This window comes from Podarcis raffonei, chromosome 8 (assembly GCF_027172205.1).
Source record: "Podarcis raffonei isolate rPodRaf1 chromosome 8, rPodRaf1.pri, whole genome shotgun sequence".
Classification (NCBI taxonomy): domain Eukaryota; kingdom Metazoa; phylum Chordata; class Lepidosauria; order Squamata; family Lacertidae; genus Podarcis; species Podarcis raffonei.
In genome coordinates, this window is record NC_070609.1 from 66686910 (window position 1) to 66831088 (window position 144179).

At 44.3% G+C, this 144179-nt stretch overlaps 2 protein-coding genes and 1 long non-coding RNA gene across 6 annotated transcripts in view; 2 read left to right on the forward strand and 1 right to left on the reverse strand.

Moving 5' to 3' along the window:
- Positions 1–36828: 36828 nt before the first annotated feature.
- Positions 36829–89525, reverse strand: PRDM2 (PR/SET domain 2). 4 transcript variants are annotated; one of them, XM_053400527.1, is made up of 9 exons: positions 89378–89525; positions 83334–83407; positions 75363–75480; positions 74196–74299; positions 73147–73299; positions 61625–61751; positions 44786–44893; positions 38940–43344; positions 36829–38129 (listed from the first exon to the last, which is right to left on the reverse strand). In XM_053400527.1, the coding sequence occupies exons 2-9, from the start codon at positions 83373–83375 to the stop codon at positions 38117–38119; spliced, it is 5070 nt and encodes a 1689-aa protein (XP_053256502.1). In that variant the 5' UTR covers positions 83376–83407; positions 89378–89525; the 3' UTR covers positions 36829–38116. The 4 variants fall into 4 exon arrangements, with proteins under 4 accessions (XP_053256502.1, XP_053256505.1, XP_053256504.1 ...); XM_053400530.1 differs by lacking the exons at positions 73147–73299; positions 74196–74299; positions 75363–75480; positions 83334–83407; positions 89378–89525 and having other exon boundaries at positions 44786–44888; positions 61625–61713; XM_053400529.1 differs by lacking the exons at positions 61625–61751; positions 73147–73299; positions 74196–74299; ... (1 more) ...; positions 83334–83407; positions 89378–89525 and adding an exon at positions 51307–51368.
- Positions 89526–89584: 59 nt separating this feature from the next.
- LOC128419620 (uncharacterized) lies at positions 89585–93531 on the forward strand. The gene is made up of 2 exons (XR_008331886.1): positions 89585–89674; positions 91456–93531. It is a non-coding gene; the product is annotated as an uncharacterized LOC128419620 (long non-coding RNA).
- Positions 93532–143027: 49496 nt separating this feature from the next.
- The window catches only part of LRRC38 (leucine rich repeat containing 38), a 24980-nt gene continuing 23828 nt past the window's right edge, over positions 143028–144179 (forward strand). The window contains exon 1 of the mRNA XM_053400532.1: positions 143028–144137. Coding sequence (XP_053256507.1) covers positions 143510–144137 — 628 coding nt within the window. The 5' untranslated portion in view covers positions 143028–143509. The remainder of the gene's footprint in view (positions 144138–144179) is intronic.

Below are 144179 nucleotides of genomic sequence, written 5' to 3' on the forward strand. Positions count from 1 at the left end.
CTCTTTGACATCTGGTGGGAGGGCGTTCCACAGGGAGGGTGCCACTACCGAGAAGGCCCTCTGCCTGGTTCCCTGTAACTTGACTTCTCGCAGTGAGGGAACCGCCAGAAGGCACTCAGCGCTGGACCTCAGAAGAAGGAGAAGAAGTAAAAGAAGAAGAGGAGTTTGGTATCCAGCTTTATCACTACCTTAAGGAGTCTCAAAGCGGCTAACAATCTCCTTTCCCTTCCTCCCGCACAACAAACACTCTGTGAGGTGAGTGAGGCTCAGAGACTTCAGTGAAGTGTGACTAGCCCAAGGTCACCCAGCAGCTGCATGTGGAGGAGCGGAGACGCAAACCTGGTTCACCAGATTACGAGTCTACTGCTCTTAACCACTACACCACACTGGGAGAGAAATGTTGTGCTTGTGTCCAGCTTGCGGGCTTCTCAAGGGCAGTTGGTTGGCTCCTGTGAGAACAGGAAGATGGACCAGAAGAACCACTGGCCTCATCCAACAGATTCATTTCATGTTCTTTGGTAGGGGTGGGATAGAAATTTCATAAATAGCAATAAATCATAATAAATAATCCACCTCTTTCCAATGTTTGGGGGTAAGTGTTGCTGCTTATGTCACCTAAACAGCACCATTCACACACCTCTCAACCATCCCAATTTGAGCAGGACATCCCTGAATTACAGAAGTCGTTCTGGGATCCCAGAATGCCTTGTTTTTGGGGCTCTCGCGAGAGCTCAGAAAAAAAAATGAGTGTTCCAATTTTGATCTGTGGGTTGTTGAAGGATATGCACATGAGACTAGAGGGAGGTATCAGCAGTGTCAGGGAAGCCACAAGGTGTTTAGAAGTAAAAGCTTATTTGGGGTTAGGGGAATACTAAAGGGGGAATCCCCTCCCCTAAACAGCCCATTGAGGACTGAGGTTGCTCAGCAGCCACTGAACGCTGATTGACTCTTGGGGTAGTGGAGGACGAAGAAGAGAGGGAAAAGCAGATGGGAGAGGGAATGGAGTATCCAGGATTAAGGTACATCTGCCTCCACTGGAACTCTAGACCGGAGGACTCCTAGGTTGCAACCTTTCCAGCTACTGCTTTTATTTATTTATTTTTATAAGATATTTATTAGGATTTTACAAAAAGCAAAAGTTAACAGAATAAAAAGAAGACAAGAAAAAAGAAGAATCAATACAAAAATACATAAAAAAAGAAAATACAAAATACAAAAAAGAAATAAGTAGAAAGAGTTAAAAACAAAACCATTTTTTTTTCATATCTTTAAACTCGTTTGCTTGTTTCCTTGACCTCCTCACACCTCCCTTTTTTGTATTCCCGTTCACATAGTCAGTTCAGCAAATCCTTACCCTCTTTCATTTATCTTAACTCTATATCTTAACATATTATAACTGTATATTTTCATCCATTATCAGTCCATTTTTACATATTCTTATTGGCCTTGTTGCTAATGCCACTTAATTTCAATCCAACATCATTTTAACATTCATTAATTTTACAATATTTCTGCAGATAGTCTTTGAATTTCTTCCAATCTTCTTCCACCGACTCTTCTCCCTGGTCTCGGATTCTGCCAGTCATTTCCGCCAGTTCCATATAGTCCATCACCTTCATCTGCCACTCTTCCAGGGTGGGTAAATCTTGTGTCTTCCAATACTTTGCAATAAGTATTCTTGCTGCTGTTGTAGCATACATAAAGAAAGTTCTATCCTTCTTTGGCACCAATTGGCCGACTATGCCCAGGAGAAAGGCCTCTGGTTTCTTCAGGAAGGTATATTTAAATACCTTTTTCATTTCATTATAGATCATCTCCCAGAAAGCCTTAATCTTTGGGCATGTCCACCAAAGGTGAAATAATGTACCTTCATTCTCTTTACATTTCCAACATTTATTATCGGGCAAATGATAGATTTTTGCAAGCTTGACTGGTGTCATGTACCACCTGTATATCATTTTCATAATGTTCTCTCTTAAGGCATTACATGCCGTAAATTTCATACCTGTGGTCCACAACTGTTCCCAGTCAGCAAACATAATGTTGTGTCCAAGATCTTGTGCGCATTTAATCATAGCAGATTTAACCGTTTCATCCTGCGTATTCCATTTCAACAGCAAGTTATACATTCTTGAAAGTATCTTAGTTTTGGGATCTAACAGCTCTGTTTCCAATTTTGATTTTTCCACCTGGAAGCCAATTTTTTTGTCCAAATTATAAGCCTCCCTTATTTGATAATAGTGAAGCCAGTCTCGCACTTTGTCTTTTAATTTCTCAAAACTCTGCAATTTCAATTTGTCTCCTTCTTGCTCCAGAATTTCCCAATATTTCGGCCATTTGGCCTCCATATTGAGCTTTTTCTGAGCCTTTGCTTCCATCGGTGACAACCACCTTGGGGTTTTATTTTCAAGTAAGTCTTTATATCTTATCCAGACATTAAACAATGCTTTCCTGACAATATGGTTTTTAAATGCTTTATGTGCTTTAACCTTATCGTACCACAAATATGCATGCCACCCAAAAACATTATTAAAACCTTCTAGATCCAAAATGTCTGTGTTCTCAAGAAGCAGCCATTCTTTCAACCAGCAAAATGCTGCTGATTCATAATAAAGTTTAAGGTCTGGCAGGGCAAATCCACCTCTTTCCTTTGCATCAGTTAGTATTTTAAATTTTATTCTGGGCTTCTTGCCCTGCCAGACAAATCTAGAAATATCTCTCTGCCACTTCTTGAAACAGTCCATTTTGTCCAAAATTTGCAATGATTGAAACAAAAATAACATTCTTGGCAATACATTCATCTTTATAACAGCAATTCGACCCAACAAGGAAAGCTTCAAGTTTGACCATATTTCTAAGTCCTTTTTCACTTCTGACCAACATTTCTCATAGTTGTCTTTAAATAAGTTTAAGTTCTTAGCAGTCATATTAACCCCCAGGTATTTTACTTTCTTAACCAGTATTTTACTTTCTTAACTTGTTCAGCTTAAATCCTGCCACATGACCAAATTCTTGAATCAGTTCTAATACTCTTTTAGTACTAGATTCTGGCTCCTGTAACGTCAATCCTACGTCATCTGCAAAAGCTTTCAGTTTATATTGTTTGGCTCCGACCTGTATACCTTTAATCAGGCGGTCCCTTCTAATCATATTTAGCAAAACCTCCAGGACCGAAATAAAAAGCAATGGGGAAATGGGGCAGCCTTGTCATGTACCTTTCTCTATCTTAAATTCCTCTGTCACCACGTTATTAACTATTAATTTAGCCTTTTGTTCTGAGTAAATTGCACTTATACCATTTTCAAACCCTTGACCAACCCCCATCCCCTGAAGATTTTTCTTCATAAAACTCCAAGAAATATTATCAAAGGCTTTCTCCGCATCTACAAAGATTAAAACTGCTTTAGTATTGATGTTCACTTGCAACTTCTCCAAAATGTTAATTATATTCCTCGTGTTGTCAGACAAGTGTCTACCTGGGAGAAAGCCGGCTTGGTCCTTAGTCCCATTGAATTCTCTTCCCTTCCTTAGAAGGGAAGCAAATCCCAACACTGTTGTTTTTCTGCATTGGCTGAAAAGTCATCCTTTCCACCCCGCTAAACCTACCCTAATTAAATCTAGTTTATTTCTGCAGTCGAATATCCCAGCTGCTTTTGATGTCTTACAACTGTTTTGACAATCTCATAGAATCATAGTTGGAAGGAACCACGAGGGTCATCTAGCCCCAACATGGGGCTTGAACCCACAACTCTGAGATCAAGAGTCTTATGCTCTACCAACTGAGCTATCCCCATTGGAAGGTATTATATTGACGCTATATTATACTGTGTTTACACACACACACCACACACATACACACACACACACACCACTTTTAATTCTGGTCTATCATTTAGTTGTCCTGCATGTTGCATTTCTGTATTTTCTTTTCAGTGACAGGTGGACTTGGCTTTTATTGGAGATGGCAAGCCATTTTGCCAAAGTAGCTCCTCAAAACGCAGAGTGTATATTTTGAAATAAGCAAATAAATAAATAACCATTTTGCTACAGATTCTATAGTATTAATGAAAGAACTCACGAATGTTAAAGAATGCATAGCAACATTTTCTGTACATATTGGATGCCCTGTGAATATATATATATATTTGAAATTAATATTGAACCACTTTGAGATCCAGCACTGATGCCTTAAAAGCAGGCATAGGCAAACTCTGGCCCTCCAGATGTTGGGGACTACAATTCCCATCATCCCTAGCTAACAGGACCAGTGGTCGGAGATGATGGGAATTGTAGTCCCAAACATCTGGAGGGCCGAAGTTTGCCTACGCCTGCCTTAACACACACACACACACACACACACCCCTCTACACCTGTCAGAGAGCTGTCAGATGTTTCAGAAACAGCAATCATAAAGTCAGGTACGCTGCCCAATAAAATGAGGAAAAGCAAGGTGATTTTCAGTGCTCTCTCTCCTCTACCCCCAGTGCTCCCCCCCCCATCGCTTTAAGTTATTTATATGGCTTTCCTCTGTACTTCCAGAGAGGAAAATGTCTCAGCTGGTGATAGATTGAAGCTGCTTCGGAGGTCACAGTCTGTCAGATTCTCCTTCTGCAAAAGTTGATCTGGCCTTTTGTGCAATGAACTTGGAGCAGCTTTTCCTATCTCCCTGCCACTTGGGCAGCAAAATTAATTTACTGGGAGGGAGGACGTGGAGAATCTGTCAGTGTTGCTGCGTCCTTCCTTCTCAGTGGGGTGTCTGGGTCTCTCTTCAACAAGTCTCCCAGACGTCTTTATGCAGCATTTGTCCTAATTTGCTTACACAAAGCTTATGTGGCGATTGGAATATTATTGCCTTTTTAAAATGACAGTCAAGAGAATGGGGCAGCCCCCCTCCCCCTGCCCTATTCTCGTGATTGGAGTTAAAAGCAATTAAAAGCAACAGAAATTATAGGAAGGCACCCATGGCAGGGAATGGGTGTTTATGGTGAATGTTCTGGTGTTTATGGTGAATGTTGTGCCTCTAAGTCTGAAGCAATAAATGTTCTGGATTCTCCATCCCCTTAGAAACATGTAGTTCATGTGCATTTTTTTCCTGCAATAGTCAGAGTCCATATGTTCTATATCACAAGGAGAAATGCAGAGTTTTCAAGGTTTTCCATTGCTGGGCTATTGGAATCCTAGCTGCAGCTGACATCAAAAGCTCATCAGAGCAACTAGCTTCCAAGTTGTCCATCCACTTACTCAGAAAAGACAGTTGTGGTTAAATCGGAACAGGTTATTTAATTATTTTAGACATTGATTCCCATATTTCCAATCTTAAGTTCACCATTCCTCATTACTACATCAGTTTGTGCATTATTTATTAAACAGTCCTTGTGAAAATTCAGCAGCATTTTAGTACGAACTCACATACACATTTTTAATGCAATCTTGCCCAATATAATGCATTTCTGCATATTGCTTTCACTTACATTTGCAATTTTTGCACATGCTTTAACCAGGCACGTACATTCTTGTACCTATTGCATGCCTGGAGAACTGCATGGCAAAATTCAGAGAAGGACGGCTGCATTTTGGGTTGCCTACTGATTCAGAAAGTGTGAATGGGGAAGGTTGAACCTCAAACGCAAAAGTTAAATTGAATTTCTCTGGCCTTTCTACTTGAGCCAGAAAAAAGTAACAGAATGAAACAAATGAAAATCCCTCCATCTCTGCTTTAGCTGCCCTTTCAATAAGTTTAAAAGGCAAAGGATCTTAGATCAGTCTTGCATTTTCAGAGGACGGAGCTTGACTTATACCTCTAGAAATAGCTGTTATTCCTCTCGGTAATGCTCTACTTGGTTTCGGGCCCTGCTTCGCCACTGCTGCCGCCACCACCGTGACCTAGCAGGATGCTGTCTTTATGTCTCTGACACTCTGCATTGCCCTTGGTTGTGCTTCAGCAAGCCTGTGCTATATTGAACACAAAAGCCATTGAAGCAGGAACGAAAGACTTCGCAATATCAAGGAAATTTTGGGTGGTTGCACCTCAAGCTTCTCTTCAACAAAATTTGCTTGCTGGATCTCTCTCTCTCTCTCTCTCTCTCTCTCTCTCTCTCTCTCTCACACACACACACACACACACACACACACACACACGGCTGCTACCTCTGTTCTCTCCATTCCTCAACCCTACCTCCCCCTTTGCCAACTGCCCTTCCATCATACCTGACCACCAATTCCCTTCCTTTCCCCCCTTAAATAGGGTTGAAATATTTCAAAAAGTAAAATCCAGGACAAAAGATTGCCGAAGATCCAGGACAAAGTGCCGCCTTTTGGAAATTCCTCCCCAGACTTCAATTCCACCATTGAAATCTCAGTAACGTCTGGAAAAAGCCAGACGTATGACAGCCCTGTCTTAAAATAGTATTTTATTGAAGCAGCAAAATCAGACAAATCAATACAATAAGAATAATAGAAATAAGTAGGGTACTTAAAAGACAATTGGGAAAGTCATATTTCACACTGTACCACAGAGAAGGGGTCCTGTATGTCTGTATTTGTTGTATATAAAATCCCACCAAACACCATAGAATTTTTCAGGTTCCTCCAAGTCTTTGGCAACATGTAACCCCACCCCCACCCCTGCTAAACTCCACATATTTTCATACCAAAGCAAAAGTTGCAAATCCTGTAAGGTGTTTCACTTTGGGGCAATTGAGATTCTGGCAACCATACCTAGAGTCCCTGCTAGCTGGAACCCTTCAGTTGATCATCCCACAGATTTAACAAACAAAGCTGTGGTGAAATTGGGGTGGAATGTTTTGGTTATTTCTTGACAAACCATTGTCCAGAATTTGAATACCTGTGGGAATTTGAATAACTGTACTCCTCTGCTATAGGGACATGGGTGGCGCTGTGGGTTAAACCACAAAGCCTAGGGCTTGCCGATCAGAAGGTCGGTGGTTCAAATCCCTGCGACAGGGTGAGCTCCTGTTGCTCGGTCCCTGCTCCTGCCAACCTAGCAGTTCGAAAGCATGTCAAAGTGCAAGTAGATAAATAGGTACCGCTCCGACAGGAAGGTAAACGGCATTTCCGTGTGCTGCTCTGGTTCGCCAGAAGCGGCATAGTCATGCTGGCCACATGACCCGGAAGCTGTACGCCGGCTCCCTCAGCCAATAAAGCGAGATGAGCACCGCAATGATGTCGATGAGTCGGTCATGACTGGACCTAATGGTCAGAGGTCCCTTTACCCTTTACCTTTACTCCTCTGCTACCCATTTCCCTTACAGCTATTCAGAGTACAAGTTAGTGGGGCAGAACCCTCCAATTCAGCGATCCCTCTCCTTTTGTGAACTGCAGTGTGAATCTCACACAGTGACCCTTCCTTGGTGACTGGAGTCACTATTTCATTTCAGATCCCCGCTGTTTGTGCATGATTGCCAGTTCAGGTGCTTAACAGTCTCTGACTGTGAATTCTCAGTGGCGATAAGAAGCTCTTGTTGTTTTGCCAGTTCTTCCTCTGGGAGACGAGTCCTCAAGTTTATATGGAAAGGCAAACATATAATTATGATCCTAATCAAATTTATGCAAAATTATGAATAGGCAAACTTATACAGAGGCTCGATATTGATTTTTTTTTTTTAAAAAAGCTTCTATTATCAAATTCAGAACTGAGGTAATATTTCTGCCCTTGTAATCTTCCTGTCATTGGAGCACCCCCCACCTCGTTTTCCAAAAGAAGAGGAAAATGGTTTATGATCTGGGCATAATGGTATGTTGCTTTCATGATACATTTGCCCTCAGCTGTTTCAGGGGAAATCTGCCCTTGAATTCCAGGAGCCAAATTAGAAAGTGCTTTAACCACATAGCTAGAAACCTAGGAAGTTGCTTTATACTGAAGTGTATCATTTGTCCATCTAGTGCATAATTGTCTATGCTGACTAATATTATCTCTCCAAGCTTTCAGACAGGAGAAATGCCCAGCTATTCCCAGAAACAGAATAACAGAACCATAAAATTGTAGAGTTTGAAGGGAACCTAAGGGTCAGTTAGACCAATCCCCTGAAATGCAGGAATCTCAACTGAAGTATACATGACGGATAACCATCCAATGTCTGCTTAAGAAACTTCCAGCCCACCATCTCTCGTGGGAGTCCGTTCCACTGTTGAACAGCTCTTACTGCCAGAAACTTCTTCCTGATGTTTAGTCAGAATCTCTTTTTTTGTCACTTGAATCCATTGGTTCAGATCCTAGCCCCCTCGAGAAAACAAGCTTCCTCCATTCACCCTGTGGCAGCCCTTTAGGTAGTTGAAGATGACTATCATATCACCTCTCGGTCTTCTCTTCTCCAGGCTAAACATATAAAACTCCCTCTATCGTTCCTTATGGGACTTAGTTTCCAGAACCTTTATCATCTAGGTCACCCTCCTTTGCACACATCCCAGCATGTCAATAGCTTTAAATTGTGGTGCCCAGAACTAGTAGAACCAGAATACAGTAGGCCAAGTGTGGTCTGACCAAGGCTGGAGCAATGACTAGGGCAGTCACTTCTGTTGATACTTCTGTTGATGCAGCATAGAATAGCAATAGCATTTGTTGGGTTTTTTTGTTTTTGCTTTTGCATCACTCTGTTGACTCATGTAAAGATTGTGGTCTACTAAGACTTCTCAGTCATTTTCACATGTACTACAGGCAATCCCAGGTACCCCCCATCTTATATTTGTGCAGCTGGTTCTTCCTGCTTAATTCTAGAACCTTACATTTATTCCTATTGAAATTCATTTTGTTAGCTTTGACTCAGTTCTCCAAATCCCAGAGACTTGAAACCTGGGACCTTCTTCATGTCAGGCACATGTCGGATCACTGCACTAAAGCCCTTCTCCACCTCTTTTAGGTCCGGGTACAGGCCATTTTCATAAGGACTTCAGTGCATAAGGAAGGAAATGGTGCACAACTGGTGAAGAACAGTGAACAGAAAGCATAAAATAGATGTTCACCCCAGTCCTCCGGTTCAGAGAACCCAGGACTTTACGCCTATGGTTGAGGGTCTTTGTTAGCTGCCCTTTCCCATTTGTTTCCTCTTCCTGGTGCATCACTCAGTCTCCAAAGCTTGCTGTGGTCCACAACCTGGCTTTCCATCTTCTTCATATTCAACACAAGTCCAATGTCCTTACTTTTAAAGCTGCCCTTTAATATTTCCATTACGCTCCCCAGCGCTGCTTAAGGAGTTTGCTCCTCACAAGTGTTTTCTCACTGCTTGAGAGGAATTCGGACCAGAAGCGGAAATTCCTAACGTTTGCTTATTTGTCCCATGTCTGGAACGGAAATCAATCCCGCAAGTAGGGTCAGCACTCACTGCTGTTGTTACTTTCAATCTGTAAACGATACGCAATTTATTGCATTCCCATCCCTGCCCCCTTTGCATTGCGTTTCTTTTGCACTGAGGTAAATGGGTTGGAATCATGCAATGGCACCTTTTGGAATATTGCCTCAGTGAACAGTTGTTTTTGGCAGAAGGCGAATTGCAGAGGAAGGGAAACAGCACGTCATGTGGCAAATTCAGGGTGGCACTGAAAATGTTGCCTTCTTGCATTCCTCCCATCCATCTTGTTCACCAAGGACAACCTATGAGTCAGGAGGGTGTAATAGCAGTTGAGTGGAAGATGTGCTAAAGACAGAGGCATCTGAACTTTACCCATCCAAGCACAATCACAGCCGGCCACATTCTTGAGAAGTCAGGCACTATTTCATTAGGCCTTAAACATCCAGGGATAAGAGGGGCTTTGGGGAAGCAATTAGTTTGGACACGGATGATCTCCAACATGGGAGTAAAAATATATCTATTTCCAGCAATGACTGGCATCCAGTTCTTTACAATATCGATGTGGGGGATGGAAGGATAGCGGCAAGAAACGAAGGAAAGCCAGCATATCTAGTTCCATGCACAAATTAATGAACATGACACAGCGCCATGTGTTAATTTAAAATGTGATTAATTTATGGAAAGGAAACAAGCCTAGCATTTAGATTGCAGGCTCATCAGCATCAACAGCTAGGGGTATATGTGAGTGTGAGTTACCATAGCAACCTGTTTGGTAGAAAACCTAAGAAGTAGTACATCCACACACCCCTTTCTTCTTACTCAGAATTGCAGCATTAATGAGACATGGATCTGAGATATTTAAAATACTGGGGCAGGAGTGGAAGGCACAAGAGAATGGGAAGCAATTTCGGCTGCAATGTGAAGGAACTGGAGATAGTAATGGCAGTCCAACCACCATATCCAAGGCCCAGCCAGGTCCAAGCGACCAGGGCAGAGGAGAGGATGGAGAAGGAAGGACTTTGCATTTTGGTTCATCTTCAGTCCTCCTCCTTCTTTAATGCTTTTGCTACTGTTGGAAATGACAAGAGGCAAAGGAAAGGGATGGATTTAGGTACATGAGCAATAATGTGTTAGAAGGGCTAGCATTGCACTCTTAATGTTCCTTTCACACTGAGCTACCTGTTGCATTCTGGAACTGCGGCTTTATGGCCCATATACTGACATGTTAGCTAATTTTAATTTGTAGCAGTGTACGGGGCGTGACACAAGGAGGAACGTGTCAGCACATAACACTTGTGCTCGGAGATCTTCACTGCTTGCCGGACCAGACTCAAGGTGTTACTATTAGTAATCAAAGCTCTTAATAGCTTGGGGGGAGGACTTATCTCTGACTTACCCCATATATCCCCATATACTGACTGCTTCAATCCATGGAATTGGCACTGTTAAAGGTGCCACATGATACCTATTCCACTTTTGTAAGAAATAAATCTTTCAGCGTGGCACCACCTATACTTTGGAACCCCCTGCCTGCTGACTTCAGGCAAGTGCCCCCCATACGCTTTCCAGTGCCCTCCCATCAGATGTCAAACAACTGTTTGACTGTTAGAAGACATCTGAAGGCAGCCTTGTTTGGGGAAGGTTTGAACGGCTGATGTCCTATTGTGTTTTTAATGTTTTGTTGGGAGCCGCCCAGAGTGGCTGGGGCAACCCATTTACATGGGCGACATATAAATATAACAACAACAACAACAACAACAGTATTTGCTTACAGAAGCCTTCTCAGACATGTAGAACATTGGTGTATGTTTTCATATATTTTTTTAGTTTATTGCCGATTTTGACATTCGAATGTTTTTACTGAAAATTCTATTGTTTTATTTTCTTTGTAATCCACTTTATATATTTTTTACAAACAAGTGGTGCATAAATTTTATAAATTGGGTGACATTGCTCCTCCCCCAACCTTTCTGCACACGTGTGCTTCTGTTTGGGAGGAAGAAGATGCAGGTGGTCACCATGGGGGTGATCTGTGTACAAGAGGGTTCAGAAAAGGGGTGGGTAACAGGAGGAGGCCTGAAGGTGAAGCTCTAGGCCAGGCATAGGCAAACTCGGCCCTCCAGATGTTTTGGGACTACAACTCCCATCATCCATAGCTAACAGGACCCGTGGTCAGGGATGATGGGAGTTGTAGTCCCAAAACATCTGGAGGGCCACGTTTGCCTATACCTGCTCTAGGGCATGGGGAAATGGCAAGGGGTTGTTGAGCTGAGAGAGGAGCACAGCCCTTAGTATGTCTATGCGGATGTAAGTTGAGCAATTTAAGCATGCTGGTTTACCAAGCAAACTTTTAGAAAGGACTGTAGCTGCAAGCATAATCACTAGAGAAGCATGCTCCACCTTTGAAAGAAAGGGGTTAAGAGGAAGTCAGATTTATGACCTGGAATTGCAACTCTTTCTCTCCCCTCCCCCCATCCTTTTTCTTTTTTACAACATGATGATTCTCTTATTAAGATTTCTAGAGGGGATAATCTATAGGAGAATAATGTTTCTCCTTTGTGATTACATTACCATATGGAGCCATTTTTCTCGACACCAAGGTCATCCCGTTCTGATGAGCTCTTGAACAGAGCGGCAGGCTCTCTGCCTCTTCTGACAGCAAAGGGCAATATGAGTTATTAACAAGGCAAGGATTGTGATTTTTATTAGTCAATTCCTCATTTACTCCCTCGGAAGAGCAAGACATGAAAAGTCCCACAGGAGGAATTAGAGAGTGTTCGATTGAGTGGCTGTTATTCTGAGTGGGGGGAATCGTTGGCTGCATGGAAAGTTCCAGATCACCTTCTCCCCCACAATTATCTTTTATGAGGATTTGTTCGACCATAAAAATGGAATGGTGATGGGGAAAGGTCAGGGGGTCAAGGGTCCCTGCTGGGTCAGAGGAGAAGTCAGAAATTAAAGGAGGGGGGAATTGTAGGACTGGAAAATGTGCAGAAAAGGACATCCAAAACTAAGCAGTCCCTTATAGGGAAAAGTGGCAACATTGGGACTTTTCCAGCTTAGGGCAAGCAAGGATGGAACATGATCAAGGTGTATAACAGGGTAAAAGTAAAAAAAGTAAGGATCCCTGGACGGTTAAGTCCAGTCACAGGCAACTATGGGGTTGTGGCACTCATCTTGCTTTCAGGCCAAGGGAGCCAGGATTTGTCCACAGACAGCTTTCCGGGTCATGTGGCCAGCATGACTAAACTGCTTCTGGCACAATGGGACACTGTGATGGAAGCCAGAGTGCATGGAAATGCCATTTACCTTCCCGCCTCAGTGGTACCTATTTATCTACTTGCAGGGGTGTGCTTTCGAACTGCTAGGTTGGCAGGAGCTGGGGCAGAGCAACGGGAGCTCACCCCATTGCAGGGATTCGAACCACCGACCTTCCGATCGGCAAGCCCAAGAGGCTCAGTGGTTTAGACCACAGCGACATCGACAGCTCAGTGCACAAACACATGTTTTTAAGCCGGGAGGTCCAGAATAGGCAGAGGAAAGATTCTTGCCTGAAACCCCAGGGAGTTTGGCTGTTCTGTTTTCTAATGCTCCTTTTACATTGCAGGAACTATAGCTTTTTGACCAGCATGTCTTACTAAAGACCATCCACAGCAGTCGGCATGGTGTGACACAACAACAGTTGTCAAGCAGGTGCCTTCAATGTACTCCTTTTGGCCCCTGCTAAAAACTTTCTAGTTTAGACAAGTCTATCAAGACGTTTAAAGGGACGCGGGTGGCGCTGTGGGTTAAACCACAGAGCCTAGGACTTGCCGAGGTCAGTGGTTTAAATCCCTGTGACAGGGTGAGCTCCCGTTGGTCAGTCCCTGCTCCTGCCCACCTAGCAGTTCGAAAGCACGTCAAAGTGAAAGTAGATAAATAGGTACCGCTCCGGCGAGAATATAAACTGCGTTTCTGTGCACTGCTCTGGTTCGCCAGAAGCGTCTTAGTCATGCTGGCCACATGACCCGGAAGCTGTACGCCGGCTCCCTCGGCCAATAAAGTGAGATGAGCGCCGCAACCCCAGAGTCGGCCATGACTGGACCTAATGTTCAGGGGTCCCTTTACCTTTACCAAGGCGTTTAGAAGCCCTTAGGCCAGCCTTTCTCAACCTGTGTGTCCCCAGATGGTGTTGAACTACAACTCCCATCACCCCTAGCTAGCTCAGGGATGTTGGGAGTTGTAGTCCAACAACATCTGGGGACACACAGGTTGAGAACCACTGCCTTAGGCAATTGTAATCTGTTTTTGTATTTCAACTTTTGTATGTTTTAAAGTATGACCTTAATTTTTTTTTCTTGGGGTGGGTTTTTTTTAATAGTCATGCAGTGTACAAATTTTATGAAATAAATAATTAGGACAACATTGCTACCCCCACCCCCACCTTTCTGTTCCCCCATGAAAAGGGCATGAGATTCCCTTTGTCCTACTCTAAATTTTGTCACTTTACATACGTGCCATGAACTGGCAGGACAACGGGGAAGAGGATCTTGGTGTGGGGTGTAGCTGGGGACTAGGGAATACCAGAGCAAGCAGGGGATGGAGAAGTAAGTACTCACAGGGTGATGGAGGATGGCAAGGGCGTGGAGATCCATGCACAGGAACCAGAGCAGCAGGACCCATCACCAGAGGGGCCCCTGTCTCCACAAACACAGCAGAAGGGAAGCTCTAGGAGGCTAAGGCAGGAAAGGGCCCAGGGCCCAGCTCCCTAGCTGGCCAGGTGGGGCTCACTAGCTCTGGGAGGAGGGGTGTGATTCCTCAGCTGGAGTAGGTTGGAACAGGTGAGGGTCATCTGTTTCATCAAGCCCAGGTGCTGCAATCACAAGGGAAGCAGAGATGAGGGGCTGTGTCTGCTCAACTGCCCCTGTTGATGGACCATGATTTGGATGCTCCTGGACCTCCATGGGATTGTGCTTTGGCGTTTGTCTCTGGACTTCAGAACTTGGCTATTTGGATTGACCCTGGATCACATTTCCTGGACTTTGGACTGACTCTTAGACTTGGCATTACTGACTTGCTGCCAGGTAAAGCCAAGGGTTCGGGACAGTCTGTGATTGTATATCTTGTGGCAGCTGCAAGCAGGTTCCCCACCCCCTCCTAGAATGAAATAACACGGAAATAGAGTGCTAAACTGGTAGTAGATTCCACCAGGTTTCCAGAAGGGGTTTTTACATCACCTGAAAGCTCAGCTGTAATGTGGAAATTAACAGTAAGGGAAACATCAGGCAAATGTCAGGGAAATGGAATACACTTCCATACAAACGCAGCCTAGGTCTCCTTCTCTGTTCGGCCACTTGTGACATTAAATTCTATAGTTCAGGAACAGAGAGTATAATGAAAAATGAAAAATTCAATTTCAGTGGGGTTTCTCGGAAATGCATATGCATGAATTGGCTTTCAAAATGTTAAAGAATTCATCTGCTGCTTTTATCGATAGGAAATGTTCCCGAGCAGAAAGAAATGGAGGTGGGGGAAGAGTCAAAGCTCCTAACTCAGGACCGCAGTTTGACATTCAGGAATGGGGATATAACTGTTCCTCTACATGGTGGTTAAAGATAAAGGCAGTTTAGAGGGAGGGGGATAATTCATCAGTGCCATAGCTTGGGGAACAGCCAGAGTGGCCAACTGCAGAGCATCCATTTTGCATTAAGAAGTTCCCAGATTCAATCCCCAGCATCTTCAGGTAGGGCTTGGCATCTCCCTTGTCCAAAAATCTGGAGAGTAGCTGTCAGTCAATGTCGACATTATCATTGTAAGTTTGCGGGGTGGGGAAGCAAAAGGCCTCAAAACTCCTTGGTGCCAGATCCTCCTCATAATTCTTAGATTCAGCAAATGTTAGAATTTTACAAATACTTGGAGTATTAAGAGAAGGTGCCAGGTGCAGAATTTAGAGGTAAATTAGAGGTAAAACTGGTTTCTCTGTGCCATTTTGGAGAACAGAAGAAAGGTAAGGGGTGACTGACAAAGCAGTTAGTCTTTTTTTTTTTTTTTTTTTGCTGAGGGCCAGACATGGTGTTTGGGGTCTCTTGCAAGGTGAGGAAGCAGCAATGAAAGGAGCAGGAACTTCTTTTGGCCTTCATTCCAAGGAAAGTGAGCATGAGTAAGCAAGTTGGATTCTGTCACCGCTCAGATCATGGGTAGGCAAACTAAGGCCCGGGAGCCGGATCTGGCCCAATTGCCTTCTAAATCTGGCCCACGGACGGTCTGGGAATCAGTGTGTTTTTACATGAGTAGAATGTGTGCTTTTATTTAAAATGCATCTCTGGGTTATTTGTGGGGCATAGGAATTCGTTCATTATTTTTTTCCAAAATATAGTGTGGCCCCCCACAAGGTCTGAGGGAGAGTGGACCGGCCCCCTGCTGAAAAAGTTTGCTGACCCCTGGCTCAGATAATTGGGCTGCCACATTAACACTGCTTTTCTAGACATGGGATTAGGTGCCTTCCAAAATGCCTCACATCATTGAGGTTCAAAACCTTCCAAGGTCTCTTTTCTTCTCAGAAGAATGCAAGGAGGAGAATCTTCTCAAAAAGACGAGCTGTGGAGGTTTATTTTGGCTCCATGCTGCATTTGCCTGAGGTGCTTCTGTTCCGGTATGGAATATAGGAACGTTCAAGACGGTTCCTGAAGAAGGGGTCCTGTGCCCTTTGATAAATCTTATCAGCCAGAACTTCTGTGAATAGATTTGTCCCTTTTGTATATATTTTCTGGTTTCTGTGCCTTCCTCCTTGGTTACAGTGGTACCTCGGGTTACAGACGCTTCAGGTTACAGACTCCGCTAACATAGAAATAGTACCTCGGGTTAAGAACTTTGCTTCAGGATGAGAACAGAAATCATGTGGCTGTGGCGCAGTGGCAGTGGAAGGCCCCATTAGGTAAAGTGGTACCTCAGGTTAAGAACAGTTTCGGGTTAAGAATGGACCTCGAGAACAAATTAAGTTCTTAACCCGAGGTACCACTGTATTTTGTTTCCTTCTACATTTCTTTTTTTAAAATACATGAATCTGTTTCAGCCACTGGAGGTCACTATCACATTTGCTAAGCAGAAATGCTCGGTGTGAAAAAATTGTGCTTATCATCATCATCATTATCATTATCATCAAAAAGTGTAAGAACCTCATAAGTTGCATGAGACAAAAATAATATAGAAAAAAATAAATTTACAACCAAGCAAAGGCTTTGTATAGCTGTATGTTTTCCTGCTGACTTATAGGGAATCAGATCATTGGTCCACCTAGGTCAGTACTGTCTACAATGACTGGCAGCAGCTCTCTGGGGTTTCAGACGGGGGACATTCCCTGCCTTACTTGGAGATACAGTGGTACCTCAGGTTAAGTACTTAATTCGTTCCGGAGGTCCGTTCTTAACCTGAACCTGTTCTTAACCTGAAGCACCACTTTAGCTAATGGGGCCTCCTGCTGCCGCTGCGCCGCCAGAGCATGATTTCTGTTCTCATCCTGAAGCAAAGTTCTTAATCTGAAGCACTATTTCTGGGTTAGTGGAGTCTGTAACCTGAAGCGTATGTAACCTGAGGTACCACTGTACTGGGTATTGAACCTAAGACCTTCTGCACTCAAAGCAGAAGCTACTAAGCTACTAAGCCCCAAACCTTTCCCAAAACATGACAGTGCTTTGTGATGACATTTCCCATCTCCCATAAGGACCCAAGACATAAATAGATAGAAGTGAACAGAAGGACCTGAAAGAGTTGGTAAATCACTCACCTAAACAAAAATTCGTAAGCAGAACACCAGAGGACTCATAACTGCTTCCGTTTTGGAAATCAAAACTAGGTAATTCTGAACACCAAAATCCAGGGAGAAATTAATTCTGACGAGGAGGGCTTTATTTATTTTTCCAAATCTGTAGCCACTCTTTTGAAAGTACCATAGTTCTTTTTTAAAAAAATCATTTGGAAACACATAATCTAATGAATGCAGGACCAGGGCACTGAAACTTAAGGGAATCTCTGCTAGGGAGAAATTCTGTCCAGTCACATTTTAATATCAACAACACACTTAATTTGCCTGCCTTGGACCAATACACAAACCAAATGACAGCTCTCTTCCTTAAATTCATACATTTGAATTTTGCAGTGTAGTTCTCCAACCGAAAGGAAAACTGCACAGAAAAGTGTACATTAAGGGGAAATGTGCACAAAATGCTCCCAATAGTCAAAATAATGTACAAATAATAATGCATTATTAGGGGCCATTGCTTGCAAAAATCCATATATATTGTGTACAAAATCTGCCCATGTTAGGAGACACGCATCCAACAACGTGTGTTTTCTCGCAACATTTTCTTTTTTGCTGCAAGCTGATGCGGAAATGAAAAAAATTGAAATTAAAGCTGAAAAAGTGAGAAACATTGGCTGGTTTTGCTGCTTGTTTTTGAAGGGGGGGGGGAGATTATTGTAATCACTTTCATTTTTATGCATTGCCCTCCGATTTTAAGTAATCCTCGAAGCTTCTAAATTTTGTGCAGCTCTTAGAGACCTATGATGTGTCAAGCGACTAATAATTAGTAATAGTAGTAGTAGTAATACAGTGGTACCTCAGGTTACATATGCTTCAGGTTACATACACTTCAGGTTACAGACTCCGCTAACCCAGAAATAGTGCTTCAGGTTAAGAACTTTGCTTCAGAATGAGAACACAAATCGTGCTCTGGCGGCGCGGCAGCAGCAGGAGGCCCCATTAGCTAAAGTGGTGCTTCAGGTTAAGAACAGTTTCAGGTTAAGTACGGACCTCCAGAATGAATTAAGTACTTAACCCGAGGTACCACTGTAATAATAATATAACCCCAGGATTAAGTAGTTGCTTTTTAAGAAGACTAAAATAGGGATTCCACAGGGAATTTCTCGAGTCCCAAGACTGCACAGGGTGGAGGTGAGCACAACAAACCGACCCCCCGGTGAGAAACTGGCTGCTTCAATGAGTTCACAGTCATCCTCGTGTGACAAGCGTCATTTGCAAACAGCCATGAAAAATGCCATTCCTGACACTGTTCTTGCGTATGACTTAATGTGATCTGTTGGTGTTGACTCAGGCAAAGAGGTTCTTGCTGGAGATGGGCTGTCACTTCTGCAAACAGAAGCGACTTGCTTGGGAATCATCCCGGAGAGTCTTTGGGCATTATTTAAAGCATCGCTCTGAAGTCTCACAGTGCAAAGCGATTATGTCCCGACAACTGCTCGATAGGCACAAGTCAAATTTATTCAGTGCTACTCGCTTTTCTGCCCAAGGATGAGCTGGCTTCAGAAACCAGTTGGCAGACCATCTCTGTGCTTATAAAGATGTTGGTAGAGGTGACATGAATGCTGGAAGCCTGCTGTGTGGGAATCCCTTGCAGATGACTCCGGTGCCTGGAGACAGTCAAGTTGCGTATCCACAGCCCTGACCAGAGGGGAAATGACCACTGGGAGGAGTGCAAAGAGAAGAAACACCATCTACAACAGCGAAACCTGATGCCTTCATCTGCCCCAGTTGCAGCAGAATACGTCTCTCCCATATCAGTTTCTTTCTTTTTCTTTTTGAAATAATTTTTACAGTGGAACCTCGGGTTGCGAACGTGATCCGTGCGGGAGGCACGTTCGCAACCTACAGTGTCGTGTCTACGCATGCACGGGTCACGATTTAGCGCTTCTGTGCATGCGCAAGCACTGAAGCCCGGAAGTAACCTGTTCCGGTACTTCTGGGTTCGGCACGGTATGCAACTTGAAATCGCGTAACCTGAAGCGTCTGTAACCCAAGGTACCACTGTATTTGATTTTAAAAGTATAAAATTATAACAATACAGTGGTACCTCTGGTTATGAATTTAATTCGTTCTGGAGGTCTGTTCTTAAGCTGAAACCGTTCTTATCCTGAGGCACGCTTTTGCTAATGGGGCCTCCTGCTGCGCACACGCACCTCTGGCACGCAATTTCTGTTTGCATCCTGGGGCAAAGTTTGCAACCAGGAGCAGCTACTTCCGGGTTAGTGGAGCTCATAACCTGAAGCGTTTGTAACCAGAAGCGTTTGTAAACAGAGGTACCACTGTACAACTATACACATCCACATTTGAAGATTCCTCTGAATCTCTGTACTTCCTACCTTCTCCTGTGTGGGTCCTATTATTAAACCGTTTCTTCTGCATCTTTTTCAACAATCCATATTTTATATAAATCCATTGTCTACATTATGAGTGATTGCAATCCTGCTGATGTTTTCATCTGCTTACAGTGATAAATTATAAAATTTCCCCCATTCTTTGTTAAAGTTTTGGTCTTCTTGGTTCCTGAGCTTTCTGGTCAGTTTTGCTATTTCGGCATATTCCAACACTTTGATTTGCCATTCTTCCCTGGTAGGGAATTTATCTTCTTTCCATCTCTGGGCTAGTAGCATCCGTGCGGCTGTCATCGCATACAGAAGGCCTTCGGCGCTGGACCTCAGTGACCAGGCTGACGGTGGGAGTAGAGACGCTCCTTCAGTTATATAGGGCCGAGGCAGTTTAGGGCATTAAAGGTCAGCACCAACACTTGAATTGTGCTTCAAAATGTACTGGGAGCCAATGTAGGTCTTTAAGGACCGGTGTAATATGGTCCCAGTGGCTGCTTCCAGCCACCTCTCTTGTTGCCACATTCTGGATTAGTCATAGAGATGCTTATTCTTATAAGAGTCAACATCTTGGCTAAATGCTTATTAGGGCCAGTGGTCAACCAATGAAGCTGTTGGAAGATTCAGGATAGGCAACAGAAGGTACCATAACCACTCAGCCCATAGTTAAACTCTAGGATGTGCTACCATGGGCTGTGGTGATGACCTCCAATGTGGACGACTTTTAAAGCAGATTAGACAGATTCATGGAGGGGAAGGTTGTCAATGGCTAGTAGCCCCAGTGGCTTTCAAATGAGCATCTGATTGGCCACAAAGAATCAGGCCTTGAATCTGTTCCTTGGTTCCTAAAACTAATTAAAGCGTCATTCATTAACAAGTGATCCCCACCTGAATTGGCAGTCTGCTCAGAGGACCCTGTACTCTGGGGTTGGCTTTTGTGCATTTATTGGAGGCAAGATGGCCAGGCTGCAATTCCTTCCACTGTTTCTAAGCGTGGATATTGGATCCATGCTTGTCCTTGACTAATCTAATCAGCCTCACATGCTTGGCTTGTCTCTGCAGCATCATAAACATCAAATGCCTGCTTTCAATTTCCAGGAACGACGATGACCACTCAGGAACATTAATTGCCCAAATTAAATCCTTCCGTCAGAAAGGAAGATAAATGGCCCCCATTACTGTAGCTAGCGATGCATCCCGCACACTTCGAAAGATGGCATTTGTATTGAGAACGTAAAGAGCCCTGCTGAATCAGACCGAAGGCTTATCTGGTCCATTAGCCTGTTTACTATGGTGGTCAAGCAGATGTTTCTTTGGTATCCTCAAGACTGGATTGCTACAACCTGTTGTTTGGGGAGCTACCCTTAAGGTTGCTGTGGAAGTTGCAACTAGTACAAAATGCATCAGCTAAGTTCAGGTTTCCTCAACCTCAGCCCTCTAGATGTTTCTGGCCTACAACTCCCATGATCCCTTGCTGGCAGGACCAGTGGTCAGGGATGATGGGAATTGTAGTCTCAAAACATCTGGAGGGCCTAGGTTGAGGAAGCCTGGCTAAGCTGCTCTGTGGGGCAATGTCTCATCAACATACATATCCTCCAGCATTTCTCTAATGAAAATAGGGATGTCCTAGTCCATCACCAGGGACGCAGGTGGTGCTGTGGGTTAAACCACAGAGCCTAGGACTTGCCGATCAGAAGGTCAGCAGTTCAAATCCCCGCGATGGAGTGAGCTCCCATTGCCTGTTCCCTGCTCCTGCCAACCTAGCAGTTCGAAAGCACGTCAAAGTGCAAGTAGATAAATAGGTACCACTCCGGCTGGAAGGTAAATGTTGTTTCCGTGCGCTGCTCTGGTTTGCCAGAAGCGGCTTAGTCATGCTGGCCACATGATCCCGGAAGCTGTACGCCGGCTCCCTCGGCCAATAAAGCGAAATGAGGGCCGCAACCCCAGAGTCAGTCACGACTGGACCTAATGGTCAGGGGTCCCTTTACCTTTAGTCCATCACCATCACACTCTGGGCAGCTTCTAACGCATATAAAAACATAATAAAACATTTAAAAATTATTTTTTTAAAAAATCCCTATACAGGGCTGCCTTCAGATGTCTTCTAAAGGTTGTATAGTAACTTATCTCCTTGGCTCGGGGGTGGCATAACTCCATACCCTCCAACAGTTCTCTAACTTGTTATCACGAAAGATTCACAACTGGAGCAAATGTACTTGAGAAACTTTCATGCACTCAGGAATAAGGATTGAGCTTCCAGGCATGGGCAACTAGGGTCACATTGAGACTGACACCGCCATTTATATGACTTTCAGTCACTGTGGGTATTTGGGAAGGGGAGCTGTCACTAAAGGTTTGTTTCGACAGATTCCTGCAAGCTCAGTTTTAATTCGTTTCTTCTTTTTCTGCAGCAGAGGGAATGTGGAAACAAGAGCAAGTGGTCCACTTGCTCAGGTTTCCCAGTTATGGAACTTGCCTCTGGAAAATCGATGCCTAAATGTGGCCCAGTTTTGCCTTTGGGGTAGGAGGGTTTTAAACAACAACAACAACAACAACAACAACAACAACAACAACAACGACAACAACTTATTCATAGCCAAATATGCAAGAGATCAACCTATTCCTGTTCCATGTTAGTTTTGTAAGCCCAGTTCCACTCTGATCCTTTTTTGCAGAGGGTTTTTTTTTAAGGACCCCAAAATATGCATTTAAATTGTATGTATGGGATGTGGGTGGCGCTGTGGGTTAAACCACAGAGCCTAGGGCTTGCCGATCAGAAGGTCGTGGTTCGAATCCCTGCAACGGGGTGAGTTCCCGTTGCTCGGTCCCTGCTCCTGCCAACCTAGCAGTTCGAAAGCACGCAGTGCAAGTAGATAAATAGGTACCACTCTGGTGGGAAGGTAAACAAAGTTTCTGTGCACTGCTCTGGATCGCCAGAAGCGCCTTAGTCATGCTGGCCACATGACCCGGAAGCTGTACACTGGCTCCCTCAGCCAGTAAAGCAAGATGAGTGCCACAACCCCAGAGTCATCCGCGACTGGACCTAACGGTCAGGTGTCTCTTTAGCTTTACTTTGTATGCAGGTTATATACCAGAGGTCACCATCCTGGCACCTTCCTATGATGCTCACAAAAGATCTCAGTATGTAAATGGAATCATAGAATGGTAGAGCTGGAAGGGAACCCAAGAGGGTCATCTATTCTAATCCCCCAAAATGCAGGAACTGCAGCTAAAGAATTCCTGACCGGTGGCCACCCAACCTCTGTTCAAAACATGTTCAATTTCTCTTCAAAAGACCTTTCTTATTTAGTTCACAAAGAATATAGATAACACCAGCTCACAGCCAGTCCTCTTATAATCAATGGTTTATCCCATGCAAGGAAATATAACTGTGTGGAAATATAACTGGTATGTGTAAACAAATATTGATTCATGGATTTTAAAAAGGAAAAGAAAGATGAGAGAAGAAACAAACCACAAGGAACCTTCTGTTCTGCCAAGGTTTTCTTCCCTTCTCCTTACGCACCCCTTAAATAATTTGTCCATGTTCTCTCCTGCATTGCAGGGAGTTTGACTAGATCAGGCGTCAGCAAACTTTTCCAGCAGGGGCCAGTCCACTGTCCCTCAGACCTTGTGGGGGGCCAGACTATATTTTGGAAAAAAATAATAATGAATCAATTCCTATGCCCCACAAATAATCCAGAGAGGCATTTTAAATAAAAGCACACATTCTACTCATGTAAAAACACACTGATTCCCGGACCGTTTGCGGGCCAGATTGAGAAGGTGATTGGGCTGGATCCGGCCCCCAGGCCTTAGTTTGCCTATCCATGGACTAGATGATACCTTGGGGTATCTTCCAATCTACAATTCTAGGGTTCTTTGCTCAGCCTTTTTCAGGGCCAAATGAAGGCTTCCATCCTGCCCCACTGGGTTTATTCATATTCAGAGGGCCTAGTGCCACCACTAGGCTTATTATCTTATTAAATGTTTCTGTTTGCTTTCATCAGACCTGTTTTGTAATATACATGGTAGATGATGTTATAAGAATTGCAGGGATGATCAATGTGATTTGGGCGCTTAGGAAAAGCAGTTTGAGATGTGGTGGGTTAATGTCTTTGACTTTAGGCAAGGGATGAGCCAGTCTTTTGGGGTGGGGTCTGAGCATGCAGCCAATGATGGATTCTACACCCACAACACACCAACCAGGGCAGGGACCCACCCCCATTTGGCACCCTTGAAAGCACATGAAGCAAAATGCAATCCCATACATGAGAATTTCACCCAAATGTTCCCTCTCCTTAGATAATGCTCAAGGGCAGTTTCTTTTCCCATAAATTGATGGAGAACATTGGAGGAAAACAGCAACACAGCACCAGAGATGAGGGAGGAATTTGCTTTTGTTTGCATTTTAATGGAATAGCACTTAATCTGCACTTCTTGAGCCAATCTGCAAACTGAAACACAGCTATCTTTCAACATTCACACCTCCAGATTTTGCAGTGCCTTTCTCCAACCAGCCAATGTGTACAGAAATATACATGTCTGGGGAAAGTCTGCATAAAAACGCAAATGTCAGTGAAAATAAGATACAAAAATGCATTATATTGGGGAAATTGCTTGGAAAAATGGGTATTAGTCAAAACTGCATACAAATGTGTTTATTGGGAGAAATTTGGACCAAAATGCTGATTAATTTTCATGAGGGTTAAAACAAATCTGAAATTGTTAGATAACTGAAGTTAAAAAGTTTTAAAAATTGAGAAATAAAACTGAAATTGACAATTATTATTTTTTGATTCAGAACTCTCCAGAACTCAGTTCCAGCACCTCTCAGGTGGACACCATTGCCATGATAAGAGAACAAGGTTCATGGTGAGTTTTGGCACCTCTTTTTCTAGAAAAATAGCACTGGTGAAACCTTATGGTTGCAAAGAGTTTTATGCTTCAAGATAAACACTAGTCAGACTCAGACTCAATGGTCTGAAGAACTTACCGCCCTTTCCACATCATAATCAACAATCTTGCTTGGAACCATGAAGGCAGCGGTTCCCAAACTTTGTTCTCCACAGACCACTTGAAAATTGCTGAGGGTTTTTGAAGTCCACTTAGTGGGGGTTTTTTCTGCCTGATTTAGCAATAGTAACACTCTGTGCTAGGCATTGTATGATTTTAAATGATTCCCCACCCCCAATTCAAATTGTCATGCCGTAAAATACTAAGAAGCAATAAAAATACAATTAAATATGAACATTCAAGTGCCTCTTCCAGCGTCACTTCAAGTCCATCGCTCTCACCTTTGTTCCCATCTTCTCTCTCTCCCCTCCCCTTCTCCTTCCTCTTCCTCTCCCTTCCTCTCTTTCTGGCTGCTAATCCTCTCCACTCCATTCAAGTTGCCTCTTCTTTCTTCCTCTCTTCCAATGTCTTTCACATTGCTAATCCTCTCTGCAACTGCCTCCCCCAGTCACTTCCAGTACCAGGTTCTAAAAATGGCAAAGCAGCTTGCTGGCTCTGCCGTTCTTTAGAGACACACCACATAGAATCACAGAAGCATAGAGTTGGAAGAGGGACCCTAAGGGTCATATAATCCAGCCCCCTGCAATGCAGGAACCACAGCTCTGACAGACGGCCACACAACCTCTGTTCACATACCTGCAATGAAGGAGGGTTCACTGCCTTCCCCGGACAACCTGGATGAAGTTAATGGACCCCTTATGTCCATGTACCATAGTTCAGGTCCTACTCTATATGAATGCATAATAATAGTACAGTGGTACCTCGGGTTAAGAACTTAATTCGTTCTGGAGGTCTGTTCTTAACCTGAGGTACCACTTTAGCTAATGGGACCTCCCGCTGCCGCCACGCCACCACCATGCAATTTCTGTTCTCATCCTGAAGCAAAGTTCTTAACTTGAGGTACTATTTCTGGGTTAGCGGAGTCTGTAACATGAAGCGTCTGTAACCTGAAGCGTCTGTGACCCAAAGTACCACTGTATTGTTTTTAATATTCGGTTGGAAGCCTCCCAGAGTGGCTGGGAGTTAGACTCCACTAACCCAGAAATAGTGCTTCAGGTTAAGAACTTTGCTTCAGGATGAGAACAGAAATTGTGCTCCGGCAGCGCAGCAGCAGCAGGAGGCCCCATTAGCTAAAGTGGTGCTTCAGGTTAAGAACAGTTTCAGGTTAAGAATGGACCTCCGGAACGAATTAAGTACTTAACCTGAGGTACCACTGCACAGCAACAGACATTAAAAACTTCCCCTTCGGGTATACAGGACCGAGGCCATTTAGGGCTTTAAAGGTCAGCACCAACACTTTGAATTGTGCTTGGAAATGTACTGTATATGTTTAAACTTGTTTTGACGGTCTATTTTAATCTCTTTGGATGGTGGACTATGCTTACTGTTAATGAGAAGTGAGTCCCGCTTCCCCTCCCTTTTAATTTTCTTATAATTGCAATAACTTTAAAAGAGAGAGAGATCCCAGGGTAAGTTGGAATGAGAGGTTTCAGAAGTGTTAATACTGCCTACTGGAGAGCTCTCTTGTCTTTTCGGAGCCTCTGCATGTTAGCTACCTCTTTTCTGCTTACTGCTGACAGGAGACAAAGCACCCTTTGCCACAGGCAAGGGGATTTTTCTGTCTCTCTCTGAAAGTCCAAAATACTCTGCACTTCATTACGTCCATTCAGATCATGCTGTGCTGAGTGACTGGCTGGTCATTGCAAAGCAAATTTGTTTGGGTTGGTACTTTGAAGGCAGGCAGGGAATGGGGGAAGCAATGTATGGCTGCCAGACAGAGGCCATATTCACAACATGCATTTAACTTTAAGCAGTCATGGCTTCTCCCAAAGAATCCTGGGAGCTGTAGTTTGTTAAGGGTGCTGAGAGTTGTTAGGAGTCTCCTATTCTCCTCCAAAAAAAAAAAAAAAAAAATGCCGACAAAGGTTCGTATAGTTAAAGCTGTGGTTTTCCCAGTAGTGATGTATGGAAGTGAGAGCTGGACCATAAAGAAGGCTGATCGCCAAAGAATTGATGCTTTTGAATGATGGTGCTGGAGGAGACTCTTGAGAGTCCCATGGAGTGCAAGAAGATCAAACGTATCCATCCTTAAGGAAATCAGCCCTGAGTGCTCACTGGAAGGACAGATCCTGAAGCTGAGGCTCCAATACTTTGGCCACCTCATGAGAAGAGAAGACTCCCTGGAAAAGACACTGGTGTTGGGAAAGATGGAGGGCACAAGGAGAAGGGGACGACAGAGGATGAGATGGTTGGACAGTGTTCTCGAAGCTACCAGCATGAGTTTGACCAAACTGCGGGAGGCAGTGGAAGACAGGAGTGCCTGGCGTCCTCTGGTCCATGGGGTCAAAAAGAGTCGGACACGACTACACGACTAAACAACAACAAATTCTCCTCAAAGAGCTATAATTCCAAGAGGGGTTTAACAATCAATCCCTCTTCACAGAGAGCTCTGGGTTTTATCTGAGATATTTTGTTTGTCCTGCATTTACATAGTTTTTTGGAAACTTGATTGAATGCTATTGTTTGTTCTTTTATTTTTAATGTAAAACATTTAGAGATTTAAAATTATATAAGGTGATATAACAATGATATAAATGAACAAATAGCCATGAAGTCTACATGCTCTGTCCTAGGGATGGGCTGAACATATAATTTAGTCCCACTTGAGTCTTGCTGGTACTCAATCATAGGTCTGTACCCTTCTCCTTGTGTGTGGATTTCTTGGGTGGGGGGGGGGAATGCATAAAAAGCCAGCATTCAAACTATATGCACCAGATCCTATCAGTTTTCTAAATTCTGTAAAACCCATTTGCATTTCCTTTCCTCTTCAATCCTGATGACTAGAAACATACTGCTTTGAAAATTAAAGCCTCATGTTCTCAATATTCCATATTATGTCCTGAAGTGGGTCCTGAAGAGCCAGTGTGGTGTAGTGGTTAAGAGCAGTAGACTCGTAATCTGGTGAACCAGGTTCGCTTCCCCGCTCCTCCACATGCAGCTGCTGGGTGACCTTGGGCCAGTCACACTTCTTTGAAGTCTCTCAGCCCCACTCACCTCACAGAGTGTTTGTTGTGGGGGAGGAAGGGAAAGGAGAATGTTAGCCGCTTTGAGACTCCTTAGGGTAGTGATAAAGCGGGATATCAAATCCAAACTCTTCTTCTTCTTCTTCTTCTAATTAGACCCCATTCTGGGTGTTAGTCTCATCCTTATAGACTTCCTGGTTCAGGCTTCTGCATAGCCTACAGCTGAATAGATGAATACAGACATTTGGAGGAGGGTAAAACTAATAATCTACCATTAGAGAAGTTGTTAAGATTCTCAACTGGCGTTTGGAGGCAGGAAAGGGTTGCATGAGAGCTAATAGATTTAATCCAGAATTGTTGGAGGGCAAGAGGGAGAACAGACTCTGGGATAGAAATTCAACCTCTTTTGGATGGCCCAGTAGCACCATTGAAGAATGAAGTTCATAGCTTGAGGATTCAACCTTATATCAGGGTGCACAGGTGGCAGTGGTAACCAGGAAAACCTTTCCCAGGAGAAGCCCGTATGCCAACTGCATCTGTTCCTGAGCTGGCCAGAGCTTCTAAATAGCCTCGGCCCAGTATACAGGAGTGTCCAGCTCCGAGGGCCATCTGGTGGCTCCCTCACTATGAGAAGTGAAGCTACAGGGAACCAGGCAGAGGGCCTTCTCGGTAGTGGCACCCCCCTGTGGAATGCCCTCCCATCAGATGTCAAGGAAGATGTCAAGGAAACAACTATCGGATTTTTAGAAGACATCTGAAGGTAGCCCTGTTTAGGCGAATTTTTAATGTTTGATTACTTTATTATTATTATAATTAATATTCTGTTGGGAGCTGCCCAGAGTGGCTGAGGAAACACAGCCAGATGGGCGGGGGTATAAACAATAAATAATAATAATAATAATAATAATAATAATAATAATAATAATAATAATTAATAATTACATGCCTTGGTTACTTCTAGGCTGGATCATCACAATGCATTATGCTTTTGAGCAATGTACAGAAACGCTGGCTGGGACAGAATGAGGCTTCAATGGTGCCGAGGGGAACTTGCCTTAGGAATCACATTGCAATGGGGTGGGGAAATGATTCAGCCTGAGGGCTGCATTGCCTCGTGGGAAACTAAGGGGTGGGTGGGAGCAGAGGCAGAAGTGGGTAGAGAAATGTATGTGCCTCTTACCGTAGCAGTTCATGTATTGCAGGGATTCCACCCAACGCAGAAATTTCACATATCTCCCCAAGCAAGCCAGAGGACTTATTATTGCAGTTTAAGAGCACACTCCATCCAGGCATTCAAGGACGGCAAGGAGCATGGCTGGTAAGGGGTGTGACTTGTGGGAAAGGGGCCTGGTCTAGGAGGGTCTGTGTTTGGGAAGAGCCTGAGGTTACCTACTCCTGCATTACAGCATAAGGAACATATGAAGCAACCTTATGCAATCACACCATGGGGTCCATCTATCTCTGTACGGACTGTCAGCAGCTCTCTAGGGATCTCCCAGCCATATCTGGAGAGGTCAAAGAGTTGACTTCCTTTGGTGATGATCCTGGTGACAGCAACCCCACTGCCCAAGGGGAGTGTACCAGGCAGCAGCCAGGAGTTGGTTGGGTCAGGGAAACCAGCAACACAAGGTCCAGAGGTTCTGGGCTTAGGCACTGATAACACCCAGGGTGACCCTGTTGAGCATCCTCCAAGCCAGATCCTCACCTCCCCAAGGAATTATTCCACTTTATGCCAAGGGCCTCACACTCCCCTAGTCTCTGCATGAATAGTGTAGCACAAACAATGGGAAATGGGAGGGTAGGGGTGACCAATGAGAGTAGGAGCCAGGCTAGGGGACTGCCTCTTTAAGCCTCACCACTCTTCAGGATGGGGCGGAGCCTGCCAAGGGCGGCCTGACACAAAAGGGAGAAAAGGCCTCTGTTGAGTAAGATACCATTGGAGCTATCCATGGTCCTGAAATGAAGGCTGCTGCAGCCACCATCACCCACACTATAAGCTGTCTTCTGGCATTTGTCCTTATCACAGCTAGGGCAGAGCAGCATCTATGAGCTTTTTCCCTCTTTGCTCCTGCAGCTTAAATTTATTTTGCTTTGCAAAAAGTGCTTCATCATCTGCCTCAGACCTACTAATATCCCTTAATGAGTTGGTAAGCAGCCACAGAGCCTAAATATTCCCTCCCCAAACTTCCCATCCTCACTAACATTTCTGAAGCCTTTGCCAGCAGACCTACCACCCCACATCCCACTCTCCTCTGAAACAAGTCCCTCAGTCCTCACATGTTATCCTTTTCCTTGTTTTGGAGCACAACTCAGCACAAACCAGACTGACATTGCCACCCAACCACCCTAATAGAGACCAGCATGTCTGTTTAATGTTGTCTCATATTAGAGCAATGAGATAGCATCCGTGTAGTTTGTGGTGAGGCCTCCATACATTGTTGGAGGACAACTCTTATAGTCACTGATCATTGTCCATACTGGATGGCGCTTGTGGGAGTGAGATAGGCTCCTGGGATGGGTTCGCAACACAGGAAGTTGCCTTGCACTGATTCAAACCCTTGGTCCGTTTTTAGCTCAGTATTGGCTGCCCCAGCTGCCCCAGGCTTTCCTTTTTTTAGGCATGGGGCTACACAAGCCTACCTGGAGAAAGCAGGGATTGGACCTGGGACCTCCTGCATGCAAAGCAGATGCAGAACTCCAGCAATATCTGGAGTGTTACAGGTGCCTTGATGTAGTCGTGGCACCTTTTTGCTCTTTGCCATGAGCAAAAGAAGCATTTCCTATCATATCCCTGACAGGTGTCTACAACGTTCTACAACATGAAGAAGAAGAAGAAGAAGAAGAAGAAGAAGAAGTAGAAGGGTTTCAAATTCTTCACCAGGATTTCAAACCACCCCCTTCAATCCACCTCTCCAAGCAGCCACCTAACACGATGTGTCCCGCAAGGGATGCCATTTCTCAGTGACGTCACCAGTGCTCTGAAAACATTGCCACACCCCAAAACGACCATTTCAGATGCTTTGGCCCTCCTCTTACCTGCCTCCAGAAGTTGGCACTGATGCCCAAAGACTTGTGAAAAGGTGACTGGGCAAACCACAGGGCCAGAGGTCATAGCTGAAGTCTCCATAACTTTGACAGGGTCTCCTGGATTAGTCATATGCAGGAAGACACTTCAACCTTGGAAGTCTGTCTCCTCCTTTATCACACCCCGTTAAGTGAAGAACGCAGTGAGATGGGAGCAGGCTGAGCACTGAAGATCTGGCTCTGAGGCTGCTCCAAGGGAGCTAGGCTCCTTTTCAAAAGACACTTTCTGCAATTGGTAAAGCGCTCTCTTCTCTGGCGCAGCCCGTTTCAGAAAGTCTTCTTTTGAAGCCTGTCAAATCAAGTGCTTCCTTGCAGAGGATTCCAAACGTTTCCCGAAATGCACCATCGCACACACGCACACCCCTTCATACATGTGCTCAGGAAGATGTTAGCAAACATTGAGGCACCAAGCCTTCTAAGCTTGCAAATCTCAACTCTTTCCCCCGTTGTTTAAAGTCTCTGGTTTTTGGTTTCTGAAGAGGGCGACGCTCTTCCCAGCTTTCGCAAGGAACCAGGATCATCTATCACTCTGTCAGGCTCCCAATGCTCCGGGAATTGTCGACGAGGCAAGAATATTTCGGTAAGGTGTCCAGCGATTTGAGGCAGGCCCCGATCCAAAGCTGCTGGACACACACCTCTCTGACTGCCACTGCTACCACCACTGCTTGCCTCTTTGCTCCCACCAGCTCATCTTCTTCTCTGCCACCCCCCTCCTCGGCTGCAGTTGTGCCACTTGACAGCACGCAAGCGTCCACTGATGGCACAGTCCAGTCTGCTGCCTGGCATCGGTTTGTGGTTCGTGCCTCCACTCAAAATCTCCTCTCCCTCCCTCCCAATCTGAAACAGAGAAGCAGGAGGAGCTTCCGAGTGTTGCCTTTGCATCTGCTGCAGTCTTTTCTCCTCCCCCCCCCCCACCACTTACATCCCACTCCAACTCGGCAATGAAAAAAAGAGAAAGCTCTTCTGGAAAAAGATGGAAACAGCAGGCTCAAGATAAAGGGACCCATTTCAAGCGCCTGCCTCCCCCCACCTCTGTGTTCAGCAAGGATGAAATGATAATGAAGAGGAATGAAGAGGACCAGAGGATGTGTCTCCCCTAGAATATAACCCTCAAGGAAATGATAGAGCCCTGCTTTTTAAAGAATTGGGGGATCATAGAATTGTAGAATTGGAAGGGACCTCTGATGGTCATCTAGTTCAACCCACTGCAATGCAGGAATCTCCAGCCTCTACAAGCCAGACAAAATTATGCACCTAATGGATGTTACTGCATATTCTAGACCCTGGCCATCTCCCTCCCTCTGTGCTGATTTTTTAAGCGTAAGCTCCATGCAGGCAGAGACCATTGTACAATAGAAGCAGCTCTTCATGCAATCCAAAATTAATGTGTAGAATGCTGTGTCAGAAGTGAGTTTTCTACCCCTGAGCTATGGCCTTTTCCTACAGTATAATAACATTCCAGAGAGGCACTGTGCCTCAGCGTCGACAGTACTGCACTAGATGGGACTAATCATGGAATCGTACAATGGTAGAGTTGAAAGGGACCCCAAGGGTCATCTAGTCCAACCCCCAGAAATGTGTGAATCTCAACTAGATCATAGATGACAGATGGCCATCCAACCTTTGCTTAAATACCTCCATGCTCTGACTCAGTATAAGGCAAGTTTCCTATGCTCCTGCACACACTTCTGCTAATGATAAAACTTACTTCCCAAGTTTTCTTATGGTGAAACATCTTATACATTAAAATTCCATGCTGTATAGGTTTTTCCATTCTCCCACATCACATTGATCAGGAAGGCCTGACCCCCCTCTTCAGGCTTTTGTTTTATACACAAAAGTCAGGAGCCGGGACACACATAGGCTTGGCCTGGATCAGTACAGTGGTACCTCGGGTTACATATGCTTCAGGTTACAGACGCTTCAGGTTACAGACTCCGCTAACCCAGAAATAGTACCTCGGGTTAAGAACTTTGCTTCAGGATGAGAACAGAAATCGCGCAGCATCAGTGCGGCAGCAGTGGGATGCCCCATTAGCTAAAGTGGTGCTTCAGGTTAAGAACGGACCTCCGGAACAAATTAAGTGCTTAACCCAAGGTACCACTGTATTACCCCGAACAGACGTTAGGCCCACAGGCCTGGGAGCCTAGGTATTTGAAGTTTCAAAAAACATTTGGGGGTGGCGCACTCTCTCCCCCTACACACTTTGTGTCCATGCGCATGGATCAGCTTAGACCATGTGCATCTGTGTGTGTGCTTTTCAGCCAGAGAGGAGCATTCCCTTGAGGGATGCTTTCCAGGAGCTACATGCAGGCAGCAAGCAATAGTGGGCAAAGCAATGGGCAGAACTCTTACCTTTCCAACCACACACAAACAATCTCCCTCCCTCCAGGCAAACAAGAAGCATTTCCCCAGTTCAAGGGCACATTCCAGCCAGGCAAAAGTACCCAACCAAGGTGCAGAGCGTAGAAGAAGAGAGTTTTGCCTTGAAAAGGGCTTGGTCTTAGGACAGCCCTGCTGGCCAGAGGTCTGCACTGAGTTTTCAGGTCTGAAATTTTCCATTTAGACAATGGCACCTGCAGATTATTATTCCCACTCCCTCTCAGCAAGGTCATTTCCATTACAGGACTACATACCTCTTTTCAGTCTAACTCTGGGGTGGAAATAGGTGTGTCTTCCCCCATTTCAGTTCTAAAAATTCACCATGCACGTACATGTTTTCCCATCAATTGAGTTTTGTTTGCTACAAAAAAGGGAGTGTGATACCACAAGGTGGTGCTGTTGCTTGGCTCCTCTCAGCTGAGAGGCAGTCACAGCCATCCCAGCTGCTCTGCTGGATCAGAGGAAGTAGCAAGGATCCATCTAGTTTACCAAGAAAACCACTTGATTTCTTTAAATCTACATTGCAAATAATAAACATAAGCATGTATGAAAACAGCTATCTTATAAATCTAGCATGGTGGAAAGTGAGACTGTAAAACCTTGGAGGGTTTTTATCCATTTGTCTTCCAAGCTGAAACCAGATGCTCCCTTAATTATTGAACCACATGCAGAGATCTGAATTTTCTTTTGGGCAGAAAATGAGTTGTGGGGTTTTTTATGGCTTAAGGAAATATTGTTGCAAAAGACGGTAAGAGAAAATGCTTTCTGCAGTTGCAAAGCTAGGTCATTTGGAGAGTAGCTAACTTGGCATTCCCATGGCGTACTCCCCTTTCTGTCATCAGCCACAAGAGGGGAACGTGCTCACGTTGCTCATAGTCCTCCCTCCTCCCCAGGCTACTGGAAAACTCTGGGGCTGGCCGCCCTTCGAAGTGGTAGGCTGGCTACAGGCTCGGCAGGAACTGCACCCCACTACTTCCTGCTTGCGAAGGAAGCGGTATTGGACGAAGGCCTGGAGCCCCATGATAGAAAATCTGCTTTGTAAGCAGATCTGATGGTCAATTCCTGGCATCTTCTGATAGGCATGGGAAGGAACGCTCCTTGAAGCCCTGGAGAGCTGCTGCCAGCCAATACTGAGCAAGATGAACCAATGATGACTTGGCAGAAGGGAGCTGCCTGCATCTTCGTTTCATAACAGAGCAATGCCTTCCCATCATCTTCCTGCTCTCCCTCTAATCTAGCCTTGCACACAACCTCCTGCAGAATGCTAGAGGATTCAGGCATTGTCGAGGGATCCCTGGCATGTAATCAAATGCTTGCAAAAAGGATTCTAACAAAATGCACACGCAGGAGTCAAGACGGTGCCCTCCATAAGTGAGGGGCAGATGGGGCTTGCCAACCTGAGAACGTAGCCCATCAAAGAGGACAACTCTGATCCAAAACATCTGCTGTCTTGTGGGGCGTCTTCCTGGAGAGGGCTAAGAAGCAAACCACAAAGTCAGAGTGGTCCCCCTAAGGCAGTTGGATGGCGCCTTGTACGCCTCCTTCCGGCAACTCCTGCAGCTAAGCTGGTGCCAAATGTATTGCTCTGCTTTCCTTTGGACCACATTAGGGTGGCTGAGAAGGGAGTCTTGTCATCTGGGCAGCCCAGGATCTCCACATGCACTGCCCAGGCTTGCTGTTAGGAAAACATTCTTTAAGAAACAGATAAAAGTTCCTGGAAGCTTTAAAGAGGGTTCCAGAATTTTCTTTAGTGTGTAGGAGTGGCACTCTAGGCTTGATTAGCGTCAGCTGGAGGTGCAAATAAAGGAAGTTGCAGATTGTAATTTCCACACGAGGAAAGCACATGCACACGCTGTCAGCACGCACGCTGACGAGGTTGGAAGTAAGACAATGTGTGCTGCTGATACTGTGAGTTTTGCTGTGTCAGGATTGAGAACTACTGGACTGAGATTATACTGTGCCGGAGAGATAAAACAGGAACGTAAACAGCTTGTATAGAATAGTAACAGAAATGCTTGTGCAACCGATCAAGCAATAAAGAAGCTCTTGACTGTGAATTTGAGTATGACTCCTGTTCTTGTCCTCTGCTTCCGGGGAAAACTCTGCTACAAACATTAAGAAGCGGTTTTACCGAGGTGCCACCACACAAGCAGAAAAGTGCAGCCGAAGTGTGTGAGCGGTAACCTCAAATACTTGCACCCTGGGGAGGTCACTTTGGTGCTGCTAACACAGCAGTTTGACTTCAACCCCCCCCCCCCGAGTTGTATTCCATTCTTTTGAGACAGACGGATGCCAACAGTTCCCAAACGGCCATGGCTGGGACCTTTGGCTTGGAAGAGGACTTTTTCTGTGGCTGCTCCTTCCCTATGGAGTCCTCCCCACATTGACATATTGAGACCTTTTTTGTTGTCTGTCTTCTGCTGTGTGCTGAAACTACACCCCTTTATCCGGGCTTTCAATGCTTAAGATATTTTGCTTTGCGGGACCCACCTCTTTCGGCGACCTCCATTATTCATAATGGTCTCGCTTGTTTTTAGAATTGTCACCATTTCATTCATATTTTTTTTATTACTACACGGTTATTTCCATTTCTTTTATTTGTAAAAAAATATTTATATGCCGTTATTCATAAAAAAAAAATCAGAGCATTTTACAACAATAAAACCAAAAAGTATAAACCATGTGAAAAAGTTAAAATCAGCTAACCGATGTGGAAAGATGTGTATTCTTAATTGCCTGCATACAAGCCTAATAATAATAATAATAAATAATAAATTTTATTTATATCCCGCCCTCCCCAGCCGAAGCCGGGCTCAGGGCAGCTAACAACACTAAAATAGTGCAACATTCTAAAAACATTATAAAAATTAATTAAAATCAAATTGATGGCAACCATAAGCTAAAGTTCTGTAAAGATTGCCAAAGGAGGAAGTCAGGCTGTGCCCTGACCAAAGGCCTGGTGGAACAGCTCTGTCTTGCAGGCCCTGCGGAAAGATGTCAGGTCCCGCAGGGCCCTAGTCTCTTGTGACAGAGCGTTCCACCAGATTGGAGCCACAGCCGAAAAAGCCCTGGCTCTGGTTGAGGCCAGCCTAACCTCTCTGTGGCCTGGGACCTTCAGGATGTTTTTATTTGAAGACCGTAAGTTCCTCTGTGGGACATACCAGGAGAGGCGGTCCCGTAGGTCCTAATGGAACAGATGAGTTTTCAGCAGACGTCTGAAAGTTGAAATAGAAAGCATTCGATGAATCTCTGCTGCCACAGCAGAATATTCCACAATACTGGGCCAATGATACTAAAAGCTTGGTTTCTTGTTGTCAAATGAGCCTCACCAACTCAGGGAACAGGCAGAAGCGTTTCTGCAGATGATCTCACTCATCAACTCGGGATAGAAGGGCTGAGGGAGTCCCTAAGGTACGCTGGAATTAAATTGTTCAGGAGTCTGCAAATTAATACAAATTATATCATTGCAAGCCATCCCGGGACCTTATGGTGAAGGGTTAGTAAGAAAGCATACTCCAACAACATATGGAATAGCTACAGCAAGAGATTTCAATTTCATTTGGAAAGTTCTCTCTCTCTCAAACACACACACTTTACCTATCTTCTGTATTTTAAATATCTCCAAAGATGCCATGTTTAAAAGCAATGACAACCTCCCTTTTCTTGTATGGCAAATTGGAAATTTTAATGTTCTCATTAGAATAGCCTTTATATCTCTCTTCAAAAAAAAAAAAGTGAAAAAAGTGGGGGAAAAACCTACAGAACAGCAAACTTTAATACAGGAACAGTCTCCAGATTAACAACACCCTTTCCACCCTCTGCAACAAAATTAATGTAAAATATAAATCACATATAATACAGCTGAAGTGTCCAAAAAAGAATTTAAATAATTTTAAATATTTTATTTTTTTCCAAACTTGCTACAAATTCTTTATACAATAGTTTGATGCAGAAGTCCCCATAAAATGGAAAAAAAATGTAACAACAAAAAAGGGAATGATAGTGAAAGAGAAAGCGTTAAAGTGGCACAACTTCACCAAACAATATTAAAACTACAAATTTTAAGAGGTAGATTACTTTTGAAGTCAAGAACAAATAAGATTTTTTTTAAAAAACAAACAAACGGGGTGCACAAACAAAGCTAACTGCTCCCCTCCCCCCAGTTGTGAAAAAAAACAAAAACAAAACAAAACAAAGCTGTATTTCCAGGAAATTAATAATAATAATCTTGATTTACAACTAGGAAAAATTTGTAGCTCTTGTTATTAGATACAGATAAGTCAGCCAATTGTGTATTTAGTTGTGCTATACAGTTTTGTATGGCAAACAAGTCATTCACGATAAAACTGGGTGACTTCCACGTTGGACGAGATTTCAGGTATGGATGCCAGTAGGGCTTGACAGGCAAAACCTTCCTTCCGCCCCTTCTAGAGATACCTCTCCTTTCCTCTTCCCATGTATAAAGAAGACTGGTGAAAGCAACATCAACGTCCAAACCTGTGCCCACCGGTTCAGAAACAAAAGAAAAGTCTTGGGAAGTGAGTGCAGGTGCCAAGAAGGAGGGGAAAGGCATCTCCCTTCTCCCCGTAAAGTTTTTTCATCCTGGCTGATATAAAACAAAGGCTTTGAGATACTCGACGTGCAAGCAAAAAGGATTTCGAGTGCAGTTAACGTTTTGTCATCCCTGAATATATGGGGAGCTTCTGGTGAGGACCTGGCTTTGCATAAGTTTTGGCGGCACCATCTCTTATTATCTACCTTTATTTTCCCATGCTTTTCCATCGGATAAAAAGCGAAGTAGAAGCATGAGCTATGGACTCTGTGGCAGGACTGACTCCAGTTCAGTTCGATCCATGTCCTTTTTTGAAATGAAACCGAAGCTGGGGGGAGAAGGACAAACCATGCACCCTACTGCTTTCCTTGCAGCTGATAATTCCTTGAGCCTGGTTGGTGCATACCGATTCTCAACCCCGGTGTGAGCACGCTGGCAAGCCAATCGTCTACCCAGTGGGGGGTCAAAGTTGTTTCAGGTTGGAGCTTTCAAGCTTGGAGTATTGGGGCCTCCACAGTCGTCCCTCTCTTAAGATGAGCATGCAACTGCTCAAGCTCTTCGGTAAGGAAATTTCATTTACAATTCAGAGATTCTTTGTGGTTGTCTGTTTCATTGTGTCACAGGAGGTTCCTATGTGGCAAGAAACAGTGGGGAGAAAGGAAGATTAACAAAATGGAACAGGAGAGGAAGGAGATATATATATATATATATATATATATATATATATATATATATATATATATATATATATGTTTAACTAGCTAGCTCTGACATGTGACAAAGTTAAGAAAACCCACATAGGTGGTGGTGATGGAAGGAGAGAAATAGGATCACTGGAAACTACTTTAAAAAGCAAATTTGTGTGGTTAGCTTGTTGAAAGTGTATTCTTATTTCTCAATTTGCTAGATAAAGATCTTGGGTAATCTCTTGGCTGAATTCTGTGGGAGGGGCAGAGTTTGGGGTTAGTGTTAGTTAGAACACCACGCTCTAACCAGCTGGTGGTGCTGATAACACCAAGATTACAAGGTTGATCCTTGTTTGGGACAGCAGCATAGTTTGCAGGGGGTTAAACTAGATGATCCTCAGGGTCCCTTTCCAACTCTACAATTCTGTGATTCTATGTCCCATAACAAGCCAGTTTCCCCCAAAGCATTTCAAAGCACCAGCTCCATGTGACGCACGTTGCAGTACTACCAAGCTCATCTGTTGCTAGAGACTACAACTCCCATAATCCCTGGCCCCGCTGGCTGGAGCTGATGGGAACTGGAATCCAACAACAGCCAGAGGGCTAGAGGTCTCCAACACTGTTTTAAAGCCCAAAGGGACTGCTTCATAGTGCAATCTAAAGCATTTCTTAAAGCATCACTGGATTCAGCGGGGTTTACACCATCTCAAGTGTGCTTGACAACAGCAAGATCCGCCACAGCAGAGAAACTCACCTGAAATCTTTCAGCTCTTGCCGTGTGCTGGTTTCTTCCCTCTTGCTGCTCTCTGGGGCATCGGAGCTGCTTGCCTGCTGCACACTCCGGGTGACAGGCCCGCCAACCCTCTCTCTCGACTTCATGCTGAATCTGTCCGCCTTTTTCTTGTTTGCCACAGCTGACTTGCTGGCCAAGGCCACTTTGCTCCTCTGTATCCTGACATGCAACTTGCGGGACGCTTTGTTCGAGAGCCCGGGGGAGCTGCCCTTGGCCACCCCTTTCACTTTCTTGCCCTCTCCTGGAATCATCTTGGACATCCTTACGGGGCTGGTGTTCCTTGCTGCCGACAAGCTGCTCGGCTTTTTGGATTTAACGGGTGGCACAAATTTGATGTTTTGTTTCAGTTTGAAGGATGCAGATGGCAGCTGCAGTGGCAGGGGTCCAGAGCTCCGGGCTCGGGTCTTGCCTAGGTGAGCCTGCGTGCTTTGCATTTTGATCTCGGCGTCTGCTGTCCGTCGCCGATTGCTAGCTTTATCACCACTGGAAGAGGATGCCCCACTTTTCTTTTTAGAGTTCTTCTTAGAGGAATGGGAAATAGGCTTTTTGGGACAGCTGTAGGAAGCATGCTTGTTCAGACTCCCAATGTAGGTGAATTCCCGGTTGCAATAAGGGCAGATGTGAGTGCTGGGCTCCGCTGCGCTGTTCCTCAACTCTGCCTTCTGCTGAGATTTCTTCTTTTGCAAAATGGCTTTCTGGACAAGCTGGTTTTTCTTCTTTAATGCACTGATTTTGAGCTTGTTAGAGGACATCCGGCCCACCTCGACGCTAAAGTTGAGCCTCTTAGGCTGGCCCACGCGCCTGAACGCGTTGCTCGTGGGGCTGGGGAGGATGACACCATTTTTAGGGTGAACGGTCTGTTTTAACGGCACGGGGTTCTTCTTCGGTGTATACCGTTTTTTGTCGCTGGCGGAAGCGCAAGCTAAGATGTGCTTGTGCAGTTCAGGCATGTTGTCTACACTCTTCCCACACTTTGTGCAGCGAATGGCAGTGGTGAAGGTCTGTGGGATATTGTGGGTTGTGAAATTTGTGGCAGTGGCTCCAATCCCGTTAGGATTGCGGTGGTGATACTGGAATGGAGGGGGCTTAAAACTTGGGTAGTGCTGATTGAGGCCCATGCGGACATCTGGATCTTTTGACTTGACTCCAGAAGCCATTATTTTGATAGTTGTATAAAGCTCTTCAGAGGAGTCATTCAGCTCTTCCTCTTCTTCCTCCTCCTTAGAAGGTTCGGAGGAGTCTTCAGGCAGGAGCTGCATGTGTTCAGTCTTAGCCTTATTGGGATCTGTGAAGTTCTGCGGCCGGAGAGTCCCGCTTTCAAACTCGTGGTGTGTGCACTCTTTGTCCGGGTGGAGGTCCCGCTGGTGCTGCTGCAAATTGCATAGAAAAGCAAATTCTTTCTTGCAGACAGAGCACACAAAGATGTTCTCAACGCCATGGAGCAAGAAGCGGTGTTCTGACAAATCCGTTTTCTCTCGGAAGAGTTGGACACAGAACTCACATTTGAAGGGCCATTCTTCAGCATGAACAGATGAATGTTTGGTGAGATCTTTAATGGAAAGAAAAGGGGACTCACAAACATTGCACACAAAGCTCTTATTAAATGTCTCCTGGATGGTATTAGCTTCGCTGGAACTGTGTGGGTCTTCCCTTGGCTTTTGACACTCACTCTCCACCTCTTCTTGCTTAAAAGAGATAATAGGGACTGAGTTTTCTAGGTTATCGCCAGGGGAAAGGACAGAAGAGACCACTGAGAGTGGAGGTGGAGAAGGAGATGAGGATGACAGTGGCGAAGAAGAGGAGGAAGAAAAGGACGAGGAGGAGGAAGAGAGGTTGGGAGGTCCAGGGGAAGGACAACTAAGAGGTCCTACTGAAGGAACAGGAGACGTTGAGACCGTAGGGGAAAGGATTGGAAGAGGGGACTGAGCAGTGGTATTTGATAAGGGAGAAGGACATGAACTTGGAGTGATGCTTGTGGGCTCCTCTGGGAGCGGAGAGGGAACAGTAGGCAGGAGAGGTGGTGGTGGAGTGGGAACCTTTAACATAGGAGGGCAAGGTGGAGGGGAAGGAGAGTTTGTTGGAGTCAGGAGAGGCGGCACCTGACTTGAAGATGCAGTAGATGATGGCAGTAAAGGTGTCTCAGGAGAAGGGCACAGGGAACCTGACTCGACCACTGGTCCAGGGAGGCTAGCCCTGGACTCTGGCTCTGGATGCTCTTCTGTTTTGCAGGCACCCAGGCTTGGGTTCGTTTCAGCTGCAGGGTTTTCAGACGACGAATCAGTCCCGTTATATTCATTCATAAGCACTTTCTGCAGCATGGATGTGGTTGGCTTCTTCTTGACACCACTACATGCTGGTGGCGCCGAGTTACTCTCCTTGGCTTCAGTGTCACTGCATGCCTTTTTATGGACACTGAGATCTAACACCGATTCCCAGGGAGCCTGAGTCCTGTTCTTGCAGTTGGACCTTTGCTTCATGCTACTGGATAAGTCCAAAGGCTGCTGGTTGCACACATTGCCAAATGGAGGACTTGGCGTCCAGTCCTTTGATACTTTATACTCTTCCAAGCAAAGAGGGCTCATTGTCTCTTTTTCATCTCTCCCAGACAAACTCCATACAGGAGAATTGCTATGACTCTCTAGCTTAGCAATCTTTGAGCCCAGAGTTGCGTCATTCCAAACAGGTTTCGCCTCACCTGCTTTGCCAAAGTCTCGTAGAGCTGGGCTGTGTTGCGGTGAACTGGGAGGGGAACTGGTCCTTCGTTTGAACCTGCTGGAGGCGGCGGGCAGAAGAGGCGAAGATGTAGCTGTGAGTCCCAGTTTGGGGATTTCAGTTGAGGACGATGATGATGAGGGGGGAGACGGTGCTACCTTACTTCCATCCTGTGTCTGGAGAAGCTGTTTCAGCTTTGATGATAAATAAATATTTTTCTCTTTGGGGAAAGGCAAGTTATCGGCTGCTGATATAGTAAGAGGAATAGTCAAGGAACACAACGATGTGATTGGTTCTGGATCCATTTCAGTTTTTATCTTAGGCAGAAGAGGAGGACTTGCGGTCCTCCTCTTTTTGGGTTCGGTGCTTCCACTGACTGGTGACTCTTTCGGTACGTCAGTTAGGTGCACTGATGTAGCCTTTACACTTGGGGATATTTCCACCGTCACTGGACTAAGTAAACAGTTTATTCCATACAGTTCTGTCGAGCTGGATTCCACCTCTATCACTTCACAATTGCTTGTGCTACTGTTGGACTGAATCTTCCCATCAATGTAATAATTGAGATTTTCAGTTATATTGCTGGAAACATCCATAATGTACACATCATCTGCTTCTCCCTCCTCTTCGAGGTCTGTGCTTGCTACGTACACATTTGAGGACTGCTGGGTTTTCTCTGCTGGAAACTGGGGCTCCTCAGGTTTTCTCCTGACACCTTTAGGGATGAGATGGCGCTCATGGACCCTTCGCTGGTGCCTTCGCATATTGGTGTGGGTGCCAAAAACCTTCCTGCAATATTTGCATGGGTGCAGTTCTTTGGGTCCCTTGCTCTCTTCAAAGAGAACAGGATTTGGCATTTCGAGAGAAACTTTCTCAGTCTCCACAGCTACTAAGTCCTGCCTGCTGTTCGTTTCATCTTTAATACCATCTTCAGGAATTGTTTGGTTCTTGGCGCTGCCTTCCGACAGCTGGGCCGAAGCCAGCACTGGGAAGGGCTTCCTTTTCGGTCCGGCCTCATGGCGCCGCTCGTGCCTCCGCCGGTTAATCTGGGTGCCAAAAGCTTTGCCGCAATAGCGGCATTTGAAAGCGTGACTGATTGCCGAGATGTGGATATGCATATGGCGTTCAAGACCCTGCTTTGTGGTAAATTTCCTTTCACAATGCTGACATGGAAACATGAACGTACCGTGGATATTCCCATTAGATTCATCTCTCGCTTTGGGGAATTTCGCCACAGCCTTTTTCTTGGGGGAGCTTTCTGGCGAGTCTTCAGATATGCTGCTCTGCTCTTCCACAGATTCCAGCTTGTCTTCACATATGGGCATGGGTTCCATGTCAGGACTTCCTTTAGGGAAGCTGACATCTTCCTCTTCCTCCTCAGGTTCATCCTCTTCATCCTCCTCCTCCTCCTCTTCTTCCTCCCCTGTATCCTCCTCAGGGTCCTCCCCATCCTCTTCTGGCTCCTCCTCTAAAACATTCGAGCCACACGTTACTGCTTCCGGTTTGTCTTCAGGCACCGGATGGGGACCACTGACCGGACTGGGGATAACCAAGTTTGGAAGTGTGTCTTGATTTACCATCTCCTGGATCACAGCTGTCTGCTCCAGGGACAGCACTGCTGAAACAGAGGGAGTTTCATCCTCCTGTTTATGGCCTATAAAAGAAAAAGAAAAATTGGGGAGGAGGAATTAAAATGTATAGAACCTTTCCAAATGCATTTTCAATTTATTTTCTCCTTTGACTTTCAAGTCTGGCTTTAAAATAGGTTCCATCTTATAAAACGGGCAGGGAATTTTTTTTCAGCCCAAGTGCCACACTCACTTCTATTATTATTTATTACTATTATTTATCACATTTCTATCATGTCCCCTTCTCCCAACGGAGCTGAGTGTGGCAAACATCAAACTTTAAAACACTAAATAATAATAATAATTTTAAAAAGTATGAACCCAATGTGTTTTCAGATTTCCCCTGAAAGTCAGTAACAAGGGAGACAGACACACCTCAACAGGGAGGGCATTCCACCAATGGGGAACCCCAATGAGAAGGCCCTGCCATGGGCAGCAGCCAAAGGTGGAACAATCAAAAGGGCCTCCCCTGCAGATTGTAGGGCCAAAGACGGTTGATACTGGGGGAGTTGCTCCTTTAGGTTCTTTCTGTTTAATATGTCCTTGGGGGAGGGGGTTACCACCATCTCTTTCAAGGAAACAGGCATAAATCCCTACTGTAACAAGGCACTAATGACTCCCTGGATCAATCCAGCCAATCCGCTACTGCTAGATTTTATCAGCCATGATGTGTTTACCGAGTAGGCTCAGTCCTTATTGAGCTGTTTTGTTCCTGCCCCTTTAGAATTTCAGAGATTTTTGTTTTCTGTGGCGCTTGGGCTTGCTGATCAGAAGGTTGGCAGTTCGAATCCGTGCGATGGGGTGAGCTCCTGTTGCTCTGTCCCAGCTCCTGCCAACCTAGCAGTTTGAAAGCACACCAGTGCAAGTAAATATAGTAAATAGGTACCGCTGTGGCGGGAAGGTATATGGCGTTTCCATGCGCTCTGGTTTCCATCACAGTGTTCCATTGCACCAGAAGCGGTTTAGTCATGCTGGCCACAAGAGCCAGAAAGCTGTCTGTGGACAAACGCTGGCTCCCGTGGCCTGAAAGTGAGATGAGCACCACAACCCCATAATCGCCTTTGACTGGACTTAACTGTCCAGGGGTCCTTTACCTTTACTGATTCTAAATGGCCCCACTTGGCTACAATCTTAGTGGCAATCACAAGAGGATTACTATTAGAAGGAGGGACTGAAATTAACTCTGGGCGCTTCCAGGCTTTTGGTATTTTTCAGTGTGATTCAATACCAGCAAATTCAGGCTGCATCATTAAAGTTGCTTTGGAACTCTTGTGCAACAAACCCCACTTCCCCTAAAGGTTGGACTTTTTGAGGAAAAATGACCTGGAAAGTGTGGAATATTATGTGGCTTTGATGCAACAGTTATCTAACCTCCCTACAAGCAAATTGGAATGAATGCTCAATAAACAGATAATCTGGAAGCACCTTCTCTCATTTTTATATGCACACATACAGACGCACTCTTACCTTCCTTAGGCTCCTTCATGTCGGCAGAAGTTAAATCCAAAACAGTTTTCTGCTTTTTATCAGTTGCTTTCTTTCCTTTGTTTTTAGCCTCCTGGGATTTTTTCTTCCCTTTAAAAAAAACAAAAAGGGTGGAGAAGAAAAGAAAAAAGACGTGACAATTTGTTTTCATTGCTTTGACTTCTTTTAAAGGCAACATCTCCAAAAACAATTGAGAGGCAGTGTTTATCTCTATCTCTCTTCACTGCAAATTTCATAAAGAAAAACAAAAGCATAGGAGAAGGAGGGGGGGGGGGACCAAAACCACCACAGCACAAAACCAAAACCATCAGCTCAAATTCACAATACAATAAATACATCCATCTTTCCATATTGGAAAAATGACAAACTTCCTTCCAGAGCTGAATGGTTACTCAAACTGACAGAATACGTGGAATTAGCCTCTCTTTCAAAATAAATAAATAAATAAATAAAAAATCAGAGACAAGCCTGGATAAGAGTTCATTTTAGAATAGAATAATTTATTTGAAAAGTAGTTGTAATCTAAGCACAGTAGTTGCCTTTGAATTATTTGTGTAAATAATGTATATGAAATAAAATGAAATCGAAATAGAAAAGAGAATTTTTACAAAATAATAATGATAAATTAAAGTAAGATGCTTATTATAAAAGAAATATGGAGAGGATGGGAAGTCATAGGTTTGTGTAGAAAACACATAATTGAACTTGTATGCATTTTTTGTGAACATGGACATTCTTATTGGACTGATTGAAATGAAGAAAATTATGTGTTGTACATATATGGAAAACGAACAATACTGTAAAGCATTTAAAACTTAAAATACAATAAATACATCCATCTTGGTTATGTATGCCATAATGAAGTTGGTGTTTACAGAAAGTACATTCAAATGTAGCAAAAGCATTACGGTCTTCGGACCATTGCATGTTCCTCTCTTTTTAAACATTCTTTTAATTTCAGTATTGGTTACTTTTAATTTTGAAACTAATATCAAGTACGTTAGAAATATTGTAGCCATGCATACAGAAATGAACAAGAAAGTAATTCTACCAGCATCACAAGAGGGAGCCTTCAAGACTAACACATCTATTATGGCATAAGCTTTTGTGTCACACATGTCAGCAGATGCTTGATCATGCACCTGATGAAGTGGCCTGCTGTCCACAAAATTTATTATGCTGCATTCAGTTTGGGGTTCTTCTTTTTTTTGGCAAAAATGTGGTGCTGGTACTCATCTCAATAAAAGCACTGACTGTGCCAGCACAAAATGGCTGCTAATGGGCATAAGAAAGAGGTGTTGTTACTCTGTACCAATGAGTACCATCACAAAAAGCTCTGTTTTTAATAGATTTGTTATTATTTAAGGTGCCAAAAGATTATTTGTTGTTTCTGCTGCAGCAAGAGAAATTGTTCCACTAGTACCACATTTAAGAATACTATCTTATTCCAATAACGCACTTCTTCTCAGCACAGAAACCTTCCCAAATCTCTCTAGATTAAATCTTTCCTTCACGAATATAAAAGAAAGCCAGTGAGTTTATATATGTCTCTTAAACACGTATACAGTGGTACCTCAGGTTAAGTACTTAATCCGGAGGTCCGTTCTTAACCTGAAACTGTTCTTAACCTGAAGCACCACTTTAGCTAATGGGGCCTCCTGCTGCTGCCACGCTGCCGGAGCACGATTTCTGTTCTTATCCTGAAGCAAAGTTCTTAAGCCAAGGTACTATTTCTGCGTAAGTGGAGTCTGTAAGCTGAAGCATATGTAAGCTGAAGCGTATGTAACCTGAGGTACCACTGTACCTCCTTGACTTTTCTGCCATTTTCCAAAATTTTGACACCTCTTACTGTATTTTACTCGGAGCTCTGAAGACCCACACATTCTTCACACCCAATTGCAACTACAGTACAGTTAATGAGCTGCACACTGCTTTGCTACCACTTGGGTTATCTTTCTCTATTATTATCACTTAACAAAATAACAAGGGCACAGCATGAGATCGAATTAAGGATCAATAGGTTAACTTAACAAATGTCCCCCAAAATCTTTGGTCTGTGGGCACCCTCAATACTTGTTTAAAAAGTCAGCTATGATGGTTGCACCTCCATCACCTAGCCCTATTACTACTATAAATTTTGTTTAAGGAGATATGGTGCTAAGTACCTCATATAAATTATATGTTTAGGATGACCAAATTGGTTTCCAAATTTCTGGAGATATTGCTTAACACACACAAACACATAACAATAAGACACTGTGTAAAAGAAAAGACACATTGTAAAAGCATAGTGTAAGTGGAGCACAACAGCAGGCTACTCATGGATCACAGCATGAACAGACATTTGTAGTGTCTAACCTGGGAAAATAACCATCACCCACCTTGCAGAACTATTGTAAGGATTTACAATTTTGTGCGCAGGTGAAATGCAAAATATTGGGGTTTTTCCCTTACAATTTCAGCTCCTTCCTATTATAGATCTTTCCACGTTCAACTGAAACAAGATCAGCAGCAGACATAAGCCTGTTTATAATTCTGACCTATTTTTTTAAAAAATAATAATAATGACTGCATATTTTTCAAGACTAATTTAGGATGCAACACAGCTAATGGCATGAACTCGATGTAAATTTCACACACACACACTTTCTGTTTACAAGGGACAGTCACTTATTTTTGGTCCCTTTCCTTGGTAAATCATCTCCCCAGTTTTTGCTTTTATGGAATAAAGGTAAAGGGACCCCTGACCATTAGGTCCAGTCGTGGCCGATTCTGGGGTTGTGGCGTTCATCTTGCTTTATTGGCCGAGGGAGCCGGCGTACAGCTTCTGGGTCGTGTGGCCAGCATGACTAAGCCGCTTCTGGTGAACCACAGCAGCGGACGGAAACGCCGTTTACCTTCCTGTCGGAGCGGTACCTATTTATCTACTTGCACTTTGATGTGCTTTCAAACTTCTAGGTTGGCAGAAGCAGGGACCAAGCAACGGGAGCTCACCCAGTCGCGGGGATTAGAACCGCCGACCTTCTGGTCGGCAAGTCCTAGGCTCTGTGGTTAAACCCACAGCGCTACCCGCATCCCATTTATGGAATACTTTGTGTTGTGTGTGTGTGTGTGTGTGTGTGTGTGTGTATGCCCAGTGTCACATGCAGGTGAGCCTCTGCCCTTCTTCAGGGCCTGAAGATAGGGGGCTGTGTCCTAGATACTGTGGTGAGTTTTGGAGGCATGGGGAAGCTCAAGCCCGGTGAAAAATGAGGAACTTAGATCACCTTTTCCCCATGTCTGGAAAGAGCAGGGTTGGTGGTCCACTGTACAATTTTATTTAGCTACCCATGACCAACAAAAAACAAATTTGAGACTCGGCCACCAAAAGGAGGTTTGATAATCTCTGTCCCTTCTGACTGTATACTTCTCATAGGTCAAATGTGGGCTAATACTGGGCATGCAACTAACTCCATGTAATTGCTACTCTGTTCCCTGTTTACTGATGGGAAGTCTGATTCTCTTCTCAGCGACTCTCACAAACCCATCTTGAACTTCATCCGAGATGCTCTCTCATAGGCTTAAGTTGCTTTATAGTACTGATCACTTAAGTTGCTTTATAGTACTGATCACTTTCCTTCATCACCGTTCATCATGCACTCCGTACTTTGCTGCCGGTCTGTGTTCCCAACTTTCTATATTTGATTTGCCTGTAATAGCCTCACGAACAAATCACTGTAGTGAAATCTAATGTGAAGACCGGGAGTGGAGCTGAGTTCATGTTATTGGACCCACAAACACTGCCCACTGGCCATGTTGGCTGAGGCTGATGGGAACTGGAGTCCAACAATGTCTGGTTCTCCACATCCCCTGGGCTAGACCTACCTCGCAGAACAGTTGTAAGGCTATAATAGGGTGCGAAGGGAAATGGCACATGCAACTTGGGAGTTCCTTTGAGGAGCAGTTGGGTAAAAATTCTACTAATAGGCTTGGAAATGAAACAATACCAGAGATAAGTGGCTCACCTAAAAGTCTCCTAATGAGACTCCTAGCTGCAAACACTCGCTCTGGAATTAGACCTGAATGACCTTAACACGGAATTACCCTGGAAGAGGCGATTCAGCGTGCAGCTGCTCCCGCTTACTAAAAACAGCCAGGATGACAACTTGAGAGCAAATGTAATTTTAGATCCACTGGATCAGAGTCCTAGGAGCAAACGGAAACGTCCAAAGCTTTTCAGTGTCCACTGCTTCAGCAACTTCCATCACTTTTCAAACTGGTTTGCACAGGCTTTTTCTGTGTTTCGCAGAGAAGTAACGTGAGACCTGCCAAATCTTTTTCTCCCAGCCAAAAATATCCCCTGATTTCTCTAGGACTATGCCCCTTTGGACCCTGATAGCCTGAAATACTGCACCCAAAAGGTTCTCCAAAGTATCTGATCTGAAAGTAACAATAGTGTAAAAACGTTGAAACTGCACAAGTCAGACTGATGGAATTTGCCGAAATGGCAAGTTTAACTAGCAAAATTACGAGATCAAGCCGAGGGAAATTTTTAAGGAGGATTGGAAATTGTTTGCAGATTGTTAAAAAATATGTAAACATGTGAAAAGGCAGGTAGCTTTAGAATAAGAACAGCAGTAAAATTTATATCTGAAAACAGTGTGGAGAAAATAAGGCATAGAATTACAACATGCAGCATTAATTGGAAAATTGAGGAAACCACCAGGGAGAGAGTCCAAAGTTATTTGGTTGTAATTTGGAAAGTGTTGTAATTTTTTTGAAATATATAAATATTTAAGAAAATATTTAAGAAAAAAAAAGCTGCACAAGTCAGAACATTCTGGACTCCGCTTTGCCAACTTACACTTAACAGAATTTGGATTATTTCTACTTCAACCTTTAGAGAGTCTGGAGGAAGGCCGCTGTAGTTTACAAACTTCTGGAAAAGTGTGACAGGGCCAAGAACTGTGGAAAATGGACCGTGAGCTATGCTGAGAGTCTCCTAACTGCAGGCTTCCAGCAGCTGCATTTAGACCTCTCCTAATAATTAATAAAATCACAGCATGCAGAAGAGCTGCTTCATTGGATGACCTCAGGTTCCTAGGATTATGAGGAAGAAACCCTTTCTCCAAACCATGCAGTATTTTCTACACGTTTATCACCCTCCTCTTTTGCAAAAACTATGTTATCTTTATTCTCCCAGACCTTTTAGTTCATACTAGTTATATTATATTGGTTCTTTGTAAAATTCTTGCACTCTCCCAGCTCACTTGTTGGTTTGACACTGGTTTTGTATTGATTTTAATGCAGCTTGCATTTATGCTGGCCTAGCTTGGTTTTTGTGTGTGTGTGTGCTGGTTTATGAAGTTGGGTTACTGAGTTTACACTACTTATTGTATTTTCTATTTGTTATGAGTCTGTAAACCAACCAGAGGAATTCATCGACAGGTGGTATAAATACTGACGAATAAATCAGTAAAACTCTAAAGGACTATCTCATCCTGGGCAATATTACCTGGTTTCCCGCCAGATTTTCAATAGAGGCCCTACTTTATTTCCTACCCATTATAACTACAGCTGAGTAAAACAACAAGAAGAAAAAGACAGTCTTCTCAACCAGGCGATCTCCCTTTATATTGGAAATTTGTCTGCCCCCTCTCTGCTGGCATTCAGAACACCAGGTAAAAACTGCTATTCCAGCATGTTTTAGGAGCAGGTAGTATTCATATCTACGTGGCTGCCATTTTTACTTGCTGTGCAGCATTTATTTTAATTACTTATTGGCATTCCATTTTAACTCTTTGACTATCAGCAAACTTCCAAGTGTTGTTTTCATTTATTACTACCTTTATACCCCACTTTTCCTCCAAGGAGCTCGAGGTGGCAGGCATGGCTTCCCCCACTCCCCATTTTATCCTCACAACTGCCCTGCAAAGTAGATTAGGCTGAAAGTGTGACTGGCCCAAGCTCACCCAGTGAGCTTCGGGGCTGAGTGAGGGTTTATTTGTACCTTGGTCTATCAAGTTTCGTTCAGACATTCTAACAGCCGCACCAAATTGTCTCTCACATGTCACAGGCGAGGACAGAAAAGGTGGGGAATGAAGATTTAAATGACACAACAGGCAGACAAATCAACATCCTTAGTTTGGCAATCTTGACACCAGATAGGAAAGTTGGGGAGGTGAACACCCTTTGCGTATTTACCAGAGGAGCTAGAAAGAGGCAATATTTTTTCAACTTAACATGGAGAGTCACAAGCAACTTATGACAAAACAAGTCACTCAAGTTTTTCAGTTTCCCTCCCTCTTTGCAGAGGGAACTCATGACTAATGAAACTTTGGGTCCTTGGCATTCTACACCAGTTACTACGACACGGCTGAAAACTTCTGTGTTGTAGCTGCAGAAGGCAATGCTGTTGCCTCCTGTGCACGGAATAGCAATTCCCACCTGCCAGATGTTTTGTGGCTGCTACGCCCCAAAGCCTGTTAGGAGCCTGATAGAAGCACACGAGTGAGTGCACTTACCATCAGGTTTACCGAAGGGTCCTACATGCCTGCGCTACCGCCGGCTGGATCCTCCAGTTGGTCTAAACAAGAAAGATATAGGAATGAAACCACAGGGGAAGTGGAATGAGAACAGTGAAAGAAAGAAAAAAATGAAAACAGAAAAAAGTAGAACCAAACAGGTTTATGCTCTGTCAAAACAGAGAAGAACAAGACCACATGAAAGGAACAGAAAATAGCCAAGAGGTTAAAAGGATGAGACAAGGAAAGGTGGAGGGTTTTCTCTAAACCTGCGCAGATCCGTTTTGGGGCCCATGCTTCGGAGTAGCCCCTAAATAAAAATCCTAATTAAACAGGAAAGGGGGGGAGGCAGAGATGCAGACAGGCTCTTGTGCTCCCCATCCCACCTTGCTGACAGACTGCCCCCTCTTTTAACAGCCCCAGATCCCTCTGGGTGGACCTGAGCCAACCCACAGCTGCCTCAACCCAATCCGGTTGAATCCCAGGTCATCCCAAAGCTGTCTGTGATCCGTGATTTGGCCGGATCTGGTGCACAGCCCTCGCTCTTTCTCTCTTTTTAAATATAGCCTGTGGATACAAGGATGGGGGAATGATGTAGCTTTCCATGTAGAGCAGGGTTCCTCATCCTTGGCCCTCCAGATGTTTTGAGACTACAATTCCCATCATCCCTGACCACTGGTCCTGCTAGCTAGGGATCATGGGAGTTGTAGGCCAAAAACATCTGGAGGGTCAAGGCTGAGGAAGCCTGATGTAGAGCATACCAGGTTCAATCTCCAGGTAAGGCAGGGAGGGGGAGGAGGTGGGGAAAACCCTGCCTGAAATAGAGTTTGGAGAGTTGCCACCATTCAGTGTCAACAAGGCTAAGTTAGATGGACCAGTGTTTATGTTGTCTGGAGTTGGTGCAGCCCACTGGACCTAGGGTGCAATAGAAACTTAGCCAGGTCTCTCTGGGTGGAATCTGGAGCAAGGCATGCTCCCATGGTTTCAACTGCCTCCTCTGTAAAATGGGATTAATAGTGGTCTACTTCTGCTGAAAGGCTTAATGATGTAGAAACAGCAGTTTGCACACAATGTTGTTGTTTAGTCGTGTCCGACTCTTCGTGACTCCATGGACCAGGGCACGCCAGGCACACAATGAGTGGTCTCTAATACTATCCCTGTGTCAAAATATTAGATGGGTGGCAAAGAGCATCTTCAATGGCATTTAACTTAACTTTACCCTCATTGATTTGTTTGTTTTACTGATTGCTGTTTATCCATTTGTTTTATCGACTGTGTGTGCTACATGTTGCCATTTTTTTAAATAAAAAAAGTAGTGTAAGTTTTATCTTGCTTTAGTTTGTGGGCTGTTTATGCAAGAAACTTTAGGAGTGGACCTTATTATTTTTTTAAAAGTGGGAAAGCAGCAGATGGGTATTTAAAAGTAAGTGAAGAGGTGGAACATACTTCATTTGGTCCTACTTGCAGCATCCTACAACCACGATGACTGCATGTGACTGGGATGTAAGCAGCTGACACAACTCAGCCAGAGCTGGGATGTCAGAATGAGGTTACAGTCAATTTGGTTACTGTGGAATTTTGGAAGTTGCAGATTGGGTTTTGATGCACAGTCACAATAACAACCTAGGAGGTGGCAAAACCGCTCCTGGGCCCTTAGACAATAGACAGCAAGTGGGAACTGCATGAAATATTTTAAAAATTCTCTTACAAGAAGAGGGGAAACAAGATGTCAAGGAGAAGGGGCTCTTTCCTAGCCTTCCTCCAGAAGTTGTTTTCTACGGCTGCCTTCAGATGCAACAGGTTAAGCGAAGGAGCCAAAGCACTCAAGCTGAGCACTCCCTGCATTTCCCACAACCTTTCTGCACAGTTTAAGAGGCTTTGTTTCAAGTTACACTGCATTCAGAGGCCAGGCTGGCTTTCGAGAAGCAGGAAGCTGCTCAGAGAGCTGTGACACATCCTCCAACAGGCTGCCTGTTCAGTTCTGTCCCTGCTGGCATTTCTAGAAGCAGGATAGGACAGTTTTGTTTGGGCATGCTTCAGGTTCTTATGTTTCACTGCAAGGAGGGGGGCAGGGGGAGTTGGGTTGCTTTTAAAGGATAGCTTTGTTTTGTTCTTATTTGGCTGCAAGCTGCTTTGAACCCCACTCCATTTGTTTAAAGAGGTGAAAAGGTGTATGCAAATTTAGCAAAGTAAACAAATTAAGTATTACAGCAGTGGGAAGCCAAGGCACAGGGGCATCTACAAGAGATCACTGCATTTGGTTTGGGGAGCGCTATGACACCCATAGCGTAAGCTATATAGTCCATCCCTGACTCAGGGACATAACTAATGCAAACCCACCTGGACCACCATATTAATTTGTGGACACTGCAAGTGGAAAAAAAAGATGCTGATAAATGAAGGAACCGTCAGAAGATAAAAAAAAAAAAAGCATGACTGAAACTAATCCTTTTTGTTTTGTTTTTTAACGGACAATAAAATAAGAGAGATGTTATTGCTACTTTTCCCAAAAGGGGGGAAAGATGAAGTTGTTACACTGTAACTCCTATTCTTGGAGCTGAATTGTTGCCACACATTTTGATGGCCAAACAGATTGGGGTATTTGGTGGGAAAGTATAAAGGCAAGATGAATGATTGGGGATGGGGTGGGGGAGAATAGGAAGAAAAACGAGGAATCACAGCTTGAAATGGTAAAAACGGATCGTGGGGGGAAACCTCTTATGAAACATTCAACCATACTGCTACAGTCAATTCACGCTTTGGCAAATCTTGTACAGCCAAAATGCAAAGGTGGTAATGAGAGCATTCCTAGTGTGTTTGACTGGATTATTCAATGATCAACACCATTGGGGCTGCAGAATACAGAATATCCTCAGGCATCTGCAGGAACCACAGCTCTGACAGACGGCCACACAACCTCTGTTCAAATACCTGCAATGAAGGAGGGTTCACTGCCTTCCCCGGACAACCTGGACGAAGTTAATGGACCACTTATGTCCATGTACCATAGTTCAGGTCCTACTGTATATGAATGTATAATAATAGTACAGTGGTACCTTGGGTTAAGAACTTAATTCGTTCTGGAGGTCTGTTCTTAACCTGAGGTATCACTTTAGCTAATGGGGCCTCCCGCTGCCACCGTGTGATTTCTGTTCTCATCCTGAAGTAAAGTTCTTAACCCGTGGTACTACTTCTGGGTTAGCGGAGTCTGTAACCTGAAGCGTTTGTAACCCAAGGTATAACTGTAATAAACTTTCTTGACGAGCCACACTTTAATGATCTTGCATTATACTGAATATCTTGCACACCACCTCAATATTTTACATGACTTGTCAGTACATGTATACTTTTATAAATAAAAATTAAAGTAAACTCATTTCATAGTGCTAAAAATTTATTATGCGTTCAACTAAATGTATGACACTAGTAGATCGTATTAGGTTACAGAATCTTCCAAAACCAGTTAACTTTCAGGAACAAATTCAGTTCTGGAAGATACTGAATTCAATATAGGCTGCAGATCCATGGCAGAGCAGCTGTTCTGCATGTAGAAGGACTCAGATTCAATCCTGCCAACATCTCCAGCTATGACTGGGAAAGAGCACTTGTCTGAAACCCTGGAGAGTCACGGTAGAATCTACTGAATATAAAATATTGTGCTAGACCGACCCATACACTGCCTTGGAATAAGACCGTCTCATTTGTTCCTAGCTAGAGAGCAATTTTAGACAGACTGCATTCACTGCTGGGATTCCAGACCCTTCCCCACATCACAAACTACTTTTAAATCGCCTTTAGTTGGAGAGGGAAAAAACCACTTTTTTTTATACAGACTTGAAACAAGTCCACAACCTACTTTGGCACAGGAAACTAACCAGCTTTTCAGATCCTGGTCACACTTTGTAAAGTGAACTGTGGAAGCTGGTATGAATAGCCCTAGAAGTTTTCAAGGCCCCGGAGGGAAGCTTATGGAACTATTCCAGGAGGATTACATAAGCCCTTCAACATCTTTTGAGCCCAGCTACAGTATATTCAGCGCCTGACACATTTACCTCAGCACCTGTTAGTATGCCTATTAGCAAAAAAGCAGAATAATTGTCATTTTCCAGGCTCTCCTCGAAGTCATGCCCCCCTCCTCAAAAACCCCAGAATACAATGGAGCAGTTGTTCCAGCTGGGAAGAGCGGTATGCTTGGATAGCTTGTTATCAAACTACCTCCAGACTTGTAGATCACTTCGTTAAGAGTCTGTCTTGACCCATGAAAATACCCCATGCAGAACCATGGCAAACTGTTCTGGGAGAATCGAAGCAGAAACTGGAAGATTTATATTAGGAGTCTGGTGGAAATGCCTCCAAAGAAATTGCATGTTCTTTATCATTCAAGTTATGGTCCCGATATTGATCTCCCCACACCACAACAGGCCAGAAGAGAGGTAAGCTCTCTTACCCAGGTTTCATTCTTGACTAGGAACGTAAGACAAACATAAGACTAAGAACATAAAAAGAATGCTGCTGGATCATGCCAAAGGTCTATCTGCCCCAGCTTCCTGTTCTCACAGTGGCCAGCCAGATAGATGCCCATGGGAAACCCACAAGCAGGAGCTCATACAAGAGCCTCTCCCCATCTGTGCTGCATGTGAACTGGTGCTCAGAGGCAGCATGCTGCCTTCTTGACTTACTGTGTCTGGGCTACAGAAAAACCAAAGGCCCATCTAGTCCAGCATCCTGTTTGCCGCATTAGCCAACCAGATGCTTCCTGGATTCCCAGCAGCTGAGCCTGAAGGCAAAAGCCCTCCCACTTGTGATTCAATGGTACACTGCCCAGGAATGTGGAGGATCTACAACAGCCATCATGAACCAACAGCTTGTTGATAGACCTCTTCACATCGCTGAACTAGTCTAATCCCATTTTAAAGCTAGCTAAACTAGAGGCTGACATCACAAACAAATTCTGCATATCTACTGTGTGTTGTGTGAAGTGGTGAAATGGTAGAAACCTAATTCATTTCTGAAAACTTTTCTTTTCAACCTCCAGCTAGGCATGCCTGCTCTATGTAAACTTGGGAAAGTGTGTATGGCCAAAAGGTTTCTAACATTAACACACAAGGCCATTGCATACAATTGCAGAGGGCCTTCTTGGTACTGGCGCCCACCCTGTGGAACGCCCTCCCATCAGATGTCAAGGAAATAAACAACTATCTGACTTTTAGAAGACATCTGAAGGCAGCCCTGTTTAGGGAAGTTTTTAACGTTTGATGTTTAATGTGTTTTTAATATTCTGTTGGGAGCCGCCCAGAGTGGCCAGGGCAGGGCTCAGCAACCTTTTCCAGCCATGGGCCAGTCCACTATCCCTCAGACCATGTAGTGGGCTGGACTATATTTTTTTTTGGGGGGGGGGGAATGAACAAATTTCCATGCCCCACAAATAACCCAGAGATGCATTTTTAATAAAAGCACACATTCTACTCATGTAAAAACACACTGATTCCTGGACTGTCTGCGGGCTGGATTTAGAAGGTGATTAGGCCACACTCGGCCCGCGGGCCTTAGGCTGCCTACCCCTGAGCTAGGGAAACATAGCTAGATGGGCGGGGTATAAATAATACATCATCATCACCATCACCATTATATAATAAACAGAGGTGCTCTCTGTAAGTAAAAACAAGCATCTGCTGCTGTGTGTGTATTGGTTGTCTGAGATAACACTGGCACCATGCTTCACACATGGGGCTACAACTTGGGATTTTTATGCACATGTATTATTATTATCTGTGGTAATGGGCAGAAGTTTATTGCTATGTATACATTCAAGGGCATGGAAATTTTCGTCAGAAGGTGCCCCTGTGCTCTGTATTACCTTCAGTGTAAGAATGTAAGCAAGGCCTGCTGGATCAGGCCAATGGCCCAGCCAAGTTGGCATCCTATTCTCACAGTGGCCAACCAGAGGCCTATGGGAAGCCTGCAAGCACAACTCAAGCACAAGAGTAAACCTCCTACTCCTGGCATTTCAATAACTGGTATTCAGAAGCACTACTTCTTCCAACTGGGAAGGAAGAGCACAGCCATCATGGCTTGTAGCCACTGGTAACTCCTCAACAAATTCATCCAATCTTCTTTTAAATCCATCCCAGTTGGTGGCTATCACCGCCTCTGTAGAAGTAGAATGACTACTAGGCAATATTTTATTCATTTAACAAAATTTGTAGTTGTAAATAGAACTTTTAATGTTAGAAAAGGTTATATCTATATATCTATATATCACTATACCAGTTTTAAAAATTAATAAATGAACAAAACCAACAGTTACAAATATACATTATAAACTAAAATCACAGATTAAAATACATGTCAGCTTTATCTGTCTCATTAGACTGACTATTTTCTCTCTCCTCTGTTGGAAGTGCTATGCCTCTAAATACCAGTCGCTGGGAATCACAAATGGAGGGACCGCTGCTGCATTTAGGACCTACTTACAGGCTTCACATGGCCAACTGGTTAGAAAGTGTGAGAACAGGATGCCTGATCCAGCAGGGCTCTTTTCATGGGGATTTTATTTTATTTCATATCCTGCCCTTCCTCCCAAAGGAGCCCAGGTATGCTTAAGTGTCAACCTTGAATTTAAAAAGAGAAACAGCTTGAAATTTGGGAAAGGACCATTCCTCTTGCTTTGCATGCTGAAGCTCCCAGGTTACATGCCCTGCTTGAAACCCTGGAGAGCTGCTGCCAGTCAGTGTGGACAATACCAGTCTTGCTTTGTTTTTAGGAGAAGAACCATAGCTGTGTGGTAGAGCATCTAATTTCCAGTCAGGAGGTCCCAGGTCAAATCCCAGGCATCTCTAGATAGAGCTGGGAAAGAAATCTCAAAGAGCTGCTGTGTGAAATCCCAAAGAGCCACTGCAGGTCAGTGAAGATAATGCTGAACCAATGGTCTGACTCTGCACAAGGCAGCTTCCCAATTTCCTAATAGCTGCATCAGCAACAGAAATTATACACAGGACAGAGAGACACAGAGCAGCTTCTGAGGGAGTTGCTTCTAATTTAGTTACTCTGGGAAAGAACGGGGAAACAAACTGCCGATGTATTTTCCAAGGTTAAGTGGATTCACTCAGATATGGTCATTCCTTTGCTCCCAACTCCAGGTGAATTCCAGTTGGAGGCCCAGGCTTCAAAACAGCAACCAAATTGATTCTGCACATGCAGCCATTCCTAGTTTTCAAAAGCATTCTTTTTTTAAAAAAACCAGAACAACAAACGACAAAACATGGCAGTTTTGTAAAGACAAAATAAAAGTAGAGAGGGAAGTCACCCAACTTATTGTCCTATAAGCCCAATATTGGTTGATGTGTCTGCAAGGGTTGGGGGTGGCAACCCATAATGAATAATTATTCCCAGATTCTTCCCCCAACACACACTTCTAAGAAAGCTTGCAGTGTCTGGGACTTTTTAATTTAGAGAAAATGAGAGTAAGAGGTGACATAACAGATGATTATAAAATTATGCATCGCATAACAAAGTGCATAGCAAAATGTTTTGCTCCTGCTCTCATAACCCATGGACATCCATTGAAGCTGAACATTGGAATATTTGGGGCAGAAAAGAAGCAATTCTTCATACATAGCAAACTATGGAACTTGTGATGGCTATCAACTTATGATGGCTTTGAAAAATTAGACTAATTCATGGGGAGGAAGGCTATAGTTGGCTGCCAGTCATGACGGCTACGCTCTGCCTCCATAGTTGGAGAAAGTAAGTCACATCTAGTTATTTCAATGGGTCTACTCTAAGTAGGACTAGTACTGGAAGCATAGGCTGTAGCACTGCAGTGGCAGGGGACTCAGTGGGGACTGTTTTGAAATTTTGATCCCAAGCGTTGCAGCCCTCAAGTTTTTGACATTCAAGCTGGCTGAATCAACTCAGCTGGGACTAACTGCCATTTGGTACCTCCTTCCCCACAAAATGACCCCTTCCACTGGGTTGCATGGGCAGAGGCAAAGTGCAAACAGCAAGGCCCTCCTTTATTAGTTGAGAGAACCTGACCATTTGACACTTCCCATCTCCTGGAACAGTCTTATGTAAGCTTTGGAGGACGAGGCTATCAATGGCTACTAGCCATGATGACTATATTCTATCTTCCCTGTTGGAGGCATTATGCCTCTCAATACCGGCTGTTGTGACTATCAAGTGTAGAACGGGCTGTTCCACTCAGGACCTGCTTGTGGGTTTCCCATTTAGGCACCTGACTGGCCACTGGGAAAACAGGATGCTGGACCTCTTGCCTGATCCAAGCAGGGCTTTTCTTATGTTTTCTTTGTATTAGCTCCAGCAACTTCACAACTAATAAGGCTGGTGCCATTCCCAACATGGGATTTGCTCACCTGATCAATGGGATTGTTTCAAAGTTAGTGAACATAAGATGACATCCTCCGTTTTTGTTCTTAGACTGAGGATATTGTAGACGCCAACTCCTATCAGACTTGGACAACATGGCTAATGACAAGGGACGATGGGAGCTGGAGTCCAAAACATATGGACTCCTTGATCCTTCTATGAACATCTGATCCTTGATCCTTCTATGAATCAGTGGCCAAGTGGGCTGGCTTCACCCTGCCCTTCCCCCCAAACTAGTGTGAAGTAGATAAAGGCACCAACTCACTCTGTAACATTATTGCTCCTGGAATGTGGATCCACTACTAATACTAATTACTACTAATATTAAAAGCAGCAGCAGCTTTCTTGTTAGGACTGGATACATATATAAAGCCTAGAAGCACATTTTCTGGAGTAAAAAAATAAATAAACATTATGTTAGTCCTTCTCAAGAGTCATACCCTCTTAAGCTAACAGACATGACTATCTTAGGTTCATTAATTTCAATAGGTCTACTCTAAATAAAACTTAATTTAATACAACCTCAATTACTCTGGACAGTATATTAAGAAATATTCTGTTTCTTCTGTCAGAAATGTGCAGAAGTTAGAACTCAAAGGCACCTACATCTTATCACAGAAGTTCGGCGGTACAATAGTAAAACCTATATTTTAGCCACTATCTAAAACCACATTTAAATTAAAAAAAAACAACAACAATGTATTTTTTATTCACAATGATGCTGAAGTATTTTATTTGCTTACAATCCCAAAACCAAATGAGTTTCTTCCTTCTCACCTGTCTTGTTATAGTTTCTATCAGAATAACTTGTTTGATTCATTACAAATTGAAACATGTCCTTAATATGTACACATGGAGGCCTTGTTTTTCGTTTCCCTCTCTGAATATAGACTGATCTTTTCCTTCCCATTAATTTCAAAAGCAGCCCCACCCGCAATAAGAAATTTAAAATTAAAAAACACAAACTACAGGCCTAGTTTTCTTTAGTGCAGTGCTGCAAACAGTAAAGGCATAATGAAGGAATAAATGCAAATGCCGTGTCTTGATGAGTCATCGCCCAAATTTCAACACCACTCTGAAATAAAACCCTAAATGCAACCTGTCTGAATTCAATACTTGAAATTCTCCATGCACCAAAATGTCATTTGCTACCTAAACTCATGACAGTTAACACTATTGGGAGGCAATATAAAATGTTTGCAGACTTCCAAAAATAAAATAAAAAATGCAGTGCTTTTTAAATCTTTTTAAATCATTTGCGGAATCCATCTGCTGGCACAAAGTGCAATAAACAACAAAGGCAACTAAAAATACTTCCACGGTGTTAAAAAAAGAGAACCATATCGTTTTCCCAACACGTCTGATAAAGCAAAAACATTAAAACCTTAAAAACTCAGCTTGCCAGCAGGTTATTTTTCTCCTTCAAGTTTTAACTAACTTCTGGTTTGAAAAGGACCGACACAGCAGAGAAAGAACTGTCAAACCCCCCCCCAAAGGAAATTGATGTGACCGTTCTACTCTTTGATCGAATGAAAGGGGGGTAGAGGGCAGAGAAAATATATATATATATATATATATATATATATATATATATATATATATATACACACACACACACACACACACACACACACACACACACAACTTTAACTGGAAGCTGTTTAAATTGAGGAGGCAAGCACCAGAGCTTGGGGGGGGGGGGAAGGTCATACAGACATACTTGCTGGTATGACACTCCCTTCAGTGAGAAAGTATTAGGAGTGTTTCTTAATCCTACAAGCAGGAACTGGGGGGGGGGTAAGGAAGGAAGAGAAGAAGAAAAAAAGTTTGCCTTTTTTCACGCCACTCCATGCCACGCACCCCACCTTGGACTGTTCCTTCACAGAGAGAACGGGAGAGATGGGAGAGAGAGGGAGGCGAAACTTCTTACCTTTCTTGGTTTTCGGAGAGTTCCTCTTGCTGCGATTGCTGGCTCTCTCCTCTTCGATAGCAGCTGCTATCTCTGGGTTGTCTTCCCCATTGTACCACACCAGGAGCTCCTCGCCTGGCTCAATTGGCTGGAGGAATAAGAAGAGACAAGCAGGACACCAATCAAGAGGAAGGTTGTTAATAAAAAAAAAAAAAAAGAGGGGGGGAGGGAGAGAGACAGAGACAGAGAGAGAAGCAGGCTCAGGGCCAGAGGGCGTGGAGCTTGCTGTGCGGATCACAAACAGCTGTACTCTGCACTAAGAACAGATTTCCTAACTGCCTGCCTGGCCAAACAGGAAGGACTCTTTAACCCTTGGTGGCTTGTGCAAGCGCAGCGTCACAAGGGAAGGAACAGAAGAGAGGAGAGAGAGAGAGAGAGAAAGAAAGAGCGAGCCAGTTGCACCACACCCCTCTGCTGGAAGGAGGATTGCATTTATCCAGCACATTAGCATGACTTGCACATTGCACTGAAACTCCAGCTTGCTTTATGGCAGACTGGGAGAGAAGCAAGCAAGCAAAAAAGGCGCAAGAAAACACACACCTCTCCAAATGGCGTCAGCTCATTTCAACAGGTTTTTCTCAAAAAGGCGAGGAGGAAAAATGAACAATGCATTTGAAAGGAAACAGAATCTTTCACATTTTATTTTAAACATCTCAAGGATGTTCGTGTCTGACCTCCCATATTTTCTGCTGTTACAAGCAAGCAGCTCAAGCGTAATGATCAACACACACAGAAGGGATTTAAAACAAATATGATGACGATTCTAAAAACTTCGGCAACAGAATGGTCTTCTCTTAAGAAACAGAATAAGCCCCCTCATCTATTGGGGAAAGGACATTCCTCTAATGGGACACCACCACTAAAATGTCCCTTCCTCCAGTTCATCCCTCCCTCTGACTTTGATCTTAAATTTCAGGTGGATTCATAAACAAGAGTCCCAACAATTATCTATGACCTTGGCATCTCTTTACACATCAAGTCCACCCCCCCAACAACCTCTTAAGACTTGATTCATGTATTAGAGATATTTATTTCCCTTCTACAACAGCACCCTCCCTGCCACAGCAATATAATAAGATCAAAATATACAGTGCAGGAAAAAGCCTAGCAGATAAAAGTACCCAATTAAACACAGGGTCAGTTCAGTAAAATTGATCAACCCAGCAAGCCAAACGCCAAAGAATGCAAAGGAACGAGGCTCTCTCTCTCATGCTACTGGCAGGGCAGAACATAGACACACACCCACTCACAGATTGCAAGGACCAGCTTTTACAGAGGGGTATAAAAACTATTTTGCAAGGCCTTTATTTGGCTTCTTCCCCCTGCTTGGATTAGCTTCACAACAATTATTTGCAGTAAATTAGGCTGAGACATAGTAACAGGTCCAAGGTCACCCAGCAAGTAGGCCTTGAAGCCCAAGATTTCCCGCCCCCCCCACCCCGCCTGCAATTGGAGGTAGCTGTCAGAACATTTGTATATCTAGCTTACCAGACCTAAATCAGCCTTTAACAACTTGGTGCCCTCCAGAAATTTGAGACTACAGTTCCCTGCACTAAAGCAAATGAAGACTGCTGTATCAGTTTTACTGCCCACCTTGTCTGTCTTTGCTTTTGAGACCAGTTAACTGACTGTACTGATAATATCATTATACACTGATAATAACATGCATTTTATTCATATCCGCTAGCCTTTTAATAAACATTCAGGTGGGGATATAAAAGTAGATTGCAGAATCAAAGAATGCAAGGGACCACAAAAGATCACTCAGCCCAACCTCATGAAAGTGTAGAAAAGCTCTTACTAAAGTGCCTCTTAACATATAAGTGAACACATGTTGTAATTTCCCTCCTACAGATACAAGAACCTTTTCCAGCCAGTAATGATGTGATGTAATACCCAAGTACATTTACCTCTGATTCCTTACCCTGTACAGTGGTACCTCTGGTTAAGAACTTAATTCGTTCTGGAGGTCCGTTCTTAACCTGAAACTGTTCTTAACCTGAGGTACCACTTTACCTAATGGGGCCTTCCACTGCCGCCACGCAATTTCTGTTCTCATCCTGAAGCAAAGTTCTTAACCCGAGGTACTATTTCTGGGTTAGCGGAATCTGTAACCTGAAGCATCTGTAACCCGAGGTACCACTGTATGGAAATTGTATATATTGGGTTGTATTGGATACTAGTACTACTCAGAATAGATTCACTGAAATGAATGGTGCTGGCCACTGATTTCAATGTATCTACTCTGAGGAAACCCTAGTTGGCACAACCCATCATATATAAAAGCTGAAAGCTCTGTGACTTTTAATATATATATAAAAAACTTGAGCACTGAACTTTGATTTCTGCAGCCCCCACTCTGAAACCTGGTGCAGGAGACTATGCAACAAGGAATACATACTTTTACAAACATAGTAAGAGTTCTGCTGGTTCAGACTGAAGGGTGCCCATTTACTCCAGCTTCCTGTTCTCAGTGACCAACAAGATGCCCATCAGAAAACCACAAGCAGGACAAGAATGAAACAATACTCTCCCCACCAGTTTTAGCTTATGTAAGAGAACTGCAGAACAGAAAACACTCTGACCTGATAAGAGTATCAACTGTTTTACATTCACTATCATACAGTTCTTTATTGAAAGTTAACAACATTGCCCAAAGTCTCCTGAGTAACTTCATGACCAGGCACGTACACAAACATTCTGGGTCATGCTGACATATTCTGATGCTCCCCATCCTCCATAGATACTGTAATAGAAGTCAAGGCTGCTTTTAACCGATAGCATGAACAGCTAGCCCAGAGGAGCTTCTCATATGAATTTGCACACAGTTGTTGTGATGCAATTATTTTTTCCACTATACTGTGTTGGGATACTGCCATGGAGATAAAGTCCATCTGAGCCCCAAGCCGGCTGCCGGACGATCCATCAATCTCCCGTAGACACACAGTATCAGCAATTAGCGACACGAAGCCTCAGAAACAGTATTCCACATTCTTAGGCTGGTGCACACTCTATCAGCGAATTCACACAGCGAGAGATGCACAGCAGGAGAGCATATTTACAGTTTATTAAGCATTGGTCAGAACAAAGAAAAACATGACCGCCTGCATCGGTATGCTCAGGCAACAAGAAGAAAACGAAAGCAACTGAAAACATAAACATCCTGTGAACAGGAAATACGCAGATTCTGTGACTCACAAAGCCTGCTCCCTTTTAAGGTGGAACGGAAATATCCTAACATCCTCCCTCTTTCCGTGTAACCTGTAGTACCTGTGGTTCAACCCAATTGCAACCTTTGTACGTAAACCTTAAGTTGTTCTCTGTTAACAACCTTAGACAACAGATCAACAGGAATTTCATTTCCTGGCATGTAGGACACCTGAATGAGTCCTTTCTGAATACACTCTCTTGCACGATGTAGCTTAATCTGCAAGTACTTGGTTCTTTGCTTGCAACTCTCTGAGTTCAGCAAAGCCAAACAAGATCTATTGTCTTGATACACTTGTATAGGACATTTCACAGAAACGCCGATGTCCTTAAACAGTTGCATCAACCATTCACAATCCATGAGTGAAAATGACAGAGCATTGAGTTCTGCTTCACAGGAACTTAGGCTCACTGTCGTCTGCTTTTTGCACAACCAGTCAAACAGGCAGTGGTTGTACATGTAGCATACTCCAGAAGTGCTTGTACCATCCGTGGTGTCACTTCCAAAACTTGCATCTGCAAAGATTTCAAGACCTCCAGTCTTCTGACTGGTGAACCTCAGCCTGTAGTGCATAGTCCCTTTCAAATAGCGGGCTATGCGCTTCAGAGCTTTCCAATCCTGAACAGTAGGATTGTTGGCATGTCTGCTAAGCAGGTTAGTGCTTACAGCTATGTCAGGTCTTGAACATATAGCAATAAAATTCAACTTGCCTAGAATGCATCTGTACAGCGTTGTGTCAGAAAACGCTTCAGCAGTACTATCTACCTGGTAACCTGTCACCATCGGTGTGTCTGCTGGGTTTGCATCAACCAAATTCAACCTGGTTAATACATCAGTAATTTTCTGTGTTTGGTGTACCAGAAAATTACCTGCTTGGTCCCTCTCCACCTGCAGAGAAAGATAGTTGGATACCTCACCAAGATCCTTCATGTCAAAGTGCTCCTTCAGCTGAGCTAGGGTGCTTTGGTAGAAAGCCTGATTCTTCCAACACATCAGAAGATCATCAACAAAACATAAACAATACAGTTTGTTTTGCCCCTCCTCCTTGACAAACACACATGGATCAGCTTTGCCCTGGTGAAAACCTAGAGAAAGCAACGTCTCAGTGAGTTTTGTGTTCCAACACCTGGCACTCTGCTTGAGACCATATAAGGATTTCCGCAGTTTACAGACCATTCCCTTCTGTATCTGCATTCCATCAGGTGGAAGCATGTACAGCTCCTCCCCCAAAATCCCGTACAAAAAAGCTGTATTAATGTCATGATGGGAAACATGCAGTTTCTCCTCTGCAGCGATCTTGAGCATCAGCCGAATGCTCTCATATTTGACGGTGGGCGAGTAGGTCTCGTGGTAATCCTGTCCCGGTACTTGTGAAAAACCTCTGGCAACCAATCTGGCTTTGTGTCTGACAACCTTGCCATTCTGGTCTGTCTTGGCCTTGAAGACCCATTTGCTGCCAACCAGTCTCATTCCTGGGACTACCGGTACCAGCTCCCAAGTTTGGTTCCTGTTCAAGGAATCAACTTCAGCCTTCATGGCATTAAGCCAAGGCTCAGCATCTTTGGAGGTTAACTCCTGAACCTCTTTGAAGCTTGAAGGTTCCCACACCTTCTCTGAGCTACTAAGAACAGCAGTTGCCGTCTTAGCAAACTCATCAGCAAATCTCTTCGGAGGTCTGCCTTTGGTCGCCCTTTCAGACCTGCGAACCAGACGCAAGTCTTCTGGACTCATCTCCTCCTTCTTAGGAGAAAAGTGACCAATGGTGAACAGTGGTTCTTCCAGTTCATTGTCAGACGCATCAGATGGTCTGACTGAGGCCTTTGCACTCTTGTAGTCTGCTGTGTCATCACTGTCGCTGACATTAGCAGCAGCGCCGCCCACTGAACTGGAATCCGAACTCTGATCATCATCATCATCTTCATCATCATCATCCTCAGCTTCCTCAACATGATCTGCTTTTTTCACATCACCTTCATCTTCCTCTGGGTAACTCTGGAAAATTCCCACATTTCCCCCCCACTTAGGATTGTACTCAACACTCCTTGTGAACTTTATGGACTTAGAGTCAGTCATCCATATCCTGTATGCACCTTTTTCGTACCCCATGAACAAACCATGTGCCCCACGCTTCCCAAGCTTGTTGCTCTGTGGGGTGTGTACCCACATGTCAGAACCAAAGATTCTCATGTGCTTGATGCATGGTTTCTTACCAAACATCTTCTCATAGGGAGTACAACCAATAGGTGATGACAGTCTGCGATTAAAAGAATAAACAAACGTTGACAGAGCTTCCCCCAAAACTTCTCAGGGAGATTTGCATCATGCAACAAGGTTTTCATTCCTTGCAGCAACGTTTGATTTGCTCGCTCCACAAGCCCATTCATCCATGGCGATCTAGGCGTTGACAAGTCATGCTGGATTCCCTTCTCAGTCAGGAAAGCTTCAAACTGCTGAGAAGTGAACTCCCCGCCCCGATCAGTAAACAGACAGCCGATACGTTTACCGTGAACATTCTGCAACCAAGCACAGAATGCCTTGAACCTAGGAAACGCTTGCGATTTCTGCTCGAGCATAAACACATGAATGTACCTGGAAAAAGAATCAATTAGAACCATGAAGTACCTTGCTCTACCCAAAGAGGGCGCAAGTGGACCAACCAGGTCTGCATGAACTAGCTGGTAGGGTTTGGAAGCCTGCCTGCTAGACTCCTTGCCTTTTGGAGCAACCTTCACCTTGTTCTCTGCACAGGATACACATTTCATGTGAAACTTACAGGGTTTGATGTTCAAACCTTCAACCAACCCAGGCATCTTGGCCAGCGCTTGCCAAGAGAGGTGACAAAATCTTCGATGTGCATCGTGAATGCATCCTGCATGAAGAACTTTGTTAGTTTGTGCAACACAACAAGAATCAGCATTAGACACAACAACAGCATTGTCATCATAAGTTATACAGAATAAGCCATCCATAAACTTTGCATACAAAATGTCCTCTGCCTTTTCTGATGACACAGACACTCCTCTGGAAGGATATCTCAAAACCACGCCCAGTCAGCTGTGGGACACTAAGCAAATTGTCCGCAGCACCTGGAACAAAAAGTACATCTCTGATGGTAGTGTGCAGACTTGCAAGTTTCACAGTCCCTACTCCTGCAATTTGCAATGTCCTTCCATCAGCCAGGTGGATCTCTCCATCTTGAGGTGTGAAGGAGATAAACAGGTGCTTATCTTTTGAGAAATGGCGGCTCGCACCAGAGTCGACGACAAACCTGGCCTTGGCCTTTGGAACAGGTTTTCTGGCAAGCAAAACCTTGTTTTCCACCGGCGTGGGCTTTTGCAGCTTGCCCCCTGCTCCTGGCCATCAGACTTGCCTTTAGCCTTTGGTGAAGCTGTGCCAGCAAACAAAACCTTGTTTTCCACTGGCGTGGGCTTTTGCAGCTTGCCCCCCTGCTCCTGGCCATCAGACTTGCCTTTAGCCTTTGGTGAAGCTGTGCCAGCAAACAAAGCCTTGTTTTCCACTGGCGTGGGCTCTTCACCCTCCCTCTGCTTCTGGCCATCTGCAGGCATCTTGCTCTGTTTACCTCTGGCCTTCTGGCCTCTGCAAAGGCGATGACCTTGGTTCTCACGAGAATCAGAGCACTCAGCTGCCTACTCCTTGGCTCCCCCTGGAGGCTGGAATGCTGCCTGGGATGACGTGACAGTCAGCTCCCCCTGCAGCTTGCAAATGGTGCCCTCAGCATCCCTGCATTCACTTGCATCCTGGGAAACAGCCAGGACCTCCAATGCAGTCAAACTCTGGGCTGGGATGATTGGCAGATGGGCTTTTTTCAAAGCATTCCACATCTTACGTGCAGTCACGTTGCCAGCTAGCGTGGCAATTTCCTCCAGAGAGACGGACAAGACTATTACGTCAATGGCCCTCAAATTCTGGGCTCTCCATTTCTCTGTCAGAGGAACTAGAGGGGCTTCAGACACAGTATGCCATACTCCAAACTGACGCAGCAAACTCTCACACCATTTTGCCCAGGTCTGATAATTGTGCCGATTTAACTTTGGGCACTCAGTGGCCTCAGAAGCTTGGAAAAACTCCATTCCAGCTTTTTGCTTTAGCCGTGAGCCTTTTGTGCTTTCAAAGACGTCTTATCTCGGCAGCTCATTAATCACGATGCCTCTGGCTCGGCTCCCATGCCAATTAGACCAGCCGGACATCAGAGACTCTTGCCAGCAAACAGAAAAGCCTTATTTTGCTTTTGCTTTTCCACACATACCTCAGCAGTCTGTCGCAGTCTTACCCTCCTGTAAGTGCCGTGAATCTGGGCCCATAATCTGTTGTTGGGATACTGCCAGGGAGATAAAGTCCATCTGAGCCCCAAGCCGGCTGCCGGACGATCCATCAATCTCCCGTAGACACACAGTATCAGCAATTAGCGACACGAAGCCTCAGAAACAGTATTCCACATTCTTAGGCTGGTGCACACTCTATCAGCGAATTCACACAGCGAGAGATGCACAGCAGGAGAGCATATTTACAGTTTATTAAGCGTTGGTCAGAACAAAGAAAAACATGACCGCCTGCATCGGTATGCTCAGGCAACAAGAAGAAAACGAAAGCAACTGAAAACATAAACATCCTGTGAACCGGAAATACGCAGACTCTGTGACTCACAAAGCCTGCTCCCTTTTAAGGTGGAACGGAAATATCCTAACATACTGTACCTTTGTCTGTATGTCGTTTTGCAACAATATAGCTGTAAAAAGGTAGCTAAAATACTTTAAACAGTGCAATGCTAAGCATGTTTACTAGGAGGTAAATCACATTGTCTTCAACGGGTCTTAATCCTGGGAACGCACACATAGGATTTCAGCCTAAGTGCAAGATGAATCACTGGGCCCAAGGCAGCATCCACTAGAGTTTTTTTTCAAAACACTCAAATGTAAAGTTGCTGAACTTCTGGAAAAATATTCAACTTGTCCCTTAGATCAATATCCATACCTATGGACTGGAATGTAGCCAATCTAACACCAGTTTTGTAAAAGCAATCCAGGGGGAATTCAAGGATATGCAGGGAGGAAAAGAGGGAGAAGGATACCAGTTGCTGGAAATCACAGGAGGGGAGAAAACTCTTGTGCTTGTGTCCTGCTTATGGGTTTCCCACAGGCATCTGGTGGGCCACTGTGAGAACAGGAGGCTGGACTACACGGATCTTTGGTCTAATCCAGCAGGACTCATCTTATATTGGATAAAAACTAATCCTTTTATTGAATCAAAACACAATTCTAAAAAACCCCACAATTTTACCATATTTTCAGAACACTTTTCAACCGTTATGATTCTCAAAGAGGTTCACCAAATTTTTTTTTTAAAAAATCAGATTTTTAGCACAATTAACAGAGCCATGCTACCAGGGGCTCTCAATGGTATTCAGCAGGTTGTTCCTGGCACTGTTTCCTTGGAAAGTTAGTGGTGGCTTTCCACCTATATAAAGGATCTCAAATCACGTCTGTTGAAAAAACTGACAGCTGACACTCAAAAGGCTGAGTGCCATAAGTCTCCTCCCCTCCAAGAATAAACAGGTAGTGGAAATAATTTACTGTATTTTTTTGCTCTATAAGACACACCAGACCATAAGATGCACCTAGTTTTTGGAGGAGGAAAACAAGAATCCCAGAATCCCAGAAGCCAGAACAGCAAGAGGGATCTCTGCGCAGCAAAAGCAGTGATCCCTCTTGCTGTTCTGGCTTCTGGGATAGCTGCGCAGCCTGCATTCGCTCCATAAGACGCACACACATTCCCCCTTACTTTTTAGGAGGGGAAAAGTGTGTCTTATAGAGCGAAAAATACGGTAATTTTGTTACAGCTTCCTAATAATTCCTGGATCTAGGTGCTCTGAAATTGTGATGAGGTGACATATTCAAGGATTAATAAAAACCTCATTCTAATTACATAGGCAAGATAGCAAAACATAAAAGGCTGAAGATACATAACTCTACTGAGGAAAACATATTAGCATTAAAATGGGTTTGGCTAATTATCATTGATTAACAATTTGATTAGATCACAGAAGTCTACAATTTGACACACATAGGTAAGTTTTGTTCAGATTTTGACTATAGCAGAAGGTTAGTATAAATTTAGAACTGACCGAGAAAGGAAAACGCACTCTACAAGTAATGCTATTATCTACACAAGTGTGCAGTGACATAGAATTAAAAATATCCAAGGTACCTTATAATATTTTTAAAAGTCAACTATGATAAACAGCAACATTAAACACCACCATCACAAAACATCAACAGCAAAATGAGCCAAATAAAACAACACAGAAGAAGAAACAGTATCAGGTAATTCTGTAGTCACCAATGCAACATTTGTAACCTTCTTCTCATAATATCTGGTGTTTTGGCTAATACTATTAACATTAAACTGTTTGTTTCTGAATGTGATTACAAAAATAACCAAGGATGTCACTGGTAGTTTTCTTGTTTTCTTGTAACAATGTTTTCTTGTTAATGCACCTTAAAAAGTTATGATCAATGTAACAGTTTTGCAACCTCAAGAATTTATCTGTAACTTGGATAAGTGTTGTCTCGAAAAGCATGCACCAATTCCACCCCTACCCCGCATCAACAGCAATATACATAAAGAGTAAATGTTTCATGGCCAAGTGTCAAACGTACAGTAATGTTTATTGGAAACAATGGAGAAAAAGGTTTTCTGGCAAATGACCTGTGACCAATGGAACATAACCAAGGCACTTGTCAGGGTGTCCTGTTGAGCCAGAAGAGGTTTAGTCATGCTGGCTGCATGACCCGGAAAACTGTCTGTGGACAAATGCCAGATCCCTTGGCCTGAAGTGAGCGCCGCACCCCATAGTCAAGTTTGACTGGATTTAACCATCCTAGTTTTACTTTTTACTAGGAACTATACCATATTTTTTTTAAGGGATGCGGGTGGCGCTGTGGTCTAAACCACTGAGCCTAGGGCTTCTGATTGGAAGGTCGGTGGTTCCAATCCCGCGATGGAAATGAGCTCCTGTTATTCGATCCCAGCTCCTGCCAACCTAGCAGTTCAAAAGCATGTCAACGTGCAAGTAGATAAATAGGTACCACTCCGACGGGAATGTAAACGGCGTTTCTGTGCGCTGCTCTGGTTTCGCCAGAAGCGGCTTAGTCATGCTGGCCACATGACCCGGAAAAACTGTCTGCGAACAAACATTAGCTCCCTCAGCCAATAAAGCGAGATGAGCGCCGAAACCCCAGAGTTGTTCGCCACTGGACTTAACTGTCGGGGTCCTTTTACCATTTATTTATTTTTTAAAAAAGAGACAATTCTTGGCTTACAACTTACAAACCAGAAGAAAAGATAGGGCACCTAAAGGAAAGAGGAGTGGAAGGAGCAACACTTCATTAAAGGGGGAAAAGCATGCCTTCAAGATGGCTAGCATGTCAGAGCTGTGTCAGAAAAGGCCACAGGGTCTTTCCCCCCATTACATACAGAAGAGTCGAGATCCTGGCAGTAGAAAGGACTGTTTGACATCAATGTTAGGGTTCCCTCCAGAAGGGTCAAGGACTGCATGTCACGAAGCAAAACGATGGGTCAAGCAGCCAACTAGGGATTTATGGGCTGTATCCCACTAAGAACAGACCCACTGAAACCAATAGACCTAAGTTACTCGTGCCCATTAATTTTAATGGGTTTAATCTGAGTAGGACTAACCACTGGATACAACCCTATGTCATAAAACATCAGACGCAATGTACTGCAATTGCACATATCCCTCAAATGGAACATTTAACTGTGGTCACCAATCTATTTCTAACGTGGCCCTTATTCAGTTTATTTGGAAAACCTATACCCCACCCTTTCAAATGCATTTGAAACAATAAGGATGGACCACAACTTTAAAAAAACATATATGCAAAACAAGCAATCTTACCATTGAACGGCAGTATCTTGCAAAGAGATGTATGGGAGACCCCCAAAGTCACTGAGAAAGAGCTGAACAGCTTTTTAAAAAGTCATACTTCTGGCCCATCTAGCCTAGCACAGCTCCCCACCCCCAAAGAGCTAAGGCTATGCTTTTTACCAAAGAACTTTTAAAGTGGAAGATGCCACGAACTGAACTTGAGAGCTTCTGGCTGCCAATCGGGTACTCCGCCACGAAGCTATGTTGCATCTCCTGTAGTAGCAGGTTGCACTTTTGCACAGCAGCAATGGGAAGACAGGGTATTGAAATTTGTACAAAGGCAACTGATATAAGCAGAGGCACTGCTACCTTTAAAGTTTTGTAGTAGATGGTTCTGTTGATCTCCAAAGGGAATAGGTTCTGCTCCTTTCCTGAGCGAGCCCAGTTCACATAGCGCAGCCAGTTCCCCTTCTCTGGATCTGTGGCATCAACACACATCCATCCCAAGTTTGGGTAATAGACCTTGTGAGGTTGAACGTATGTGTGCATGGAGACAGAGAGGAGGAAAGAAACAAAAGTACTCATTAATCACGAGAGCATGCACCCATCGTCTCAGTTTCAAAATGTGGGCATTTTATATGACTGGGTCCATATGGAGCACCACTGGATGATCCCTGGGAGACTGAAGACCACCTACTCACATGGCTGTGCTGACAGGAAGTTGCTCTCTGGAGTGGGAAGTTTGGGCTTTAGGCCTATTTTTTGCTACTCACTGGTGGTGGTGGCGGAGAAAGGGATGTGCAGCAACAAGATCATTCACTTTGGAATCTGTCTTAACTACTGCATCTGCATTAGATTAAGGCTGGATGCATAGTGAAGCAGGATAAGCAATAAGGACAACTTTTGCAGACACTATCCTGCACAGTATTTATTGAGAATTTACAAGAGAATTCTTGCCTTCCTGGCACATTTCAGCACTTGAGGATGTGGAGCAGGACCAGCAAGGAATGGCCGAAGGAGTCTTCTGGGGGAAAACAGGGAAGCCCAAAGGGTCACACCTGGCCCCCAAGCAGGACTCGCTCTATACATCAGACATGATTTTATAAGTATTTATCATGTCCCTCTTAATAGTCTCTTACCCCTACTTCTCAGAAACTAAAAAGCAGACAAACTATGGCTTGGTCTAAAAATGACAGCTACCATAGCAAGAGAGTTAAGCTAAATTTAAAATCTAATTAGATTTCTGTTTGCTTTTGGTGATCCTTACAACCAGGAGAAAAACTATCTACAGTTTATTTTACATGCTTTATTGTTTGATAGTGATGTCGTTAGCTACCATGAGCTACTTTTTAAAAAGGATTATAGAACTTTCAAATCATTTTATATAAAAAAGGAATTGCTCATCAGTCACTGCTTACCTCCCACATGTACACATTGCTTTTAACCTGAGATCGTTTCTTCTTGTCACCAGCAAACGGACCAAACTTTCTGCCTCTGAAAATTGGCTTTGTTGCCCAGACACCTGAAGATCAAATGAGGAACCACAATCAGACTCTTTGGCAGTATTGCATACTTCAAAACCATGCAACACTGCTTAACGACAACAAAGCGATTCCATAAATACACTGTAACTTTGCCTGGCTAAATAAAGGGGGGGGGGGCAGAGAATCCAAAAAGAGGGGAGGGGGAACAAGCATATCACAAACTAATGCAACTAATAGCAAAACACATGAAACAGAAAAAGCAGTAAAATGCCAGGATGCTGATGACTACATAATCTGGGGCTGGGAACTGGGAGGCGGGCAGTAAAAATGGATACAATCTGCTGGGAGAGGGGACCTGGATCAAGGCTCTGAAGGGGTAATCTCCAGTGTTCAATTTTAGATGAAAGGTTGGTAGAACCTGAGATGTAAGGCAAAATAGACAGGCACACTTTTTTGGGGTGGGAGGTGGGGGGGGGGAGAAACCAGCCTGTCCCACCTTTCGGTGTTCTACATCTCCACCATCCCTGGGAAACAATCCTGAATACACCTACGTTTCCTGGATGACCTTAAGAGACAAAACCTGCTCTCATGGGACCCAGATGTATCTCTTTGTGGGCAGCTTGCTATTGTATCCATGGGGGCAATTTCAATGATAGCAATATGTGTAAAGTCTACTCATTCAGGGACGCCTCTTCTACACTTCAACTTGCCACCCCAAGGACTGCAAACTGTTTGGTTGCCAAGGATAAGTATCAGGGTTTTAGAGGTGTGAGTAATGTCCGTACACCAACTGGGCTTAATAACTTGGAAAGCCTTTGTCCAAACCTCAAAACAAAACATTCAGCTTTGGGCTGCCATTTGCCAGTAGTGCTGCTGATCTAAGTTCACCTCAAACCAGGTAGTGCTGTTGACTTTAGAGTGCAGGAGACAACATATGACACTAAACTGGATACCACATTTCAAACCATGGGCTGAGGGTGCATCATGTAGTCACCTTGTCGTAGCAAATCCTGAGAAGGATTCCACCCCACACTCCCCAGGTTAAACAGTCTTCAGTTCAAGCAGCCTCTCTGCCCGCAGCTTGTTTCTAGATTTACTTACCAAGCCGTGTCTTGTCAACAGCAGATGGGAGAAGTCTCACTTCCTCAGGAAGTCCTTTAAGCACGTGCTCAGGTACGTCGGCCAAAGTCTCAACTGATACTGAAGGCTCCGTTGAGTTCTATGAAGAAAACAAAACAAAACAAAAATAGGAAGGGGACAGCCCAACGGTAAACACATGGCAGAATCTGACAACCCACCTGCGTTACAACTGGCAGCACAACACAAGAATCCATAAACAAAGCAGTGTTGCAATTGCTGGCATTTCAACTTCACATAAACACTAGTTTACCAAGCACATTTGAAAATGATGATATTAAGAGAAACACTGCAAATCCTTCATGCAATGCATAATCTACTCAGTGATCCACCAGATGCTGTGACGGCCAGCAGGATACGTGACTTTTTAAACTTAGAGAGGGTAGGGCTATCACTAGCTACTAGACATACTAAACAGAAATGCAGCTTTCATTTTCAGACACACAATATGCAAGAACAAACAAGGAAGGTGGGATGTCTCCAATATGGTTCTGCTTGTTGTATGGTTCTTAATGCCATTTCTTATAAGGAGTCTGCAAAGCAGATTATGATGGTCTACATCTGGGCTTTATTCTAGGTGATGGATCACAACTTTCCCTAAAAACCATGTTCCTCACCTACTACAGACAGCTGGCCTAAGCATCTCTACCTGTATTTGAATATATTCTTCCCCTTTGCCCCCAAGTATTGTGGGATGGCTCTTGACTTTGGGAGCCAATTGTGTACTGATATGCCCCACCAAATTAAGCAGATATTATCTGTGCACCCAGCATGTATATCTAAAGATCAGCGTCACTGCCAATGAATAATTCTTTTTCTTATTCCTCTGAAGCACTGCTATTCAAAAGGGATTACAAGGCTAGGCACAGGTATGTGAAGGAAATTACTTTCAGAGCACTCATTTTAATAGCAAATATAGTTACCTTCCTTTCAGTCAAAGATATATGCTTCACTCAGCTTCTACTCTAGTTATTACAGAAGCAACAAACCAAGGTATAGTAAAAAGCAAAGATATAGGCTGTGTGTGAACATCACAGTATATGCATCCATAAAATATCTCAGAAAATATCTATTTTGTGTTAAGACATGTCCCCATGGCAGCTACTTTGTGATAGGCCATGCCCCCTTGACGGTCATTTTGGGACTGGTGCTCACAACATTCTCAATATTCCTGATGAGCCCACTGGCCCCAAAAGCCTAGTGAACCCTGCACTAAACAATAGTTTGGTGTGATGAAAGCTAGCTTCAGTAAGCCCGAGGGTTATGTACTCTCCTCAAAGTCTTCCAATAATACGGTTGTGAGAAATGAGCATTCATTCCATTTAAACACAGAAGAGCCTAATATCTGAAGCCTAAACTGCACTTAATACTAACTATGGATTGATTAAATAAAACTGTTTGAAGCAGGCTTGTTTCAGACAAACCACAAATAAGATTAAGCAGTTTCTTGGGCTTGCACAAAAGCAGCTGTGGTTCATCTAGTCCAGAAGTGAAATTATCTGACTCAGAGAAGTGATGGAGAAGGGGGGTGGAATGCATGAACCCGGGGCTTCATAGTTTAAGTAAAACAAGCTTCACTGTGGTTAATAAAATCACATTAATACTTATAAATAACAGATCAAACGTTACTGTGGAAGACCATATATGCAAAACCCATTTGCTTCAGTGTTGTTTGGCTAGGATTAAGCTGTAAATATCAGTTTGTCTCTTAATACCACTTCCAAGCATGGTGTATATCAGAAATCCCACAAGGACCACACTTGAGGGTGGGGGAGGTGCATTTGCATCCTATGTAGAAGCTAGTGGTGAAATTCACTTCAGTAAGCAAGAAATAGCTATAAAATACAGAGAGAGAGAGAGAGAGAGAGAGAGAGAGAGAGAGAGAGAGAAAGAAAGAAAGAAAGAAAGAAAGAAAGAAAGAAAGACCAAGTATGCCATAAGTTTAACAACTAATACTTCAGATACTAAACAGCTTCCCCCTGTGGGCAACAGAACATGGAAAGCTGCCTTATACCAGTGCAGTGCTGTCAACTGAGACTGGCTGTATCTCCCCAGGGTCTCAGGTAGAAAGTCTTCCCCACCACCTGCTACCTGATCCTTTAGACTGAAGATGACAGACATTGAACATGGGACCTTCTGCATGCAAAACAAATACTTTGCCACAAAGGTATTCTCCCTCTCCAAGAGGAGAATGACAGCTCTTGGCATTGTGGCAACACTACTGTTATGCCTACAAGAGGCCCTGATGACTTTTCTGTGGCAGTAGCTAATACAGTGGACGCTCGGGTTGTGAACGTGATCCGTGTGGGAGGCACGTTCGCAACCCGCAGTGTTCGCAACCCGCATCGCCGTGTCTCCGCACGAGCGGGTCGCGATTCGGTGTTTCTGCACGTGCACGAGTGCCGAAACCCGGAAGTAATCCCTTCCGGTACTTCCGGGTTTCGGCGTGTCCATAACCCGAAAACGCGCTACCTGAAGCATCTGTAATCCGAGGTATGATTGTATAGAACAGAACGATGCAACTGTTACTGGAAGGGGTCATCGGGAGTTGTACCAGGGCCCCAGCAATTCTACCAGTGTCCCAATGCCTTCAACTCATCAACATTCTTCATTCTGGAACTTTTCTTATGAAGTAAAGTAAAGCAAAATAATTGTTCCTCACCCCACCCTCTACCCTACAAAGAGTCCCATGTGTTCTGAGCAGTGGTAGAGGCAGATCCAAATTACCACTGGTGTTTAATTTTCAAGGCAAGGGCATCCATCTTTCTCTGTCCTAGTAACCCATAGTACTGCTTGAAATGTGCTTGCACCTAGCTCAGTTTAACATGACTGGATTTCAATCCTTTGTACGTTCATCAAGGTATAAGCCCTTCTGGTACACAGAGGAACCCATCTGAGTAAATATGCAAGGACTGCACTATAAGTGTGCATCGACCCCTCCTGCTCTCCATCTTAAGACTGTTCTAAGCAGCAAAGTTTGGATCTTTTTCATCACACCTTGAAATGTTTCCTCCACAAAGCACAAAGATAGGCTGGTTGTAATCCAGCATTTGTGGGACCCTGCTCATTTGGATAAGCATGAAGATTAAATTTTTTTTTTTAAAATTCTGCCAGAATCATTCTCAGCAACAGCCTACATTCAGTTTACAAAATGTGGGTTCAGTGGAGCCAAAGAGCAGAGGTAGGCAACCTGGGGCTCTCCAGATGTGCCTGGACTAAAACTTTCATCATCCCTGGCCATCAGTTATGCTAGCTATGGCTCATGGGCAGTGTTAGAAACTGGGGTAGAAAAGCTAGGAGCCAAATGGCTTCTGGGACCTGGGTTGTGGGCACCAAAACAGAATGTCTAGTTGAAACTTGGGCTGGGGGAGCGGGGTCGGCAACACTTTTTATTATTTTGATAAGCATGAATAAATATGCAATCCACATAAGTGGCACATTGTTAATAGCACATTTTTAGCAGAAATTGTTGATGCATGTTTAATTTTGTGTTTACAATCAAAATATTGGTACCAAACATCAGTTTTCAAAACACTCAACTCTTAATTGTTGAACTCCTTAATATATTGTCTATCCTTAACATATACTTTGAGGCTTCAAAGCACATACATTTCAGTAATCCTTGAGTGTCAGCCAGGTGCAAAAAATGGCACCCAGACTTGTTGAGGTGCTTGCAAATGGAGAATCTTTAGGCGCAAAATGCACCTGGCGCCCTGCTAATTTCGAACCCTGCTCATGGAGGTCAGAGTCTAAGAACATCTGGCTGGCAAACACATTCCTTATCCTTCACACAGAGATGTACTCAAAAGCAGGTAATTTTAATGGAGTCACAAATCAAAAATCTGCACAAAACGTAACTATTTTAAAATGTTGATTCCTTCTTAGAAGAGAACTAAAGGTTTTACTGACAGAAAGAACAGCTAAGTGGAAATGCATGTTACACTTGTGGCTTTTGCTCGAGTTCAGAGAAGCTGAATTATGACTCCAAGTGATCACTCACCCAAGCAGTGCTCAAGACCCGACCTATTTAATTTCAACAGTTCTTTCTAATTATTTATCTCACCTGGAAAAGATCTATGTAATACTGGCATGCGGGAGAGAGGAGGATATGAAACACACAACTATCCTCTGAATAGTAGGGGTATGAAACAAGATGCCCTTTACTACAAGTAGGTATATCTACATAAATCTGTGAATAAAGACCCGCTAGTCAAGTTTGCAGCAAGCAGATATTTATTTACTTAGAGCACAGAACCGTAACCATTGGCTCGCCAGGTATCAATGAACTGCAACCCCCATCACCCCTGACCATTAACTACACTGAGGCACAAAGTGGCTTCCTCCAGCTAAGAATGGCACACCAACAGTGACACCTCCTGGACAAGATAGCCTGGCCATGGTAAGCCTCCAGATTGTGCAGCTGAAACATGTAGTAGGTGGGCCTGCCTTTGAAGACTGCTCAGGAAAACTAGTTATCAGCCTAGCAGCTGTGTTCTATACTAGCAGAGTTCAGCTATCTTGGCATTTCTTCAACAAGTATGTGGGCTGCTGGCCCTGAACCCAATTTTAAGTGCTAGTTCTAACCTTTGAAATCCTACTGCCGCCATATGAACCTGCCCTATTGGTACATGTGTTATCCAAAGACCTTTGTTCAGTACACCCCAACTTCTGAATTCAAGAACAGTCTTCTCAGTTGTTGATGCAAGTAGAACACCCTCCCCAGGAAAGTTTGCCTGGCATCAAATCTGATGTCATTTTGACAGCCAGACAACAACCTTGGGAGGCTTCAGCACAATCACTGAGCTCAGCAGTCTTCTTTTTCAGACTCAGCACCCACCTTTAACCCAAACAAACATTCCAGGACCCATTTATCAATTGTTAACATATGTTTCTATGATGCAGTGTTGCTCATGTGACCCACCTTAGGTAAGGCCATGACCTAGTTGGTTTTTATTTTGAGAAATTTGTGAGTGTTTTTATTGTTGGTATTTTGCAACTTTTAAAACTCTCCCATTGATTTTTGCTTGCTGACAGAAGGGCTGTTGTGTGTATGTATTATACACAAATACAACAGTTGCATAGGTGAGGAGCTGCATATTTATTTGAAATACCTAGACTAGGATCTATCAGGTGAGATTTATGGCCAATCATTCAAGAGGCATTGCACCCTTCCAGCTGTTTTACAACATGTTAACTTCAAATTCAAACTCTTAGCTTTCAATATAGCAACTAGTGACCATGAAGGAGACTAAAAAGAACTACCCTAAATGGGGAATAAACTTTAACATGGTGAGGGTCATTAGATGTCATCTTAGCATGCTTTCCCCATTAATCAGCTGACATTTTACCTTCAATCAGAGATGTCAACTCATGCATCATGTTGGTAATTTAAAAAAAGGTAAAGGATCCCTGACAGTTCAGTCCAGTCGCGAATGACTCTGAGGTTGTGGTGCTCATCTTGCTTTACTGGCCAAGGGAGCCGACGTTTGTCCACAGACAGTTTTTCCGGGTCATGTGGCCAGCATGACTAAGCCGCTTCTGGCGAAACCAGAGCAGCACACAGAAACGCCGTTTACCTTCCCACCGGAGTGGTACCTATTTATCTACTTGCACTTTGACATGCTTTCAAACTGCTAGGTGGGCAGGAACTGGGACTGAGCAACGGGAGCTCACCCCGTCACGGGGATTCGAACCGCCGACCTTCCGATCGGCAAGCCCTAGGCTCAGTGGTTTAGACCACAGCGCCACCCGTGTCTCTTCACATTGGTAATTAGGGCCCCAAAATTCTATTAATCGTTCTCCTCTACAGCTTGTGCTAGCTCTTACTGGCGGATGTAACCTCCTTTTTTCTTAAAAAAAAGTTTCATTGGAAGTCTCACCATTGGTCAGTTTAGCTCATTACTGTCTTCAAAAACTCAGGGCACCCCAGATGATGGTGATGATTTCATTTATGAATCTCTTCCTATGAAGCATCTCACAGCAATTTCAAAATACAGTAACAACTTACATTATAAAAACAGTTTAAAAAATTGCACATATAAAAACAATTTCAAATCCAATAGAGCCTTTGCCATGACTACTGTTGGATATCATTGTTTTGGACCAGATCAGCAGCCATGCTGGCTGAAACTTATTGTAGTCCAAAACATCTGGAGGGCACCAGGTTGACAAAATCAGCAGTTCCCTTTATCACTACACTGACTGGCAGCAGTCCCCCATCTCAGGTAGAGGTTCTTTTCATGCCTACTTAGGAGATGCTGGGAATTGAACCAGGGACCTTTCACCTGCAAAGCTATGGCCTTCTCTGTAAATCAGTTCTGCCTTGTGGGAGGTGCCAGTACTGGCTCCAAAGCAGAGTTGCTATGAAGATAAAACGTGCAGTGGGTTGCTGTTTTCTCATTGGAGGAAGGGCAGGACAGAAAGGTTCTAAACATACACCAGTAATATCCACATAAATAAATAGATCCACATCATCTGTCCACTATCATAGTCAACCCCCCATTTCAATTCAATGGGGGAGAAGGAAACATGTTTAATCAAGGTCACACGGGTATATAAAGACTGAACCGACTGTAGGCCAATGTCAATATCCACATGTGAAGTCTGCAAATGTCCTTCTGTCAACTTTTGTTGCACCAGTACCACCACTAGTAGAGTACATAGTTGGCGTGGGGTGGGGACAACTTATGAGAAGAAAGAGTCCAAATCACAGCAGAGTGGCTACTAGGAGGATTCCTGTGTGGCAATCCTACCACACTGAGTATCCTGCGACAACATTTTAGCTGTGCCCTATCACCCAGGCTTGTTCCTTTTCAACAACTATATAGCAGCAGCATCTGTATGCAACAGAATGGGACAGGAAGTGGGAAGGTAATAGCTTTTCAGATCCCACGTCACCCTGGCTTTGCTTTTAAGCAGATGCATGCTCTGGCACAGGAGGGAAAGGGTGCAACATAGAGCCTCCAATGATTTTATTTAATAATGATGCTGATGCTAACAATACTCTTATTAATTTAAGTTCACAAAATGCCATTGGCAGAGTGAGAAGGATAGGAACATCACAAAGATTCAATATGACACTAGCACAAATACAACGCAAATAAAAACAGCAACAAAAACTCTCTCTAAGGGAAAGTGCCACCAAATTCTCCATAGGTATTAAGATTGTAGTTTGGGTGCAGATACAACTGGAATTTTCCCTTTCTCCAAAGTGCAACCTGGAGGGGAGATGGGCCAGACTCTGAAGGACCAATGACCTGGGGGCTGGGTAAAAGGGACTGGTTGTGATACGAGAACACCCTCTCTTTTTACTAATAAGCTCATCTCAAAAGAAAGTGGGCATTTTAGATATTTAGGTGTGGGTCTTCCTGTGAGTCCAACAACACAAGAGAGCACCAGACTGAAGAAGGCTAGCATAAAAGACCACACTCTCAAACATGCAAAAATACGTAGCTAGAGGACCATTTAATCAGTTCCAGGGTTTCGTGTTGAAGGCATGCAACGATCTTTGCTTAATCTCTCTCTCTTTTGGGGGGTAAATTATATTAATTATGGAGCTAAGATTGAAGGGAGGAAGGAGAAAGAGTGAACTCAAGTTTCTGATTTTTTTAAAATGGCCTTAATATAAGTATTATTCATGCAAAATAACTAAAGCTTTCTTAGAGAAGAGTGCTCTTGAAGAAGGGGCCAGTGAAATTATTCCACAATCTAGTTAACTGAACACAAATCAATTTTCACATAATGGAACTTCACAACTTCCCAACCAGAAAGAGGGAGAGAGAAGGAGAGAGCAGGACGTTTAGCATTGCAATAATGAAGATTTACATTTTGGATTTCGGTTGGGGTTACTATTTTTACCAGAAGAAAGTAAGTGTAGATATGTATGCTAACATCTGAGCAATTATATTTTTGAGAAAGTCTTGCATTTAAACTCACCTGATTCATTCTGAAATCTTGTTGCCTTCTGAAAAGATACATACAACAAAGTAACTCCTGTGATTACATGAACCCTAAAAAGAAAAACAGACAGTTGTCATATGTGCCTACCTTCAGGTTTATAACTGATTTGAAGCTGATCCTCTTCAAGTTAGGAGGATAGCAGCAATCTAGAAAACTACAATTTTTCACCCAACATTTTTTTAAAAAGATATAAATAACTGTAAAGGCACCTAAGCTGCATAACTTCCTAGCTATGTTTCAAAATGTTATAGTAATAATTAGCATTTATGTAGCACTTTCAAGTGCTCTAAGCACTTTACTTGCAATCTTGCATCACAACAACCTGATAAAGTTGGTCTGCAGACTGGGGAGGGGCATGGGAAACTGAAGCTGAGATTTGGTGGATTCACTACTTCACCTAAGGAGAACCTACAGTAGAGATGGAAGCCTGTGGCTCGCCAAATGTTATTGGGCTCCACTTCCCATCATCCCGAGCCAGCAAGGTCAAGGGTGATGGGAATTGTAGTCTAGGAACATCTGGAGGGCCAGAAATTCTTCAGCCCTGCTCTATATGAAATAAGAAAATCAAGCTGATATTTTAAAGGAATTTTCATATTATTATTTTTAAATATTGATGTATGTAAAAGCTACATTGCAAGTCCCCTCAGGGAGTCTTGCCTTCTCATATTTGAAGGCAATGAATTCAAAGTAAGAACATTAGAGACAACTCACCATCTTTAACATGGGGTGTCCACCCTATTTAAATGACATTACAGTATTTGAAAATGATGTCAGCTACTCCTATTCAGCTTATGGGGAAGTGTGGATACCACCCTAGAACTTGCAGAACGTGGTGCACCTCTACTCTAGAAAGCGTGTTTCATAATTGCTGCAAAGGGGTAAAAGGGTAAAGAGGACCCCTGACCGTTAGGTCCAGTCGTGACCGACTCTGGGGTTGCGACGCTCATCTCGCTTTATTGGCCGAGGGAGCTGGCGTACAGCTTCCGGGTCATGTGGCCAGCATGACTAAGCCGCTTCTGGCGAACCAGAGCAGCACACGGAAACGCTGTTTACCTTCCCGCCGGAGCGGTACCTATTTATCTACTTGCACTTTGACGTGCTTTCGAACTGCTAGGTTGGCAGAAGCAGGGACCGAGCAACGGGAGCTCACCCCGTCGCGGGGATTCGAACTGCCGACCTTCTGATCAGCAAGTCCTAGGCTCTGTGGTTTAACCCACAGCGCCACCCGCGTCACATTGCTATATTGCTGCAAAATAGTCACAGCAATTATTGCTCCTAGAGCACAGGTATTCTACTCAAACTCATGCATCCTGTGATTTGGTGGGGCGGCCAGGGGGCTGAGGCGGGGGACAGAACAGTTCATAGTTGAAAGCAGACTCACATTCTGAGAAATTAAGGCAGAATGAATACAGATAAGAATTTAACAAGTGGTGCCTTACCATACTGTGCATTTAACAAAAAAGAAAGAGAAGGTCAGGTTCAACCTCCAGCATCTCTATAGCTAAAAGAATCGGGGAGCAAGTGGCCTGAAAGCCTCTCCTCTGAGACTAAAGAGCTGCTGCCAGTCAACCCTACTAAGTAGCCTAGATGGACAAATATTCTGACCTTGACACACAGTGTACATTACAGTTTGATACATTAAGGACCCATTCACTCTTGATTTTGTAGCTCCATAAAATACTCCACAAATCAAGCCATTAAAAATTGAAATAAGATGCTAGTTTCTCCCGAATGCTGTCAAGAATTTGAAGGCGTGGCTTAACTTTTAATCACTCACATTTGAACAAGATGTTCTAACTCTTATAGATGTACAAAGAGTACAAGTGGTCTCGCTGACATTGAGGTAAGTTTTTAAATGTGCACAGAAAGAAATAAGCCGCATTAAGCCAGCATTTCAGTGCTAACATCCCCAATCACCTCCCTGCTGTAATCAGATATAGCTGAATTTTGCATATGCCCTGTAGAGAAAGTAATATGTGGGAACAAACAGAAACTGACTGAACATACAAATCACCTCAACAATGTGATGAACTGTTGTAAAACGACCAAGGATGCTTCATTACACTTAAAATACACTTTCAAATGCAAGGCAGCAACTCATCCTTCCCCAACCTAGTGTTCTCCAGATATTTTGGACTACAATTCCCATCATTCCCAGCCAGTACAGCTATATGGTGGGTGTAGTACGAGACAACTGAATAATGCAAAATTAGCATTGTCTGATTTACATTATTTGCAATACCACAAGATAAGAGATTGGGAAACTGCAGCTCTCTGGATGTTGTTCGACCACAATTACAATCATCCCTAATCACTGGCCTCACTGTCTGGGGCTGATAAAGTCCAACAATGTCTGGACAGCTATAGGTTCCCCATCCCTACTCTAGATTGCTCTGTTTTGAATGTCAGCGTTGAGCATTTCACACATTTCCCTGTGTACTTTCGAGTGAAAGAAGCCCACATCTGAAAACATTCCAATCTGCTAGCTATACTGAGCAGGCAGGGAAGAAAAGACTGACATTCATAGGGAAAAGAAAAATGCAACACTACACAAACACTACCATGTATCTCAGTTTCCTGTCTTAACATACAAATCCCAATAATAAAGTATGCAGCCGCCCTACAACTTCTACCAGACGTATAACAAGACTTCTCTCTGTAGGTGCCAACCACCTGCATGGTATAGAATCATAGAATGGTACAGTTGGAAGGGACCCCAATGATTATCTAGTCCAACCCCCTACAGTGCAGGAATCTCAACTAAAGCACTAAAGCATCCTCTGTTAAAAAACCTCTAAGGAAGGAGAGTCCACAACCTCCCAAGAGAGTCTGTTCCACTGCCAAACAGCTTTCACTGTCAGAAAGGTCTTCATGATGTTTAGTTGGAATCTTCTTTCTGGTCACCATGTGACAGCCCTTGAGATAACTGAAGATAGCTATCCTATCTCCTCTCAGTTTCCTCTTTTACAGACTAAACACACACAACTCCCTCAACCATTCCTCCTAAGGCTTGGGTTCCAGACCCTTGATCATCTTGGTCGCCCTCCTCTGCACATGTTCCAGCTTGTCGATACCCTTCTTAAATTGTGGTGCCCAGAACTGGAAACAGTACTAAGGGTGTGGTCTGACCTAGGCAGAATAGAGCGGGACTATGACTTCCCTTGACCTGGATACTATAGTTCTGCTGATGCAGCCTAGAATAGCAATGGCTTTTCCCCACCGCTGCAGCATTCCACTGTTGCAAGCTTGTGGTCTACTAAGACCCCATGTTCCTTTTCATATGTACTACTGGCAATGCAAGTGTACTCCATCTTATATTTGTGCATCTGGTTCTTCCTGTCTAAGTGCAAAACCTGACATTTGTCCCTACTGAAATTCATTTTATTAGTTGTGACCCAGTTATCAAATCTGATAAGGCTACATTGAATCCTGATTCTGTCTTCTGCATGTTTAGTCCTTTATCCTGCAGGTACCATCTTTAGGGGTGACATCTCAAGAATGCCACATTCTTTCCCATCAACCACTATGGTTGTCCAGTACCACAATGTGCTATTGAAGGGAGGTGGTTTCCCCACAAGAGACTAATGCCCCACAGGAGGCTAGTGCATAGTATGGCCTAGCATTTGCAGTATAATACTGATACAATAAAACAAGATCTTACTCCTATATTCTGTGTTAAGTAATAATTACCGCCCCTTGACTTCAGAAACTCAAGGAGTATCAGAGATGCACCAAACAGGTTGGATGATTTTTTATGCATCTTGATTCTGAATACCAGAGAGTGGCTGAAAGGACTATCTCACATTAGCTAACTTTGGGTGTGTACACAAAGCAGATATGGTGATAACAGCAGGCCAACTTCTGCTTTGTTTCAGAGGATGGGAGCGCTGAAATGAAAAGGCTATTACAACACACACATATCCCTGAATGCACTTCTCTTGTGTTAAGAAGTGGAGTTGTGTTATTAGGCACTGCTATTCATTCTTTTTTTTAGCTTTTTTATCTTGTATTTTTATTCTCCTTGCCTTTATGACTGTTTTTACTATCTATTTTAGTCTGTTGCTTTGTTTAGTGTATTTGCAAATCTCATTTGAAGGGGGGGATTAATGTATCAGTTTCAACGCTCTCATTGGCTAAAATGCACATTTGATTCACTGATGCTCTAAAATTAAGTGAAAGAGCACTTTACAAGCACCATCAGCATCATGTGTAAAAAATGCAAATATTCTGGCTAAACATGCCCTGTACTCCAGCTACCCCATCACTCACCACAGACTCTCCTCTTCTAACATAAAACCACAACAACTTCCCCAGTTAGTCCTTTCCCTTAGTTCCAATTAAGGGGCACTGGCTTCAAATTTCGGAAGCCAACAGCATTCAGACACATTTCCCTTTAGATCTATGGAGGTAGCATGTTGTGTGAGTGGGAGCAGCAAGCTTTGGGGGTGGGGGGTGGAAGCAGGGTGGAGATAAGGAAGAATAAGGAAACTCTGCCTGAAGGCAAATATATGCCTCAAAGATATTCATTTTCATCCTTTTTCATTGTATGCTTTTCTTCATTACTGTTACAATTACATCTCCTGGCTCTTCTCCTTCTACAGACACTATACAAGTGACTCAAAATTCAGATTACAACAGCAGGACCTCTAGATTCCTTGTGGCTTTATTTCCAGGCACTCACTCTGACTTTGGGATGCAATGGGAAGGATTGATACATCTTTTCATCCTAGCTTTCAGCACAACTCCCATTCATGCTAAAGTCGCACCCCCAATCCAGAACCTAACTTCTGTGAGGACGGGGGATCCCTCCTTCAGTCAAACTCCTGTCTAAGAGGCAATTAGACGCACACACTTTTATGCAACCTCCTACAACCAAGCTTTGGGTGTGTGTGTTGGGGGGTCCTTTTCAGAACCACTCAACTCCATACATCAAACTTAGTTGTGAGCATGGGACAGAGTCCCACTTCCAGAACCCTGCTCCTTCCCATTAGAACTTTACTATCCATTTTTGCACCTCCACTTTTAGCAGGGGGCAGGAATCCTTTCCGGAGGTGTCCTCCCACCCATCCTCTAACTAGGAGCAAAATATTCACCAACACACTCATTCATGTACGTATCCCATCATTCCACCACGATTCGGACATGGAGGCAGGGAGGGAGAAGACCCCTTTCCAGGCCCACACCTATCTCCTATGTGAAACACAACACAACACATGCACATAAACATGGAACTCTACTTATACACGTGTGGGGTGGGGTCTGGGGTCCCCCATACAGACCTACTTCCTCAACTGAGATAAAATACAACACACACACACAAACACTTTAGCCCTATTTCACCAACCCATCAAAGCACGCCTAACACTGTTCAAGAAAAAGCCCCATCCCTTTGGGGGCTTGGGGGGGGGAGTCCCCCCACAAACAAACCCTGCAATATGAAAAAAAACAACACCCCTGAATCAACACCTCATCCTTACTCTACCCCCACCCCAAATCCCTTGCACCCCTCTATTTTTGCTAAAGCGGGGTGGGGGTGGGAGGTTTCCCCAGAAGCGGTGTGTTTGTGTGTCCCCCTCCCAGTTTTACTCCCAATGGGGCAACCCCTGCAACGAGACTCTCCCCCCCCCACTCCACCGCACCCCTCCCCATCAATACACGCCTCACCTCCAGCCCCCCCACAAGTCCACGTCTCCCTCCCCCCAGTCCACTTTGGGTCATGCGCGGGAGTGCCTCCCCCAATTAGGATAACCTCACCCCAATTCACACCTCTCACCCCTACACCGCATCCCACCCCATGCCCATTCTATGTCCACTCCGCTTCCTTTGGGGGAAGAGGGTGCCGCTGGCGAGGAGGGCGTGTGTGTGTATCGTCCCCCCCAAAAAACCCCACAACCACCCTTGGGGCGAAATCCCCTTCCCCACCCGGCCGAGCCCCCTTCGCTGAGAGGAGAAGAAGCGGCGGGCAAGTGGCTGCCGCCTTGACCCTGCCCTCGCCCCCCTCGCCCCGAGCCGGCCTTTACCTGCGCTGCCCGCCGCCGTGGCCGCGGCCTCCTCCTCCTTCCTCGAGAGCCGACCCCCGGCTCAGCCCGAAAGGCCCCACAGGGCCCCTCGGCCCCCTCCGGACGCCATTTTGTCTCCGGCCTCGGAAGTGACGGCGGCGGCGGCGGAGAGGCCGGGAGGGGAGGGGGAGAGGGAGGGGAGGGGGCCTCGTGCGAGGGAGGGAGGGAGGGAGGAGGGCGCGCGAGGCGACCACTCAACGGCCGGCGGCGCCCGAGGGAATAAGAGCTCACGCGGGGAACGGCCTTCCTGGCTCTCGGGTGAGAAGCTCGTCCTCACTGAGGTCTAGAGGGATGGTGATTGGAGGCTTCTAGGGTGGGAGCGCAGCAGGCAGCCCGGCGGCTAGAGCGATGTGTGGGGTCAGGCGCCCTCGCTCCGAGGGGGCTCCGACAAGCAGCTCGTCCTCACTGAGGACTAGCGGCCCCGTGGGGTTGTAGCGCATGCAACCCGCGGCCCTCGCTGAGGACTAGAGGGGTGTGTGGGAGACAGGAAGGTTGCCGTCACGGAGGACTAGGGGGCTTGTGGGGTTATAGGGTCAAAACACAGCAGCATCTGCTCTGTGCGAAGCTAATAGTCTTAAGTGAGTCACGCAGTGCCGGATTTACGTATAAGCTAAACAAGCTATATCTTAGGGCCCCACTCTCTTGGGGGCCCCTCCAAAATTTCACTATTAATATACTTCTTAATTGTATTTCAGTTCAACAATTACTTTGATAAAATACATATTTCGTTATGTGCAAATGGCTTTAGATACCTGTTAGGTCCATAAATTACCATATAGCATATTTTCAACACAAAAAACAGCAACAATTTGTTGTTGACAAAGGACAGCTGGACCAAAAAGGGGCCCCATTACCTTCAGTAGCTTAGGGCCTCCTCAAACCTAAATCCGGCCCTGAGTGAGTGGATAGGCAGATCTCCCCCTCATGGACAACTTGGCAGGGATGTGGGGAGCAAGCAGCCCATCCTTAATGAGGACTAGAGGCAACGTAGAGCACAGCATCCGCTATGCGACTTGCAGTCCTCAGCGAGCAGACCTGAAGCTCGCCCTCACGGAGGACTAGAGGGATGTGGGAGACAGGCAGTTTGTCGCCATTGAGAACTAGGGGGCTGTGGGGTTATAGGGACAAAGCACAGCACTCGCTATGTGGGGCTTGTAGTCTTCAGTGAGTGGATAGGCACCCCCCCTTACTGACAACTTGGCAGGGATGTGGGGAGCAAGCAGCCTGTTCTCAATGAGGACTAGAGACTATGTGGGGTTCTAGTGACTGCGGAAGAAGCTCACCCTCACTGAGGATGAGAGAAGTCTTCAGGTTGTTGCTGTGGTGCTTACAATACTGGTTATACTGGGAGGCCAGGGTTCAAATCCTCCACTCATCCATGAAGTTTGCTGGGTGACCTTTGGCCAGCCACTACCTCTCAACCTAACCTACCTCACAGGGTTGTTGTGAGGCTAAATGAGATGGGGAAAGAACCATGGACAGCACTTTAAGCTCTTCAGAAGAAAGGCAGCATAGCAATGTAACTTTGAAAAAGGAAAAGCTCCCGTTAGCGCCAGCTGGTGTGGCCAGTCATCAGGGATGATGGAATCTGGCGTCCAGGAACATATGCAGAGCCACAGGTTAACTACTCCTGCCCTAGGCAATGCACCCTAAGCTGCAGCCATTTCTCCACTGGCAGTGGCACCAAATTGACCCTGCACCCAAGGGCTTTACAGTGCGGATCACATCACAGGGAGAAGAGAAGACTGAGAAGGTGATATGAGAGCCAAAATCAAGTTTCCAAAGGGCTGCCACATGGAAGACGGAACAAGCTTGTTTTCTGCTGCTCCAGAGGGTAGGACCCAAACCAGTGGGTTCAAACTAGGAAAGGCGATAACAACTAAACCTTAGGAAGAAGTCATTCTTCAGGTCATTCGTTATTCAGATCTAGAAATCCCCCACATTACTTTCTCATGCATGCGCTCTTGGGTTGGGGCAACTGGCTAAAATGTTTTAAATGGTTCTAATTTTGGTTCCTCTGTTTTGTTTTTGTTGGGTAGAAGCTGCAACCTGAGTTTGAGTTCTTCGGTGAGTGGGAGCCAGGATGCTGCTGCTGCTGCTTCATTAATATTATAATTATTTTACTGGTCTTCACTTAATGTTGCCACTAGCTGGTGCTAGAAAGCCATTTATAAAGCATCCTGCACTATAAAGAAAATCTTTTCATTAGTCATTAGTTAATACAGTGGATGGGGTGCAGGTAGAGATAGTGAGGCCCTGCCAAGGAATTCCTGTTGCTCACTTGTTCTGTGATGTCTCATGGAGCAGGGAGTTTTCCAAATATGCCTGCGGTAGGGGAACCTCAGGCACAGGAACTGAATGCAGCCCTCCAGGAGTCATAGAATCATAGCGTTGGAGGGGATCCCAAGGCTTATCTGATCCAACCCCCTGCAATGCAGGAATCTCAACAATCCTCTATCCAATTTGAAACCATACCAGACCCTGCTTATCTTTGCAAATGTGCTAGCTAGGAGTCTCTCTGGTCCCGAAGACTCAACAATTTTGCACCCTCCTTGAGTGCTTTCGCCTGGCTGGAATGTGTCCATGAACTTTGAGCATGCCTTGCTTGTCTGTATGGAGGGCAGACAGGGAGCAGGATGAGCATGTGTGGAAACTAGCCTACTGAACAAAGTTACCATATTTTTCCGTCTATAAGATGCCCCATGTATAAGATGCCCCCTATTTTGGGGTCTTAGATTTAAGAAAATGGGGGGAGATGTATCTGTGTATAAGACACCCCTTAATTTTTGACATTATCTTTTAGGGAAAAAACCTAGTCTTATACACGGGAAAATACTGTACATTGGTCCACCCATTTCTGCATCTGACCCTGCCCACCACTGTCATGTGGCCCCCCAGACATTTGCCCAGATTTGAATGCAGCCCTCAGGTCCTCACTCCTGGAATATGTCATCAATTGTTATTAGCTGCCCTCTGTCCTGCCACCCTGAAAAACGTTAGTTAGAAACACCCCCATTCCCCACTTCTAGGGGTGCCTAGGATAATTGCCTAGGATTATATTGTTGATATTTCTTTTATTTATTTGTTCAAATTTGGGACTCCCCCTGTCCTTTTTTCATATTGATTAAGCAACATTGGGGTGAAGCTTCACACATATTGTATCAAGTTTTTCAGGGGGAGATATTTTTCAGCCAACACACAGGACCATATTTGTGGACCAGTAACACACACACACACAAATAATGTTGCGGTCATCATACAATCGCAGCAAGATTTTTCAATAAAACAGTGTTTTATCAGTTCTCATGTGTTTACTGATGTGCACATGTACACAGAAAAATCAGGAAGGTTGCAATGGTGCTGTCTTAGCTCTCCCTGGAGGATAAGGAATTCAAACTCATTTTCTTCCAAAATCTTTAATGCTCAAATCAGTACTGTGCATGGCTAAGCAAGCTAAGACATTGATCCAGCAAGTGACATGCCCCCTTGTGTCCCATTATATAGGAGCGGACTGGGCAAGCAAACTAGAATTGGAGGGTTGGACCTGAGCACTTGCAACTCCCAACCAGCCCCTCCAGGATGTCTGCTCTGGACTCAAGACAGATGCAGATGAAAGGGAATGATGAAACTGCAGCAAAGGGGGCATGCTTGAATTTGAGAATCCATTTTAGAAACTGCTCTAGTCAAACTGGAATCCAGGAAGAGCTGGGCATCAGATGGGGAGCAAACAAAAGGAGCGATACAGGAACGGAACTGGAGAAATTCTCTCACCACAATCGCTGACAGCTCCATCCCATGGGTGGAACCTGATGCGACTGCAGCCTTCCCTCTTTCCCACATTGCCGAAGAATGCTTTGTTGGTTGGAATGTGAAGAACATGCCAAGCATTTCAAATGCCCCAATGCTGCTGGAGGAACGTGCTGGAAGATAACAGGAAACAGTCCTGTTTTCCTAATCTGAGTGAAGCATGAAGCCCTTCAGGGACAAGACAGAAGAGGCTGTTTTGTGTTCTCATATTTGCAATTGTTTCAGCTACTCCTGCTTTCTGACACCTGTTCAAAGTACTGAGTTGTATCCAACGTTGGTCTTACTCCAAGTAAACCTACTGAAATTAATGGGCATGACTCACTGGCCCATCTCTCTCAGTGTTGTCTGCGCTGCCCCTACTCTTAAGAGTTTTAGACAAGGGTCTGTTCTAGTCCTAGGATATTCTGTGGATCAAAGCAGGTACCTTCTGGATGCAAAGCAGATACTCTGCCACCAAGCTACAGCCTGCCCCTTCCTTAACTTACGTCTGTTAATTTCAATTTCATTTCAGTGGGTCTACTCTGAGTAGGTGGATGCTACCCATTGCCACTGTTCTATTTGCCTTTCCTAGTGGTGCCTTTGGAAACATTCTCCTAGAGTGTTCACATGCACATTGTGAACCTTTTCAGCCTGAGATCTTCAAAAGTTTGGCCTGGTGCAAACTGAGCCTTATGTACATTCTCGTAGGTGCATCCACATAGACACCAGTGCTTTGCTCTCAGCCTTCCATGGCCATTTCCCCAGATAGTAAATAATTGAGTTTGGTTGATTGAGTGTACTTCCACACTAAACTCTGCGCCAGGCGGTTTACAGCAAACATTCAAAACATCAAAATGCAGGGCATTGTAAAGACAAATATACAAAATACAGAGTGTGCCAGTAAATTCAAAAATGATAAAAAACACCAGTTTAGAAAACACATAATCAATTCAATATCACAAAACAAAAATCTATTCTAGACTGAAGTACATAAATTCAAAGCAAAACCAGAGTTAACCGACAATGAAGTTTCTGATACTGGTCTTGCTCGCTGCACTCCTAGGAGCCTGGCTTAAATACAGTGGTACCTCGGGTTAAGTACTTAATTCGTTCCAGAGGTCCGTTCTTAACCTGAAACTGTTCTTAACCTGAAGCACCACTTTAGCTAATGGGGCTTCTTGCTGTTGCCACGCCGCCGCCACATGATTTCTGTTCTCATCCTGAAGCAAAGTTCTTAACCCGAGGTACTATTTCTGGGTTAGCGGAGTCTGTAATCTGAAGCATATGTAACCCGAAGTACCACTGTACAGTTTGGAGAGGAGGGGCAGGTGTTATGCAGCTGGCTCCCACATCTTTTCTCCAGAGGAGGCTGACAGCGCCAAAAGTTTAATGACAGGGCAGTTGTGATAAGTCTCTTCCGCAGCCTCCTTTGTACAGGTCTGTATGTCAGGGCTGAGCTTTAAGTAAGTGGCAGTGACTGCACCGAAGGCAAAAAGACCTCTCCTCTTCAGGTTAAGTGAAACAGGAAGCCTCTTTCATGTCCTGGAAAGCCCAAATGTCATTCTGGAGGGAACGGCAGCCCAGAATCTGAGAAAGCTTTATTTGCCTGCTTGATGTCCTAAGTTGTAGTTCTACTAGCTCACCACATGAGGGTAGCTGCCCAGACAGCTAAAGGTTTTCCATTCTAGTGTTTCCACAATCACAATGCAAAGTTCAGAGAAGCATGATGCTAATATTCATTGCCTCTGCTACTTGGAAAGCATGACTCTTCCCTGTTAGTGGTCGAGAAAGGGGATGATGTCACTATTCCAAAAGAGGCAAGGAGGCTTTTCAGTCCTTGGAGCCCTAATCCAGAACAGGATCGGTGTTGCTGAGCTCTGGTGCGGTCCTTGCTCCCCTCCTGTTGAAATGTTTCCATTGACAGCTGTCTAATCCATCTGTGCTTATTTTTGGGTTTTGCATGTTAGCGAGTGGCACATCTTATCCCTGGACCCCTATCCTGCCCTGCAGCCAAGCTGCGGAACCCAAGCCGCAGGTGTAAAAGAACAGGTGCATTGCAAAAGGGTTGCTTACGGAGCAGATTGCTTGAGCATGCCCCCTGCCCCCAAGCCCTTTCTCCACTGCCGAGGAACACAAACTGCAGACACACCAAGTTACAGATAAATCACATGTTGGAGGAAATGGCTTCCTGTAATCAAATATGGGAAATGTGGGGATGCTTTGGCATATGGTATTCTGCAGGGCTCTGGCGTTTAAATCAGGGAAGGTTCCGTTGCTTCTGACATCACCAGTTTGTTTCACCAGCATAGGTTTCAGTGACTTAACCTGGTTAGTTCCATGTGCTTCAAGGACAACCTTGTGCAACCTGATGCTCTCTGGATATTGTTCAACCACAACTCCTTACCACACAAGGCAGAGATGGCCACCAATTTAGATAGTTTAGGATTAGACAGATTCATGGAGGAGATGGCTTTGCACTGCCTTGACAGTTAAAGGCAGCAATGCTTCTGAATACAGTGGTACCTCTAGTTGCGGACCTAATCGGTTTTGGGGTGCCGTTTGCACCCTGAAAAGTTCGCAACTAAAGCACCTCTTCTGCGCATGTGCGTGGCGTGATCGAGCGCTTCTGCATGGGCGTGAAGCATGCAGATTGCTTCTGTGCATGCGCAGGTGGCAAACCCGGAAGTAAACACTTCTGGGTTTGCCGCGTTCGTAAGCTGAAAGTCCGTAACGAGCAGAACGCAACATGAGGTATGACTGTACCAATTGCTGGAAAACACTGGAAGGGAGAGTGTTCCTTTGCTCAGGTCCTGCTTGGAGGTTTCCCACAGGCCTCTGGTTGGCCACTGTGAGAGCAGGATGGTGGACTTAATGTGCCTTTATAATAATTTAATAATAATAATTATTATTATTTGTATGCCACTCATCTGACTGGGTTGCCCCCAGACACTCTGGGTGACTCCCAACAGAATACTAAAAACATGATAAAACATCAAACATTAAAAGCTTCCCTAAACAGGGCTGCCTTCAGATGTCTTCTAAAAGTCAAATATTTATTTCATAGACATCTGATGGGAGGGCATTCCAGAGGATGGGTGCGACTACTGAGAAGGTCCTCTGCCTGGTTCTCCGTAACCTCACTTCTCATAGTGAGGAAACGTTCAGAAGGCTCTTGGTGCTCTTTAGCCTGATCCAATAGGCTCATATGTTTTTATGTTCTTAACACCTGTCACCACCCAGCCAGCATGACCAGTGGTCTGTGATGGTAGGAGTTATACTCCAGGAACAGATGGGCCTTTGACCTGTTCCATTGGGCTCTTAGGTTCTTACCTTCAAGGGCAGCCCATTGTAGAGTGCATTGCAGTAGTCCAGTCTATCAGGCCATGGAATACCATGTGCACACGCACAGTTCTCATGCTGCTTTTACTATATATGCTTACAAGTAGTTCTGTTGCGCTCAGGTCCTGCTCACTAGCTTCCCAAGGACATCTGACTGGCCACTGCGAGAACAGAGTGCGGGACTCGATGGGCTTTTGGCTTGATCCAGCAGGCACTTCTTATGCTCTTATGCTAGCTTCTTGTCTCGCTGGAAGGGACGTTGCCTGGCTGAGCAACTGAGTGCTTGCTCCTTGCCCCTCCTTGGCCACCTCTACTTGACCTTCTTGAATGTCAGCTGCTACTTTGGGAACTTACCTCCTGCTTGCCTTCGATTACACCCTGCCTTCCTCCATCACTTTGGATAATTGGCGGCTGCTTATGCAACTTGACCTTTCACTGCACTGCTGCTCTCTTCTGGCCCGCATCAGACAGCATCCAGCTGGCCTCTCTTGGCTGCTGTCACACTGGTGTGGGTTTCCTGCTGGCTTAGGGATCCTGTAGCTCTCCACACTTTGTGGAACTCCATCTCCCATCGTCATCCCTGACCATTTGGCCCTGGTGCTTGGGGCTGATGAGCTTTGGAGGCCAACATCTAGAGAACCACAAGTTCCCCATCACTGGTTTGCTGTAATGCTAGGGCAGCTAACTTTTTTCAGCCTAGTGGCTTCATCTCCCTCTGCTCCTCAAGAAGACCATTTCAATGTCCTGGTTTGGCATCTCCATAGATCTCCTGCTCTGCAGTAGTCCTGAGGCCCAGATTATTGTTGCCAATAATCAGGAATTCTGGAGGAATAGATACCTCCCCACTTCAGGGACAACTCCAACTGTGTTAGCGATGGCTATGTCCTCCCTCCACTGTGGGAGGCAGTATGCCTCTGAATATCAGTTGCTGGTAAGTCACAGGTGGGTAGAGAGCTGTTGCATTCAAGTTCTGCTTGCAATCCATATAGTTTCTCCCACAGACAGGTTTGCGAGGCTGGGTGGAGAGCTTTACTTTCTTATTCCCTTACACATGAAAAGAAGGGAGAACCAATATGGGCAGGTGGTTTAAAAAAAACTTTTCTTTTCTCAGGTTTTAATCAACACATTGTGGCTGGCTTTTTGAGCTGCTTTGGAACTACTGTTGTTATACTGTGTATTGCTTTGTGCTGTATTCTCTGTTTTATTGAATTTGTATGTAGCCATTTTACAGCATTTTTTATTCAATGGGGAAAAAAGTCCAGCTTTCAGGCTTCCCACTGGGGCATCTGGTTGGCCACTGCAAGAGCAGGATGCTGGATTAGATAGGCCTGATCCAGAAGGACTCATCATGTTCTTATAATGTCCAAACAAGAAGTTGGAACATGTCACACCACTGTATCCTGATGAGTGATGAACCGTCAGGGCAAGCCATCCATATGATGTTAGACTACAATTCCCAACATCCCTGAACCTGCTACCTGGGGTTGATGGTGCCTTGCTTACCCAGCTTTAGGAAGGCAGCAAGAGCACAGTGGGGTGGGTGTGCCAAAAAAGGCATCGAGGGCTACACATTGGACACCCCTTCTCTGGGGCATCTGGTTGGCCACTGTAACAGCACCATGTTGGACTACATGGACTTTTGTCCTGATTCAGAACAGCTCTCCTTAAATGCCATCATTTCCCCCTCGTTTTCTTCAGGATTCTCCCTGGGCAAACAGATCCTAAATATTCAGACAGTTGTATTTACTCTTTTAAAACAAGCAAACACAGTTTAAGTTGTTGGCTGAACCAGTGCTATTTTGGTCTGTTTGGACCCAATCAAATATTTATTCTGGTTCACACCTCTGTGCCTGCAGGTCGAAGAGAAGCTTAGCTTTGTCCTAAAATTACCTCAGAAGCAGGGCTGTAGCTCCACGGTAGCCTGCCACAGCATCAACACAGGGCATCAATTTCCACCCATGGAGTTGCCCTCATTTGATCTATGCTGCCTGCCAAAATATGTGAGCACAATCTGATCCTGTGCTTCTTCAGGGGTGTGTGTGTGCAGGACAACATCCCAACACAATCGTGCATATGCAGGAATCCCCAAATTTCAGGTTTCCTTGACAGCGCGCCATTATCTGTTATATTAATAGAAACAAATTCACCACACGCCACTACTAGAACATATCCAAGGAAGCTGGATGTTGGACGATTCAGGATAGATGACAGAAAGCACAGCTTCACACAGTGCAGATTTAAACTAGGGAACTCACTCCCACAGAAGGTGGTGATGGCCACCAACCTGGATGGTTTTAAAAGATTTTGCTCGGTGGGCTGGTGGGCTGAATTTGGGCCCCAGGACTGGGGATTCCGCAACCCCGTTTAACCCTAACCAAAGAACAAACAGCCCTTCAGCTTGGGAATCAGAAGAGAGCAGACTATTATGGGAGTCAGTGAATATGATGTACAGCAGGAATAAAAAGAGCCTTCACCAAGGTGTAAGGTATGGGAAAGGGCAGTGATGCTCTGTATAAAAATAGGAGTGTCCCAAGCAAAATGTTGGAAAGGATGAGTTATCTTTGGCTTGCATGTTTGGAGAACAAACTTCGGAAACTTCCTTGAGCTTTTCTCAGTGCCGGATTTACGTATGAGCTAAACAAGCTATAGCTTAGGGCCCCACTCTCTTGCCCCCCCCCAAAAAAAAACTAAAGGAAAAAAACAACTGGATGTACATTTCCAAAATATAAGATTAAAAAAACAAATAAAATAAAACCTACATACAGCAACAGTGTTTTGTGTTGTTTAGGCTCCTATGATGTAAGTAATGGGCCCCGCCTGCTAGCCTGCTCCCTAAAATATCACTGGTTTGCTCATTTCTATATATAGGGTGCCTACATTCTGCATGGACTGGGTGCATGGCATATATTCAACACAAAAAACAGTGACAACTTGTTGTTGACAAAGGACAGCTGGACATATAAAGGGCCCCATTACTTTCAGTAGCTTAGGGCCTCATCAAACCTAAATCCGGCCCTGGCTTTGCTGAACATGCTGGTCAAAGCCCATGTGAGTCAAATTGGTGCAGTTTGAAGTTGGCTCATAAACTCCAGCTGTGCATGACTGAAGAGGCGTGCGATGCCTCAGGGGACAATCTGAGATAAAGACAATCATTTTGAGGTCCAAATGAGACACCATCTGTGCCAGGGGCAGGAAAACTCTGGCTCAGGCAGAGGAACCAGGGGCCTGATGCACAGCTTGTGCCTGTAACAACATTGCTGGGAGGATGCAGAGTGCAGAGCCCAGCGCAGCCCAGCATGTCTGCAATGGCCAGCGGCTCCTCTTCTGGCCACTGAAGTTGCGCTGTGCTGGGCTCCATGCTCGTCTGCTTCTGTCCCCTCAACACTGAGGGGGCCCAGCCCATTCCCAATAAATATGGGGTGGGGGGGACAGCTTGGTCCCATAGAGCCAGTGCCCCTGGGCTTGGGGGGGCTCTAGGTCTCATTATGGGACTCTCAGGACTCTTCCAGGCCACACCCCTCTCTCCAAACCACACCTCTTATTGGTCCTGCTGTGAAGGCTTTTGACTGGGTGGGGTGTGCCCTTGAAATGTGATAATGTCAAAATGGAGTGCTTGTGTGTAGCTGGAATTGTGTGGCTGGAACTGTAGGCTACTGAGCAAAGGTAAGAGTTGCATCCATTGCATACAGCCCCTGGAAGGCTTTTCTGAAAGGAATGTCAACCCCAGGCAGGGAAAAGTTACCTTCTGATGATTCATGCACTTAAAAGTAAATAAGCAGGTGTGTGTGTGTGTGTAGGGTCCCAATTGGGACCCTTGTGTGTGCTTAAGTGTGTAGCAAGGATTTAACCTTTCCCCTCCCACTGTGAGTCGAGTCTCTGTGATTGCTCTTTGCATTGGAAAATAAAATATTCCATTGGTGCAACCTTGCCAACTCCATGGCTAATTTTGGGTCATGTCTGGCTTAGCCCATGACAAACAGGATAGCGGGCACTTGCCCTCTGTTGTTGAAATTCCACAGAGGCTACCACCCCCACTTCCCCTTCCTCTCTTGAAGTTGCTCAGGAGAGGAAGAGGAAGCAAGCCATGCGCTTGACATATTGTAGGCTGTGGCAAATGTCAGAGCTGGATGGCACCCAGGAGATCAGCTCATCCCACCCGCTGCCATGATGCAAGGCAACGACTTTGCAAAGAGCCACTCATCCAGAAATGAAAGAGGCTTCCCCCATATCATTTCTCGATTGGCTTTGCGCTGCTCTCTCTTCCACTCCTGCTCAAAGCCTAAAATTAGTTCTGAAATTGGTGACACTCACAGTCTGGGATGGGGAAATCTGTCAATTTGCATCTCTCATTTTTCTAGTCTTCAATTTTGTTCTCCACATTTCCGCATCAGTTTGTGTGTGTGTGTTTTAAAAAAGTCTTTTGCTGTTAATTTTAAATGTTCTTAATTGTTTTTAACTGTTTTTAATTTCTAATATTTCTTGAAACTGCTTAGAGGTCTTAATACAATCAAGTGGTAAATAAGTGTGATTCAGTAAAAATAAAATAAATTCACCTGGGTCAGAAGGAGCAGGTACAGACTTCAGCAATATTTTGTAATATGGTGCAACCTGTGCATGGCTAATATTTTGTGCCCCCAAATGGATCTTCTCAATTTCCACCCCCTCAGCTTGGTGCCTTCTGCAGGGAAACTGTCCACATGGCCCTAAATCCAGCACTGGAAGAAGGCAGTCATGGAACCCAATCTACACCCCTTCAATTTATCTGAAGGCAGTTGGGGAGACTTTAAACTCGAAAGCAGGATAAAACAAGCATTTTCTGGCACAATTTATTCTGATTGTAAACATTCAGAATCTCCCAGTGCAGTTTGTAAAATCCGAGTTTCCAAAATTCAAAATTTCCCAGTGCAGAATCTATCACAACCCTATTTTACTCTCCCTCCCCAAAGAGAGCAGAATAATAATAAATTATTATTATTATTTAAAAATGACTTTGAAAGAGATCTCTCTCTTGAAAAACAAAACAAAAACAGCAAACAGTGCAGCCTGATAAATCACTGCTCAGAAGTATGACTCACTTAATTTAATGAGGTTTACTCTTCGGGTTTAGGGTTGCAGCCCAAAGTCATCCCTATAGCAGGATTGGCAAGCCTCTGGCCCGCCAGACATTGCTAGACCACAACTCCCAATCATCATTGGCCATGTTTGCTGGGACTGATGGGATTTGGAGTCCAAACACATCTGGAGGGCCCTCAGGTCACCATTTTTAGGGCTGATGGTTTTTTCTAAAAATACAATTTTGGGGTTTTTATTTAAAAAGCTCTACAACTTTTGAGGTGTCTTGGTTTTTACTTTTTGAAATATGGCAACCCTGCCATTTTGCCAGCCCTATAGGAAACAAAGTGCAGAAACCATCTTTTTTCAGGAATTCCTACTAGCAACATACTTTTTTATATATTGCCTGTAAACAGCACTGTTAGGAGACAGCCTTGTGCATTGTTCTTTTCAAAATCTTCCCTACAAAATCTTCCCCACCTCACCCCTCTTGTATCTATTTTAGGTGAAGAAATGCTCAATTTTTAAGGCATATTTGTATTTTAAAAAGCTTGCTCCAGGAAATTGCGTGAGATCTCCTCCGTGGGCTTATAAGTCCTCAAATTGCTCTCTGTCCGTGATCATCTTCCATGGTTAGCATGGGAGGAGACTCACTCAAAAAAGGAAGAAATCTTCTGATGTATTTCCTCTTTCTCTCTTCAGTGAGTTTCAGGGACTGTTAAAAAGAAGAAGAAAAATAAGGATGGAGAGGGCAGTTATTTTGCCAGAATATAGGTTCTATGCTTGCCTTAGCAGCATTAGGCAAAATGTCATTGTACAAAGTGTGCTCTGGGAAATGTGAATTAGGTAGGTTTATATTAGAAGTCTAAGTGAACTGAGTCTCTCCTCATCTCTGCACCATAGTACAGAGCTTTCGAAACTGGGTCGTGACACATTAGTGTGTCAGCTGAAGTGTGTAGGTTTTTTCATGTGAACATTCCCTGCGCTCCTCCAGGGGCCGGAAAGGGGTTGGTTTAACCCCCGGTTTGCTAGTAAAACTGAATTAGGTAAAGGTAAAGGGACCCTGGCCATTAGGTCTAGTCGTGGCCGACTGGGGTTGTGGCACTCATCTCGCTTTATTGGCCGAGGGAGACGGCATACAGCTTCCGGCTCATGTGGCCAGCATGACTAAACCGCTTCTGGCGAACCAGAGCAGCACACGGAAACACCGTTTACCTTCCCTCCCAAGCGGTACCTATTTATCTACTTGCACTTTGACATGCTTTCGAACTGCTAGGTTGGCAGGAGCAGGGACCGAGCAATGGGAGCTCACCCCGTCGCAGGGATTTGAACCGCCGGCCTTCTGATCGGCAAGTCCTAGGCTCTGTGGGTTAACCACAGCACCACCCGTGTCCCAAAACTGAATTACTGTGTCACAAAATGATGCATGTCTAAAAAGTGTGTCACCAACGTGAAAAGTTTGGAAAGCCCTGCCATAGTGTCTGCTTTGTGCAATACTTACGAGTACCTCCCCATTTTCTTCACAATGAAAAGGATAATCCCTGTGGCGACTGCGATAGCAGCAATGACTCCAAAGATGATGCCAACCAGTGTAGCCGTTTCCAGGCCATCTGCAGAGAGGGGAATTCAAATGGCCAAGTTCAACATCAAATCAGCATCGACACCTTGAAAGTTACAGTCATGCCACGAACTCCAAAGAGGAAAATTGCTACATCCCTGGGGTCAGTTCCTGGTGGATTTTGCTTGGCAACCCTGAGAGTAATAGATGCACGTTGATCTGAGAGGAGTAGAAAGGCATAAAATGTGTCTGATCATCCTGGCAGATTTGGTGAGAGGGGTTTAATGAAGATTCTGTTCAGATCTTGGTAACGGGAGCAAAACAGGAGGATATGGGTCACTAACTCAGCCTCTCCAGTGTTGCATTTTGTCAAGGATGGCAACCTATGGATTATTCTCCAGCTTGGGTTTTACTGTAAGGTTTTCTCATCTCACACTCACCCTGGGGACAGGTCTCAGAAGCTTCTTTGTATTTGGGGAGTAGCTTACATACAACTCAACCTTGATTTCAGCCTCAAGGTGCACATTGATCCCTTTTTATAGTCATTTCTCAGATTTTTATTTTTTTATTTTGTAGGAGAAGTGAGGGAACGATTCACAGTTACAAAAAGCAAAATGAAACCGCTAGGTTGGAAATGTCATTCTATAGGTATGTGCCCGGGATGTGATCAGTCCTTTCCTGGTTGATGCGTTGTTACCTTATCGAGGTCAGGTCATTCCTGAGGAATGTGGGAGGAATGTGGCTGGTGGAAGCATGTGCCACACGGAGAATTAAGAACATGCAGTTCTGTATCCAGCTGATAAACAAACCCAGACCTCTGAAAGAAAACGCAGGAGTCGCTCCAAATTTTGTACAAAACCCACAGGAGCAGACACTGGAGAGACCTGTCAGGAGTAAGCATGGACCAATGGTACCAAATAGTATGGGAAACAGCCCTACTAGAAAAATTAACTAATAAACTGAAACTGACACGGGGACAAACAGAAGAAGACGCCTTCACCCCGGTATGGCTCCCCTTTATCACATACACAGCCCAACAGGACAATGACAATAATCCACCAACAGCATACAAATCAATATGGCTAACCTGATCCAAAACACACACACACCTCACTCACACACGAAAACAAAGATCACCACAGCCAATCACAAGCAAACAATCACACCCTAGGCCAACCCCAACCTCTCTCACCACCAAAGGAACACAAGTGAACAACACAAGCAACGCTGACACCAAACTCTACATACATTAAACATAATGGAAACACCGCCACCCAACCCCACCCCCATCCATCTTCCCTCTCTCCACCCCCCCTTTCTTTTTTCTTTCTTTTTTCTTCTCCCCCTAATGCCTCAACAAATGAAACGGATTTGTAAAAATGTTACATGGAAGAAGAAGAAAAAAATACGAGGCACTACACTTCTGTAAAACAAGAAAATCCTTAATAAAAAATATTTTTAAAAAAACCCACAGGAGGACATCTCCACGCATCATCACAGATGCAGTCGTCAGCTTTTCGGGGGCTGACTTTGAAATAAAGTGTCACTGTGAGCTGCGCAGCCTTCTGAAGTCAGACCTTGTGATGGAATGTGAAACCAGGGCACAGCATCTAATTTGGAAATTTGATGCAAACATTTCACACTACATTTGTTATTAGTGCTTGCCTGTGGCAGAGGTGGGGAAGGAGAGCCTTCTGAGCTAAACTAGGCTGGTGAGGTCCATGGTCAGATTGCCTGATGTCTGTTTTTAGCTACCAGGGAGTGGGGGGGGGGTCTGGACCAGGGGCAGAGGGCAAGTGTGAAGCTGTTTGCCCCCTACAGTATTTCCTTCTGAAATCTCTTTTCACATCTAAAGCTGGTAGGAGATGCAAAGGCGCTTGGTTAGAGCCAGGTACAATATACCGTATTTTGTGCTCTATAAGACTCACTTTTTCCCTCCTAAAAAGTAAGGGGAATTGTGTGTGCGTCTTATGGAGCGAATGCAGGCTGCACAGCTATCCCAGAAGCCTGAACAGCAAGAGGGATTGCTGCTTTCACTGCGCAGCGATTCCTCTTGCTGTTCTGGCTTCTGAGATTCAGATTTCCCCCCCCTTGTTTTCCTCCTCCAAAAACTAGGTGCGTCTTGTGGTCTGGTGCGTCTTATAGAGCGAAAAATACGGTATACTGTGAGCAGCATATACGGTAAATTAAAACAAGAACAAAAAATAATTGGATGATTAATAGTGATTAAAGAAAAGTTCCTCTCCTAGGGTTGCAGGAATTTCCTGGACATATACAGAATACTTCATTCGGCAGCAGTGTCTGGGCGGAAAAGGGTAGTGCCATTTTTGCAATTTTGCCAAAAGAACTCAACTTTGGGCAAAACTAAATAAAAGCTCAACATTTTTGGCCAAAAAGAAAAAAGCTGTCTGGATTTTTCGCTGTTTGAAATATGGCAACCCTACTCTCCCTCTCTCATAGCACATGGAATTCGTGGATACACAGCACATGGTTCAACTATGGAATCATAAAGCTGTGGAAATGGAAGGGATTACCAAGGGTCCTCTAGTCCAGCCCCCTGCAGTAGAATTCACTTAGAATCATAGAATCATCGGATTCCCTTTAGAAAAAAGGAACTGACATTTTTGCAGTGATGGGAAATGCATTGAAAAGTGCATGCTGGTTAGGGTGAATGCCGATTGTCATATAATCTCCCATCAAACAAATCAGAATGAATAACCAATATAATTGAACCTCTACATAGGTTTGTGCAAGCAGATTGGCAAATCTTTATGCTCATGTTTTAATGTCCTCGAGGCTTCCTTCCTGTGCTGCAGTCCACAGTGCACAAGGGATTGAGGTGTCACAGTGGTGCTAAGTAGCCAGCAATGATTTCTCTGTAATAATCAGAATCTGGCTGCCTTCCAGTGAACATGAAAAGGGTTTCTACTTCATCAGGAAAGAGGGCCTGTTGCCGGATTCATTACATGAGAGGGCTGAGGCTCATTAGCATGCCTGTAGGTTCAAAGACGGATTAAGGTAATTTAAGAAAGGAACCTAATCACTCAGTGCTGTTCTTTGGATTAAGTTTGGCTTCAGTCGTCTGCCAGGCATGGGCCAAGGAGATGACAGTACACTTTTGGACCAGATAGCTAATTTGGGATGCTACCCAATACATCGTTATGTAACTATTAATTCACCTTTGGCTTGAAACCGAAATCTCAGCCTGTGGAGCACTCTTCCAATGGCTGGCTAGACTAACTAGCTTGTTTCATGAAACTGGCAGGGATGTATTTATTTTTTAAAATTATTTTAAACAGCTTTGTAATTTGTTAAAAAAGAAGCCAAAATGATAGTGTCTGTATAGAGAATAGGGAGTCCTGGCCATCGCACCCACATACGACAACTCCCAACATCCCTGTCTATTTGCCATGCTGCAGGGCACGCTCCGCCAATGTGCATGGGGAGGGAACCCCCATGCAAACTGGGTGTCACCCGCAGAACCTCTGTCTCTATGATGCATTGTAGGGCTGGATGAACCCTTTGGGCCATTCCAACTGTACAATTCTATGATTTTGGTGCTGATTTTTGCTGCCTAGGGATGGTATGTTTTGCTAGAACAAGCAACGCCCTTTCATTAAGACCTATTACATTGAGAAGAAAAATACACTCAAGTGTTTAATGTATCTGGGAGCGGAAAACTATGTGGGTTGTGAGTACAGTATAGCTTCTCTGTAGTGAGTATAGTGATATATTTCACTGCAGCGAGTATCAGGAAAACCTTTCCTGTTCACTTTTGTCGTAACCAGTAATGGTTGATGGCTCTAAGGATCCAGTTTGCATTTGATAGCCTTGCCTGTCTTCCATCTAGCCAAATAAAAAACTATTCTGCAACATGTTTTCCTTGCGTTTTGCTGGTATTGAATAGCTATTGCTGTAGCACACTGTTCTTTTTCTGATCTTACGTTATGCTTTATTGCTTTTAAAATTTGCAAGCAGCATGTGTCTTATTAATTGAATAAATAATAAGAATCATAATCTTTCACATATATGTGTGTGTGTGAGAAAGAGGTGGACATTTTTAAATTTTTCAGACTTCCCCCAGTACTTTGTTTACATGGGAAAAAATCCATTTCCTAAGTGCATTAGCAAACAAGTTAACAAAAAGAGAGGACTAGATACCATCTGCAAATGCAATCTTAGGCAGGCTTGACAGTTTCAAAGTTTTTGGTTTTGTTTATTAAGCAGTGGCGTAGCGTGGGTTGTCAGCACCCAGGGCAAGGCAAGTAATTTGCGCCCCCTAACCCGTGGATTTGCGCCCCCTAAGCCGTGGATTTGCCCTAACCCCAGATGTTGCACCCGGTGCGGCCAGCCCCCCCTGCACTCCCACACTACGCCACTGTTATTAAGCACTAAATTTAGGTAGCTCTCCAGGGCATTAGAAAATCTTCCATTGCAAATGACCCTAAGTTGCATAGGAAACATTTTAGAAACATGCACACCACATACCATCAGATTCTGGTAAGCTTGGGTCAGTTGAGTTTTCAGCATCATCACTGGTTGAGAGGGGACTGTCTGTGGTCACCAGATCATCCAAGGAAGAGCTTTCTGTTGTCACCGGGAACTATGTTCGTTAGTTTTAGGGATATATGTGTTTTAAAGAGAGGAAAACAAAGGCAAGCATCATTCATTTCTATGTCTCTCTTCTTAAAACATGCATAGTGCTGATCCACCTTGATACAACTCTGCTTATGAATGCCAGTATTTAGTTGTTTATTTTGAAACAGTAACAAAATAATCCTATGAAAGTCTTTGCAGAAGGAAGTTCTGCTGATTTCAATGGGACTTGCTTCCAGGTATGCATGTGTAGGATTACAGCCTAAGAGAGAATAGGACATTGAGAGCCAGCATGGAGTAATGGTTAGGGTGTTGGACCAGGACCTGGGAGAGCAGAGTTTGAATCCCCACTCAGCCATGAAGCTTACTTGGTAACTTTAGGTCACTCACCATCTCTTAGTCTAGCCTACCTCACAGGGTTGTTGTGAGGATGAAATGGGGGGGCATAGCTGTAAGCTTTTCCCTTTTCTTGTGAGGAATACTATTCGGAATAAGGGAATTTCCCTTTAAAAAAGGGAAACGTTGACAGCTATGGGGGGGGGAACCATGTGCATCACCTTGAAATCCTTGGAAAATAAAAGCTGTATATAAATGTAATAAATAAATAAAGCAAGCTGGGATCAGGGAAAATGAAGCTAAGTAGCCGACTGGGTTGTGAAGAGGAAGCCCTAAACTGACCTGGATCCTGCAGCCATCATATGAAACCCTTCTTCGTGTGCCTCCTCCGCGAGAAGTCCACAGGGTGGCAGCACAAGAATGGGCCTTTTCGGCGGTGGCTCCCTATTTGTGGAAAGTGCTCCCCAGGGAGGCTTGCCTGGCACCTTCATAACATATCTCCGGGCACTCTTTCGCCAAGCCTTTGGCTAATTAAACAACCTATGGCTTTTTAAACTGTGTGTGTGTGTGTGTGTGTGTGTGTGTGTGTTGGGGAGGGATATTGTTTTTGTTTGCTACCATGTTGTGTATTTTTGTGTTTTTGTATTCTAAAATGCCCCGTGATGCTCGGATGAAGAGCAGCCTAGAAATTTAATCAATAACAATAACGATAATGTGAGAGGAATGGCAGTTGGTTTAATAGAATAAACAAACCATAGAGCTGGAAGGGACCCCCGAGGGTCATCTAGTCCAGCCCCCTGCAAAGCAGGAATATGCAGCTGTCCCTTATGGGGATAAAACCTGCAACCGTGGTGTTATCAGCACCACCGTTCCAGCCAGCTGAGCCACATTGGTGAGCAGAGTCCTTGAGAAGGGACAGCTCCTAGTCCAATCATATTTTAGTGTCGCATATTTTAGTGCATTTTGTATGTACGTTGCTGCTGTTTTACCTTCTGAGTAAGCAAATGGCCAAAATGTCTGGCACACTGGATGGGGCTCTCACCTTTGCGCAGTCAGTTACATTCCGGCAATTGCAAAAGCCGGAGATTTCTGCATACTCACACTTGGTCCTTCATCCAGCAGGCAAATTGTTGGCATCATCACAATTCAAAAGGATACATTTCAGACAGGCTAAAGCACTCAAGCAGGGTGTGTGAGGAAGGTGTGGCCTGGGGAATACTTAAGGCCCATTCAGCCCCCATCCCTGAAGTCTTCCCCCCCATCCCCAGCAAAAAAAATCCTTAGCCAAACCCAGCTTTGTCTGATGAAGTGGACTCTAACACAAAGATGTTAGAATCATAGAATTGTAGAGTTGGAAGGGCCCTAATGGGGCAATTTGCCAAACCCCACTGTAATCACAGGTAGAGAATCCATGAGAAATGGCCATCCAACCTCTGCTTAAAAGCCTCCACTGAAGGAGAGTCCAGCATCTTCCAAGGGAGTCTGTTCCACTATTGAACAGCTCTTACCACCAGAAATTTCTTCCTGATGTTTAGGTGGAGTCTCTCTTCACTTGAAACTGTTGGTTCAGCTCTTACCCTCCGGAGCAGCAGCAGAAAACGAGCTTGCTCCATCTTCCACGTGACAGCCCTTCAGATATTTGAAGATGCATGTCACCTCTCAGTCTTCTATTATTCAAGCTAAATGCACCCATCAACCTCAACCGTTCCTCATAAGGCTTGGTTCCCAGACCCTTGGTCACCTTGGTTTCCCACCTCTGCACATGTTTCAGCTTGTCAATATGAGGCCACTGGACTCCTCACTGAAATGAACCTAGATACTTTTTGGTCTGGTCTTCATGGTCTGCCATAATAAATGAAGGCCTTTAGAGCTGGGTGGACAGCCTGAGATCATCATAATAAATATTTGTGGAGGGGGGTTATTCATTTGTTTTTGTTTTATTACGTATTTTGTGTTCTCATTTTGTATTTTTATGTTGTAAACTGTTATGTGATCTTTGCATGAAGGGTGATATGCAATTTTCATACATACATACATACATACATACATACATACAATAACCTTCAGGAATGAAACAGACTATATCCCCCTACAAAAGATACTCACCGTTGGAAATTCAGAAACGTCACTGTCTCTGCTGTCAGTAGTTGGTGCTTCATCTTCCAGTGAGACTGTACTTGCTAAATGAAACAGATGAGAAGCAGCTGAGATTTGAGATTACTGGCTACATATTGCCACTGAGCTACGATCACAATTCTGTTGGCCAACTTAGTTGGGTTGTATCCAACCGGGAGCTGACCCAGTGAAATTCAAGGACCTAAATTACAAACAGAGCAAAACGATCAAACTTTCTGAGAAGACAAGAGGATTGCCTTCTCCACTCCAACTCATTGTGGTCCACCATGCATACCTCAGGAACATAGCATCCGCATGTAATAAATTAGTGAGGTTTTGTCAACCCATTAAAAAACAAGGTTTAACTTGGGCAGATTTGCTGTTTAATATTAAAACCATCCTCCTCTTAAGTCGTTTCTTCCCTTTAAATAATGCAATGCAATGGGCTGTTGGGATGTGCTTGCTCTGTCGTAAATGGTGAGCGATGAACGGTTGGGTTTCCTGGCTTAAAGAGTGTACCATGCAGCACTATTCATGCATCACTCATCACCCTGTGCATCCCATCAGGACAGGAAAGGTATGCAATGGGACACTTCTGTCTGTTAACCTTTGGTTCAAAAATACAAGAGAAAAGCAGAGTAGGAAATGAGGCTAAGCTTCTATTATATGTCAACAGATAACTGGCTGCAAATAGAATTCCCAGACTATTAGAAGTTCTCCCACTTAAAAGAGGGTGCGATGAGAGAGGAGAGTCATACCTCAGATTTAAGGCCCATGTGGTGTGGAGCTAGGCGTGTAAGTATGCATTGCACTCATCACAGAGCTGCAGTCAAAAATAGCACTCTTCTAAGAACGTAGGAAGAGCCCTGATGGATGAGGTCAATGACTCATCTGGTCCAGCATCCTGTTCTCAGTGGCCAACCAGATGCCCTGATGGGAAGTCTCCAAGCAGGACCTGAGTGCACGTGCACCCTCCCAGTTGTGGTTCCCTGCAACCCACCTAAGGTCAAAGGGGCCTGTTATTGGCACCAATCAACTGATCGGTAATTGTGTGAAGCCCCTTTCATTGTCCACTTGTAGTGGTGGTTTGGACTCAAATGGAACCTGCAAAGAGCCCTCATAAAAAGTCGTCCGTCCACATTTAAGTGTGAATTTTTCCTAACACATACAGGTTCTTCACACCATTTTGCCTGATAATATTATTGCAAGCGATTCTCCTTACTATAATCCATTTACGTATACCACTTTCGCAAAGACTTGTATTTTTTGCACATTGTAATATATGCACATTTAGCACCAGTGAATGCATTCTTTTTGTGTGTTACTTGGCTGGAGAACAGCATTGTGAAATTTAGAGAAGTGCAAATTCTGCAGGATTTGATTCACACGTGGTTTTGGAAAGTGAGAGTTAACCTCGTTCTTCTTTAAGCACAAAATGAATTAACTTTCTTGCCCGTTGCTTCTAGGACACTCAGAAGATCAGCTCTCCCCTTATATGCTCATCCCACCATTGTGCTCTGCAGGAAAGGAGGCCTGGTTCTTTCAGGGTAGGAATCAGGTCACTGTATGGTGTATGGTGTTGCCTTCTCTTTGGAACGCTCTCTCATTACATATCAGAAAGGTGCTCCTTTTGGGCACCTGCTAAGGATCTTCCTTTTGCAACAAGCCTTTTGATGCTGTTGTTTTTATCGCAATCTTTTCCTGTATTGAACTTGAAATGGTTACCGTCTATATATTTCACATTTTTTCTTGTTTCACTTGTTACATGGCTTTGGGACAGTTCATGGGATGTGATTCATAAACGGAAATTTTGTATTTGAATATATGAGCTATAGGAACATTGGGCTCTGTCATATACTGAGTCAGACCATTGGCCCATCTACCTCAATATTGCCTACACACTGCCATCATCCCTCTTATATCATCTGGGTTATGACACTGCCCTTGAATCCCTGAGGCAAAGGCTTTGGGACATCTCACATAGCGACCTGCGATCCCAGTCTTATGTAATTTGTAGCCCGGTCACAGCTGGAATCCAATACGGGTACGACTTTCAGATATCTTCATACTGTAGGAATTTATCTGTACCTACCTATCGGTGTTTATTTACCAAAGCCAGACTAAATGTATTTCCCTTGGAAGTTCTAAATGGCAGACTGAGAGGCATCCCCTATCAGAATAGGCTTTGTTTATGTTATCAGGATGTCGATTACATGAAGCCTACTGCATTGTGGGCAAGGGATCAACTGATCAAACCCTTACTGGCAAATTTGCTGGGAAAATCCAAAGCCTCCCATATTAAATATCTTTTGGAAGACAGGTCAAATGATGTTACACTGGCCGTGGCAAAGTTTCTTTTGGAGGTTATAAGAAACAAAGATCATTATGCCCTAGATAAAACAAAATGACTGCTTTGGTTTCTTCCATCTGTTTGTCTGGCCGTTTTAACTGAATCTAGTTTTGAAATTGTTTTGTGGGTCTTTGGACTGCAATAAAGTTTTGAATATTGCCTACAATGACTGACAACAGTTCTCCAAAGTTCTGGATAAGGGACATTCCTAGGCCTACATAGTGGTGCTGAAGACTGAACCTGAGACCTTCTACATGCAAAGCAGAGGGTCTACCACTGAGCTGCCAGCCTTCCCCACATATTTTGTTGTTGTTTAGTCGTTTAGTCGTGGCCGACTCTTCGTGACCCCATGGACCAGAGCACACCAGGCACTCCTGACTTCTATTGCCTCCCACAGTTTGGTCAAACTCATGCTGGTAGCTTCGAGAACACTGTCCAACCATCTCGTCCTCTGTAGTCCTCTTCTCCTTGTGCCCTCCATCTTTCCCAACTTCAGGGTCTTTTCCAGGGAGTCTTCTCTTCTCATGAGGTGGTCAAAGTCTTGGAGCCTCAGCTTCAGGATCTGTCCTTCCAGTGAGCACTCAGGGCTGATTTCCTTCAGAATGGATCGGTTTGATCTTCTTGCAGTCCATGGGACTCTCAAGAGCCTCCTCCAGCACCATAATTCAAAAGCATCAATTCTTCGGCGATCAGCCTTCTTTATGGTCCAGCTCTCACTTCCTCCACACATATTTAAATACCTGTTTAAGCATGCATCTAAATGCACTTTTGAATATGCACTTAAATATTTAAAATACAAATTTCTAAGTGTGTTTTTAAAAATCAAAATATAAGTGCCAAAGCTTAGTGGTTAGAGCATCTGTCTTGCATGCAGAAGGGCTCAGGTTCAATCCCTGGCATCTCCAGGTAGGGGGGAAAGACTCCCTTTCTGCAACTCTGGAGAGCCGCTGCCAGTCAGTGCAGGCAGTACTGAACTAGATGGAACAACGATCTGACGTAGTATAAGACAGTTTCCTGCACACTATGCAAAATACACAATTTTAAACACATTTTGCTCTCTTTTCGAGAAGAGAAATGGGCTGGAATATTTAGGAAGTGCTAAACCACCAGCTAACTAGCTGCCATTCTGTGCGTGTTTACTCAGAAGTAAACCCTAATGGGACTTGGCAAATACTGTTGCCTTTGTTCCAACCTGGACATTACTTGGGGAGCTATCAGTCTGCTCAGTTCAAGGCAGAATGCAATCAAATTCCACCAGCGTCCCTAGCACAAAAATATAAATTAAGATCCAGACTGCTTGCATCTTTTATACTGGGCTTCTCTTTGCAGTAAAGCAAAAGCACACTAACATGTGTTTCTACATCCAAAGATCCAAAAGGCTTTTATGAGGTTTGAATATTATGTTCTCTCTCTCTCTCTCTCTCTTTTAAATCCATTAAAAAAAGTTTTTTTGGCAAAAGTTTTAAGGAGGGAGAAAAAACATCTAATGATGTACAGTCCAGCTTCTCCCTGCAGTGGTACTTCAACATCAAATATTTAATAAAAGTCTTGCCTTGAGCATTGAGCATCAAATATTTAAAGGCGGGGGGAAATCCACTCACTGAACAGGAAATCTAGATACTGAAGCAGGGAAATGCATTAAAACTCTTGTCTCCGTGGCCAACAGCTTTTATTGCTGGTTCCTTGTTTTTTTGACGAGAGGATGTGGGAACATAGAAACCTAGGAAGTTGCTACCTATCAGATCAGACCGTTGGCCTACCTAGCCCAGTATTTTCTGTGTGGAATTATCAATGGCCTTTGAAGGTGTCAGGCAGGGGACATTCCTTTTTTTATAATTTTTAAAATTAGTTTTACATATAATCACATTATGTAACATCATATCTTCTTATTTAACCTTTTTGGCTCAGCTGAGCCTAATAACTTCCCTCCCTCCCGCCTAATGGTTTACAAACTTAGGTTTTGCTTCTTTAAATTTCACTTCCTTTCCTATTTTTATTATGTCATTGCCTAAAAAGTTACATAACTCAACCTGAATAGGTAGCAATTTCATCTTACAAATCTTCAGATAACCCTGCTAGTGATGTTAGTTGCTTATAGCTGTCTTTCAAATATAGTATAAATTTATTCCAGTCTTTTTGGAATGCTTGGTCTCGCTGGTTCTGGATTCTTCCTGTCAGTTTCGCCAGTTCTGCAAAGTCCATCACTTTCATTTGTCATTGTTCTTTTGTCGGTATTTCATGCTGTTTCCATTTTTGGTCTAGCAAAATTCTTGCCACAGTTGTTGCGTACCAGAACAATTTTTTGTCTTGTCTTAGTATCTCTTTACCCAATATACCCAATAAGAAAGCTTCTAGTTTTTTAACAAAAGCGTTTTAAACATTTTCTTTAACTCATTATATATCATTTCCCAGAAAGCTTTTAACTCTTTACATGTCCACCACATATGATAAAAAGTACTCTTCTTTTCCTTACATTTCCAACATTCATTTTTTGTTCTATACATTTTAGCCAATTTCACTGGTGTTGAATAGCACCTATACATAATTTTCACTACATTTTCTTTAAGCAAACTGCAAGCAGTGAAATTAATAGCTCCATAACCTCTCCCATTCGTCTAACTGTATATTATAGCCAGTATCTTTAGCCCAATGTATCATTACCGATTTTAAGGCAGGGGACATTCCTAGCCCTAGCTAGAGATGTCAGGGATTGATGATTTCTTCACGCAGCACATAATTAAACCATAGAACTTCTCTCCTACAGGAGGCAGTGATGGCTGCCAACTTGGATGGCTTTAAAAGATTACATAATGCCCCACGGAGGACCTTAAGGTCCATAAATAGCAACACCCTAGAGGTCCCGGGCCCTAAGGAAGTCAGATTAGCCTCAACCAGAGCCAGGGCCTTTTCAATGGAATTCAGTGGAATGCTCTGTCTCATGAGACCAGGGCCCTGCAGGATCTGATTTCTTTCCTCAGGGCCTGTAAGACAGAGTTGTTCCACCTGGCCTTTGGCTTGGAATCAACTTGATCCCCTCCCCTTCATTCCTTTTTCCTTTCTCCTTCTGTGATGGAACTCATATTTGGGGACTTCCCTGGCTTTTTTCTGGCCCACCTAGGACCAGACTGGATAGTTGGCCTTGGTGAAGATTTGACGTTTTCATCCCCAAAAAGTTTTTGATTTGAGTTTCTACTGAAATGAGGCTGCATTTTAATGTTGTACTTTAATCTTGTTTTTATGTTGTATTTTAATCAATTGTTTTTATACTTGGTGTTAGCCGCCCTGAGCCCGGTCTTGGCTGGAGAGGGCGGGGTATAAATAAAATTATTATTATTATTATTATTATTATTATTATTATTATTATTATTATTAATTCATGGAGGAGAAAGCTATCAATGGCTACTAGTCACAATGGCCATGTTCTGCCTCCATCATCTGAGGCAGCAATGACTCTGAGTACCAGTTGTTGGGAACTGCAGGTGGACAAAGTGCTGCTGTTCTCATGTCTGACTTGCAGGCTTCCCACATCAGGTCAACCACAGTGAGAGCCGGATGGTGGACTAGATGGGCCATTGACCTGATCTAACAAGCCCATGTTCTGTTCTCATGAACGTAGGATCTTCTGCCTGGAAATTGTTGGCCGTACTCAGAGGAGACCCATTGCAATAAATGGTCACTGCTAATTTAGACTACACTGACTTAAACTTAGATTCTGTTTCTGTATGCAACCACGGCTGCGCAGATGTTATTGGCCCAGAGATGGAAAGAAGATAAAGTCCCTACCAGAGAAGAATGGCAGATCAAGTTGATGGATTATGCCGAAATGGCAAGAATGAGAAATCAGGAAGACCAAAATTTTAATATGGAATGGGGAAAATTTGTAATTTATCTTAAAAACCATTGTAAACAGTTAAAATCGTTAGTAGGATTGGAATAACACTCGTAGTTTAATGGTGAATTTGGACACAATGGAGGGGTAAAATATTTGGATTATCATAAAAGATGCAGGAGGGAATGATTAACAATAAGACCCACAAAGGGGAGGAGGGAAGTTTTGGAATCTAGTTTTTATGTTGTATGTTGGATATGTGATTGCAGAATTGTAATCTGAAAAACCAAATAATAATTAAAAAAAAACCTACCCTTTTTTAATTTATAGAGGCTGGTACTTCTATACTGTCCAAATAGGCTTGAGGTAACATTGGGTTGCATCTGGTTAAATCCTAATCAGAGCAGAACCACTGAAATGAATGGGCCTAATCAGTCGTATCCATTGATTTAGATGGGTCAACTCGATAAGTAGGATTAGCAGCGGATACAGTGTTCTTCTCTTGAGGGCTTTGTGATGACCTCACTTCCCAAATTTCTCTTGTTTTTCCAGATGCAGGCTTGTGCAGATGTGAATTACTCACTGCACTTCGCCTTGCCAAAAATCTGATATAGCACATTCCAGTTCTGCGTCTCTGATGTTTCTGACGTCTCATAGAGGAAGGGATCATTCTATTTCTGTAATGTGTCAGACCCCCCACTTGCTCAATCATAGATCCATTCCTCCACCACCTTTTTCTTTGAGTTTGAATTTTCTTTGAATTTGAAGATTAAGAAACACATATCCCCCCAAAAGCATGTAAATGGCATTTTCTGCACTCTGTTCACTTCCTAAAATACATATTGTTTTTCAATGTCTTTTCTTGTAGAATAGTACCTCTGGTGTGGGACACGTCATGCTCCTTCTGGGGCAGTTTGTCCACCTTTGGTCCCCACCCTGCACTCAGCTCTCACCTGTGGCTCTTAGAAGCTGTCACCATGCGACAGCAGCCACAATCCTGGGAATGGCTTAGATTGGCCGGCTAAGCCAGGTGAGGGTAGCTGATGGGTCTCAAACCCTCAGTGAGTTAGGGACTTCCCCTGCATGCGAAGACAGACTCCAGACCATTAGTGAGTCCAAGGGTCAAGAAATCTATTTCTGCACGTGCTGTAGAGGTCAGTTAGGGGACGATGGGGCTCATCAACCTGGGAAGGTAGCTCATCTAGGAGAAGGAAAACTCTGGTCCTAAATCTCTGCTGCCTTGTGGGAACTCTTTGGGAGAAGAAAAAGCTAAGGAGCAAACCCTACACAAATCTGGAGTGGAGTCCCTAAGGCAGTTGGATGGTGCCTTGTACGCCTCCTGGCAATTCCTGCAGCCAAGCTGATGCCAAACGTATTGCTCTGTTTTCCTTTGGACCACATCAGTGAAACTGAGAGGGGGGTCTTGTCATCTGGGCAGCCCAGGGCCTCCATACTTGCCCAGGCTTGCCCAGGTCATCTCAGTGCTGGTGTTTAACTTCACCCACAGAGGTGTACTCCACTGTCTCTCAAAAAAGGCGAATGCCAACAACAACCCCACAAAATGTTCACTTCTATACACTTTAAAACAACAACAACAAAACAACTGGAACTACATCACAATATTTGGAGACGAGCAATCTGACTGATTGTGGGACGTGGGTGGCGCTGTGGGTTAAACCACAGAGCCTAGGACTTGCTGATCAGAATGTCGGCGGTTCGAATCCCCGCGACAGGCTGAGCTCCTGTTGCTCGGTCTCTGCTCCTGCCAACCAAGCAGTTTGAAAGCACGTCAAAGTGCAAGTAGATAAATAGGTACCACTCCAGCGGGAAGGTAAACGGCATTTCCGTGCGCTGCTCTGGTTCTCCAGAAGCGGCTTAGTCATGCTGGCCACATGACCCGGAAGCTGTACACCGGCTCCCTCGGCCAATAAAGCGAGATGAGCGCTGCAACCCCAGAGTCGGCCATGACTGGACCTAATGGTCAGGGGTCCCTTTACCTTTTAATCTGACTGATATCTGTGATCCAATCAACATATAACTGACGAACATAAGATGAGCCTACTGGATAAGGTCAATGGCTCATCTAGTCCAGCATCCTGTTGGTCCGACAGTGAGAGTGCTCTTGTGCTTGAATCCTGCTTGCTGGTTTCTCACAAGCGTCCGGTCAGCTACTTTGAGCACAGGATGTTGGACTCTGCCTGATCCAGAAGCCTCTTCTTATACTCTAGAGCAGCCTTTCCCAACCTGTGGGTCCCCAGATATTGTTGGACTACAACTCCCATCATCCCTGAGCTCTGGCCTTGCCAGCTAGGGGTGATGGGAGGTGTGGTTCAACAACATCTGGGGACCCACAGGTTGAGAAAGGCTGCTCTAGAGACAATGTCTTACTAGGGGTAAGACCAGAAAATGGGAGCTGCCATCAGTAATTAGGGGCAGTTGGAGTGCATGTTGCTTCACTTTTCAGGAAATGTTTCTGCATCTTGGCTCCCTTCTGATATTTTGGTTCACATCTCTCATCAGCCCCAGTCGGCATGGCCAGCGGTAAAGAATGATGGTCCCAAATAGTTGGAGAGCACCGGGTTGCGGGAGGCTGCCTCAGACCCAAGTATGTGAGATTGTTCCGGGAAGATGAAATTGCAAGCCCCAAGAATGCACCAAGGAATTCCAGTCTCTCTGGAATGCAACTCTGAATTTTGATCTTGGATGTTTTCTTTCAGGTGGGTTGTAGGTTACACCCACAAATACCTCTGAAGAGAAGAATTCATCCTTAGCAAGATACATTCCTTTTGATACAGTGTGCGGAAAAGAAAACCTAGGAAGTGGATTTATACAAAGTCATAGACCTCAGCATTGCCTACACAGAATGGCAGCCACTTTCCAGGCAGTCATCTTTACAAGCCCAACCTGGGAGTGCCAGGGATTGAATCTGTACCTTCTGCATGCAAAGCAGATGCTCTGCCACTGAACTACAGTCAATTCTGACTGTGGACGCATCTGGTTGGTCACTGTGAGAACAGGATGCTGGACTAGATGGGCCATTGGCCCGGTCTACCAGGCTTTCCTTACATTCTTAGAGCCACAAAGTATTTCTGCAGGTCCGTCATGAGACGGACATCTTTGGCTAGACATCCCAGGACTCATCCTGGAAATAAACAACAATCCTCAGTATTGATCTGCATCCTTCCATGTTGGCTTCCTTGTCTCTGCCTCCTCCTCCTTTCCCTTTGCCAAGAAATGGAAACAGGAGGAATCTGTGAGGCAGCCAGCTGAGAACGCCTTGATTCTGGGCAACACTGATTCAGCCTGCCGATGGAGGCAGCCCAACTCAACGCCAACAGACCCAGCAACATGTTGCCTATCTTCTCTGTGGGTGTTGGGCCTCTTGACATCTGGGCCTGGCACCCTCTGGGGCCTGTGCTATGCCAACATGCAGCTGGCACGAAGCCTACAGGATGACAAGCGAAAAACAACCACCAGTCTATGGCTTGCTTTTGCACCCCCCAGTTACTTTACGTTTGCAAGAATGAGTTTAGTTCACCAACCACTTGAAATGAATAATATGCCTTCCTGTTATGGATTTCTCATTTGCCTCCTCTGCTGTCTTTACATTGCCTGTGCGCTATGGCCAATGTGCTTTCTCATTCCAAGAGTCACTGGGTTGCATCCAACTAAGGCCTCCACAGAGTAGACCAATTAAAATAATGGATCTCTCCCCTTGTGATTTCCAGCATCTGGTATTCAGAAGCCTACTGCCTCCAACAGTGGAGGAAAGAACACAGCCATCAGCATGAGTAGCCACCAATAGCTTGATCCTCCATGAATGGACAAGTCCATTTATTTCAATGGGTCTGCTCTTGGGTACAGCCTACTGTCCAGAGCAGGGGTGGCTAACATGTGGCCCTCGGGGTGTTGCTGGACTCCAGTGCCTATTGGGATGGTGGCCATTGAAGTCTACCAACAATTGGGGTGTCGCAGGTTCCCCACTCTTGGCTTAGAGACCCTGCAAAGAGAGCTGATCCCTGAACATCAGAATATAAAATGAGTTTTGCCCATGTAGTCCACCATCTTGTTTTCACAGTTGCCACCCAGATGGCCCGATTGGAAGCCTATAAGCAGGACAGGAACGGAACAGCACTTTCAGCACACATAATTGTCAGTGCCTAGGATACGGAGGTATATTGCTTCCGATGAGGAAATACATAGCCATCATGACTTGTGGCTATTGATAGCTTTATCCTGATAAGCAACAATATTTTAAAAATGGAACCATCAAAAGGCAAAACTAGAAACTATGTCCTACCAGGGACAAGACCAAAAACCTGGAACTATTCTTAGCAAATTGGGACAATTGTAGCATGTGCTATTTCATGTTTTAGACCAGACCAAACAGAAAGGGGTGGGAGCCCATACAGAAGGAAGAATTGCTGATTATCTGTTATTAGCCACTAGACTTGTTATATAACCCGGTTTTGGAAAGACTTGCAAGGGACATCCTTATTGTATTGGCTTAACAGAGTTTGGCCATTGGCCCAAATTGACTAAAAGTATATATATGACTAGCTAAAGGACAGAGACACAAAGACTCATTTACAACTGACCGGTACTGAATTATTCTTTTAATGAAGAAGAAGAACCCTGAACTTTTGCAGACATCCAGACTTTTTTGATTACTCTGATTTAAATAATATTCTATGCTTTAGATTGCAGTGTGTTCCAACACTGACTTTCACTGTATGCTTTGGGGTTTTTGTTGTTGTTAAGGGTTTGTGTGTGTTTGTTTTAAAAAGAATAAATTAAAAGGAGGAGGAGGAAGTATCAGCATGACTTCTTTACCAGGTAGACCAATACTATCTGCTCTGGCTGAAGAAATCTCTCCTGGCTCTTGAGAAGAGAGCAGTCTTTCCTATGCTTGATATCTGACATCCTTTGGCAAGAGATGGGACCTTTGGCATCTAAGCATGTTGTCCACAACTGAGCTATGGGTGATGGTATTCCTCATATACATGAAATCTGTCTTCTACTGAGACCAACTCCACTGCCAACCGCTCTTCTGGATCTCCGCTGCTTCTAATACCTGAAATCACTTGAACTAGCTATTCTGGGAATTGAATCTGCAACCTAGGAAAACCAGGGGTCAATAAAAAAACCCCATCATTTGCAGTCTGATTGGAAAGTTTCCCATATGAAGTATTGCCCAATAGTAAAATGTTATTACTAAATAGAGGAGATTTTGGCTGCAGTCCTATGCGACCTTACTTTGGGAGAGATACATTTCCAATGAAATTGTGAGCTTTACTTTGGAGTAGACATGTATTATCTTTAGTTATGACCTGCACTTTAATAAAACATCGAGGAGGCTTACAACATAAAATACAGCAAAATCAATCAGTATCTGCAAATAATAATAATAATAATAATAATAATTTATTTGTATCCCGCCCTCCCTGGCTGAAACCAGGCTCAGGGCAGCTAACATCAAATATATAACACTGGTATAAAATCAAACAATAATTAAATTACCTCCTTAAAAAAGCATAATCCGAAGCATCAACAAAACATCAGTAGATACCATTTGGTTAAAAAATAAAATTCATATGGTCTAAAAAGCATAGTTTTTTAAAGAAATGCCTGAAAAAAGGCAGGGATGGTTGCACTGCTGTATTTTTGTTTCCTGAAAGAAGCCACGGTCCATAATGTATATATTCACTGCAAACTAATTCATTATTTCCCTTTTGCTCTCTGCTACACTGTATAGGTAGGTGGAATTTCTTTGGTGCACTTTTGAAAACCCGCCGAAAGCCAACAACTTTTAATTTACCAGCCTCGGTCATATTGAATTCTGCAGCAATAGAATCTCAAGATAGGATGGGAACTAAGTGCAATCCTAAAAATGGTTACTAAGCAGTAAAACCTATGGACTTCAATGAGGTTTACTCCCAATGAAGTGGGGTTAAGATCGCAGCCTAAGCAAAACTTTGCACTGATAACACACAACACAGCCAGCCACCAAAAAGAGAAAAAGAAAAGTATGGATATATCCCTTTCTGGACATCTGCATATCTAAGAAAACTTTCCTTACCTTCCTCAGCAAGAACATGGAATGATAAGCTCCCTATCAGGAAAAGAAGGAGCTGCATCTTGATAAACATCTTTGATAAACTCTTTAAAACAAAAGTCTGGTCTTGAGCAATCCAGTTATATCAAGCGCCTTCTTGTTTTGCAAAAAAAGTTTGCTTGGGTTTTCAAGTTCTCTTCCGCCTGCCAAAGAAGTTGAAAGTTTTGCTTTCTCCGAAGCATTGACAAGAGCGACGGGAAAGTAACTGAGAAAAGAATCAGTGTTTTTTACTTTAACGGAAGGCTGAGCAGGCATTCAAAGTGGACCTGAAAGGAAGGCCCTCCCTCCGCAATCTGTTTGGTCACTCATAAAAAAAAAAAGGATCTCAGGTTTAAAGTTACAGAGACAGTTATATATAGTGATGTGCACAAGAAAGATTAAAGAGAGAGAGGTGAAGACAGAACACCCTCCTTTACGTTCGAGGAGCATACAAGGGCATGCTGTATTTTCCATTATTGCTAACACATTTTTTAAAAAGAATATTTTGCCGTTGTTTAATTGGACAGGAGGGTAGAGGGGTGAGGTGGCGAGAGTGGTGATGACAGGAGAATATTGGTTAAATGTAAAAAACCCCCAAAACCTGATTTTTTTCTTGGTAATGCATTGGCCTTGTACAAAACTACTGTACAATTTTCTAGGGTTAATGGGTGGGTTGGGAATTGAATCAAAAAGGAGATGGGAGAATTCCCAAAGCATGATTCGCACCAGAGAGTTTGGGAAACTGAAATCATCAGGGAGAAAGTGGATGAGGAGAAACTTGGAAGAATCTTAGCTGCACTAAAAGTAACAGTTGGTCTATCATATTATTTTCAATGCACTGGGATGGGGGTGGAGACAACCTGTCTCTAACCACACGTCAATATAGATACCAAATCCCAACTAATGTGCTGATGGATGAAGCTGCCCATTTCAGATATTTCATCTCCCCTCCCCACCCCAAACTTCAGTTCAGTTCACACTATTTATCCACATCAGATTGAGATTGTGTGTGCAAATTTGTGTGCATTTCCATGTACTCTACGCCCAAGGTATGCACTTTTGCCTTTGATTTTGGATAACATATTCATTTGTGTGTGCAATTCTGTGATTCTATGAGTTTTCTGTGGCACAATTCATTTTTGTACCAGCCTGCTCCTTTTTAAAGTACTTTTGTGCAAATTGTCCCCCTAATATATGTATTTATTGTACACATTGTTTTAATTAGAAGGCTTACATTGCAAAATTCTGAAAAGTGCAAATTTCAAAAGATACCTGCATTTTGGTGTATGTATTGGTTTGGGAAGTGCAACTCTGCCAACCAGATGAATTTCTTCCCTTTCCCTAGAAACTATGGCTTTTTATGTATTTGTATTTTTGTTCTTTTCTGTTTTTCTGCTTTTATGTAGTTTGTATATCTGTATTTTTCTGTTGTGGGATCTTTGGATCTATGAATTATTATTATTATCATTGTTGTTGTTGTTCTTGTTGTTATTATTATTTCAGTTCTTGTTTGGCTTGTACTTGTGAAGTTCTTCTTGGATTTCAATTCCAAGGCTTTTTTCATGCAGGATCCTCTCGAGAGATCTTTAAAGAAGCAAACAAATTATTAGAACTGTTTGTGTGATAGTTAAAGAACTTGGGTATCTTTCATTACATTCACGGAGGTCTGAATGTTGATGCTCAGTCATACTATAAACCAGTGCCTTCCAATAATAACATTCAAACTCACCACACCCTAAAATGTCTGGTCTGTGAGATGTGCTTGGCTACATGTTTTGTAAGTATCAGAGCGCTCTCTCTCTCTCTCTCTCTCTCTCTCTCTCTCTCTCTCTCTCTCTCACACACACACACACACACACACACACACACACAACTTGCTCTCACAATACACAGTTTGCCCAGCCTCTTAGGAGGCTGAAAGACTTGGCAATTCATTTCAGAGGAGAAAACAGATTATGAAAGCAAAACAAACGAGTGGCTTGTACTCAGTGACCTTTTCCACCTCCTCCCTTAAAATAATTACACACAGACCTCGTGAAGAAGAGCCATGCCAGGGAAACAGACTTTTGCCTTCGCACTTGGCAATTGCTAGTGTTGTCAAGGGATGGGAGGACTCCCTCCTTTCCTCTCCTTTATTGCTCTCTTGCTTCACCCTTCTGTGTCCTTCTGGATTTGCCCTTCTCTCCCTTGACTTAAGATTCAAGTGCAGACTGGGTTGCAGCAATCACACTTACTGGAAGGGCAGGGTCCCATCGAGATGTGCAGAGTCATCTCTATCCAGGCCACATCCCCTCTGTTCAGGGGATGAGGTCAGCATCTTTGAATCAAAAAGGAGACTGCATGCAGGACCCGCCCCAGAAGCAAGCCCACAAGGTTGTTGTGCCAGAGCCCCTTCAGCCAGAAAATGTCACTCTGCCACCCTCCAACTCAGGAGTCTCCATTGCAGGAGACCCAGTCCAACCACAGTTTCCTTCACCTCATGGGAGTGGAGGTGTTCTGGAGTGGGTTTAACTTAAGCAACACATTACAGGGAAGGTGAAGCTTACAACTAAGACACGACTGCCGCTCCTGCACATATTTATATCTTCATTGCATATCTTTAGGTGCAAGGCCAAAATATTTCTCTATAACCACTCTCAACCAACCACGATTGGCTGGTTAACTTTCTATGGCCTTTTAAATGTGTTTGTGAGAGAGGGCGGTTATTGGTTTGTTTTTGTTTTATTGTGTATTTTGCGGTCTCATTTTGTATTTTTGTGTTGTGAACTGCCCCCTGTGGATGAATGGCAGTATACAGATTTAAAATAATCAATCAATCAATCAATCAATCAGTGTCACTCATGCACACCGCATTTCCCCTCTGATTGAGTGGCCCTGGGCTGTGTGACATCAGCACATGGAAATTGCTGATTTTTTTGGGAGGGGGGCAGCCCCTCCCTTCCCCCACTTGGTGCCCCTGATGTCCCTGAAATGACATCAATGCTCTACTCTTCTTTCAGTGGTCAGCCTGAGCCTCGCTGGAGGTCCGTTCCCAAGAAAGGCAAAGTAAAACCCAGTAGGACAGGATGACAATCAGGCAAGGCAAAGCATCGTCAGCACCCTGGACAGATCCCTGTGACAGGTGCTGGCTGGTTGTCTCAGAAGGAGGGTCAGGCCTTCTGAAGGTTGGTTGACCTGGACCCTCTCTGTCAACCTTGCCCTCTCTGAGGAGCCATCTTTCTTAAAAGGCCATTGCCTGATCCGGCAGACTAAGTCTCCTACATTTCAGGAGTGGTGGTGACTGCATTGGCATAGTGAGGATTTACGTGAACCCATGTAAGAATTTAGGTGAACCCTGGAAGATCCTGAAAAGGGAGGGTGATGTCTTCCCAGGTATTGTCTCCTCCCAATCTTCCTATCAGCCCCATGGAGTTGGGGATTGAGGCTATAGACCAAAAACAGAACTCTGGTTTTCACTAGCAGAATTTATAAAATTGATTTATAAAATTCCTGCGTTGCAGGCGGTTGGACTAGATGACGCTTGGGGTCCCTTCCAGTTTTACATTTCTATGATTATGGAATCTCTCTGTGTGTGCAGTTTGCAGGATTTTCTTTTCTTTTCTTCATTTCCTTTGCAGCTCCTCCTGCCCCTTAATGATGCTCTTGCATGTATTCAGCAAACATTGCCTAAAAATAACAACAACCTGCACTTCAATCAATTCCATGTGCAAATTCATCAAGATTTCTTATAAAGCGAGGAATAGTGGTTTTTCTGATGCGCTAGAGGATGCAAACCCCACCCTAATATAACTGATCATACTCTCACGCCATGATGACTTTTCTTGCGGTGTTTTTTGCCTATGTGCAGAATGACATATGTGCACCACTAAAAACAAAGCAAAGAGTATTTATTTAATTTATAGCCCACATTTCCTCTGCTGTAGCTTCAAGGGGCGTACGTGGTTCTCCCCTTCCCCATTTTATGCTCACAACAAGCCTGTGAGGTAGGTAAAGCTGGCAGATGGGGACTATCCCAAGATCACCCAGTGAGCTTCATGGCTGAATGGAGACTTGAACCCTCATCTCCCAGGTCCTAGCATGACACTCTATCCACTAGGCTGCACTGCACAATCCCCGCAAAAGTGCCTCTTGGAAGCTGCAGTTTCACGGCAAGGAAAGACTCAACTGGCACTTATAGGAAGTCAGCTAAAATGCCAACTCCCTAAGCAGTTTTTAAAAAATTATCTTACTGTGTTTTGTGCAAAGAGAGAGAAGAATGTATATGCAACATTTAAATGAAAAAATCAAAGGAATAAACCTGTAAAATCAGAGAAGCCATTCCATTAAATAGAAATGAATAATAAAACTCAACAGTACGATGAACTTTTGAACCTGGGAATGACTGAAGAGATGGGTCTTTAGGAGGTATTTAAAGGCACTTTTTTTGACATATGCTTATTTTGATGCTTACCTTTGCCTTGTGATGTGTGGATTAGTATGTGTATGCATTAGGACTGGTTTGCCAAAGGGCGATAAACCATTCATTTCTCCATTCAGTTTTCCTTATTTCTAGTTGCTGGCCTTCCACAGAGCCCTTCATGAGGCCAATTTGAAAGACAGCACGGTACCAACTCAGGGTCAGCTGTAGACACAAACGTTTCCTTTCAGCCTCTGACAGCTGTGGATTTGGGTTTGGCTGAATTGCCATGGGCTCAATGGGTGATGTGCATGTCTGCTGCCACGTACAGCGGACAGCGGCAATTGCCTTTTGAGCCTCCGTTTCCAGCTGCAGCTGATCCATGGAGGGCATCCTCTGCTAAACTACTGACCGGACAACTGTGATGACAATATTAATCAGGGCTGAAGATTTCAATGGGTGGAACAGGAAGAGGTGCAGTTGAGCAATTGGTAAGAGACCTTTATAGCCAATGGGACAAATTTTATGTAATGGAACTAGGGATAGAGGGAGTAACTGGATTTGGTTCCCATTTAAAGCTGGACCTTCCTAATTTGCACTTGGGGGGGGGACACAAACTGAAAACCGGCCTCCTTCAAAATCCAAGCTTCTCCGAATTTTTCAGTGTGGTTCTTCAGCCAAGAAGTGTGTGCAGAATTACACAAACTAGGGTAATGTAGACATAAAACTGCACAACTGAATAGCATGTGAAAATGAATCATATTAGGGGGAATATCAAATGAGTCATATTAGAGGAATCAAATTAGGGGAAATATATGTGGGGAAACAGTACTCTGTGTTCTAGTATCTTCCAGAACGGATTCTTGCAATGAACTCTACATGGGGCTACGCTTGAAGACAACTCAGAAACTGCTCCAAAATGCACCCACTAGATTGCTGGCAGGGGTTGCCTTTAGAAGTCAAATGAACAGCAGTTTTAAAACAGCTGCATTGGTTGCCAGTTTGCTTCTAGGCCAAATTCAAGGTTATCGTTCAAAGCCCTAAATGTCGTAGGCCCCAAATATCTGAAAGACTGCCTACTTCCCTATAGACCCTCTCTGGTGCTGCTGTTCACAAAGGTAGTTCTACCAGCCTCAGACGTCTGGGATGGTGGTAGCTTGGGAGAGAACATTTTCATGGTAGCTCTTAGGATGTGGAATCCCTTCTCCACAGAGGTTCATCTCACAGCTTTGCTATGTGAATCTCTTTGCCCTAGTCTTTGACACGTGAGATGCGTGTTTTTGACTACCCTGTGGCTATGATTTGTTTTAACTGTTTTCAGTGCTGAATTTTAGATTGTTGTAACCTGTCTGGGGACCGGCTAATGCAGGGTAGGAATTTCAAAGGGCAGTGCAGGATTTATGTATAGGCTACGTAGGCTGAAGCCTAGGGCCTCTAAATGTAGGGGGCCTCACCAGCCCTCCCGCTCCCCAGGGGGCAGTCTCCCTTCTCCCCAAATTGCAAACCCAAGACTTCATGTGAGGGCAGGGCAACTCGGGCCTCTAAGTCTAGGGTGCCTCACCAGTCTGCCCTCTCCCCAGTGCTGCAGTCCCCCTCTCCCAAAATTGCAAACCCAATACTTCATGTGAGGGCAGGACAACTTTGGCCTCTAAATCTAGGGGGCCTTGCCAGTCTCCCCTCTCCCAAAATTGTAAACCCAAGACTTCATGCAAGGGCAGGACAACTCAGGTCCAGCAACTATTCGGCTCAGGGCTAGCCAGTGCGGCCCAATTTGAAGCAGTGGGGCACAATTTGAATTGGGTATATAATTGTGCAGATGGTAAGAAATGAACAGTTCTCTATATTTTGTAATTCAGCTGGACCCTTCAAAGAGACTTTAGAAACAGATCTTTCCCTTAAGAATTTTAGTAATTTCCTTGGAGACCTTCTTCTAGGAAAAAACAGATGCAGTATCTCTTGTGCACTCCTCATATATTATATCCTTGACATCAGTGCAATGCTGATTCAAAGCAAAGGTCCTTTGAAAAGCAACTATTTTCCATTGCCAAATGCAGCAATTATAAACACATCTACGTAGTTTTCTAGGTACCCGAAAAAGTTGACGTGAGCTTGAAAGTAAGCTTCCAAAATTGACACTAGAGGGAGCCACAATTTTGCAAATCACACAGCTTAACTCAAAATCCACAGTTAACAAACAAATAACAACAATAATAAAGATAGACTCTCCAGGTGTCCCTGTTTTCCAGGGACAGTCCCAGATTTACAAAAGCCGTCCCAGTTTCTGATTTGATCCCGGAATGTCCCACTTTTCCTTAGGAGGTCCCTATTTTCATTTGATAAATGTTGGATGGTATGGAATTATCTGACCCTGCACCATCTGAAGGCAGCTCCGTATAGGGAAGGTTCTAAAAAATGTTTAATGTGTGTTTATTTTTTCATATATGTTGGAAACTGTCCAGAATGGTTGGGGCAACCCAGTCAGATAGTGGAATAACAATAACGGAACAATAACAATTGAACAAGATGTCCCTATTTTCATCAGAGAAATGTTGGAGAGTATGGAATGACTTACATATACTGCTACTTGATTTCCCCCAAATTGATTCCAGATTAACATAAGGTTACCAGATTTTTTTCAATGAATCCGGGGACACTTTTCAACTTCAATGGATTTTGTATGGGAACTGATTTGTAAATCTGGGGGCCGTCCCCAGGACGTGTGGCAACCTTAGATTAACAGAAACAGATTAAGTCCTTTTTCTTCGGCACGGCTGAGGCTATATTCTTTTAATAAAGTTCCTGATCAGTTGAACATAAATCTGTCAAGATCTTCTTTGATGGGGAATAAATGTGGGAAAGAATCTGCTAGGCTACCTGATTGCTCATAAGCAGGGGTGGAGGAAGGGGGTGCGGTGGGGTGGTCCTCCCCGGGTGTCACCACTGAGGGGGGTGACAAAATGCTGGGCGGCACTCACTGCGGGACCACAGGCTCTGCATTGCACCAAATGGTCCGCCTGCCGCCTCCCCTTCAGCTGTAGGGTGGCTGAGTGGGAGGAGGCAGGCAGACTCCTTGGAGGCCTTGTGGAGCATCCTGCCCTGGCTTGCCTCACCCCACAGGTGGCTGGCCCCACTCCCATGGGCAGCTGGCTCCGCCCCTGGGCGCAGGGCACGCGTGCCACCCTAGGCACCCAATCAGCTTGCTCCACCGCTGCTCATGAGTCGCCTGAGTAGTGATTAGCTCAGGTGGGTATAAATGGGATTGAAGGTTGACTTCAGGCCTCTAGACTAAGGTTACCAACACTTTCCTGGGGAAGCCAGAGGCCTTTCTCCTGGGCATAGTTGGCCAATTGGTGCCAAAGAAGGATAGAACTTTCTTTATGTATGCTACAGCAGCAGCAAGAATACACATCGCAAAGCATTGGAAGACACAAGACTTTCCTACTCTGGAAGAATGGCAGATGCAAGTAATGGACTACATGGAAATGGCGGAAATGACTGGCAGAATCCGAGATCAGGGAGAAGAGTTGGTGGAAGAAGATTGGAGGAAATTTAAATTTTATTTACAGAAACATTGTAAAATTTTTGAATGTTGATGACATTGAAATGAAATGAAGGGGTTCTAGCAACAAGATAAAATGTAAGATTGGATTGATAATAGATGAAAATTCGAAGCTATAATATGTGAGGAAAAACAATTAAGGATAAATTAATAGGATATGAATTTGCTGAATCAATTTTTTAAAAGGGATACAGAAAAGGGAGGCGTGAGGAAGTCAGGAAAATAAGTTAATCAAAGATGAGAAATTAAAAAAGAGGGATTTTTGGGTTTTTTTGTGTACTTTTTTTCTTCCTTTTCTTTTTTATGTTAAATGTTTGTTTGTTTTGTATTTTGTAACTTTGTATTTTTGTGTTTTTATATTTTTCTTGTGTTTTTACTTTTTTCTGTTTGTTGTTCTGGAATTTTTTATTGTTAAAACTTAATAAAATATTATTATATATAAAAAAAATAAGGTTACCAGATTTTTTCAATGAATCCGGGAACACTTTTCCTACTAAATACAGTGGTACCTCGGGTTAAGAACTTAATTCATTCTGGAGGTCCGTTCTTAACCTGAAACTGTTCTTAACCCGAAGAACACTTTAGCTAATGGGGCCTCCCACTGCCGCTGCACAATTTCTGTTCTCATCCTGAAGCAAAGTTCTTAACCCGAGGTACTATTTCTGGGTTAGCGGAGTCTGTAACCTGAAGCATCTGTAACCTGAAGCGTCTGTAACCCAAGGTATCACTGTAGATGGATTTTGTCAGGGGACTTATTTGTAAATCCGGTCACTTTCCCCAGGTAACGGGGACGTCTGATAACCTTACTCTAGACACCTCCTCAAGGCTTATAATAAGCTTTGAAGGGAATCCCAGGGAAGAGAGAGGAGGAGAAACCTAAGGATGCCTCTTGAACGAAGTCAAAAACAAGGATAAGGAACCTGGTGCCCATCCCCCTTCTGCTGGATTTCTATTCCCATCAGACCCAGCCAACATGGCCAGAGGTCAAAGATGTTGGCAGATGGCATCTAGCAAAACTTGGAGCACCACAAGATGGGTTAAAGGACACGGTGGGGTGGGGTTTATCTTCTTCCCGCTGTGCTGAGGTCTAGTCTGTCAAGAAGACAAACTGCAGTCTGAGGCTAAGGAAACAAGGAGCAGCTGCCCCAGACTCTGAGGGGTTTGGTACTGCAAAAAATGGTGGTGATGAGTCAATGCCTTTTTATCTCTCCTCTGCTCCTGGGATTTTGACCAAGTCAGTGCTGGAAAATGTGGAACAGTGACTGGAAACTTTGTCCATTTATGGTGGCCCCTCACCACAAAGCAAAATGGTTTTGGTTGCAAATAAGGAATGTTTTTAGGCTTTTAGCCTTGTTTCACAGGTGTTTGTTGTTTTTGTGGTTTTAACTGTTTCAATGATCTTATGTGTAAATTGCCTTGAGATGGTGGTTTAGAAGGTGATTATTAAATGTAATAATAAGAAGTAGACTTAGATCTAGCTTGCGACATTTCCATTATTAACCAATTCCTAAACAAGAAGGACCTGCAAAAGTAGAGTTAACAAACCGCTGTTACAGCAAGTTTATGTAACGCAAGGTCACACTTCCACTGCCCGGTGGCATCAAAATGTTGTTGGATTACAATTTCCATCAGCACAATGAGGCTAGATATTGGGGGAAGGCATAACAACAACAACAACAACAACAACAACAACAACAACAACAACAACAACAACAACTCACTCATTACAGAATAAGTAAAGGTAAAGGGGACCCCTGACCATGAGGTCCAGTCGTGGCTGACTCCGGGGTTGCGGTGCTCATCTCGCTTTATTGGCCGAGGGAGCCGGCGTACAGCTTCTGGGTCATGTGGCCAGCATGACTAAGCTGCTTCTGGCGAACCAGAGCAGTGCACGGAAACGCCATTTACCTTTCTGCCGGAGCGGTACCTATTTATCTATTTGCACTGCGTGCTTTCGAACTGCTAGGTTGGCAGGAACAGGGACTGAGCAGCGGGAGCTCGCCCTGTCGCGGGGATTCAAACCACCAACCTTCTGATCGGCAAGCCCTAGGCTCTGTGGTTTAACCCACAGCGCCACCCGTGTCCCTGCCATTACAGAATAGGAAGTGAAAATGTAAGAAAATGCAGTCTTGGCAACAGTGTAAAAGTTACTTAAGAGTGAAAGAAGGAGCTCATATACTTAGTACATGTAGGCAGAGTTGGACAATGATGACAGAATATTGGCCTAATGTTCAAGGACACATTGCAGCCAACACAACTCAAGGTGGTGCGAAGCAGAGGCAGCGTGTATGTGGCCCAAGGGCCAGACATAGAAACATGAGGGCCACATTCAGACCCCATGCCTGAGATTCCCCACCTGTCATCTGCACAGGTTGACAGTAGCTCTCAGGGGTTTCCACACAGGAGACTTTCCCCTCCCTACCTGGAGATGGTGGGGATCGAACCTGTGGACCTTTGGCACAAAGAGCAGGTCCTCTGCCACTGAGCTACAGCCTTTGGATCACATCAGGAGCTCAAGGAGGCTGAGGACTGGCCACTCCCTCTCTTTCCTCTGGCACCTGAGTGACTTTTCTTTCTCCGAAGCAAAGATCCAAATGGATTTCTCCTGAGACACGGGGTTTTTGTTTTGTACAAAAGCAGAGCCTCTTTCCAGACTGCATGATTTCTCCAAGCTTTTCAAAACGCTGTGATTGCAAGCTGTTAGATTTGGGTAGTGAATTCTGTTTTATTTTAAAACACACACACACACACACACACACACACAGAGAGAGAGAGAGAGAGAGAGAGAGAGAGAGAGAGAGAGAGAGATAAACCACATTCAATTCTCCCAGTATTGGCCTTGGGGGATTTGCTGTGCACACTGATTTAATCCGTCCTGACATCTCACCCATCTTATTAGCAAGGCAAGTGAAATGTCAAAAAACATCAAGTCATAAATAGGCTGCATTCTTGTCCTGGGGGGTATTTGGGGTGGGGATAGGATGCTACACATTGACACGCCAGAGAAACCCATTCTGAGCAGTAACAGTTGCCTCATGTTGAACTTGCTTGATCGATTAGCACAGCATGCTAAGTCCAGGGCAGTGTATCAATTTCAGGCTAACCCAGAGAGCTGTAACTGAATTAATGAATCGATTTGTATGGGCCTCTCTGTCAAAAACAAGCAAACTAACCCACAAATAATTCCTTCAGGGACAGCAGAAGGGAGAAGGGAGGGCGGAAGGAAGTGGTACATTTCCACAAAGAAACATCAATTTGACATCTAGTGTTGATTGGATAAGGACTTGTGCAGTGCTGAAATCTGTCCTCCCATTTCCCATAGGTTTTCTTTTCCTGCAAAAGAAATGTCCAAATTTATTTTTTTTAAAAGCCTCCTTTTCAGGGTGCTTTAGAATTTCTCTAGAATGATGCTAGGCTTGGCACGCTGTCCTTTTCTCTTTTTTTGTTAAATACTCCTCCGACTCTGTGCAGCCTCTTCAGTTGCCTGCACTTCCTGAACTTTGAAGGGTGGGAAGAAGCCATAATTTAATTTACTGAAATTGGGGTTGCTTGAATGTATTGCAGTGTGTTCGATTCTGGAATGTTCCCCAGGAACTCTTGTGTGATAGGTTAACTCTGATCACATGGGAGGCATTTTATTGCACCCTCCATTTTGTTTTGTGTGTGAGGGACTTGTGATGGCTGCATCTCCATGAACACTGAAGAAGAGACAGTGTTAGATAACTCTCTCTCTCTCAATGCAATAGAGGAGAGTAGTTCTAATGTTTCTGTGTGAGTGTATGTGACAGAAAGAGGCACAGAAGTTGATGTTCTCTCAAAGAAGCAATAAGCAGTAGTCTGTTGGAAGGAACAAGTGGAAACCTTCAAGAAGGAACTTCATGGCCTGGCTGCATGTGGAGAAGGCTGGATGCAAGTACCGGAAAGAGAGAAAGATGCAGTTTGTTGAATGCTTAAGGAAGAAGCTGTAATCTTCAACTAAGAAAAACCAAGGCCATGCTTGGAGAAGCATGCAAATGCAAATACTCTGCATATATTTTTCATTAGCTATATGTTCTGCAAGCTTTGGAATATTTTAACAAGTGTTTGGACATTGTTTTAATTTCAAGGAAAGGGGCAGTATTGCACCTGAGAGGGCTTCTTAGTTGCAATTCTGCTACTCTGCCGACAGAAGCTCCTTCGGAGGAGTTACCTCATCACATCTTCCCCTGGGTTTTAGCTGAAGTGTAATCACCTGGGCAGAATGTGTGTGCTCACCCACACCCAACAGCAACTTGCAACCCCAACAATTAGTGCACCATTCACCTAATTAGGCAACACGACTCTCAGCTTCAAGCGTTCTCTCCCTTTGCATCTATCTCTGTTTACGACAGAGCTCTGTTTTACAATGGAGCTGGGAGAGTAAATGGGTCATCACACCAGTTCAGAAAGACTATTCAGAGATTCCAGTGCTGATAATTTAATCCAATCCAGAGTGCCCGGCTACCCTTTTTTGGTGGTTTGATGCAGTGTTATGTCACAAATTTGCTTATTTTTACATAAGGATTTATAAACCGCTCTAATAGTTATCCTCAGAACAGTATTAAAACATTAAAAATCCATTAGGAATTGAAATCTGCAAAAATAAAACGGACTAAAGCTGCAATACAACCCATACTCTCGGAAGTAAGTCTCTTTGAATTCAATAGGCCTTAATCTCAGGTAGAGATGGACACATCTGTCAATTTTTGTTTTTCTCAGTTTGACAGCCTAAAATTCCGTTCTCTACATTTCTGCAGCTATTTTCCACCAGCTGCTGGGTGACCTTGGGCCAGTCACACTTCTTTGAAGTCTCTCAGCCCCACTTACCTCACAGAGTGTTTGTTGTGGTGGAGGAAGGGAAAGGAGAATGTTAGCCTCTTTGAGACTCCTGAAGGGGAGTGAAAGGCGGGATATCAAATCCAAACTCTTCTTCTTCTTCTTCTTAATCCTCATGAAAGCTCATAAACATTTAGTGCAAATTTCTCCCAATAAAACCATTTGTGCATGAATTATTGACTAATACATACATTTTTGCAAATATTTCCCCTTAATATAGTGCATCTTCTAATGTTTTTTCACTGATTAATTCATCATTATGCACACTTTCTCTTAATATATGTATTTTTTGTGCACATTGTTTTGGTCGGAGAACTGCGCTGCAAAGTTTGGAGGAGTGTGAATGTTGTAGGATGGCTGTGTTTCAGCCCATGTATTGCTTTGAGAAGTGCAAATTAGGTAGCTTCTCCTTAAAATGCAAACAATTTCTTCTCCCACCCTTACTCCCAGGTTAGTGAGGTTTGGATTGCAACCCAGTTTAGGAAGGCTTGGAAGAAAAGGAAAGGCTTCGACGAATGTGGAAAATGGAACAAAGCTGGGGCTCACCTCACCTCTTAACAAAAGAGAATTCAAGAGAGCTGATGGAGTACTACTAAAGGAATGTGCTCAAGTCACAACATGCTTTTAATGCAGGGGCCTGTGGCACCATCAGTGCTGGATTTATGTATAAGCTAAACAAGCTATAGCTTAGGGCCCCCAAAAAAATTAAAGGAAAAAAACCTGGATGTACATTTCCAAAATATAAGTTCAACAATTACTTTGATAAAATACATATTTTGTCATGTACAAATGGCCTTAGGTACCTATTAAAAGGTAAAGGACCCCTGACAGTTAAGTCCAGTCGTGAACGACTCTGGGGTTGGGGCGCTCATCTCACTTTACTGGCCGAGGGAGCCAACGTTTGTCCGCAGACAGTTTTTCCAGGTCATGTGGTCAGCATGACTAAGCCGCTTCTGGTGAAACCAGAGCAGTGCATGGAAACGCCATTTACCTTCCCACCAGAGCGGTACCTATTTATCTACTTGCACTTTGAGGTGCTTTCGAACTGCTAGGTTGGCAGGAGCTGGGACCGAGCAACGGGAGCTCACCCTGTCGCGGGGATTCGAACCGCCAACCTTCCGATCGGCAAGCCCTAGGCTCAGTGGTTTAGACCACAGTGCCACCCGCATCCTGTAGATATCTATTAGGTCCACAAATTACCATATAGCATATATTCAACACAAAAAACAGTGACAATTTGTTGTTGACAAAGGACATTTGGGCCCCATTACCTTCAGTAGCTTAGGGCCTCATCAAACCTAAATCTGGCCCTGGGCACCATCCACAAATTTCCACCCACGGAGCCAAGCAGAAGCGACTCACTGGGTGGAAGGGAGTCTCTCCGCAAGCTTCCCAGCAAGATGAGTCTCTGTCGCTTATTGGGAGGGGCACATTAGCAGCGAGGGCAGTGTGGTGCAAGTGTGGTGGCAGAACCCGCCCAATGTTCCTCCTGGTGCACTTGCCTCTCTGTCACCATCCCTCCTGGGAAGTATCAGCGACCCACCAGGTAAGATAGCAACATGTCAATCTGCGTCTGGATCTAAGTGATGGTGGTGAGTTGGAATGTAGTCTTGGCGGTTATAAGGACATCAGAAGAGCCTTCTGCTGGATGAGGCCAATGGCCCATCTAGCCTAGCATCCTGTTCTCATAGTAGCAAACCAGAGATCTGTGGGAAACTTACAAGCAGGACCCGAGTGCAAGAGCTGTAGTTTCTAGCAGCTGGCATTCAGGAGCATCACTGCCTCTGACTGTGGAGGCAGAGCCCAGTCATCATGTCTAGCAGCCGTTGGCAGCCCTCTCCTGCTTGAATTTGTCCAATCCTCTTTTAAAGGCATCTAAGTTGGTGGCCGTCACTGCTTCCTGTGGGAGTGAGTTCCATAGTTTAACTACGTGCTACATGAAGAGGTCCGTTCTTTTTTCTCCCTTCTGAAACTTCCAATATTCAGCTTCCTTGGATGCCCACAAATTGAGTGATGGAGGAAAACCTTTCTCTATCCACTCTCTCCCTGCCTAGCATAATTTTATAAGCTTCTCTCATGTCATCTCTTACCTGTCATTTCCCTAAGCTGAAAAGCCCAGAACGCTCATAGGAGCATCATAGCGCTATGGGCTGGCAATCTGGAAAAGACAATATATCCATCAGAGCAATATCTGCCAGAGAAGCGGATACTGTGCCCGCCCTGATCTACCCATTAGACCCACTTCCTGGACTTGAAGCCTCTGGTGCCCTTTTGAGATGCTGTGTGCAGATTCATATGAACTGACAGTCGTCTTTCTTGCAAAGTTAGCAGCTTGTCGGAGAGCATCAAAAATGCCCTTTGAGCTTCTGCAATATCAGTCCTTCCAGCAGTTTCCTCTTTAGCCGGCATCCTATGGACAAATGAATGTCACGGTTTACATTTAAGAAAAGCACTTCTGATAGGAATTGGCTTCACGAGGGCTAGGACCAGGGGCTCTGGAGCTTTGTTGAAGAAGACAGGCCAAGGCTGCAGAAATAAGGTTGAAGCAGGTCTATTATTATCCCTGGTTCCAGCAAATAGCTCCTGCCCCCACCAGGCAGGCAGGCATTCTTCTGCTTCTGGCCTAGCTAGGACTTACATATTTTCAAGACAACTGGCATCTTTATTTCTGCATTGCAGGAGGTTAGACTAGATGATCCATTTTGTCCCTTCCAACCCTAAAATCCTATGATTCAATGGTTCACTTGGTGAACAGCTGGGGTTTTATCCCATGCCAGTCCTATTTGCAGTAGATCCATTGATGTTAATGGGCATAACTATCTTAGGTCCCTTAATTTAAATGGGTCTACTTTGAGTAGGTCTAAGCTGGCTACAATTCTAGATTCTAGTTATGTTAACACACTCTTCACCTTTATTGCATGTTCTGGCTGATTCCCTTCCAAGCTCTATACAGAATCCCTTCTAGCTGTGCCCAGCATTTCCCCCAGCCAAGCTCTGGTCACTCCTGGACCTTGCATTCCAGGATTTCCATGTTCCTGGATTCAAGAGGGCATTCCTGAGATGATTTGACCTTCTCTTTCCATCAGGGGCCTTAAAAACCCCTCCTAGGGGCTGCATGTGGACACCTTTGATTTATATATGGTTCTGTCGCATGCTAGTCCTACTCAGAATAGACCCATTGAACATGCTTAACATAGGTCCATTAAATTCAGTGGGTCTACTCTGAGTTGGACTTAGTTGGCTACAAGCCTAAGAAGGTAAGGTGAACCTGCTGGATCAGGCCTATGGCCCATCAGGTCCACAATCCTGTTCTCACTGTGGCTAACCATATGCCTCTAGGAAGCCAACAAGTTGGACTGAATCACAACAGCACATTGCCCAACTTCAGTTTCCAGCAACTGGTATTCAGAGGCATAATGACTCTGGCAGTGGAGGTAGAACAAAGCTGCAGTGGCTAGTGGCTGTTGATAGCCTGGTCCTCTGTGAATCTTCCTATGTCTTCATCTGACTGGCCACTGTGAAAACAGGATGTTAGACCAGATGGGCCTTCTTCAAGGCTGGCCCACGCATGAAGCAAGGTGAGGTGACTGCCTCAGGTGGCAAGTTCCATGGGGCCAAGAGATCCCCCTTGCTCCTTGCTTTATTTCCCCCTTGCTCCTGATATAGATCTTCACTCACACCTTCTTTCCTGGTGGGGAGAAAGAGACACCATTTTATGGTTTGCCTCAGGTGACAAAATGTATTGGGCTGGCCCTGGCCTCTGGCTCTTCTTATGTTGTTAGGACTGCATGCTCTCAAAGCAAAAACATGCTACTCATTTCTGACGTGGCTAACATAACATGAATTTTTTAAAGTTATATGGGAATGGAGGTGGTGGGGGCGAGAGAATCTAGAATATTACAGGCCAGTGAGCTTCACATCCACTCTGGGTAATTGGTGGAAAGCTTCATTAAAGATAATCAAGCATATAGAATAACAAGTCTTGCCATCCATTAACAAGGAATCCTGAAGGAGAGCCGAGAGAACTTGTAAATTCAAGTGTCTGTTCGTCTCCTTCCTGTTAAAACTAAAACCCGGTGCTCTAAGTTATTGACATCTGGGGAGCTTGAATTGTCCAGATACCATTCTTTAAAATGTGAGGTTTGAAAGTGAGCTTTGGTACCCAGCAGCTTCCTTTGAGCACAGTGGGATCCTTTTATATACTCTACCTTTTCTTCCTCCTGACCTTGATTCTCAAACTAACAGGACCTCAAGTGAAGTGTGGAGCAGAATATCAAAAAACCAAACTAGTTCAGTTCTCCACATTTCCACAACCCTTTGCCTTAAAAAAAAAAAAAAAGTCCTCTCGAATATTCACCATCATTTTATGGCCCATTTCCTGCAATGTGCACATTTTTGGAAGAAACTTCCCCAATAAAATGTAATTTTTTTTGTACATCATTTTCATTAGTTTATGTATTTCTATGCACGTTTACCCCTGATATACATTATTTCTTTATACTTTTCTGGGCTGGAGAGCTGAGAATTTCAAAGGATAGCTATGTTTCTGTTGGTACATCATTTCAGGAAGTAATGAATTATGTAATTTTGCACCGAAATGTGAACCAAATCAAAGTTGTCCCCCATCTTTACATTCAGAGCAGTGGGTGGGAAAAATAAGGATGACTGCTGCCCTGAATCTTAGCATTCCAAAAACGTGTGAGTAAAATGCATCTTTCAAGGAATCTGTTCTCCTGAGCAGCTGTCCACATTTTGAAGTTCATCTCAGCTGTTTTTCATAACCAAGGCAAGTGTAGACCTCAAAAGCATATTTGAAGCAATTTATGAATGGCCAGAACATTTTGAGTCTGAAACTCAACGACAATTGAAATAATGGACCAAAGTAATATTGCAGACTACCTGAAAAAAGGTAATTGCTCTGGAGGGAAACGGCACTCTGAAACGATTACCGGTATTTCTGAAAGAGTAGCTGGAACTACAGGTGGAGTAGTCAGTCAATTCATTGTCACATTTGTAATTCTTCACTAGGGGTGGAGGTGAAATTGATTGTGCCTGCTTTTTACAGCAGGGCGTCCTAATTTGCTGGTCTAGGACTTGAATCTCAGTGCTAACTTAGTGGCAGAGCATCTGTAAAGGTGAAATTTACATTCAGTCCTTGCTCCACCCATCTTTCCCTCTGGTCTCTCTCACCAGTGGCATATGGTCCCTAGAAAATTGTTCAGGAGAGAATGATGAAGAGCTACCTACTGTCCTGGCAAAAGTATTGCAATCAGTGGATCTTGGGTTTTACTTTTCCATGGAGCAACCAGGCTGCACCCCCTCCATGACTATCCATTACCTTAATTCCCTTTGAAACTTTATCTCCGCACTTAGCCAGCATCTGAAGTTACCTGCTACCATATGTCAACAGCCAACAGGAAACTAATTACATCTCATCTTTTTGTATCCAACACCTTTGCGAGGTGGGAAAGTAGAATGGGCACCTTAGGTCCACGTACGATGGAAAACAAGCTTCCTTTTCTCTTTTACGTTCTGCAAGGTTGTTGCATCAAGAATGGGGAATCTGGAGTGTTCGTCTATTTGCTTTCAAGCCATCTCCAAGCTTCTTTCATCCCCCTTAGCTCTGGTGCACACCAAGGAGCCAGCCAGTCCCTATCAATTGGGAGAGGGCGCTCAGGGGCCATTGTATCAACAGCCCAGTCCATCCAAGTATTCTACTATTAGAACAGAGCTTCAACCAAACCACCTGGACCCATTAGCCTTCATAGGTGGCCCATCCTAATAGGTTTCCCAAACTCTGCAGAAGGGAAAAACCACTGGAAGTCTAAATCTCATCAAGAGGTGATCTGACCATGAAAAAAAGCAGCTGATGTTAATATCCCCCCACTCTCAGATCACCCTCTTCTGGCCTGGTTGAGATAACCAGACCCAGAGAATGGCACGCCACATGTGTTATGTTGATGATATGTTGGGGGAGCTCCATGGTCATCAACAGGGCAGCCATGAAGTCCTGAGCTGACCCAGAGTGAGTGACCTTTGTCTCCCATGGGGAACAGTGGGAGAGCAACTGTTAGCACAGAAATGTAGGAAGCCGTCTTTTGCTGACCATCCAGGTCAGCATTGTCCACACTTCTATTCAGTGGCTCGCCAGGGTTCCAGGTGGGGTTCTGTCCCGGCCCTACCTGGGGATGTCAGGGATTGAAACTGGGAACCTTTTGCATGCAAAGCAGATTCTCTGCCACTGGCCTATGACCCTTCCCCAGGTGATTTAGAACTCCAAAATCTATGGCAAAATTCAGATGAGGAGCAATTTGGAAACAATACTGTATGTAAATAGCGAGAGAGGAATTGAGAGTCAACTCATGCCTTGCAAATGTCCTCTGGGTTTGTCTGCAGTATTTATATCCTGCCCTTCACCCAAAGTTTGCAGGGTGAGTTTCAGCACAATATACTCTACAACAGCGAATACCAAGTACACAACCTAGTGGGTAAAAAACCCAGTACAAAATGACTTCTCGCATCTGAGAATAAAATAGGAAGCATATTCTCCCATCACCCACATAGGCCTAGTGAAACATGCATGTTTCAATTTGCTGCTGAAACTGAATGGGTCTTCAAGGTAAGAGTAGAGAACCTCAAACCCAGGGCTAAATTTGGCCTTCTAGGCCTCTCTATCTGGCCAGGGGCCGGCTCACCCATGAGGCAGGGTGAAGCAGTTTCCTCAAACAGCAATAGGTCCTGAGGCCGTGCCTCTATGGGCACCCCACCCAGCCCACTGGCATTGGCACTGATTTCTGGCAAGATTTTGCGAGATGTGGCATGGAGGTGGCATGGTGGCAGGAGGCGTGGTGGCAGGGAGGTCTGTGGGGCAGAGCGAGGCAGCTGTTCCCGCTTTGCTTTGAGCAGTGAAAATGGGACACACCACCCCCGATCAGGCCCCTGGGACTCATCCCAGGCAATGCCCCTCACTACCCTTCCTTCATACCCTCCTTGGGGATTTTAGGCTGGGTGGAATGTGTCCTTGAACTCTGATAATGCCTCTTTCTTCACTAGATGGTGGGCGAAGAGGGGTGTGTCAGTGTGGGTAGAAACCAGCTGACTGCACATTATTTTATCAACTGCTCCATTCACTTTGATAGCCTTCCACCTCCCCTGGGGCCAGTAAAACAAACATCCCCCCCCCATCTGCTGCCGAAACTGAATGGAAGTGGGAGCTTGGCTGACCTCAAGAGGGAAAGAATGAATGAGCACAGGAAGAGTGTTGGGGCTGGATCAGGCCAAAGTGGGCTCATCTAGTCTAGTACCCTCTTCCTCCATTAGGTCAGTTGGATGTCTCAAGGCAGAGTCTGGGAGTGATAGTAGCTCTCCTCACTTGTACTTGCCAGCAACTCATAGGCAGACACTGTGGTTCCCAGTGACCTTCTCTCACTGGGTGCATCGCCACAACTTCCCGCACTGGTTTCTGAAGAGTCTCCAAGGACAGCCCCATAAAAGCGGCCTTGCTATGAACTAGCATGGTGTTTATGGAGGCATAAGTTAAGCCCTACATAATCTCCTCATTGATGGGGGGGGGAGAGATCAGCTTTTGTGGGGAGAAGCAGCTTTCCCTTTCCAAAGGTGAGCTCTTAACAAAACTCCCCTGCAAGAGCCCACATTCAATGTGGAACACACAGAGATGGAGAAAGAGGCACTGAGGAGCAATAACGCCACGTCCGGCCCTGCCCTCTGCCTCCTTCTGCCTTTGCAGCGTCAGCCAATGTGTTCAAAAATACATTCAATGACAGACACAGCCAGCCTCGTTTTTATTATCCGCTCCCTTATTGGAAACCCTTTGCTGCTGACAAGGCCTTTTTTTGGCAGCAAAACCCTCATTTCCTTTAGCGCTGAACCCTTAAGAGGCTCATCCGTTTGCTCGGCCGCCTTTCATTCCCCCCTCCATTCGATGGTACTCTCATTCCCCTGCCTGCACAAATCCTCTCGTTCATCTCCTCCCCCCTCTCCACTAGTCTCCCTCTCTATCTCTCTTTCTCTCTCTTCCCCGCCTCCTCTTTAGCCTGCTGCTATCTGATCTACGATATGTGATCTCTCGGATAAAACAACACACTTCCAAGCCACGCACGCACGCTCCATCTCTTCAACACACGGGTACTGCTACTGAACAGCGGCGGCGACGAAAAATGCCGTTCTCCTAGCAGCAGGAGCTTCCCCCCACTTGGCTTGTGCCTGACGATGTGGCCATGTCCTTCGCTCTGCTGCCTACCTCCTTTGCTCTTTCTCTGCCTGCTCTTCTTACCCTCGGGGCACCTCTGCCCCTCCGTCTGTAGCTGCATGGACTACCACACCATCGACTGCCGGGACCAAGGGCTTCCCCGAGTCCCCAGCCCGTTCCCGCTGGACGTGCGGAAACTTCTCATTGCCAACAACAACATCCAGGAGATCCCAGGAGACTTCTTCATCTTCTACAGCGACCTGGTCTACCTGGACTTCAGGAACAACTCCATCGCCACCCTGCAGGACGGCACCTTCAGCAGCTCCAGCAAGCTGGTCTACTTGGATTTGAGCTACAACAACTTGACGCAGCTGGATGCAGGCATCTTCAAGTCGGCGGAGAAGTTGATCAAGCTGAGCCTGGGGAACAATAACCTGGCTGAGGTGGATGAGGCCGCTTTTGAGAGCCTGAAGCAGCTCCAGGTCCTGGAGCTGAACGACAACAACTTGCAGACATTGAATGTGGCCACCTTTGACGCGTTGCCCAACCTCCGGACCATCCGCTTGGAGGGCAACCCTTGGCTTTGCGATTGTGACTTTGCCAGCCTCTTCAGCTGGCTGGAGGCTAATGCGCCCAAGCTCCAGAAAGGTAAATCTTTTCCAAAGCTTCCCAGGGCATGCTGCCTGCCAC

What these genes read in the sequence shown, in the direction of transcription:
- PRDM2 (XM_053400527.1), bottom strand. Translation starts at nt 83,375, where the DNA reads ATGTATCTTTTCAGAAGGCAACAAGATTTCAGAATGAATCAG. An exon ending in AAGATTTCAGAATGAATCAG is followed by an intron (nt 75,481 to 83,333) that starts GTGAGTTTAAAT and finishes TTTTCTTCATAG; the next exon opens with AACTCAACGGAGCCTTCAGT. An exon ending in TCTACTACAAAACTTTAAAG is followed by an intron (nt 61,752 to 73,146) that starts GTAGCAGTGCCT and finishes TTATTCCTCCAG; the next exon opens with CCAATTGAGCCAGGCGAGGA.